Raw genomic sequence first — 144,179 nt, forward strand, 5'->3', positions numbered from 1 at the left:
TGGCTTTATTATGCTTTGGGGTTGTGTGGCAGCCAGTGGAACCGGAAATATTGTGCAGGTGGAAGGAAGAATGGATTCAACTAAATATCAACAGATCCTAGAAGCTAATGTTCTAAAGTCAGTCAGGACACTGAAGCTGAAAAGAGGTTGGATATTTCAGCAAGACAATGATCCAAAACATACCTCAACATCAACCATGAAATATTTACAAGAAAGAAGGAGAAAGGTTTTGGAATGGCCGTCACAGTCCCCAGACTTGAATATTATTGAAAATCTGTGGGGAGATCTCAAACATGCAGTGCATGCCAGGAGACCTAAGAATCTTTCTGAGCTGGAAGAGTTCTGCAAGGAAGAGTGGGAAAAAATTCCAAAGGCAAGAATAGAAAGACTCTTAGCTGGCTACAGGAAACGTTTGGAAGCAGTTATATCTGCCAAAGGAGGTGTTACCAAGTACTAAGTGACAGGGTGCCCAAACTTTTGCACGCGCCATTTTCACTTTTGTTTATTATTTTGAATCTATAATAAATGCAAATAAATAGTAATCCTGTATTAAAATTTGCAGAAAGGTGTCATGTTTAACTTTGTACCATGTAGAGGTCAGGTCAACTTCTGTTCACTGAAAGATTCATTGTAACATACATTTTTTCCAGGGGTGCCCAAACTTTTGCATACAACTGTAACTTACACAGAAATACATTGGTATAAATGACCTGTTAAGCACTAATCAGCTAGCCTCAGTTTCCTGTAATGGCTGTATAGAGTTGGTGAAGCTTTGTGTCTGCACCTTTGGGCTGCAGTAGAAAAGGTCGTAAATACAGGTCTACCACAGATGTTCATTCACAAGCTTATATGACATTACTACTAAGACACATGCACAAAAAGCAAGTGAAAAATGTGCCATTTCAAACAAGGACAAAAAGACAAATATAGAAAGCTTTTTTCTTTCTAAAAATAAATTATTCATTAGATTTATATAAAAATAAAATCATGAATATGCTATTTTACAAAATGTGTCCCATGCTGAATTTGTCCTACTATGAAATAGATATGAGGTGGTATCTTTGCTGTGATTTCAGCAGTTAAGAATTACAAGGAATGAAGCAATTCATCTTGTGAATAATCAAGGCATTGATCATCCACGAGTCAATCGAAATACACTTGAATAAGATAGCATTTCCTATTTCAATTTGGAGTTCATTTGAATGCATGGAGGTGAGTAAATCTTGCTGGCACTGATTTACTGCTGACCAGAAGGCACTTTTTATTTGGAGTGCTGGTTTACTTAAATCAGTGTACACCATTTTACAATGTCAGTCTGAAGAGCACTGTGAAACAAACAAAACAGGACATATGTTGTTATATAATAACATCCTCATTGTATCACATTGCTAACCACTCTGATATTAAAGAGTAAGTAATTTCAAATGCCATTTTAATTGCTTTTTTATTGTATTTTTTAAAAACATTTATATTACTTTTTTGGATAAAGCACAGCTGTTACAGATTCTGTCCCCTGTCGGTGAGATGAGATGAGGTTAAAAGGCCGGCTCTTTTGCATAGTGATTGAAATGCTTACTGCCGGTATGTGTGATTGTTGGGGCACACCCAGCCTCTGTCCTATCATATTTGTATCATTCTAAGTGGTTCTATTGCCCAAATATTGAGTTATTACCTTTTTTTCTCTAAAACTGCTTATAAACTTATTCAGATCATGTGACCAAGTGACCTTTCAACTTTTTAATTCTTCACATCTAAATAAATGTAGATGTGGTGCTTGCAAAGTTGAAAGGTCTGAATGGTCTGAATGGAATGAGGAAGGCTGTCTCAGACAAGTTTCAAAGCTAGACAAAGGCAGATTTAGAGAAACTGAATGAAATGTGGAGTTTTAAGTGACAACTAGAATACACCAAATATAAGTATTTTGAAGTATATTTTAGTTGGCTCTCCTCAATTCCATCACTTACAGTAACTTTTGTTCATAATGTGCACTGTACAATGCAATAAAATAGTAAGCCCATTTGAAAAGTTTTTTTTTTTTTAACTAGAAGCAAGAAACTCAGGAGTTTATTTTAAGGTCTCATAGTCACTCAAGTTGTTATATATTTATTTTTTTATTTTTGTAATATTTATTGAAAGGAAGCATCTTCTTTCAAATGTATCCTGAATTCAGATGTGAGTGATAATTTTACCTGTTTTCACTTTTTATATAACCTGTCTATGCAATCAATGCTTTATTGCTAATATTTCCAAGTAGGAGTTTTTTCTTTCCCCCCAATTGGTCACAATAGTATGAGATTAGATCACACAGATAGAGTTGTCAGTCTAGGGGTGCTGTATGTTGAGAATAGAGGGTACAGTGCAAGCTGCTAAAGAACCACAAGATGGCGTTAGTGTGGTGTTGTCATGCATGTGCTCTCTGGTGCCCAGATGGGGTTATGAAACCTTGTTTTAAGCACCCAATTCTATATTTTTAATAGTGTTATGGACAAAGAAACAGGTATAGTATGTAGTGTTGTTGAATTAATGTGACAAACCAAAAGTGTTTTTAAGTCAAACTGAGACAAAGCATGAATTGGATAGTTAGTAACTTGGAGAAAGCTGTTGCCACCACAGGGTTTCCGAAGATTTAAGTAATTATATACTGTCTCTTAAGAGCTTGAGGTTGGCCTGGAAAGGAGGTATATAGAAAAGAATTGTTTCAACTAAACTGATTTGCTGAGTTGAGTACAAGAGTAGTTTTGTAAAATATGTGTTGTAGTGGCATCCAATATAGATCTATAGTGCTTATGGTATGGAAATTAACAATAACAATCGATGTGTAAATTATCTGTTTATCATATATGCAAAACTCAAATATAAATTGGTTATGTTTAGCTACATATTTACTATTTGTAAGAAAAGTCATATTTTCATAATTGTTTTTGTTACCTACTGTTTTAAAAAAAAAGCAAGAGGGGGTGATGACAGCGTAGCAGTTATTAATGGGACTGCTTCTGGGAGTTTATTATTAGAGAGTATTTCATTTACACAAACACTACTTGAGGCCTGTAACCTGGACTTCTATTGTATGTTTTTTGTTGATAAAGTGAACATGGGTTGGATGTATCTTGTATTGTCTGCAACCAAATAAACTACCTCATGGTCTTTTTGATTAAAAGGTACATGGCAAAATCCTTGAATAGATAGCTGTCTCTTCGAGCAATATGATACCAGTCTTGGTACTCATTATTACAGAATACAAAAAAAGAATACATTCTTCATCCAGTTGTTCTGCATTTGTAGTAAATGGATAATACCATTTACTACAAATGGGTACCATTACACTTTGTAAGCGGCTTCTGGGGTAAACCCTGAGTTATCCAGCTAGCCCATGCAACAGTCACTCACAAACATACTCAAATTAGGCAGTTTATTTGCAAGACACAAAGGTACAAAACATCCTGAAATAATGTAAAAACATGGAATGTGATTGTATAGATACAGTTCTACTCTCTAGGTGCATGCCCATTATCTGCCAACCATAAACCTTTGGGGTCTCGGTCACTTAAAGGGGCAACAGTCAAATACAATAGGCATACAGTTAACTAAGTCCTAAAAGGGGTGATGGGAATATATACTTGGGTTTGTTACAGCTTGTAGGATGGATTGCTTATTGCAATTCTTGCATGTATTTGAAGATAGAACGATTTATCTAATCGTAGATAGTAATATATTAAGAAAGCAAGGCATGGGAATACTGCAATCAAATGTCCTACCCCCAGTCATTCTGCATTTATGTGTCTGTCGCAGTCCTTGTAGGAAGGTGGTGTAAATGAGAAGTAAAAGAAAGCAATTGGTTTGAAAATGCCGCAAGGAAATCAATTTGAATAAACCCAATTAGATCTGATTAAACCATGTCATTTGGTGTTCTACACATTCAAGTCTATTTAGCTTGAATTCTTTGTTCGGTATTGTAGTGAACTCTATATTTGCTTGCCAACAGCACTACACTGACATGCAATCAGTCTTCCTGTTTTTTCACAAGACAGCATCACCATTTGCCCTTCAGGGCAAGAATGTAATTGATAAGCTACAATAGGTGCTTTGGGACCAGTTGGCTCCAATTCTCTCCTTGTACTGATGTTCCATTATTTCTCATCATCATCAGCCCTTTCTTCTCACTTTGCTCTCTTTTCATTTAATTGCTTGTTTTTTTCATTTGTTTATATGTGAGGTAGGGTCACCTTTGATGGTTGTTCCTGCTTACTTTGTTTAGAGTGAGTTGTCAGACGTATCCCTCTTCCTGTTTAAAAAACAAAAACAAAAAAAAAACAATGGTTACTTCCCTCATAGGCACAGACTGTAATGTCATTCTTCAGTTAACCTTTAAATAACTAGATAACAAGTCTTCTAGTTGTCTTTCAAGTCTGCGCCACGGTGTTTCATTTTGAAGCAACACAATTCTGTATGCATGTCCAACCCAATTTTTAGTTCAAATAATGTACAAATAAATCTCTCCATCCTCATCAGTCTTCTTTGTGTATGCCCATTGTTGGCTGAAATGTTAGGGACAAATGTATTTTTCTTGTTCATTTCAATTATTTGAATACAGAAAGACACTACATTTTTAAGAAGGATTGCGCATGTGGTATACTTAACACCAACCTAATGGGGCACTGCAGCAAAAAAAAAAAGATATATATATATATAATAATTGGATTGTGATAGGTTTGATATTAGACTTGGCCCCAGTATGAATTTAAGTTGAATTTCCAAAAGAGTGCCTGCTAACTGTTTGAGGCAAGTGAACTCTACTTGATTTTCCAAAGAACATATAAATAATAATAATATAAAGACTAGGGTTAGCTGTCAAGTGGCTTGGGAAATATATTGTTCTAAATTTCCATAAGACTTCCATTAAATATCCCAAGAGTGGCATTGATATGTTGTATCAAAGAAATGTCACGCAAGCTCTTAAATTCTGCAAGGTGTCTGTGCATACTGGGAATGGATCTTGTTTGGAATTCTATAGAATTATCTTAGTCAGCGCTCCAGATAAGTTGCGTCAAGGGTGTTTTACACATCGAAAAAAATCTAAATTACGCATGATATTTAAATGGCATGCGTAACGAATATGCATAGCAATTTTGCTGAACAGCTTGTGTTTGCATTTTATCAAGCTTGTACTTAGTTGGTTCCCGATATCTCAATGGTCAATTATGAATATACTGCATGCAGTAGCTAGAGAATGCCAGGACAGATAATTGTAGCCTGCCTGGGAATTGCCAGAAACACCTGACCAATAAGTCTGGGTTTCCAATAAAAAAATTAAAAAATTAAAAAATTAAAAAACGTATGGTTGAATCCACTCACTTGCAATGTGTGTTTGTGACTGGTGAATAAGTGACTGGATTCTTCATTTTGGATTTCTCTGGGCCATCTTTGCCCCCCTCAACCTCTTCTACCAATTTACCTATCTGTCAACTAAATTTTTCTGCACCGTTGGAATAAAAAAATAATCTGTTTCTGTGCTTATTTGCTTCACAGCCATATGCTTGTGGTCAATAAAGCAAATAAGAATAATTGTTGTTTTTAAGATTTTTTTTGTACAGTAGTTCAAAGTAAAATTAATTACGATTTAAGGTTGTAATTAATGCACACCCCATACATTAGCATTGAAGTATATACAGTATTTATTGAAAGTACTCATGACTTCAATGTAAGGTAATGTCATACATTGGAGAGTAAATTACTCAATGATCCAAACCTTATCTGGAGCACTGATCTTAGTCCTAGGGTAAAAAAATCAGTCCTGACCTGACTCCTGCTATGTAGATTCATAGTTTTTTCTATTTTAATTTTGTTAGCATAAAGCCAATTACATGCCTGTTAAATCTTACTGCACAGCAATTGTCTGAAACAATATGAATAATGAAAATATATATTTTCTGTCTGTTTATTTTGGGTCTTTTCAGGGTTAACTTGTTGACATTTAAACCCTTGCCGTGAAGATGTTCCGATTAGCTGCTTGCAATGTCCTGCCAAGAATGGATACTGTAATTGAAGCAAATTAAAATCACATTGAACACATGTTAATTGAAATCTCAGTGATGGAAAACAGAACCCATTAAGTATTCATCTATCAAAAAACCTTGGCTACTTGCAATAGTACCACAATTCTGATGGTGATGGCACAGAGAGTAATGTTCAGTCAATCTTGAAACTTGGCATAAATGTTGAATACCATGTATACTTTTTGTTTAAAAAGCCTGTTGTGAACAAAAGATGGCTGTGGTGTTCTTGGGTTTTGGCATCCATCCATGGTGGTGTCAAGGCCTGGGTGACAGTTTGATTGGACTGTATCATTACCCTAGGCCCAGGTTCTAGTGCTCTGTGACGAATAGCTTTTTCTCTATGTCTGCTGTCCAGTCCGCACATGACTTTATAACCAGCCTGAAAATACTGGTGTATATTTTTCAAATGGTCATGTTTATGAAGTAAAAGATCTTCCAATATTCTGGGAAATAATCCTGCTTAACCATCACAAAAGGCCCATACTGTGCTTGTAATGTTGGTAAATTTGTGGTCTGGTGGTGTGAGCTCAGATTCTTACCTTAGTCAGCTGCAAGGTGATACAAAGTTCCTCAATTCTGATTCCACACTACTTGAGATTTTCTCTGCACAGAGTTTGGTCAAATGTTGACCTCCAGGGTAAGAGACAGATGGAAGGAAATAATTCAAATGTTTACTGACTGCTGAGTAGGGCTGGCATCAGAATAACCGGCCAAGAGGAGCCAATGGCTCCTCCAGACTTGCCTGTCAAAGAAAAGCTGTTGGCATATTACATCAAGGGAAGTATTTGACAAGAGAAAAGACCTACTGAAAAGGGTGGAGAAAGTTTAATACTCTGATGCTGTTATCCATCACCTTGGTAAGCCAAGTTAAAGTTAAATGGTGGAGGACGCAATGACAGTTTAATTTATTTCAAATTCTCTTGCCTCCATGCTGTGTTTCAATTAATCAAAGATTTGCCACAAGCTCTAACCCAGCTGTACCCATGACCAAATCAAGGCATGAAGTATGGCCTGATTAATTTTCTTCTAATTTGTATGATAATTAACACTTGCTTTTCATTTTGTTAATTGTTCTCCCATAAGGTGGTTGATTGGGCTTTACACAGGCATGCTGGGGTAAATACACCTTTCAGTGAATGATCTGGCCTTGCTTTCTGTCACTACCTTTTAGAAAATTATTTTTATATAACTATTTTATCAGGTAAATTAAGGTTGTATACTTGTGAAACACTATTACACACAACTACTTTCAACCTTTTTGGACACTAAATAAAAATCACACCAGTCTTTTGAAACTTCAGGCCTTGAAAAATTTTACATTTTATGAAAGTTAAGGTACTAGTACAAATTAAGAGAAATACTAAAGGGTTTTATTATTTTGGTGTGGACCGTGGCTGACAGCAGTTCTGTTTATTGTAAAAAAAATTCGGAAAACGAAGACCTGTGCGAGTCTGCTTTATTTTCACACAACGCTACAGTATCATAGCATGTCAATGCACCATTATCTGTTATATTAATTGTGTAGGACACGAAGTAGGACTAAGGTAAAAAAAGAAAAAAAGTGTGCTAAAACCATTTAGTTTCAATTTTAAATCATCTAATTTTTGCAGTGTACAGTAATGTGAACAAAGCATCACAATGTATGGTTTGTTACCGGTAGTCTATACGTTAAAGTCTAAAGAAAGTGTGATATAGCTGTAGATATTTATTTGAGTTCATGTACTTATTTATTTCAAATAAATGTAGCACTTATGTGTGTGTTTTTTTTTTAACTGGACACCTCATTTTTTTGGACAACCTGTCTATCTCCTGACATGTCTGGTTTAGCGAGGGACAGACTATGTCTTTTTTAAATGTAATTTCAATTTTTTTTTTTTAATATTAGAGATTGACCGGTAGATCTGTCCGGCCTGGGCCTTTCACATCTAAATATCAATTCGTATTACATAAACATGGAGGATATTTCTCAGAGATCTATCAATTTCTCAATGTACTCCTATTGCCACGTAACTACAGACACCATTTCTACAAGTTATTTGAATGACTTTTACCACGTGACATCAACAGCCGTGCTTATTGGTTGATTCTGAGCGACTTGTTGCCCAGAATAGAGGGGAGCTCTATTCTCTGATAACCTGTCGTTTCTCGCAGACAAGAGACAATTTATCATCGTAGATGGGCGATTTTGTCGGACCGACATATCGTCAGAGACAAAAATTGCCCTGTGTATGGTGGCCTTAATGTAAATCATTGGAATCAGCCATGATGTCTACCTGAACGTGAACCTGACCGAAGATCGTGGATACACAGTGTTTCACCTGCCCCTCCTAAAAGAATGCTGACATAAAGCACAAAGTGGGCAGAGCTCATTTGCATACAAACTCCAGATTTAGCTGGCCAGTTAAATATTTAGCTAAATGTTGTTAAGAGATTTAAGATTTAGTTAAATATTTAGCTAAATGTTAAATCTGTTTAGAGATTTAAGATTTAGTTAAATATTTACGTTCACAAAATCCAGATTTATTTGCAAACAGCTAAATCTTGATTCTCAAAATAAATATTTAATAAGAAAATATATATTTATTTTTAAAAAACAGATTTGGCATTTAAATGTTGAAAACGTGCTAAATAGTTTAAGATTTATACATTATATCTGAATGTACACATTTTAAAAAAAAACATTTATGTATTTTCACATTTATAAATCTCGGGAAAAAAATACAAGATTTAAGTTAAATCTGGGAAAAAATATCAACGCTTTTACACATGGCACCCCATAGTATCACTGTTTAAGCCCTCAACTGTGGCGTGTGATTCAGAAGGTTAGATTAAGGAAGTTATCAGTGGGTGGTAGTTATAAGCTTATATCAAGCTTGCAGTTTTCTTTTCAAGAATAAGGTTAAGTTGCAGATGTGCATATATATACAGTACTGTGCAAAAGTTTTAGGCAGGTGTGAAAAAATGCTGTAAAGTAAGAATGCTTTCAAAAATAGACATGTTAATAGATTATATTTATCAATTAACTAAATGCAAAGTGAGTGAACAGAAGAACAATCTAAATAAAATCCATATTTGGTGTGACCACCCTTTGCCTTCAAAACAGCATCAATTCTTCTAGGTACACTTGCACAAAGTCAGGGATTTTGTAGGCATATAGTCAGGTGTATGATTAAACAATTATACCAAACAGGTGCTAATGATCATCAGTTCAATATGTAGGTTGAAACACAATCATTAACTGAAACAGAAACAGCTGTGTTGGAGGAATAAAACTGGGTGAGGAACAGCCAAACTCAGCTAACAAGGTGAGGTTGCTGAAGACAGTTTACTGTCAAAAGTCACACACCATGGCAAGACTGAGCACAGCAACAAGACACAAGGTATTTATACTGTATCAGCAAGGTCTCTCCCAGGCAGAAATTTCAAGGCAGACAGGGGTTTCCAGATGTGCTGTCCAAGCTCTTTTGAAGAAGCACAAAGAAACGGGCAACGTTGAGGACCGTAGACGCAGTGGTCGGCCAAGGAAATTTACTGCAGCAGATGAAAGACACATCATGCTTACTTCCCTTCGCAATCGGAAGATGTCCAGCAGTGCCATCAGCTCAGAATTGGCAGAAAACAGTGGGACCCTGGTACACCCATCTACTGTCCATCCAATGCAGTGCTCCCTGTTGGTCTCTAGAAAGTCAGCACCAACAGGTTTTTAACAAGTGTTCTTGATCATCACTCACCGTGCACACCAGTGTGGTTGTGCCTTTACTGGATAAACCACTGCTAACCATGTAGAATGTAGCATTTTCCTTGGTGCCATTGGTGAATGTTATCCTCATCCTGTGGTATGATTTTTCCACATCAACATATTGTACTACTGACTTGAATAGCCAGTAATTATTTTTTTCACTAACAATATCTAACATGATATTTAATAGAACTGGCTGTTAAACAATTTGAGTTATATAGACAGGAGAGAAAGAGAGAGTGAGAGTCAGACAGATTTAGTTACTCTTCACTAATTAATGTAGTCTGAAGTCTGAACTTTGAAGCCTATTAACCACCATAGACAAGGGAGTAGACTTTTTTAAAAACCATTTCCTTTTTGATTGGATTATTTACACTTCTCAGTTACTGGTGGCCAGCTGACTGTATAAAATTATAACCGCTGCTTAAATTAAAAATGTTCTCTCATTTCAAAGGTTTCTCTAATTACACTTTTCCCCATGAATAGGACCTGGGGAGTTAAGTCTGGCATTGACCCAGGCTGGACCAAATTTGTTGCTACAAATATCTTGTACCTTTACTCTAGTTTTGAATGGTCTCTTTGTTTCAGTGAAGAGGTTTATATCACATTTGTAGCTAATGTTACAACATCCAAGTTTGCTTACTCAGTAAATTGGAGGGGATGGGAACAGAACAATTGTTATCAAGCATCCATTCAGCTGCTAATGTTTGAAGTTGTATTGTTTGCAGTACAGTTCATGAAAATCGTGATCAGCAGCATTTTTGCAGTCATTGAAATATTTTATTACAAAGAGGTCCAGTAGCCAAACAACTCTGATTTGGGGACAGTATAATGATCTAGACACAGTAAATATCCAACCCAAGCCAAAATTGTCTATATGCCAACTGACTGTGGCAGACATAGATCAAGGTCAAAGAATGATGCACTAAGACACAGTGAAGCCATTAGTGACATATTTCAAGCCTTTTTGTTGTCCATTTGCCCTAAAGGTTGGTAAAACATGAGCAGTAGATGTTTCCATTCATATTATTAGTGTAACAAAAACATTATGAGTGTGGGAACTACACTGCCTGGCCACTTATATTTGAACCAGTCTGTCCTAATTGCATGAGTCCTCCCCAAGTGGATATAACATACAGCTATGGCCTCTAAATGTAAACCCCAAGCACTCTCCATTGATAAACATGATAACCAGAAACAAGCACTCTCCATTGATAAACATGATAACCAGAAACAGGCACTTTGGTATGGGTTGGGTTACACATTTGGCTAGGAAATAGGATATTAAAAATATCACAATAAGAAAAGTAAGTAGTTTACTCTTTTTTGGCATACTGTAAACCATTGCTGTATCGTTATTATTATCAGAAGGCACTTGATGGTCGGAAACACAGCTAGCATGACTACAGTTCAGTTTTAAATATGAAATCTAAACCAACACAAACATTATAGTTTCAGTGAGAATCTGACAGCTTGTCACCTATAATTTAATTTGTAAAAATGATTTCCTCTGTTTTTGATTGTTCCCGGAAATATTTAGATCCATATGAAAATGACCAAAACCAAACAAAATTGCAAACAGGGTTAAAATGGACTAGCATTATGCTAACATCATCCATCCGGGGTGATGACAAGGATACATGACATGACAGACTTTTGCTTTACCAAAATGGGCTCTGTAACAAGCTGTTTATAAAAGCAGGAAAAGCCAGCAGCTGTGCACATTCCCTTGTGGTAGTTCCTTGTAGAAATTGTAATTGTGAACTGATGTCTTTGTATTTAAGTCAGCAATATAGGTTGCTTCCCTATACAATTAAATTCCATACATTTATAAAAAATTAAAGCCATTATAAAGAAAAAGTTGATCGCCATGGCCTACATATAGACTATAATAAATAATTTATAAGAAATGGACCATTTGCTGTTAAGGATTTGTCAAAATTCCACTACATCTTGACGTGTATTGATGTAATTCCAGTGCAATACTTTTAAGTTTAATAGTAGTTCCAGACGATCTTTGTTTTTATAATCTATAATAAGTTAATACATTGTGTAGGGTGTCTCTTATTATAACAAAAAACTTTTTCACATTTTGAGCAGCCAGAACCTCTCAAAATGGCAAAAGAGAACATCACTTATAACAAGAAGAAATGCCCTACACATAACACATTAATTTTTGGGGTCATATTAGAAATATTTTAATAAAAACAGACAAGTGGCTGTCCTTCAATAGCTAAGGCACCTACTGTGCAGTGACATATGATCACAATATGATAGTCTATAAAGAGGAACTTGTTCTGCAATATCGCAATGTATTCTTCTCGTTTACATTCACATGTTCTATAATTTTCTGTTTCAGTCATCACGTCCTGGTGACTTTTTAAATGTACAAGTTTAAGCACCCCTGTAGACTCAACATGTAAAATCTCCAAGTACAGCTTGTACAGTCGTGTGTAACCATAAACCTGTCCACCTCCAACACTCAGCCCCTAGTCTATGAAAGAAATACATCAGTAAGAAATTCCACATATTATTATTTGTTTATTTAGCAGACGCCTTTATCCAAGGCGACTTACAGAGACTAGGGTGTGTGAACTATGCATCAGCTGCAGAGTCACTTACAATTACGTCTCACCCAAAAGACGGAGCAGAAGGAGGTTAAGTGACTTGCTCAGGGTCACACAATGAGTCAGTGGCTGAGCTCGGATTTGATCCAAGGACCTCCTGGTTACAAGTCCTTTTCTTTAACCACTGGACCACACAGCCTCCTATAGAACATATAGAACATACATGGTTTTTCTTACATGCTTTTTGGTGTTGCAGGGGGTCAGGTTAATCGTTACCTTATATTGTACTAGCTGTGCTGAGGGTTGCCAAATTTCCATATTTTCAAATAGCATGCATGTTGCTTTAGATTATATGTAGAAATGTAAGTGTGACATATGAATGGACACTGATGTGCAACCCCTGTAGGCAATAACACTATGTAACACAATTTATGTTCCTAGGTAGTAAGTGTTATTTCCTAATTGCTTATGCCTCAAAAGCATAGAAAATGGCTATTATTCCCCACAAACTTTGCTTTTGTGACCAGGACAGTGACATTTTGAAATTTACCTATTTCCAATGAGAAAACGGGCGGATTTGTGTCTTTTCGTTCACAGAAAGTCAGAAAAAAACAACATATGAATCCAAATTAACATGTATTTATACTAAAGTAATACAAAAATGACTACAAAAGATTTAGAAGTGAGTAGTTTTTCAAGATTTACGATTATACTGTAAATCACTTTCACGAATCAGCCCCCAAATGTAGTCTCCCATCATGTTCTCGTTATACTGTCCTTCATTGACAGCTCATCCAGGAGCCTCACAGCCGTGCTGCTCCATAATGGTAACAAGTACCCGTCTCTTCCCCTGGCTCACTCGGTGCACCTCAAAGAGGATTACAACAGCATCAAGACCTTGCTGGACGCCTTGAAGTATGATGAGTACGGCCGGGACCCCCCGGAAGGTGCTGATGCCACCACTGCACATCAAAATGGGCCTTATGAAACAATTTGTCAGAGCTCTAGATAAGGAGTTGGCAGCCTTCAAGTACCTTCAAGACTTCTTCCCTAAGCTGTCTGAGGCAAAGGTCAAAGCCGGTGTCTTCGTCGGACCACAGATAAAGAAGATCCTGGAGTGCAATGAATTCCCCAAGAAGCTCACTAGTAAGGAGAAAGCGGCTTGGAACAGCTTTGTCGCAGTGGTTCGGGGCTTACTGGGCAATCACAAGGCCGAAAACTATGTGGAGCTGGTTAAGACTCTGGTGAAGAACTACGGCACAATGGGCTGTAGGATGTCCCTCAAAGTCCATATCCTTGATGCTCATCTTGATAAATTCAAGGAGAACATGGGAGCGTACTCGGAGGAGCAAGGCAAGCGCTTCCACCAGGATATACTGGACTTTGAACGCTGCTACCAAGGACAGTATAATGAGAACATGACGGGAGACTACATTTGGGGGCTGATTCGTGAAAGTGATTTACAGTATAATCGTAAATCTCGAAAAACTACTCACTTCTAAATCTTTTGTAGTCATTTTTGTATTACTTTAGTATAAATACATGTTAATTTGGATTCATATGTTGTTTTTTTCTGACTTTATGTGAATGAAAAGACACAAATTCGCCCGTTTTTTCATTGGAAATAGGTAAATTTCAAAATATCACTGTCCTGGTCACAAAAGCAAAGTTTGTGGGGAATAATAGCCATTTTCTATACTTTTGAGGCATAAGCAATTAGGAAATAACACTTACTACCCAGGAACCCCCCCCAAAAAAAAAAAAATTGTTACACAGTGTAATTACAGGAGAAAGTGAAGCAAAAGTGTACGGTATGGTTGTAACGTCATTGTATTTGTATGCTTTATATTACTTTATTGTCATATCTATGTAATGATACTAATTAGATAGGAAGGATTTCATATGCAAATAATACTACAATTTAATATATTCACAAGATTAATGATAAACCTCCAGCACAAATCCTAATGAGGCTAAAAAGCTTATTCTGTGTTCCACAGAAAACCTGATTTCTAATTAACCAGGTTCTTGTTCTAATTATTCAAAGATGTATGACTTAAGTGATCATTATTAAATAACCTAAAATAATTCATATTACCTGTGTATATGGTAATTTAATTCCTCCTCATTTATTACACAAAGGTTCTTTTTTTTTTTTTTTTTTTTTTTTAATAGTGGCTTTCAATCATTAAGATGTTTCTCTCCAGCATAGATACCTATCTATGGAATATATTGGCTGATGTCAAGACAAAGTACAAGGATGGGACACAAAATTAGAGATGTCATAAGATTGTCAGTCGAAACGGGGCCACCATGGACTTGCTGATTTGTTGTGATGAGTGCTCAAGGTGTTTAAATTGTTCTGAGGGGATATGTGACCTTTCCTATATTTAATTGTATACCAAGTCATTACCTTGGAGACTGCTGCAACATCCGTAGTTTGCAGTCTTCAATATGGAAGACCCTCTCAACCAAGCTAATTTATCCTTAACTAAAAATGCATTCTTTTTCAATTTTACATCCTTATATGCCTCTTATTTTTTATTGGCTTGTAGTCTAAGATTAAGAACATTTTCCAATTCCTCAATGCAAAACAGTAGCCTAAAATGCAATATATTAATAGTATATATTAAATTAAATATGTCATAAAAAAACCTGTCACACAAAAATTTGCAACAATATACAAGAGGCCACACATGAAAAATAAACCTGCACAAAACTGTATGGTAGGTACAGTGCTGTTTCTTCGCTGTCGGTTTTCATTGGACATATACTCACATCGCAATGTGTCATGCTTGTTGCAGAATAGGTTACCTTTTCACATGTTTGTGGTGCTGTTGAAGCTTGTGTCAGTTCCCATTGTTGAAGGTTTTGATGCACGCTAATCCATTTTTATTACATTTTGCATTGGGGAGGTTATTGCATTTTGTTTCTGACATTTTGGGATGATTTTTGGGTTAATAGTACAATGTGTGTGAGTTATTGCATGTTGCATTGGTACACTCCTTATTTGTTATAGTGTCTAGTCTATGACATCATGTGGAATGGCTGTGAGCTGCAAGACTGCAGTCCCAGAATCCCACGGTGGAAAATAAAGGTGCTCTTTAACCAGCCCTGTTGTTTTGTCACTTCGATGTTAAGATGGTTTACTAAAAAGCAGTTGCAAACAATAATTAGCTCTAATAATCAGGTTCTTCCTTAATTGAACCAATTAGTAGTTATCCAACCAGAAACAAGTCTCAATTAGCTCAGTTAGTCTGTTATTGATTACCTGCTAGAAGGGAACAGGCAACCTTGAAAGGGGCACCCGTTTACCTGAACCAGATTAAATATGGATCTGTTGGCTGGCAATATACCATTAGTGTCACGTTTACACAATTTAATTGTTGAAAAAGGTCTGAGTGCTGGAGGATCTCTGATTTACAAAAGTCACTGCACAGCCATACTGTTTACTTTCCAATGTGGTTTTAGTGGGGTGATGTTTTTAATACAAACATAAGATGAAAGCTCTAGAACCAGGTAGCACCAATTACCATAGTATATCTGAAGGAATTTGTTTTGTTTGTTTGGTTGGTTCTATCGTTTAATGGGATCAGTTGAATAAGTATGTAATAAACATTTATTTTACATATTAAGCAGATACTTTTAAGGTATAACCTTTTTTGTATTTCTTGTATATGGACCAGTACAGCTATACTATTGTATAAACACTTGTTTGGAATAATACTTCACAATTTGTAAACACTGTGCTGTAATAAAATACATACCGAGTAATAGTTTGTGTTGGTAATCTATTCCAAACATTGTATCTAGGGTTAATAAACTTCAGTATCACCCAGCTTTACTTTAAGTAGGTTAATTAGATGGCAGGATTTCTTACAGGGAAAGAGTTAACTGTCTCCCTGGTACAGTCTGAGTGCTCACATTCTTAATTCCTTTCTACTCCATGTAGCTGTCATAACCTTTTTTGTAAAACCTGCTCATCGTTAACCTGGAAAGGCAAACACATGGCCCATAATTTGTGTACCAGAAGGTGCTGTGTGCCTGTTTTAACGCTCTCATCTCGCTTTCTGCAGATAAAGCTCTAAATTCTTGCAATGGAAGGATCACTTTTTATTTCCATTGTGATTCAATACAACCTTGCTTTGACATCCTCCATGCTTCACAGCTGACATCCTTTTAATGACCTTGCCATCAATAATAATAACAAGGTCGAGATCTACAAAGGGTGTGTGATGGTATGGAAAAACAGCTAGCATAAACCGTTTTTGTGTAATCCACTGTTTAAATGGTCTATTTGGAGGGGAATGTTGTTAATTGTATATGTTCAGTATCTGAGAGGGTATTTGAGAGCATATTCCAGGGAAATAAGAACAGTGAACACACTTAGCTAAAGTATGTACTGTGTTTACCGCAAGTGATGAACAACCATGTGAGCGACCATCAAATTATCTGGAATCAAAAATATATAAACGATCTATATCCCGCCCTGAAATTAATACATCTACTATTTCCACAATTTTTAATGTGATGTATCCTGGTGAGGGGAGATTACACTGTATGTAGGCTTGCTCCTTGTCAACGTTATTTTTTCAGGGGCTCACAAAACCCATTATAAATCACTCAACTTTTACTGTAACATATTTATTTTTGAGTTTTTTAACCATAAAAATTGTTTGCAGGAGCTTTGCTTTCATTCTTTGCTTCTGATCAGCAGCAGACCAATTGTGGCAGAGGTGGAGATTTTCAAGATAAGGAAAATCAAAGTGAATGAAACAGGTGTCAGTCATACCTGACTCTTTCCTATTGTTGACTTTGGATATTAGTATCTCTGCCCCACTCAATCATGGAGTGTCGTCGATTCATTTTGTCAGAACGACTCAAACTTAAAGTGGTGAAAAGTGTTGCATAATGAACAGGTTTCATAATAGAAGATTATGAAGAGCCCCAGTCAAATACATAGTCTCAAAGGTGAGTGATTTTGTGAGACCCTGTCAAATAAACATGAAAAAGGAACAACACTGCTGATATATTCTTGAAAATCCACTACCATGTCTTCAACTGCTAATAACTCCGATTTTTATTTATTTTTTATTTCAAGAAAATGTTGGTCACTGTTTAAAATATGCATTCACGAGTTAAATTTAGATGTTCCAATATGAATTCAGCAGGAACACATAATCACATTGATGACATTGTAGTTATACTGCATTTTAAAGTGTATCCTGGTGTGACTGGGTGCCCCACCCCTGTGCGTATTTTATGTTGTATGTGTGGTGTTATTGTTTGTGCACGGGATAGAGTGTGGATTATGTAGCAGGGGGGGTTTAAAATGTATATTTGTATTTAGGCACAGATATTGCAAAATCACTTCACGTGCAGATGAAATGTGTATTAATATTTGGGCACGGGTGTGTCACAAAGTAGTTCACGTGCAGACTGTGCCGAGATTCAATTGAATGATTGATTAGCAATTGAGTCTCAGCACAGCTGCATAAAAGAGTCACGCACACAGGGTCGGGTGTTCGCAGTGGAGAATGGGAAAGAGAGAGAGAGAGAAGAAATGAATATTAAATATAACAATTGCTACTCATACAGTACTTGTTTGGGTTCATCCACTGTCTTGTTTGTCAGTTTGTTATGTCCATCGTGAATTTTGTTTTGAGTGATTGTTTTATCTAAATATTTACTTTGTTTATTTAATAAATCCCGCACATCAGCACTTCACTCTCCCCAGTCTGTGTCTGTCTACTTCCGGGTCTGACATCACCACCAGCCAGCCTGTTCACACTCGGTTATAGACAAACAATTAAAAAGCGTTATGCTCAATGGAAATTGAGCATAAAATATGCACAACTGCTCATGCATATAAATGGTTCAATGTATCAAGAAAAAACATCATCACAGACTTCAGACAAAATTCCAAATGAGATGTACATATATAATACTTCTTGTTCGCTTGCCAGGTCTACAAAAAAGCAAATGGAACGGTGTATGACAACGCATGACATTTAAGGTCTGAGTTTCTCAGTGCCTGGCCAAGAGGTTTACAGCTTTGCCTTCAAACAATCTGGATGTACATAAGCTTGCTTATAGTCAATTAGCTCCAGTACTGCACTTCCCTGATTACCCTTCAGATTTTTAATGTGAATGCTCCACAGCCCAGAAACATTCCTGTGTTCTGTAACTGGAAGCTGTTCTGGCTGTAAGGGTAAAATGGAGCCATCCGTCAATTTGAAAAGGTCATTGACTGTGTTAAAATGACAGCGCCTTGAAATTATCCCTTTGTCTCCAAATTTGAATTGCCATTCTTCATTCTTATTAAAGCAGGCCCAATATATAACCAGCATTGACCTCCTTTATATTCATAACAAAGTCTAATATTAACTGGTAGGAGGGGGTGTAAAATCTAAAACATAAAAAAGCATGAGAAAAACAGAAAATGAAATATTCATTGCCTGATATGTAACAGGCTTTAAATTTAATGAGATAAAATTGCATGAGAAACTGGGGTAGATAGCAATGTGTTACAGACAAGAGGTTACCTGTCTTTGGGGCAAAGGGTAAGAATGGGATGAACCACATTAGCCTCTTCAATTCTCTTTGTGCCCTTTTCAGAATTTTCCATTTTGAGCAGTTTAATAAAAATAAGAAGAAACACTTTGGAGTTCAACAGAGTGCAGAACCAAAGCTTACAGGCTAAAACACTCACTGTCTGAGCCCTAGAGAAAGCTAAGTAACGACACATGATTTTTATTGATTTATCCAGGGATATTTTTACACAACAGTTTTTAGAATGCATGCTTCTGTCATGAGAGGTCCTGCCACCATACTGAAGTGCTGGTATGAGGCTCCTTAAGGGAATTTGGTCAGGGCAAATAGAGAATTCCCCTGCTATCCTTCAAGAATTAGCTTGGGATCCTGTCATGGTCCACAAGGTAGACAAAACATTTAAACAGCGGCACCTCCAATAGTGTGGGTCTCTTACATGTGTGAAGATACAGCAATATGTACAATTGGAAAAGCACTTCCCAAAGCCCAGACCAAGTTTGGGGTGGATTTTTTTTTTTCATTAAGGTCAAATGTTGCTGTGAGTTTTGTTCAATTCAAGAGGCTCAACACCATGAGTCATGCATATGAAAGGGGTCAATCGCACTGGCTGTGGTCAGGCCCTGTGCCAACAAGTCAATAAAAGCTTCCCCACATAGCAACTCTACAAATGAAACACAATCCTGACCTAAACAACCTCCACCCTTCAGTCCTGGACCTGAGACTAACATTTGGGTCGATTTAGATGCGAACTAATGTCCACTACCCTAGGGGCTAGATTAAGATTACAAAACCCATTTCATCTGGTACCTGAGCCAGATTCAATCCCTGGCTTCCAGGGGTCTTAACCTTAATAGCATTGATTTTTATAGAATGGCTTTCTACCAACTGTCATTTAAATTGTACATGTGATATGGAGTTTGCGGTGTAACTGTGAAGGGATGATTACCTATGGTCCCTTAGAGACCCCCTTTGAGAACAGTAGGCTGCATCTCCTGGGGATATCTGGATGAGAAACGATATCAATAAATAAATGAATAAATAAACATCAGTGCAGCAAAGTTAGTGAATCTCAAGCTAAAAGAATGGCCGTCTGTGAGTTGCGCTCTTTCGAAGTTACTGTTTACATTGGTAATTTGATGTTGATTGAAAATCCCTTTCCCACTTATTTAACTGCTTGTATCATTTTTCCTATATATGTCAAGTTTTTAACTCTTAAAATGTCTGTAAATGTTTAATCCAATCAGCTGTGTCACAATGGTGACCTACTGGCAGTGCTTGAAATGGGGCGGTACTCACCGGTATGGAGTACCGCTACTTCTCAATTTCAAATATTTGAGTCCCACCACTTCTGAATTTAAAACATTTGAGTAGCACTTTGGTGCTTATCACTGACTATCTGCCCATTTTCTCTTCCAAACTGTCAGCTTCATTTATGTGACTTTCTAGTTGTTACTTTGTTGTCCCAGCAGCAGCTGCAAGGTTTACATCACAGCAGAGCACAGACTGCAACTTCCAGAGTGCATTACAAAACAACTGCAACTCCCAGAGTGTATTGCATGGTCCAGGTCAAGTCACGATTAGACGCAGTATTGATTAGATGAGATGATCTGGACAGGGAGAGAGGGAAAGAGAGACAGCTGGACAGGATGCCTGAGAGAGAGCTGGACGGAGACAGACATAGATATGGAAAAGGAGACAGAGAGAGAGATAGCCAGGGAGACAGAGATAGAGGTGGAAAGGGAGACTGAGAGAGAGCTGGTCAGGGAGACTTAGTCAGAGAGTTAGCTGGACAGGGAGCCTGAGAGTACTGTGAGTACCACCACTTTTTTTTCCATTTCAACCACCTCCTACTGGTCACTGTGCAATGTAGTAACAGAATGTTAAAGGCGGAGACATGTCTGCGATTTATGGCCTGCACCCATACAGGTTTGGTGTTTGCTGTCAAAAGTTAAGCAAGATTAGGAGTGGTCAGTACTTGTATGGTTGACTCAGTAGGGGGGGACTCTGTGTGGATAAGTAATTAAAAGGGCAAACAATGCTTGATAATATTGTCAAAAATGCAGCGTAAAGATCAAAGGAGGTTATGAAGAGGTTGTATAATGTACCAGTGAGACCACTTTCTGGTCACCAATCCAAACAATACATTATGGCCTTGGTGAGTATAGCAACCAGACTAATCCCAGAGCTTAAAGGAATATAGGTTGAGGTAACTGAATCTATTTAGCATAAAACAAAGAAGAATTAGAGGGGACTTGCTTGAAGACACTCTCTTAGCAAATACTTTAAGCACAGCACAGAAACAAGGACCAGAGGACACAGCTGGAAATTAAGTAGGGAGACATTGAACAGAGGGTAGGGGACAATTCTTTACACAGAGAGTAGTGAGGGTATGGAATGGGTTAGCTAGCTTTGTTGTTGATACTCAGTCATTAAGACCCAGACACGGAAACCATGTTCTTATGTTTTATGTTCTTCCCTTAATCTCCCCTCACCAGGATGCATGGAGTTCATTTTATATGAGATGTTATACCAAGGTCATGTCTACTCTGTGGATATTAAGATGTCAAGAGTAGTAGCTAAATCCAAACCAGCGTAGTCAAACTCCATTCCCCCTATCACAATTTAGCTGGATCCCTTAACTGTTTTTATTTAAATCTATGATACTGTACTGTGCCAGTTGCTTAGTTACTGGCTTACAATGCAGAGGAATACCATGGAGGAATAAACAATAGTCCTTTAATGAATAATACATGATGATACAATAATTAATTTAAAGAATTAAAACAAAGTGGCATAAGTTCTACAGAGCCTTAATTGGCTTGGTAGTGGGTGGGTATATTTTTTATTGCCCATAATCCCTGTATATAAAAATGAATACAATGTATGTTGATTTTTGTTAATTTACAAGGCAAAATAGGTTAGTCTTTTATTTAGTTTGTCTCTAGTTGATAGATTACTTGGCTTTAACTGCCCTTTGAATGCAATTACAAGCTTAACTGGGAATACGTAATATGTGTATAATATGTTCAGTGGCCTAACAGGTTTTCAATTCTGTAAAGAATATAGATTATTATCTGTAAACCAACAACACTGTAAGCAATTAAACTATTCCAATTCTTATCTGTCTGCCTATACAAATGTATTATTTCAATACATTGAGACTCACTATCTTAATAACAAAAGCTCTTTGGTCCATTAAGGTGTTACCTACCTTTTCTGTATCCTGTGTTGTCCCTATCACAGCAATATATTTTCAAATCCTGATTTGTTTTACTAATTGTAATCAAACGTAAGTAAATTAACTAGGGAATTACTTTTTTCAACTTTTACTCAAGAACGTTTGCCAGGAGAAAGATACTTTTTCTTCAAAACACTGCTGTGTATCCAGATCATGCTTCCTCCTGCAACAATGCTAGTATTCTGATTGAAATGAGGGCTGTATTGTGGGAACAGAAAATCAGAATTGTTAAAGGAAGGCGCATGATCTGTATACACTGCATTGCTTAAGAAATGATCTTTCTCCTGACGAAGCTTCCCGCCTGGATGTGAACCTGCGGTTTTGCATTTCACATGTGGGCCACTCGGGACCCCTATATAATTCATTTTCAAGAAATGCTAAATAACTGAGCATGGGACACTGTTAAAACACAGGCTCAGTTTCTGTTTTGAGCTTACCGGGTATCTGACCAGTAGGGTCTGCTTCAGCTGATTCTGGCTCCCTAACCCTCAGGAGTGCCAGAGCCAATTCCCAGCGGAGATCAAAACAGCCAAGATACGAACCTGCCATGCCCTTTCCCAGCTGAGCCACTCGAGGACCCTTGTGTAATTCCTTTCAGAGGAATGTTAAATAACTGGGCATGGGACACTGTTGAAACATGTGCTGATTTTACAGTCTTAATGCGCTGTTACCACTAAATAGCTGTAACTTCCCAAATTTGCACTGCTGTGTCCTGTCAAGCAATTTTCTACATGACAAAGCCCTGCTAGGATAATAAATCACATTCTGTTTTCAAAGTCATCAATTTAAGCACAAATTAAACCCAGGGGATTCAAAGTTGCTTAGTACTGGAAAACATGTTTAGGGAGTTATACAATAAATGAATAAATAAATAAATAAAGAGGATATATATATATATATATTGTGAAAGATGCATGTCCTCCTTAGGGCGCCGTATTTCTGGCAGAAACTGGACGGAGTTGTGTAATTACACCAGTGAGTAACTTTATTAAAATACAAAACAAGCTTTGTTTCCCACCACCCAATGAACATGCCCTGTACGGGCCTCTAACTGTCTCACTTTGTTTCCCTGTCTAGGCCTACCCTAGGAAGATACTTCGTCGTGATGGAACAGTCTTAGCATGGTTTCCTGTCTGCTGTCCCTTGGTGCAGCGGTGCTCCTCCTAATGGAGTACCTGGTACAGGTAAGTGAGATCGTGGGCAACGGCTCCCTCTGCTGGTGCACAGTATGCACACAGGTAAGTATACTGGAACTGGCTCCCTCTGCTGGAGCACGGCGTACACACAGGTAAGTATACTGGAACTGGCTCCCTCTTCTGGTGCACAGAAATAGTACAATAGCTGCGGCTTTCGTAGAACAGTCAGTAACAAAGGCAAGGTGATTGGTAGCGTGGAAACAATACGATAGCTCCTGCTGTTGTGGTGTAACTGTAACACAGGTAAGTAAACTTGAGTGCGTTGAAACAGTACGACAGCTCCTGTTATCAAGGTAAACTGCATTCCAGGTAAGTAACTGGGGTGCGTTGAAATAATATGATAGCCCCTGATATCATGGTGAACTGTATTCCAGGTAAGTAACTGGGGTATGTTGAAACATTACGATAGCTCCAGCTATCGTGGTGAACTGTATTCCAGCTAAGTAACTAGGGTGCATTGAAACAATACGATAGCTCCTGCTTTCGTGGAACAGTGGTAACAACAGTAATAAAACTGGTGTGTGTTTAAACAATAAACAAAGATCCAAAAACTTTGAACCGTGGTCTATGAATTTTGTTTGCCAAATTCCACACAGTACACTTTAAAAAAAAATCAAACGTGTCCCGTCTTTAAACTGTATCACAGGCGCCGGCCCCGCCAGGACCAGAGACGGGCTCTGTGTACTTTCTAATATGCAGAGTTTATACTCACTCTCTGCTACAACTAAACAGATAAACCGGCATGTTTTCACAGTAACAAACAGTACTACTGCAGTGCACCGAAAACCACAAATAAATTAAACTGGTTCTTAACATAGAAGACTTACTTATTATAACGAGCGAATTAGCAAGAAAACTTCCAACCACGAAAACTTTTCACACTGGGATTTTCAGAAGGTTGTAGATCTCTCTGGTGGTGTATACCCCACTGCTACCCACCCCGAGTGATCTGCTGGCTTCCTTATATATCGGCAGACTCCTCCTTTAATTCATTAACCCCGGGGCTTCTGGGGAACGTAGTCTTTGAAGCCAGACAGCAATTTCTTAAACAGCCTACGCCCTATTATCACAATATATATATATATATATATATATATATATATATATATATATATATATATATATATATATTACCATAACTTCTCTTTAAGCAATAAAATGATTAGAGGGCATTACTGTCAGGTAGTTGACTGCATTGGAAAGGTGAGAGGTCGAGCCACAGATGCTGCTGTAAGTGTAGACATGTCCAGCTATCAAGCTAGTGCCCAGGGTTCCACTGCTATTAGAAACCAGTAAACCATACCTTTTGCTATGTTGTATTTTTTATTTCTTTGGGAGCTAGACTTTCTATGTGAAAGTTCTGCAGTCAACGATCATGTGGTTAATCATGTGTTAGTATTTTTCTAATTTCTAGTGAATGTGCTCCATAACCTCCAACAGTAGCACATAATGTAACAAAAGAAGAAACAAGCCTTGACAGGCAACATTTCAGAAAACCATTGTATACATTTCTTAAAAATGGTAATTTCTTATTCCGGTAATAAATGAATCATATGTGCAGTGCCACTGTTAGTTCATTAAAAGTAGAGGGTATTATCTGCTCAGATATACCAAGGTATTTAAATAGCAAGGGGTGTGAGCTGGATACTACTCGCTGTTTGTTGGAGATATATTTTATCATCTGTTTAGAGAATACTATTTAAATTGTCCAGCTAGGGGACTGAATAGCAAATTTGTATAGTCAAGGTTAGGATTAATTTAAAGGTTTGGGTTAAAATTGTGATTTAAGGTTAGGTTTGGGTGTAGATTCTCCTGGAGCATTTGGCTTCAGACCAAGTAACAGTATGTGCATTTTCCTTAAAAAAAACATTTATAAATATATATAAACACTTATAAAAACACTTATACTTATAAATATATATATATATAAACACTTATAAAAACACTTATACTTATAAATATATATATATAAACACTTATAAAAACACTTATACTTATAAATATATATATAAACACTTATAAAAACACTTAAACTTATAAATATATATATAAACACTTATAAAAACACTTATACTTATAAATATATATAAACACTTATAAAAACACTTATACTTAAAAATATATATATATATAAACACTTATAAAAACACTTATACTTATAAATATATATAAACACTTATAAAAACATGTATAAATAAATATAATAAATAGTCAATAATAATAATACATGTTGCATATTTGCACTGGCATGACATATGTATTTACCTATGAATGCTTCTTTTTTCCCCAGCTAAAACTGAACTGAATTGTGTTTACTGTCATCTCTCTATATTAGCAAGCTCCAAGTTTTATTCCCATCTGCAGGTCTGGAATACATAGAAATGTTTCACATTCATAGACATTGGTCCTCTTGAGGGCTTCAATTAAAAAAAAAAAAAAAAAAAAAAGATTATTTGATAGATCTATAAAAATGCAAATTGCAATTCAACTTTCTTTTTTCTGTAATACTATGAATAATCAGTTTTCCAATACATTTATCATTTCAGTGATAAATAGAAACATAAGAAAATTAACTTTGCTGTGGCAATTGAATATTCTGATTTTGTTGTTCTTTATTTGTTCGAATTTACTTTTTGTTCTAGATTTTAAGAAACACAATGCTATGTTACAAAACCTTGTTTGTTGAATAGCTTAGCTGAGGTCTGTTTGAGCCCATCTATTTCTATTTGGTGTATTTGCTTTGTTAATCTGTTGTCCCTCTGGTTATTACTGTCATGAGGATGATATTAAATTTGAAAAAAGCATTTCAACCGGTGCTTAGTGCAGCCACTCTTATTTGTAATTCTGTGGTAGGGACAAAAGAAATTGTTAGAATGGATGGTGTAGGATTTTCTTCAAACAAATGATGTAGAACTGCTTGTAATGCTATGGAACTAGTTTACAATGGGAACAGTTCAGCACAGTTGTAAGCAGCAGTTGTTTTGATATTTCTTATTCACGTGCCCTAGGTTAATAGAATGAAACTACAAGATGAATACCACAAGTTCTCAGCATCCTTTACCAACTGACTCAAAACTAACTCCGACTGAAACTAGAGGTGCACAAAGGACCTGTTATTTGTTGTCATACTTGTGCGATTACTTAAACAAATTCGGATGACGTAACTGAAAGTGCCGGGGCTAAATGCATTAGAAAAATGCGTTTCCTCAACTAATTTTACTCATTACTACATGATCGTCATTTTACATTTATTTAAAGATTTTTATTGTGTTTAATTTGGGGATTTCAGATGTTTATTGTGATAATGAGGATGCGTTTTCATACAATTGAAGAGCCATGAGAGACTAATGGCAAGATGAAATTATTATTTATTTACTAGCTATTTTCAGGTTTCAGCAACTGACTGTGAAATGGGAGGTTGAAGTTGATGTGTCATAAAATTCCAAAAAACTGCAATATTTATTAATTATTGCTGGGAGCCTGGGATAAAACATTTACAGAGACAAATTCAAGATTGTTTAGCTGGTTATTGCAAAACGCAATCATAATTTTATACATGGAGCCAAATAATATCCACATAATTAGCACAAATGCCCCGACTCCCACACACATTTCAAAAGCAAACTCAGCACGCCCCTGATTGAAACCTTTGTCTAGTTTTATAATGAAGGGTCATTCACATAGCTCAGTTATTTAAAGAAGGTTTATTAAAAGTTTGTCTTGGTGGATTAAATAAAGGATAGTTAGGAAAACAGGTTTTTATATATGATATAATACTAAGTTTAAGCTTTGTGGACAGGGCCCTATTTTCTATTGTTATTTCTGCATATGTATATTTTATTTGATTATAGCTGACGGAAGTCTTGCCCTTTGTATACCTTCCCTCAACAGATAGTGGAACTCTCATGAGGAAGCTCCATAGCACAACAAAGCTGTAACCATACATAGTTTAAAAATACAGGACCACAGCAACTTTATTTCCACACCAAACTGGTTAAAAACTACCATTTACAAAAATGGGACCTTTCACTTTTTCAACTTGTGCTGTATTTCCTGGCTATTTTCCAGGTTAGGCTGTGGAACGGTACAACGACAACATGACCTTACTGCAGCCCCAACTTTTTACAGAATGGCAAGAATATCCACATTGACACACAAGCAAGTGCTGGAAAGGATTTGGGTCTTAGAGATGTGTGGATCTAATCTGGCCTCAGGGAACAGGATTACACATAATAAAAGGTGACTGAAATCACAATGGATTCCTTCACCAATGTTCCTAAGTGACCTTAAGCACAATATGCCCTTATCAGAAATGTACTAAACTTGATGGCTCCTATTGGAATTGCTAAACCTGACCTTAAAGAGACATTTAAAAATAGAGGAAAATTACATATTTCCATGCATTTTCCTCCTGTGTTATCTCTCTAGTGTTGCTAATGTATTGACCCAAAGTATTCCGTATTCGTGAGGTTATATCACAGCCTTGACTGTCCTTTGGCAGTGTAAAGTTGTCAGCTTTTTTCACACCAGGCTGAAGAGCAGTGAGCAGGTCGAAATCCAGTAATGGGGTAAAACAAATGTATTTATGTCATCCACAAAAGTGCAAAGCCTCCAAGGACTGTTCTCACAGAAGGGTTTGAAAGAAACACTTTACCCAGAAAAGCATTCACTTGTCACAGAGAGCCCTGGTGAGGACCAGTTTTACAGCTCACTGGGCCTAAAGGTATTGTCCCCAAGGTTTAAAACAATATTTCCTCTCCTTTATTAGATTCAGTTCCACATTTGCTGCTCACTTTATCATTGTGCAATGAACTTTTCAATACCAACACATTTTCTTCACTCTCTGAAGGCAGAGCTCTAAGTAATACAGCATCCCTCTCCTCCATATTGGTCCACACCATTGTCAATTAGAACTCATCTTATCCTGCTTTTCAAAGTTAAGAAAACATTAGAAATTAAAACACAATTTAAGCACAATATGCCCTTATCAGAAATGTACTAAACTTGATGGCTCCTATTGGAATTGCTAAACCTGACCTTAAAGAGACATTTAAAAATAGAGGAAAATTACATATTTCCATGCATTTTCCTCCTGTGTTATCTCTCTAGTGTTGCTAATGTATTGACCCAAAGTATTCCGTATTCGTGAGGTTATATCACAGCCTTGACTGTCCTTTGGCAGTGTAAAGTTGTCAGCTTTTTTCACACCAGGCTGAAGAGCAGTGAGCAGGTCAAAATCCAGTAATAGGGTAAAACAAATGTATTTATGTCATCCACAAAAGTGCAAAGCCTCCAAGGACTGTTCTCACAGAAGGGTTTGAAAGAAACACTTTACCCAGAAAAGCATTCACTTGTCACAGAGAGCCCTGGTGAGGACCAGTTTTACAGCTCACTGGGCCTAAAGGTATTGTCCCCAAGGTTTAAAACAATATTTCCTCTCCTTTATTAGATTCAGTTCCACATTTGCTGCTCACTTTATCATTGTGCAATGAACTTTTCAATACCAACACATTTTCTTCACTCTCTGAAGGCAGAGCTCTAAGTAATACAGCATCCCTCTCCTCCATATTGGTCCACACCATTGTCAATTAGAACTCATCTTATCCTGCTTTTCAAAGTTAAGAAAAACATTAGAAATTAAAACACAATTTAAACAGTGACAATGCATATGTTACTGTAGCTAATTAAAAATAGAATGGATTTATCAAACCGTAATGACCACATCTTTAAGCACAGGTAGGTTGATTGCTGTAGCTATTGATGTTTTAGTTTGGATTGTGTCTTTTGTACTGCACTAGAAGTATATTCTATGGAGAGTATTTTTTTGATGTTTATGTTAATAATTTGCCTACAAGGGATGGATGCAAACACAATAAAAATATTGTTTTGGTATTTAGCATACTGGAATATTTTTTTAATGATCAGAACAGTTGTAGATCTAAATACCAACAATCTTTCACTTATACAGTTCTCATAAAGATATATTCTGCATTCTTAAGACTGCAGTATATTGCAAGCCTTTAGCATTGCTTAGAATAAGTATAGCACATGAGTGCAAATCGGAATGTAAGCCATGAAGAGAACCTTCCTGGATGCATACATGTTGATGGTGCATTTGGGGACGTTCCTTGCCACATCTGTTTAATACAAACATATTGCTTCTGTACAAAACATTTGTTGAAAATATGTTATTAAAATACTAATCTACAGCGTATATGTTTTCTTTAATTAACAAATGATGATGATAAAAAAAACATACCTGCCCTTAGAATAACATCAATTTTTAAATAGACATTTTGTAGTCCAACAACTAAACAACTTCATCAGGCTTTTGTCATTGCCGTGCTCAAATTAGAAAATATGGAATTACATTTTACGAGGGACTACCAAATTATGCAACACTAAGAGCTTGTGCAGGTTAGTGAGATATGTTATATAATTTAAACAAGTAAAAAACTGGAAACCAGTTAGTGTTAAAAAAAAAAAAAGAAGTTGACATGCTGAAGGCAGTTTTGATTAAACTCCCCTAAAGATGAGCTATAACAGCATTTTATATTTAATTAAAGTTGGGAGGAGATGGAATCCAGACATTTTTATTGTTCCTCTGACAAGCCAGCAAATGACTTACTAGATGTGTAATTATATTACCTGAAGATGATATGCAGCAGGCTTCCAGCTGTTTGCAAAGTAAATCAACAGTTGTAAATTATACAGTGCATGCTTGTGGTTTAAATATTTTATGGCAGCTGTTTTGGAATGAAGGGCACTGTGAGTAAACCGTCTGTAGAGGGTAAAGGTGGGTCAGAGTGAGGCTGAGGCATATCAGCATCAAGGCAAGTAATGTGGCTCTGAATTGGTGATCACAGGCACTATTTGTTAAATATTTAGTTATATTTAATAGTGTTCCACATGGTGCAGCTGTACTGGAAATGAGGAGTAGGTAGGTATGCTGTATATGTAATGGTGCCTTGTTTAAAAGCAACATATTTTGGGGGGAATGGAGGGAGGCTGGGAGATCCATATTATAAAGTAACAAATGCAAAGACAGGTGGAATAATAAAAAGAAACAAAGGGCAAAATCCTAAGGGCCTGTAGAAGGGTAGAGTTGTGGCCAAAGCAGTGGGAATAGCAAACTCAGGCGCCAGGAGATTGCAGTTAAGCATTTTTCTGACCAATTTTATTGCAAACAAAATATAAAATAAAAAAACAAAACAAAGAAAATGCCCAAGTATAGGTGACCTATATCAAGGTGACCTCGTACCAGGAGCACACCTTTTGCTCTGACCTGTATACACATGACTTGGTATTAGCTGAGAAGCTGTCTCCCAGTTTCTACTTCTATTATATGTGGTCAAGTCAAATTGGCATTTAATTATTCAATTTGACTTGACTGCATTCTCCCTTGTTTTTTTTTTTTTCCCCCCATCTAATATTATGTCAGACTAACCAGACCAGACACACTGTCATATGGTTGGCTTGTCTGCCTGTTGGAAGGGGACCTGACATAGTACAACAAGGCATTGGGGAATGATTTAGAAACAGGAATACATTGATGACTATGTTAAATTATGTAGTCATTTAAAATCTCTTTCCAACAAATAAGAAAATATCACGAGACATATTTCTGTTCGGCCCATTCTTAATCTGTAATATTAAATATGGCAGACGGCTTTCTTTTATATAACCACTGGGGAAAATATTTGTTCTCAACGCCGGGGCTAATCAACCTCCTGTGCTGTAAACACTGTGCTGCTATGTTAATTACAATGCACTGTTTATTTTATGATCTCAATTAAATTTATATACATTTTTAGCCTTTTTCAAATTACAGCTTGTAGGGCTCAAATGCAAAGCCTGCATGTCATCTGCTGGATTTTGCCTGACCAAGTCCATTGTCTTTCATGAGTACTAAATAAAAAAAATAATAACTACTGCAATACTGGCTACAGAGTACAGTGTAAACTTCTTAAAATACATAGTACAATATTTTTAGTTTTGTATTTGTTTACTGTTTCAATGAAACATGCTATATTTATCAGTTAATTTTTTAAAAGGGGTTTCCTTCCCTGTGCTCTCTTTATTATTATTCTTTATTTCTTAGCAGACGCTCTTATCCAGGGCGACTTACAGTCGTAAACAAAAATACATTTCAAGAACATAATCGCTGGTGTGTCTAATATTAAACTACTGTACCAGTGCCACAATGGGATTACTACAGCCACAGTTATGGTTCACACAAACTTAACTGTCAACAACCCGATTCTTTTTTCAGGATCTACAGCATTCAGGTCATGTTGCTAGGTAGAAACACAAAACCACTGTTCTAATTAAAAGTTTGAATGAGTTATCTCAATGCCCTTTGTCGTTTTGAATGTCAAACCTAAGTTTTCAGACTCTTGACTGACCTACTCTCAACCCAGATGCGTGTAAGTAGAGAAAAACAATTGCTACCATTAACACAATAGCTGTCCATCTCTATGACTTTCCTTATTTCCACCCTCCCAAACCACTGATTTGTCACACAACAGGTTTGAAATCGCGTGTTGTTGAATTTGCCAAAAAGCATGGCAATCGCAATGATGAAAAAAACAGTACGTGACTGGAGATGAAACAAAGACACATGTACATATGGTGAAAGAAAATAGGTTAATACAGATGTGATGTAGGATGTATAACTTGATTTTACTTACTGGTGCACTGTTAATTATTACTTTTTAAATAAATTCAAGTACCATTTGTCAGTGGTTTACACTGTTACTACTGGAATTTACAGTAGTAGTGTTATATCTATATGTTGATGTACTTTGACATTGCACTTAAATTTACTTGAACCAATTATTTTGAAATTGTATAAAACAGAATAGAGTTTCTATTAGTAGTTTAACTAGAAACAAAAAACACTGTCAAATTATTAATGGAATAAAATGTTTCGAAACTAAACCTGTGTATTTTTCTTTATTTATTGGTGCTGAGCATGTAGGGGAAAAAATCAATTGTAAAAAAAAAAGTGTTTTAAACACAAAAAGGTGTTTTCATAAAATTGAAGCCTCAAAAAGGGGGTGAGCGACTTTTATTCCAATGCAACCTATACAATCATTTTTACAGTACTTCATGACATTGCTTTAATTTGCTAGTAAAGAGATTTGCTTCAACAAGGCCTGGAGTTGGTATGTCTATTGCAAACTCCAGGGTGTTCTACCTCATTGTGTTGTAATCCTTCTCATATATAACCATCAACAACTAATCTAGCATTCCCCAAACAAAAATCGAGCTATTTGGTCACATTTGGCGAAAGTGTGGTGAGGCGTACAAAGAAAAGAACACCATACATACTGTCAACATGGAGGTGGTAATATCCTTCTATGAGAAGTCCTCGGAATGTAAATTAACTGGAACAATTTTGCATTGAAGAATGGTCAAAAATCACTAAAGAATCATGCCAAAAGCTCATTGACAAAAAGAGGTTATTATTGATAAAGGTGCCTCAACTAGCTATTAATTTCATTTTGTTTGTCAGGGTATGAATACATTTGAATCAGCATTTTCAGAGTTTTGCAAAAAAATTGCTGAAATAAATAATTGTAGACATCTATTTCTTGTAACTTTTTTCCCTCATCCACAAAAGCAAAACTTTTGCTACAAAAGGTCTTTCCAAGATTTTTTTTTTTTTCCAGAAATTTCTAGAAATTATAAATTTACATTGGGGTATGTAATCCTTTGACTACAACTGCATATATATATATATATATATATATATATATATATATAGTTGATAAGCAGATGCCCTTATCCAGGGCGACTTACAATTGTTACAAGATATCACATTATTTTTACATTCAATTACATTATTGTTTTACACATTATTTTTACATACAATTACCCATTTATACAGTTGGGTTTTTACTCGAGCAATCTAGGTAAAGTACCTTGCTGAAGGGTACAGCAGCAATGTCCCCACCTGGGATTGAACCCATGACCCTCTGGTTAAGAGTACAGAGCCCTAACCACTACTCTATACAGTTTTGGTTTTGTACTTTTCTGGTAGCCATTGAGAACAGAAGTCTGTTTTTGCCTCGAGATTGTAACCTAGGGCCACAAATCTTTTGTGTCTGTCACACTGTCCTTACCCACAATTCATTTCAAAAGAGCAGGTAGGAAGAAAGGAATCAATTTTTCTTAACTCATAAGCGCTGTTAGAAAAGCAATTTCATGCTTCAGGGGGTGGACCAGGAATTCTGCAGCCTCATATTGATTAATTGGGCTTTTTTAAGAACAAAAGGAACAGGTAAGAAAATTAATTATCTATACAATATGCAAATATGTCACCACCACAAGGCAATTGTTAATAGAGTCTGCAGCATTCTGTCATTGATAGCTCGTGCTTTTCCAAGCCAGGAGTACCCACTGTGAACAAGTTCCACAGCTGTTTTAATAGAAGAATGTGATACTCTACATCTAGATTACATATAGAATCACTTATCAAATTGTGATTAAACATTTCTATACTAATTCTTATTTTATACCATTCTGTATGGATATATGTCATGGTCATCAACTGCTTCATCATACTGATGGCTCTATTTAAAATTTTACAGCTGTGGCAGGGGATGTATATTGCTGACATATTTGTAAGCAGTGCCAGGCATGTGAGTAAGCCTGGTAAATAATGACCTAAGTAGAAAATAAGACATAGTCATATAGAACACGCATGATAAAAAATAAAGAATACTCAACATGCCAAATAAAATACTACATTTTAGAAAAAAAGCTGATTCTTTTGGTTTTAGTCAGCCAGTTGATTTAAAACTACAGTATGAACTGGATTTTGCACAATGTCCATGGGATCTTACACGACTCTTAACATTTCTTACCACAGAGCTCATTAAGATTGATTAGGGGTAGGAGGATCATACACAGGGACTGTGTGTTATGCTACTGGTTATGGGAACCCCCCCCCCCCCCCCCCCCCCCCCCCCCAACGTATTAAATCAAAGCCCTAAATGAACTGGAACACCTTTATTTGCCATGGATTGGGCCCCTGGGAGCTGCAGCTTTACATCTCACGATTAACAGCAAAGCATTTTTGGCTTGCCTTGGTGAAAAAATGGTAATTGATAAACCACAGCTAGACAGTGCATCATCAATAACAAATGTTGTGTGTTTTGCAGGTTTGCTAGTTATGTCTGACCATTTTAAATTTGTTTCCCCAAGATTATATAAGTGTAGTAATAAACTTTCTGTATGCAATGTATGATGTTTGTTGTCTGTGAATTTGGCAGGAGTGAAGGACTGCCATGGAATATTAAACAGTTTTGTTAAAAAAATAAATTAATTAAAAGCTACATTTAAGGAAATGTTACTGCATGGCATTTGACCTTTTGTATGTTTACTCACATATCAGAACTTATGGCTTGTTTCATCCCAGTGAATGCACTAGCCAGATGTTACTGAAGACTGATTGGTGTTAAACAAGGTATGAGACATCTACATGGAGTGTTTTATAATATAATAAGCACCCTGCCCCATCTAAAACACCATATGTACAATTTGCATGACGGAGGTGTCTTGGGTTACATGCCTTGTATCTTGTATATCCAGTACCTCTTGTCTACCACCCCCATCAACAACACCACAGTATACAACATAGAATATAATTAAACCATTAGATTGAAACTTGCAACCCAATTGACTGATAGTGTCACATGAAGTAGATTGTGCTATTGCCCACAAACTGGCAAAGAGCTATTGCCTTCTGACATCCCTAAGTAGTCAATAGTCAAAACACTATTGCCCACTTGACCATCACAGGTTTAATATAACAGATATTGACTGCAGTTTTCACCTTATAGTGGAAAACTGCTTGATTTGGGTTGAAAAAGAGACCTCAAGTAAGCAATAATTGCCCACTGTGTCATTTTGTCAATCCTTGGGCAGTAGTTTGCCACTATAAGCCTCAACTCCAGGTAATCTGTATACTATGACCTCAGTATATTGTACACCTCATTCACTGTTTCATGCACATCCTCTATGCAAAGCAGAGAAGCGTTCCCAACATTAGTAACACGGCTACACATTATCTTATTACAATGACAGTAATTATAAGCTCATGTACGCAGTTGCATATATGAATTAATGAGCTTTGTCATGCTGATGAGCTTCATATAGTTTTAACCACATTTTCTGTCTTCTTATTATACAGAGCTGTTGGGGAGCTATTCATTTGTCACGGATGACATTTGTTTCTTAATTAAAGAGGGAAAAACCATAGAGGGATAAGTGACAAAAGTCTGCAGTAGTATAATGAATGTTGTTTTGATGCATTGTGAATCATCAGGTAGTTTGAAATTATAGGATGGGACGTTTTCATTATGATATTAAGTGGATTATGCTCAATTACAGTTTGACTATAGGGTTTTTTACTGTAATCTGTTCTATTAAATATATATATTGGTAAGTAGAAAAGCATAAAGACATCTAATCATAAAGGTCTTATAACAGTGAGTTTTTTGTTCAGTAGTCAGTTTAGAAATTCAGCTAGGTTACAGAATTGGGTTGAATTGGAATGGGGGGGGGGGGTTGTGCAATGAGAAGAAAATAGCTTATATGATTAGAAGCTTCACTCATTATTCATAAAGGACACTTTTATGAAATCTGTTGCAGAATGATGCATAGCTCGTTTCACCCTTATTAGCAGTAATCATTGACTGCCTCACCTAAGATAATATTGGGTAGTCCAAGATTAGAGCAATAAATGCACACATTTTAACCTGCTTATGAACCATCTCACAAGGCCAAAAATTATATATATATATATATATATATATATATATATATATATATATATATATATAATGTAGACCTGCCTTATGAATGACTAAGGGAACTGAATCTAATTTGCCTAGAACAAATAAGTATTTACTACAGTAAATACTACAGAATTTGCTCTAAGTTTTCTTTTTTAAACACATGTTAACAGAGATTGAATGTCTAGAACAGTTCTGTTTTTGTATATACTGTTTTATAACATATTCAAAGAAAATTTTAAGAAACTTTGAGACATTTCAGCATCACTATGAAGGGACCTCAAGTCTATATCAGAAAACTGACATGTGAAAGACACATAGGGCCCTATTTAGCAAATATGTGCGCAGCCGCTTTCGCTCAGGGAAAAATGACAGCGTCAGCGAACCGCCGCGCTGGCACATTAAAAAGTGATTTAGAAGTCGGGTCTCATGCGTGGGCTAATGCACATCAAACAGCAAATCATGCACCCAGCCAATCAAAGCACAGTGTGGGGGGCTGGTTAATGAAGTGGTGCTGTGGAAGTAAAGAAAAAAGTTATTGTGTTTAATGTTACACTTGTTGGAAAAGTGTTTGTAACTGGTAAACGGCTTAGCCATCCAGTCTCCTAGTGAGTGATTGTGAACAGTTTAGTTAGCACTCCAAACTGGAGTTAGGTTTTGTTTTCTTTGATTTATTTTGTGAACAAATAAATATACAGGCCCTGCCCTGTTTAAAAAACTACCTGTGCTGTTGGAGTGCTGTTTAATTAAACAAAAAGACAGTGTGAAAGGTCCTGCATGTGGCAAGCTCACCCTGGTTTGACATTCAGCCCATGTCAAGTGCTAACGCTGACTTGCCTTTTGGGCACTAAAACATGGTTGCTGAATCACATAGGTGGGCAAAGTCTGTTTGCCCACACATGCGCCTGATTCTGGTGCGCTGTAGCGGTAGCTAAAAGATTAGCTGCATTACTATGTGTTTAAAATGAAAGGGACTGTGCCTTTAAGGATCCTCCAGGCTCCACCCCCTAGAGTGCAGAGGTCATCTGACCAGCACAAAAGGAATGTGTGTGTGAGTGCACTCTCTCTTCCTGATTCAGCAGACAAGCAGTGCAGAGCAGTGCAGGAGAGCTAGTCACAGAGACCAGGTGAAACAAACCAACTCAGCTAAAGTTTATCAAACACCCCAAAAGGAAGCTAGGAAGGTTCCAGTGACAGTGTTAGCAGGCAGGGAAGTCCAGGAGCCACAGCTTAAGGAGTCGGGTAACTAAATAAACCAGGAGTTGAGAAAGACAGTTTGCTTTATTTAAGAATCCCCCCAAAATATTGAATTAATACCAACTTTAGCTGGACTGAAATGCCTTTTATAAATTGATTGTTGAAGACTTATTGATTGTGCAAATTAAAAGCAGAGAAGGCAGGATAAATTGATTAAGCAAAGATGGGGTTTCAGTACGGTCACAATTTTATTGCTGTTTATGTTGCATTTATTGTTCTGGTGGGACATTGTGGGTAGTTCCCCAGATACTATGTTCTTACATTTCCACATTTTATGAATACCAGATTTGCAAAAACTGTTCTCGTGCAGTGACCTTGTGGTATTTGCAATTTACATACATATTTGCTCTTAAGGATTTATTATATCATTAAACAGGCCCTCAAGATTAATTTACTGTAATTGGATGGTGGCAACGGGGGGCATCTTATGTAGTGTCAGTATATATATTATTTTTTATGTAAATGGCATAAATATGGTTTATGCAATTACAGTTTGAAGGGTTTGATTAAAGTATACTATGAGGCATTACAATTACACTTTGCATAAACATTTTAGTGGAAAGTGGTATAACTACATCCAAATCACTATGAGGAATGAAGGTGGTAGTTAGAGATGCCAGATAATGTTTGTATTAGGATTTATTTTTAATGCAGATTGACAAGGTGAACTATTTCAATGGCAGATGCTGAGATTCCTTCATTTTGTTTTCATGTTGAAGCTTACTTCTTTAGAACCTCTCAACTAGACATTGACTGCCTACCCCAAAATGGTTTCTCATCGTAACGGGCATGTAACAGGGGAGATCTGGACTGACTGTCTGGCACATCCGTATTACTGCAGGTAGAGGGCAGCAGTCTCGTGGGATCCGCCTGTCGGTCATGGCGATGACATGAAGAGGTGGGGAAGAGGGTGTGTGTGCTTTCCCTCTCTCTGAGTGGCTGAGGGGCGGGCCCTGGGAGACTGCTCGGCCCATAAGATCTGGTTTGGTTGGGCGCTCGGGTGGCCGTGTTTGGGGAATACCCAGTGACACTGACGAAAGACGTCAGTTTTAAAATAAAACGAGGCAAAACTGGCTGAGAAAAACAGCCGGCCTTAAAATAATTTAACGAGAAAAGAAATAGCAGAAATCACCACGTACCCGAGGGGACGTGCTTTGTTGTACGGGGAACTCCGGCCATCCCAGTATATAGAGGGTAATTGAGCGTAGGACGGAGGCCCGTTCTGACCGGCTTAGCGGCAGTGGGGGCACTGCGTAAGCAGCACTTTTTGTTTGTAGTTTTATTACTGTGTTTTATTTTCCCTTTTTCTTTCGCCTTTGGTTTTCATTATTATTTACGAGCACTTGTTGTGCCTGTACCTGTATTGGTAAACGTCGTGGTTCTGGTTACTGTTGTCAGTATCCAGTCCACGGACAACAGCACCATCTACTGCATCAAATAAATCAGTGCGCCTGAGCGGCGTTACAAATAAAGTACTGTCTCCTTGTGTCAGTGAATTGTCCACCACCCTTCCACAGGGCATTACAAAAATACTAGATTAGATCATCATTTTTTAAACCTCTACTGCTGGATTTGGACTTGGTAAATCAATGAAACATACCTTTAATATTCTATCATTCATTGTTGTCTGTCATTTTCCAGCTTATAAGGAAAAGGAAACTCTGAGAATGTTTTAAACCTGAACAAAGTATTTTATACTAGGTTTATATTCCACAAAAATCATCTTGATCTAGAGGAGCCAAACTAGACTTCCAAAAGGTCATAATCCCTTTTTCCCTCCCTGATTCCACAGACAGCACTTGTGAGAATAACTTGCTATACCCCTCACTCTTCCACAATGTACACTATGTCAGAGTTGTTTTGAATTTGCACTCGCAGAAGACATCTATGAGATGGATGCCTCTGCAGTTTGGTTTAGTAGGTTTAAACGTGATCGACATAAATTCACAACAACTCAATCAATACATTAAACAAACATAGGATGACTTCTCCACACAGCCTGCTGCAGCTCTTTATTTAGAAATACTAAAAGAAACATTGCAGTGTCTTCAGAAAAAAAGACTTATAGCGAAAATGTTTGTCATTCACTATTTCTAAATTCAGCATATGTGACCCAACTCATTACTGAAAACTGACTACTAACATGACAATACAGGTATGTGAATGACTTTACTAGATAATATTTGTTAATTCAGGTTTAAAAAATGATCATGACAGGAACTTGCATTTTGTGAATGATGAGTCATCAATCTAGTGTTAAAATGCTCTGGTTTTAACTATGACATTCCTTCAGATGTAATCATTATATCTACATGTGGACTGCCTATCAGTAACGTAGGCTGAATAATGTTAATACCAAGTTTCTTCACACTTGGATAAGCGTTTTTTTTTTCAGATATATGGAAAAATCCACATTCAATGACAGCGTACTAATTGAATAGTAAATATTACGTTGTCATTTGGTAACTACAACATAATTAAAGCAATTAATACAGTACTGCAGTTTTAGCATAACAGTTACTCATCCAATAAAGACACCAGTGTGTGAGTGCAAGATGAGTCACAGTATACGGAGCTTGCTGGGTGTAATGAATTTGCTGATCTTGGCTGGGAACCCACAGGGAGCGAAGCACTGGTCTTTGCAATCCCCCGGGTTGGGGTGGAAAATTGTCTGGGCTTGGTTCACCTCATTACTTAAGGGACCCCTGAATCACAGAGATTTCCCAAGCTGGAACCTTACCTCAAGCATTCCATAGTTTGTTGCTTTGATTCAGCAGATGAAAAGAGGTGATTTGCTTGACAGTGGGAATAGAGGTTGTACGTTGATCTTCAGTCCCCCTGATCAGTATGTGGGGATGACGATGATGATGATGATAAAAATATTATTACAATTCTATAACACACTCAGTTTGGTAATGTTCTAAAGTGCTTGTAAACTACTGGTTTAATCTGAACATTAAAACAACCACATTACAAATGGTGCTATTATATTGGAAGAGGAATCCATGTATAAAAATGCCTATGGCTAGCATTCATAAAAACGATCTCAGGGGAAAATTTAGACAGATGGCAACCTATGAGCAAATGCAACCATGGACGAAGATTCACATTGTGTCCCCTATGGAATTTTATCGAGAAGGGTGAGTGGACTTGTGACCTTTCCCTGATTGGGGTAATGTGCTTCTTGATTGCTATTCTCCACAGTGTTTGCTCAGCAGACCAATTACATTAGTGGCAGTCTACCCGGCTACAGTATGATTGTTAAACAATGCATGTCTCAATTTCTAAGGAAAACATAATTCATCACAGATATGACAAATAGAATCCTTCGCCTGGAAATTGTTTCCTTTCATACATTACGGTTTAGGATGAAATCAACCTCTACTTTTGTTTCTAATTGGAATTCTGTTTTAGTATCCAGATAGTTTTGAAGTTATAAAGTGAAAAGTGTTGTAATATGGTGAGTCATTTCCCCACTGCTGTATACCTACCAGACTTCCCATTCCTGAGATAATTGTTTTTTTTGTATAACCAAGAATGATGGATCTTACTTGGACTGGCTACTGTATCTAACCTATAGTTCCTGTGGCCAAGTTAATTTGGACAGAAGGTTTCTTTACAATATAATTTAGTTTTTGTGTATCACAGATTTTTACCATTATGTTATCAATTAAAATGTGTTTAGAAATAACTTTTAGTTACTGAATGAGTTGGTCAAAACAGTAAATCCAGTATTAACAGGTTGGCATGGGTGTAATTTTTCAGTTATTTTAGCTAGTGTATTCTTGTTTAGATTCACTTTGTATTATCTTCTGTTTCAGTCCTACCCTCCTAATGCCCCAGAGTATAAACATTAACCTATCCCCCAGCAACCCTCTGCTTCTAGTGGATGTAAAACACTGCATAGAACAAATGTATTTCTTCCATTCACCAGGTCCAACTGAAGTAAATGAAACACGACTGAGTTTCCCCACCCCCATATGTAGTCCCCTGTCTAAGCATTAAAATGTTCAGTATGTTCCTCTCAAAACGCAATCACCTGTAGAAATCTGATAAACAGAGAAATGCAGAGTTTGTAACACAAGGGTTCAGAACAGGGGAAAATAAGGGGCTTGACAATGTGGACTAGATGGCAAAATATTATAAAAAGTATAAAGTATTAACATCAACTGTTCCACTAACAGGAGAGAGAGCCATGGGCGGTGTGATAGGTGCGAGATATGTATCTGTCAACCTTTGTCACGTTATCACAGGTATTAACATAAATTAAAAAATCAAGAAAGAGATGTTCAATGTTAGGCAGAAAATACAAAGTAGATGTACCATCTTTGTTGCCTAAAAATAACATGGATCAAAGCTTATGGTCGTAGCAAATTCTCTTCCTTAACGTTAAATAAAATGGTTCATGTTTATGTAAATTGGCCACAAGTTAAATAAATAATAATTTGCTCTAAAACACATCAATCTGAATATGCATGTATGTAATTAAGTTAGTCATGAAGCCATTTGTTTTTTTTTGGTTTCTCAATTACAATCTTAGCAATCAGCCAGGAAATATGATACAGAAGTGCAAACTGTTTAAATATCATTGAAAGCAATTTATGCATACAGTATTTCTATTGTAAGAAGTTGTTAATAATTCACACTGAGTCTCATTGAAATGTGATCTGTTTAATGGCTATCTATATTTAAATGTAGTTTGTGAATGTAACAAAGAAAAGGATAATCTTAGCAGCCAAATCAGAATCGGCTTTCTTGGGTGACATTTACCTCAGAGTTGCTTTATTTCTTGGCATTTTTTTCTTGGTTTATGGGAACAGAAAGACAGATATGTTCGGGGAAATCAGGACGAACATTAAAATGTTGGATTCTGGTAACTAAACCGCATTTCAAGGCTTGTTAACAGACCACTTACTTGATGTATTTGTTTTCTTCTATTGAATTATGCATTGCTCTAGTGTAAGGAGAAACATCTAATAATAATATCACAGTGAATGCTAAGGTCTGAACCCCCTTACCTTTTTTGGTGTTTCCTTTGCTGTTGTGTAATGCTATTATACATTACACAGCAACAGGGAGGCGGTAGTATCACGCTTCACATTTTTTCCATAGATCTGGAAAACCGCTTATACAATTGTGATGAAACTTTGGTATGGAGATGTCTCTCTGACTATATGTCACACTTCGTTATTTACATGTATCTTGATAACACAATACATTATTCCACGTACTGTAAATTAGTCATTTTAATAAACTTTACCATGCTACTAATACCTTGTTCTCTTACCTAATGACATCTAAGTGTTAAAAAGCACTTTTCATTATTCATTGTCAACTTTTGTCAACTATTTACTGCCATACTGTACATACTATTTATATACGTCATGGTCGTCATACTGGAGCTCTAATTTAGAATGCCTACCTGTGGCAAAGATGACATGTCTGGTGACGTCAGGGCAGGAAGTAGACAGGACACAGACAACAGTGCTGGGGTACGAAATGCGCTGATGTGCCGGTTTATTATTAAACAGAAAAAAAGGTTGAACAAAACAAAACACTCAGAATAAAGGGCACAATGGCCAAACGCACAGACAAACAAACAAACAGGGGACGAACACTAAATACACAACAAGTATCGTGCTGGCCCTCCAGCATGATAGCAATTGTTATATTTTCTCTCTCTCCCGTTCTTTCTCCCTGAACACCCAACCCGAGTGAGTGAAACATTCACCCTTTTATGCAGCTGTACTGAGATTGGATTGCTAATCAATCATTCAATTGGAATCTCGGTACATCTGCATGTGAACTACTTTGTGCACTTCCCGTGCTTCCATACAAATACCCTTTTTAATCTGCACATGAAGTGATTGAACCATCCTCGTGTCTAAATACAAATATACATTTTATAACACTCGTGCTACATAACCCCACATTATATCCTGTGCACTAATACATATACACCAACATTAATACACCACACGCAACATATAAACATAAAATACACACAGGGGCAGGGCACACTGTCTCATATCTCTCTTGACAGATGAAAGACAGAGATGTACAAATTAAAAGTGACTGGAGGGAACTGAGTACAACCTAGCACTGAGATGCTGCACTGCTGAAGGCACACCGAACCGACCTTGGAGACAGGAGTAGACTGCAAATAGACTGCAAGGAGTTCAGAATTCTCTATTAGATGACTGTTCTCAATCGACTGGCCCATGTAGTAAGTAATTAAAGGGTAGAATATACAGTAGTAGAGTTAATGTTGAGTTCAAGGTTCTTGTTTTTAACTCCAAGGGTTTAAAATGTAGCGTGAACGTCTGTCCCAGTTTTTCTGACGGGAAACAAAACTTCAATATTATAAAATGAATGGTGTTGGTGTGTTCTTTCCTCCTAGTTATATACTGTTAAGTGTCTGTTAATACCAAGTTTCTGAGTAATTAGTATTATTCATACTTGCTTACATAGCCACAATCTCAATAAAAAGGCTTCAGAAAAACTTTGAAGGGGTTATAGGTCATGACATAATTACAAAAATCCTACCTGTACCCAGCGCTCCAGATAAGCTGCGTACTGGGTGTTTTACGCATTGAAAAAATATGAATTGCGCATGATTTAAATTAAATGCGTAAAGATGCACATAGCAATTTTGCTGCACAGCTTGAATTTGCATGTTATTAAGCTTCTGGTACTTTGTTGGTTCCTGGTGTTTAAATTGCATGTACAAGATAATAAGGTTTATGACATTATTTAACTCAGGTGACCAGTCTCCCTTGAATCGGCAGACATTTGCACATCTAAAGGGTCTTTAATTGTGCTCCCTCAGGTAGAGACCTGGTACTTGAATCATAGCCAATCAGTCCCCAAGCTTTCTTATACTGTACTGCCAGTTGTACCAGATGTTGTGGAATGTAAAAGATTCCCAAATGATTATACTTAATCCAAATTTCAGTCTTAGGGGTGAAAGAGGTCTGGGTCATCAGACCCCTGCATATTTCATTCCAATTCTTCAGTTATCCTGACCAAGAGGTTCACTTGGCCTCCATCATAATAACTCTCATTACTCCTGTGCCCTTTTAGAACAAAGATAGATTACTCCACTCCAATTAGGCCATCTTTAGTACACTTACTTTAGTACACTGTGTGTCCTTAAACCACAAAATAGAACCAGGTTTCAGACCCATGCTTTGTAGCTGAGAAAAACCTGCACACAGGGGCAGTGGATAAAATTCATCTACACTTGGCCCTTGTAGGCACAATTGCCTGGAATTAATAAATATTTTTGATATAAGTACATATCTGAACTAATCTTTTGGATTCATTCTTGAGCACACAGTATGCAGGGGCATCATGTGAACTATTGACTGGACCAACCTCCGAGCACCCAACACAAAGGAGGGGGGTAGTGAGCCTTGGACCTGTGGACTTTATCTGAATCCTGCAATAAACAAACGTCGAAGAAAGGACTCAGGACTCCTGCTAATAGGAAAAAGAGACGTCTACGAGTCAGTTTATCGACGTGTCGAAAAGAACCATTCCCGGCTCAGATACAAGCTTCTGTTTCCAGTCGTAACCACAGCATAACAAGACTGTGTCTGTCTGCGAGGCGAAGCATCAAGGAAAGAAGAAAACACACAGGACGTGTGTGAAACCCCCACTTGGGTTTTGAAGATAAAGTAGCCCACCTTGGGATAGAAGATTTGTTGAAACGAAGCGAACATTTAAATACAACGGAAGATTTGTTCTGCACAATTTTGGGGTCTTCTTCAAGGAACCATTGAGTATAATTTCCTTACCTTTCCCTTTTGGAACTAGAGTAATTCATTGTAATTACAACACATGGAAGTTGATAAAATAGTTATCTTAAATTGTGCTTTTGACGTGCGTATGAAAAGCCTCAGAGTTTGAACCTTGTTAAAAGTAACTAAGCTGCTTAACTCATATTGTCATATGAAGTGCTTATTTGAAAGTATTATGGAACAAACATGTATTTTTAATATATGGTAGAAAAGTATGATCCTTATATTTTTCATATATAGAAATTGGCCCCTTTTTATATATTTAAAATATATGGGATATATTTAAAATATATTTTTGTTTAGGGGCTCCCGAGTGGCGCATCCAGTAAAAGTACTCGCTAGAGTGCAGGATGCGCTCTATAGCCTGGACATCGCCGGTTCGAGTCCAGGCTATTCCACAGCCGACCGTGGACGGGAGCTCCAGGGGGCGGCGCTCAATTGGCCGAGCGTCGTCTGGGGGGAGGGAGGGTTAGGTCGGCCAGGGTGTCCTCGGCTCACCGCGCACCAGCGACCCCTGTAAAATATCAGTATCATACTTTTCTACCATATATTAAAAATATGTGTTTTTTCCATGTGTAATTGTTGGTAAACAACTGTAGTCCAGGCTTAGCTGTGATATGTTATTACTGTGATTTGTTTTGCATCTTAATAATAAATGTTTGTGTTTAACTAGAGTTATTTTGCTTGTGAGCGGTAGACGCAGGGCCACTCTGTGTAGTTGAGCTGAGGGAACTGTCAGTGATGTCATCACCTGCTAGCAGATCCGTGCAGCCTGTACTGAGATTGAGACAGAGGAGTTAATGTACTGTGTTAGAATGAAATGTTGAACCTATACTGGATGTTAGGAAAGCAATAGGATTCCACTTGTACTGTAGTTTAAATGCATTATTGAGAAACGACATATATAGAAGCATATACATTCAAGGAATAAGTGTTTACTTGTGCTGCATTGATATGTATGTGAATTGTTACCTCATGATGATTTTCTAAGTTTTTCCTTTTTGTACACTGTGACAGGAATGGCTGAGTGGTCTGACGTCACGGCAGAAGAAGGGACAACAAAAACAAAAGGTACGGTGCAGTGGCGCGGGCGCCGTTTTATTTAAAGCAAAAAAATAAAAATAAAATATTTAAACAGAAAACACTCGCTCACAGAGCAAAATAAAAGGGTAAACGAAAACAAATCACGAACACAAAATAATAACAAAACCCAGGTCAGGCTGGGCAATCGCCTTCACTGACGCTAGTTAGTTTCGGTTTTTAAATAAATTCCTCTCGCTCTCCGTCTCTCTACTCGCTCTCTCCTCTTTAACACCCACCTCGAGCTAGAGAGCCGCAGGCTTTTTATAACAGGTGACCATCTCCCGATTAGCAATAAATTAAATCACCTAATTAATTCGGGAGATGGCCACCTTCTGCACGAGTTTTAATTATTATCTTGTGGATGGGGCTACCCATCCACGCTAAACAAAACAAATTGGCTACGTCGTCAAAATACAAACAATAAAACATACGGCGCTCGCCGACAAATACAGTAAATCATAATACACAAAAACAATAATCTGCACAGGGGAGGATGAACCCTCGTTCTAAAAATAAACAAACAAACAATATACAGGGCTGCTCGCCCTGTTACATACCCTTATTATTATTATCTAATAAACTGCTACGATATTTTAACCTACCCTGTTGTGGTTGAGGGTGTTTTGTGTGTTCATTGTAATTCCTCGATCTTATACACGTCATTAAATAAAATTATTATGATGAGGTCTTAATTAACGTGAATGAATATGCAGATTATTTAACAGATAACTAATAGATTGTCTGTGTTTAGTCAGTAATCTAATATGGTCTTACAACTATTGTAATTTTTCAAATTAATTAAGTGTTTAAATTAATTATTAAACAAACTAACGTAATTAGCCCCACACCCTCAAGACACCGTTCCACCGGGTTTCTGGTTCAGAATGCCACACCCATATTTAGGGAGGCAAAAGGTCAGCAGTTTTCTTTTAATTAAAGTTGCACAAACTAAAACCTGATGCTCATAAATGTAAGAAAGTGTGGTCCCTGGCTTTGGTGTGTCAAGTGTGTCAAGTGACTGTAATAAAGAAAAAAGCGTAAGTGCACGTTGGAAAATATTAGTAGTCGTAGTAGTATTAGTATCATTAATAATAATGTAAAATCATAAAGGTAATTGCTCTTGAGAAAGGTGTGTTGTTGATGATGTAAGACTGGGCTAGGTAGCCTTACTGAAACAAGAGGCACTTTAACTCTGCCTCTCCGCATCAATGAAGACAATGACAGTCAGAAAAGGAAATTAAACTAGTAGCAGGTATAATTCTTTCCTTTTAGAATAGTATTCATGCCCTAATTTGTATAGTAGATCTACGTTGTGTTGGTTTATTATTGTGTAGCCCTCTTAATCTTTAGTTTTGATTTTAAAGTAAAATAAAAACAATCTGACAGATATGTTAGTTCTGTTTTGAAATTGTGTCAGGACTCCTCACATTCACATTCACAGGAATCCTCACATTCAACCTAACATTCCAACAACAACAACCTCTAGGGCTGTAGGGTTGGCCTTTATCCTGTCAAATAGACTTTGGTAAATAAGCTGCTGGTTACCTAGCAACAAATCGCCCTCTTCCCCAATCAATCTGGAAGATTGTATTTGTTTGTATGTAAAATGCAGGCATCTAAAGCTTAGAGTTTATAGTAGGGATAAGTTTGGTCCCAGTCTAGTAGAGGTCCTGGAAAGGGTTGTGAACCTCCTGTACAGTATTACCTCAGTTATTTTAAATTACTAAATGTTCTCACAGCCATCTTTCTTTCACTTTGTGAATAAAGCATAGATATGCAATCAAACTTTGTCAGAAAACAAAACGTTTTATTTTACAATAAAACATAAATATCTAAATAAATAAATGTATAACACATATTCAGTACCTTCACACAGATGGAAAATCGACCTTTATGAAATACAATTTAAATGTGACATTTTTATTACAGCTTAGCATATTAGCATATTTTCAATGCTGTTACCCTTACATGATAATTGGTTTCCTACAATAACAGTTGCAATAACAGCAATAACAACCAAGATGTAGTCCCTCTCACTCCTTTGAGCCATGTGAAATACGGGTTGTTGGAGCAGCAGTATTTGCATTCCTTCGTACTTTAAGCTAACAGCTTGTGCATTTTTGTTCTCTGGAACCTTCTGTTGGTTGCATGTTTATTTTCATGGATGGTCTGTCCCTGTATAGTTTGAGCTCATATGCAATGTGCTTTTAAGCAAAATGACATAAAAAGTCTGTTCTAAAGAAAAAGGCCAACTCTGAGTGGAATAAAATAATGTTAAACAAACTACTACTAATGTATTACAATAATTGTACTGCTGCTCCTGCAACTAAACTAATTATATAGTGTTTCAATGTATTATTCTTCGAAGGAAATGTGTGTGTTTTCACTTACTTGCTAATAACATAGTATCTATTTATTTCAACATGGGGAGGAAAGGGGGGTAAAATACTACATTGCTTTATATTACAAAGGATACATATAAGATATTAGTTGTGGGTCCTCAAGTGGCTCACCTGGTAAAAGCAGGGTTGTATGTTGTGCAGGATGAGTCATGCAGTCAGGGGAGTGCAGGTTTGAGTCTGCTGTGTTCTGTTTGCTCTTGTGCTCCTGCAGGTTAATGAGGTAAAACCGTCTGGGATTGTTTTTCCTCATCACATTACAGCAGACACTACTGGCCCGGCACCTGGTGAGCTCAAGCGGACACCTGCAGGGCTGACTTGTGTCCTCCAAAGGCCGGTAACTCACTGATATCCTCTCTCGAGTCCTTGAGTGTAAAGAGGCAATTGGTTTGATTGTGGGTTCACTGGCCTTCAATTCTCCTGAGCTGGGTGGGGAATTGCTGTGATGAGGGAACATAATTGGACATTCTGTATTAGGGAGAAAATCAGGGGTAAAAAATAAAAAATAGGCAGTTTAAATTTAAAAATAAAATAGTAAAAGCTTGCATTGCTTGTGTTGTGCAAGCAAAAATATGGGGTTTTATTTTATGAGAAAACGAACACTGAAAATGTGCATATTAGCAAGATTTTATTTTTAAAATTCATCCAAAAGATGAGACCAACTTTCTCCTGATAGGTTCCTTTGCTTTGAAGTTATGGAAACATTTGGCCCGGTTTAAATGCCCAGGAATACGAACGCCGTTCTCTGGGGATCTGTGATTGCCAGTTTTGCTTATTGAACTTGTCACGGATATTGTATTGTACAGCAATAGAGGCTACATGCTAGGTTAAACTTGATAGCTCACTTCTGTCCCATTTCCTAGAGGGTAGAGATCACTTTCCTTCCCTCCAGAAGCCAATGTTATCCAGTTATTCTTAGTATTATTGCAGGGGGGTTATTAATGATTAGAAACGAGTGACTGTAGATGTCAGTCTACAGTACGTCAAGTAATATTGTCTGACTCGTATAGAACAATGGCCTTTATGACTATAAACCAAGAAGGGTAAACTCATATGCCAACATTCACACCTTTGCCAAGTGGTAGCAAATAGCCTTTCATGCCAGCTAACAATCAAAATAACAGAAGACATGCTGCCTGTAGCTGTGTATCTGTAAGCCGTAAATTCTCCCTTGCTTGGAGTGTTGAAATAGAAAGTGTCCACATTTAAAATATCTCGTGCCTACTGCCCAATCCGGCATTTTAAGTTTGCTGACTTTTGTGTGTTTTTGTATTGCGGTTAACTAAGCACTTGATATGCTCATGTGGGCTTGTGTTATAGATTTCTCATGGTGCCTGTACCAACATAGTCTACATTGATGCAGGTTTATGCCAGTCTTGTATATTATATTTTTCTGAAGTAGCGTGTGCTGCCTGATCCAATGTTTTGATGAGCAATCATAAATTCTGTGTAAAACTAAAAGAGCGAGGTCAAGCAATCAATGTTTGCATCTAATAACATCATCAGTGTTATAGTGGCTCCTCTACATTTCTGCTGGCGGTCTAGTTCAAAGAGATGTATTGAATGTATTGAAAAAGGTATTCCAGTCCAGCCAACTTTCAGCCTCTTGACTGTCAGAGGTATATGATATCCCCAATGAAGATGGTGACAGCAACAAAAACATATCCCTCAGAAGCAGTGGTTCATAGGAACTGTAACAGGCAGTGACAGCTATGAAAAAGAGTAACGCAAGCAGTGTGAGAGGCACTGAAGGGCAGTGATGGCAACATTGATAGATTTTGAAATGGTTTCAAAATACTTTTATCTGGTTTCCAGGTTACTGTGGTCGTAGAAACAAGTGCTGGTATATAAGAGCTCTCCTACAGATCTCTCTTGAATCTACAGTAGCAATCAGAAATCTCATTCAGCAAATTAAAACTATATATCCCGGTTCAACTGTGTTGCAATCAAGCCAAAAGTTGTAGGGGGAAATAAAAATGAAACGTAGGCTGAAAAACCTGATCTGAAGTCTTTCCTGGGCGATTTCTACTTGTATAATGAAGGTATAGTGGCAGGTGGTACATGTTAACAAAAGACAGCAGTGTTCCGTTGTTTATTATTATTATTATTCATTTGTGTGCTGTGCAGGGAATAAATGAAATTTGTATCTATAGATTTGCACTCTGAAATGTATTCTGTATGGTTATTAAAAATGTAAAATGTCAAAATGTGACTTCTTAAACTTTGGATTGGTCATTCTATGCAGCAGAATCCGGTATATGTTATATAAGTTAAAGATGAATTGATAAACTGATAACTCATTGTTTTAATAATGAATTACATTTCGACTAATGCCTTCAAATAGCATTAAATCAGTATCCTTTCAAACTTACAGAACAACATCAGAAGATGGAGTCCGAATCGGTGGTTAAAAAAGGATTGAAGTGGATTTTTTTTTTTTTTTATGTCAGCTTTGGATATATTAGGTGATAAGTGAAAGGTTTGGTGGTCTTAATTTCGCAGATAGTGGTCCACAGTGCAAAACCACATTTTAGTTTAATGTGTAAGCGTTCAGACTGCCTGCACACGTACCTGACCCAAGCCAGCATCACTGTTCTTCATAAAAAAAACAATAAAAAATAAAAAATGAAAAAATAAAGAACATAATTTTTGAAGTACCCTTTACTGGAAAGGCATGTGCATTGTGTGTATAAAAAGCATTTTTTTTATATCTCATCTGCTGGGCTTTACTTTAAACACCACAGTGCAATAAAAAGTAAATGGAAATAGTTATAAAGCACAAGCAGCATGCAGTTTGCAGTGATAAATCCTACAGGCAGCACACTGAGAAAACTTGCAGTAATTTACCCACGTAATTTAAGTGTTTTAAAGCTTACTGGAAAATGAAATTAAAAAGAAAGTGGGTGGCAGAAAATCAAAAAGACGTGCCAGGTTTGCTTTGAAGCACTTAATATAATAAGGAAAACAACTTTGCCAGCATAAAACGTGCAACTTGGCATTTCATGGCATTCATTTACATTTGGTCCTGGCAGTAAATGAAGACCATCAGCAGGAATGATTCATTTCTGTTGCATGGGCAACAATAGTACACACTGGAATGTTCTGGAGGTTGTGCCCCAGAGATTTACGAAAGCATTCCTGTTTATTGATTACTCAATATCTTGGCACTATGCGCTGCATACTGTACCTTTCCTAATTAGATTTTGGAAAAACAGTGTTTTATTTCTTGGCTGTAGTGTTGTTTTTTTTGGTTTTGTTTTTTTTCTTCTTTCTGCCTGGATATAAAAGCTGTTAATGTGGTTGATCCAACAAAAGAATTCCATAAATCTTACTTGTTTTGCACTTCCATTAGCTATATATTGTAGTATGACTAGATAGGTATGAAAGTTTACTTTTGTTGTGTTTTGTGCACATTTCAACATTTTTTTGATGTAATGTTTAGTTTCTTACTTGCTGTTTGAACATTAAAAGTATTGTCTGTGGCTCTGCCTGTAAATAGTGTTGGTATTTGTGTGTTTGGTGGTGGTTGGTAGGGATGGGGTTAATTCCTGTCCCTGCGAAAATATGTGAGAATGTGGCTGCTCCCAAATGGAATAATTGGTGATAATTGGGAGCAACCAGATCATATAAAAGGAGAGCCCATTAGGGGGAGACTATCAGGGAGCTGGAACAAAGAAAAGGTACTGTATTTATAATTCAAGAGTATATGTGTTTGATACTGGTAAATGGCTTAGCCTACCTGTGCTTGTGGAGTGTCTGTTATTTTACACAAAAATACAAGTGAAGATGGTCCTGCTTGTGGCAAGCTTAACCTGGTTTGTCAACATATGGTGTCAGAAGCAGGATAAACAACGCCTCCAAGGCCAGAGATGTTTAACTCTCTTTTTTTTTTAAGACATGCTGGCGAATCTGGAGCAGAGAGAGTGGTGCCTGATTTGTGGGGAGTTTGGGCATGTCGTCGCGTGCTGCCCGCTTCAGGAGGAGGAGGAGGAGGATCCCCAGCTGGAGGGGCAGAGTGTCCACTTTTCGCTGCCATCCCAAGAGCCCGAAAAGGTGGAGCTGCCATCCCCAGCGCCTGAAAGCGAGGAGCTGTGGTCCCAAGAGCTAGAGAGGGAGCCGCTACCATCCCCAGTGCCTGAGAGGGAGGAGCTGCCATCCCCAGTGCCCAAGTGGGAGGAGCCCGAGTGTCCAGCGCCACAGCCCAAGAGGGGGGAACCGGAGCATTCACAGTCCAAGAGGGGGGAACCGGAGCATTCACAGCCCAAGAGGGGGGAGCCGGAGCATTCACAGCCCAAGAAGGGGGGCCCGGAGCATTCATAGTCCAAGAAGGGGGGGCCAGAGCGTCCACAGCACAAGAGGAGGGAGTCTGCGTGTCCAGAGTCAAAGGGAAGCCCAAGTCTCCAGTGACCGAGGAAAAGCTGCCCCAGTCTCCAGTGACCAAGGGAGAGCCGCACCAGTCTCCAGAAACAGAAGGATACTACCTGCTGCTCCGCCTCCAACGTAGGAGGAAGATTACCTTCTGCTCTCGCCTCCAGCATCAGAGGGCAATCAGCCGACCTCAGCAGCCACTATAGAATGTGAAACTTGATACTGTGAATGTATAATAGATAAAGGATAAGTCTGTACAGACATTACCAGATTGTAAACTTTGCTGTTATTAATAATTTAATACAGTAATTTTAATAGAATTAGGTATCATTTTAATTTATCAGTATTGGAACATTTTGGAATTGTACTGTATTACCCAAATGTCACTGTTATTATTCGTTAGTAAGAACATAAGAACATAAGAAAGTTTACAAACGAGAGGAGGCCATTCAGCCCATCTTGCTCGTTTGGTTGTTAGTAGCTTATTGATCCCAGAATCTCATCAAGCAGCTTCTTGAAGGATCCCAGGGTGTCAGCTTCAACAACATTACTGGGGAGTTGGTTCCAGACCCTCACAATTCTCTGTGTAAAAAAGTGCCTCCTATTTTCTGTTCTGAATGACCCTTTATCTAATCTCCATTTATGACCCCTGGTCCTTTTTTCTTTTTTCAAGTCAAAGGAGTCCCCCGGGTTGACATTGTCTATACCTTTTAGGATTTTGAATGTTTGAATCAGATCGCCGCGTAGTCTTCTTTGTTCAAGACTGAATAGATTCAATTCTTTTAGCCTGTCTGCATACGACATGCCTTTTAAACCTGGGATAATTCTGGTTGCTCTTCTTTGCACTCTTTCTAGAGCAGCAATATCCTTTTTGTAACGAGGTGACCAGAACTGAACACAATATTCTAGGTGAGGTCTTACTAATGCATTGTAGAGTTTTAACATTACTTCCCTTGATTTAAATTCAACACTTCTCACAATATATCCAAGCATCTTGTTAGCCTTTTTTATAGCTTCCCCACATTGTCTAGATGAAGACATTTCTGAGTCAACATAAACTCCTAGGTCTTTTTCATAGTTCCCTTCTTCCATTTCACTCTCCCATATGATATTTATAATGCACATTTTTACTGCCCGCATGCAATACTTTACACTTTTCTCTATTAAATTTCATTTGCCATGTGTCTGCCCAATTTTGAATGCTGTCTAGATCATTTTGAATGACCTTTGCTGCTTCAACAGTGTCTGCCACTCCTCCTATTTTTGTGTCATCTGCAAATTTAACGAGTTTGCTTACTATATCAGAGTCTAAATCATTAATGTAGATTAGGAATAGCAGAGGACCTAATACTGATCCCTGTGGTACACCACTGGTTACATCACTCCATTTTGAGGTTTCTCCTCTAATCAGTACTTTCTGTTCTCTACCTGTTAACCACTCCCTATTCCATGTGCATGCATTTCCTTGAATCCCTACTGCGTTCAGTTTGAGAATTATTCTTTTATGCGGGACTTTGTCAAAAGCTTTCTGGAAATCTAAATAAACCATGTCGTATGCTTTGCAGTTATCCATTTTCAATGTTGCATCCTCAAAAAAGTCAAGCAGGTAGAAAGTTCCAGAATATTGGGCCAGATATTCAAAAGATGCAAGTTTCCCAAGGGCAGTTGCTGGGACACTTGCTTATTCTAGAGGAGGAATTATAAGTAATTATGCAAGGCACCTTTAGTGTGAAATTCAAAAAAGATGTTTGCTGCAAATGTTTGACTTGACTTAACTAATTTGCAAATGAGCTAAAATACTATTTAAAGGGCGACTGAGTGTGTGAATGTTAGTAATTCGTCAAGATGGCATTTCAAAATTCAACAGAGGATGCTGATATCCCAGGTAAGTCTAGCATTGCAGTTTCAGATGCTGGTACAATAAAAACAAATGTTGGTGGCACTGATGGTTTATCTGTGTCCAGAGCCCCCTAATAATGTCATGGCATTTAATACATTTGGGCTACCTTGTTTTGACTTGAAGTCTTTCTCTTTTGGTTTGACCATGGTATTCAAAAGTATTTATTTTCAACTAAGTCGATTCTGTCCAATTTTTCAAAATAGAAATCTCAGACATAATCAGCTTGGCTGCATGGCTGCTGTTGTGTGTTTGAGCGGACATTCCACCAGTATTTGGAAGGGTTTTTTTTTTTTTTTATCAAAGCAACAAGCCGCTTTCATTCAAATACAACAGTCTGGAAATCCTTCTCTGTCTGTCATATCATTCACTCTGAATGAAAGCCTGTTTTTCTCCACAGACCACGGAAAGAGCCCTTTGTTTCACCGCCCAATTTCACACTCTTTTGTCTTTAAAATGTTCTGATCTTTTTACATCAAAGTGATTCATTTTTAATACAGTGTCTAATTTCAAATCCTGTTTTTTTTTTTTTTATCAAAGACTTAATTCTGTTTGATTAAGCTGTCATGAGCCTGAACACTAGGAGTGTGGGTTTCTTTACATCAATTCCTTAAGCTTAAATGGAGACACGCTACATGATGTGAATGGGGGTATGTGAACTTTGTAATGCTCTAAATATGTGCTACCAGTAATGGATACGTGTTGATACACCATTGCATTGATTTCAGTCGTGTTCATTAACAGAGCCATACCATAATGTATTTCTTACACACTTCCACTAGGGCCAGAGTTTTGCAGGGGTACAGGTTAATGGTTACACTTTTATGTGCTAGATTTCAGTGGTTGAAAAATTATAATGTGTCAAACGTTAAAAGAGTAGACATATCTGGTGATTTAGTGGTCATGACCAGAGGTTAATGTACCAATTAGAGGTGCAGTGGTGAGAAATGGTTCCTCTGCATACCCCTAGTTCCACATTTTAGATATATTCATAAATATATGACTACAATCCAGGTTGAAACAGCGTGTAATCCATTCTATCCTGAAGGGGAGGATGCATTATATTTATGGTGGCAGTGGAAAGCAAAAAGGCCAAGCCTTCTTAATATCACTTGTTATTGTCATCTTAAAGAATACATTAGTTAAGATGACTGATATTTCAGAAATGGACTAAGCAGCTAATTCCGCTGTACAACAGAGATAAGCTTGTTTGCACAAGCAATTACAGAGATTTTGACCTGTGACTATGGAGGTATCAGTGGTTAAGAATGTTTTTTTTTCTAGTTATATGCTTTAGTTTATCTAAAATTATCACAAAAAAATCTTCAGCAATTAAGAGTCTAAAAAACCAATCAAGCCAACCCCATGGTTCAAGTGCATTTGGAACTGTAAAGCACTGCTCTTAATAGGTTTTCTTTGATGTGTAACTCAGGCTGCCGTCTGTAAAATTGAAAAGTCAGCCATTGAATTTTAGTGTAATTACTCTGCCTGTACAATTATTAATTTAGTAATTTATTATTAGAAAGAGAGAGAAAATTATAAACTTCATTCAAAGACTAAATTGCATTTATTTATTTATTTTTATTTTTTAAATAACCCCTTCAAAATGATAACCTCATTAAAAAAAAAAAAAAGAAAAACAGTATGGGTGCCAGTGTGTGCATTGAGTTTGTGCACAAGCCTTTTTTCCTCTAGTTTATGTGCAATTCATGTCTATCTGTTTAACTCTCTTCTGTGTTCACCTGTACACCAGTGCTACAGAAATGTAATTTACTTTCACATGCTTTTACCATGGTTACTGCAGTTACAATGTAAAGGCAATTGCTACTACTGTTGCAACGCTACGATAATTCAAAATATACAGTTGTGATTGGAATCTTTTTTTATTTTTTAAAACGGACTAGAATTTTCCAAATGTTTGTCAGTATTCACTATTGTCCTTAATCATTTGTCCCTGACAAACCAACTGCAGTAGCTTTTCAGTCTACTGATAACAATGTTGCCATGTTTCCAACTGAATTTCTGAGACTGTAAATGGAAACAATCTTGTAGCATTAATAGTGAAGGACTGAAATGGACAAAGGAAACTGATTAGAAATAGACAACTTTCCGAATGGCCCAAACCCAGCTTTTTTGCATTACTGAAATAAATAAAACCCTTTGTAAGAGAGATTAGCAGCAAACACAAATCTAAGGAAATGGTTCAAATTAGAAATACTGTAGGGATTTAAAAAAAAAAAAAAAACATTTCCTTTGATGCTGCTGCTCTTTGTATCTAAATATACACTGTAAATGCCGGCCATTTTCTGAATTTTTTCTATTCCATTCAAAACCTGCAGGCAACACCTCGTGTTATATATATTCTAAAATGCAATAAATGCTAAGACTTCTTTTTGCTAAATGGAACTACATAGCTTTTTATATAATATGTTTATGATTATTTTTAAACAGTGAACAATATACAGGTAAAATATAATTCAGACATACAAGTTCTGACTCCTATTTTCATCAGTGTCTGAACCTTGAATATTTATAAAAAGTGTTTCTGTCACTGTCACTGGCCATGTTCAGAGTACTGCTTGTCCAGCTGTTCACTGGAATCTGCTCCTAATGTTTCATATCAGTGACCAGTTAACAACGAGGGTTGTTTTATCCTCAGCTATTCAAAGTTTCAAATTCCATCTACTTTCATAAGCTTTAGTGCTCCCGGTCCCCTACACCTATTAGTCCCTATGCTGCCTTTTCTGGACAGAGACGGTCCCTTTTTATTAAAAACATGCTGTGCCAACTCCCACCTCTTCAACTTAATTTCTGTCATTAACCAACCAGCTGCTTCCCCTGTTGACTGACATGCTTTCAGCCATGCTTTGACGCAGCAGACACTGCTGGGGTGAAATGACCTAGAAATTGCAACACATTTCCTGAGAATAAGGCATGGAAACTGAAAGATGTCTTTAACCTAGTGTAGTACCAGATATCATTCTTGTTATAACTGCACCTTACATAGCAAGTAAGTTTTATGGACTTGTTTTGTTCGTTAAAATCATTTTACGTTTGAGTTAGAAGTCAATTCTTTTGAAATTTCAAAGCAAGAAATGTTTTGGATCTGTTATTATAAATTAGCACAAGATTACATTAGACCCACCAGACAGCTGTCAGATTATATAGTCTGCACTAGACATCCCACCTTCACAACACAAACATGGTTGTTATGGCAATGATCTTGGATGTCATCTATTTACTTTATGCCCTCCTATTGGGGGGCTCCTTATTAGACTGTGCCCATTCCCTGCTAGTAGAAAGGTTACAGCTTGACCTTTCATACCGGGTGAGACGTAGGTCAACAGCAGGGCACTCTGTTGATACTTGATTGGTTGTTTGCCAAGGAGCGTTCTTGAGCAGCTAGTGATTTGATAGAGCAGTAGGGAAGATCATTTGCCTTTACCTTTTCTATTTATTATCCTTGCATTATTGAATCCTAGATTATGGAGCTGTCATTGTTGGCAAGGCAACACTAATGCTATTTACTTAAGGAGGTTGGATTTATTTGTTTTGCTGTGATGGTGAAGCCCATAGTAATGTTGGACCCCAATCCTAATGCAAGGATAACGGACGTTTCAAAATATGTAACTGGTTAGCCATAAGTATTCTTCTTAGGCATTTGTTTTTAGGCACTCTGCTCACATTAAAGCAGCGGTTTTGAAGATCTTTGCATTAAGCCCTCCTTTTCTTTCCCATTTTGTGTTATAATACAGCTGCATTAGAGTTCCTCTGCTCTACCCCAGTATAACCAAACAACCCATTTAAGCTGTGCTCAGGCACATGTTCAGATGTGCTTTTTTTGAGCACCATGCTTGTTAGACATTGGCAACAAGTAGCCATTTCCACCTGCACTAAGACACACCCTCTATTTAATCAGGAACCTGTGCTCCAAAGAGGAAGATACATCGATGAATTAGTATATTTGGATCCTCCCTAACTCCAGCCCCAGCTATGACACTGCTTGCTTAAAGACACTTGCTTAACAAACCATTATCTCTGAGACCAGAAGAACAAAACTGATACCTCTATGGGTCTACTCCCAACTACACGAAGGGAATTAGAGAAAAAATCAGAGAGGAATGGTTACATTTGGGCCTCTACAATGCAGCTGTATTGGGGCTTATGGAAAGATCCCTAGACTGAACCATTCAGGATTTTGCAGTTGCCCATAATACCTGTGCCAGTGGACCAAAAATCTCCAGTGACTTCAACATGTAAATTCATCTCTATATTATTGCTCTGTAAAAACTAAAAGAAGGGTCATTCTCCAGAACTATTATTATGCCATAAATTGTGCAGTAATTCTGCAACAGGATAGAGGATATTGATCTTCGAGGATGGAGAATATTGTATTTTCCTTTAATAGTTAATTTCCACATTAATATTGATTTCCAACCTCTTAAACTGGGCCACTTCTGTAATTAGTCCATAGCAACAGTGTTTGTGCAACAAAAGGGTCTGTGGTCTATAGTGTAAGGTGTATGCACAATTTTTCACAGGGAATCTGTACATTAAGTGTGGGATGATTGATTCAGCATTGTTGAGTGTGGATGGGTGTGGGCTGGTTTACAGGAATGTTGAAACCTAAGATACATTTTGTACGGTATGTCTTCTGGTCTTCATCATTTCTTGTTACCTTTGAGTATTAATAAAAAATAAAAGTAAAATAAAAACTCCTACATTCATTATGCTGAAATATAATTCTACCGAGAAGACGTGGTTCTCATATTGATACAAATACTCAAAGATGCCACTTTCCTAGGTGTACGAGTGTGTATATATATATACTCAAAGATGCCACTTTCCTAGGTGTACGAGTGTGTATATATATATATGTATATATAGACACACTCGTACACCTAGGAAAGTGGCATCTTTGAGTATTTGTATCAATATGAGAACCACGTCTTCTCGGTAGAATTATATTTCAGCATAATGAATGTAGGAGTTTTTATTTTACTTTTATTTTAGTTTTTAAAATGTTTTTAAGCCCCTTTAAAGTCTAATAAAATGGAACAGCTCCTCAAAGCTGCTTTGAAAAAGACGTGTAACACAGAATGAAGGAAAATGTATTGCAACCGTCTCGCCTCGCTGGCTTCATCTATATTTGGAAGCTGTTGCCATTCACAGTTAAAATGCCTGACTATAGTGTTAGGTAGATGTACTGTATAATGGAGGCCCATTTTTGCTAGGATATATTAAAGATGGGGATAGTTCTGGATTTTAAAGTAATGCACTACATTAGAGATTAATGCACAGTTACTAGTATAATTTAAAAAAAGTAGAAGAAAACTTCTGCAAAAAGTCTGTTATTATGTGATATGCAAAGTTGTAAAATATCTCCAAAATGTATGGACTAACAGGCCCATCATTAGCATTTTATGAAGCAAAGGTTCTAACAGTTTTGAAATCAATATTATTATCATAGTTTGCATAAAACCTGCAATATAAAGAATATTAAAAGCCTAGAACTTATCAAATATGTTAGCTGGGTAGCACAAGTTCTTGATTAAAACACAAAAAGTTACAATTTGTATTGAGAGCAATTAAAAGGGCAAACAAAATACATTTTCTGGGTGCCCAGCCTCCGTCCTGTTACATTTACTTTCAATTTGCTCTATAATCACATTCAATGTTTTCAGAAATACATTAGTCAACATTATACATTATCATGTGTCAGCACATGTTTACACAAAAGAACTGAGTTTACTTACCGCTCAAGGATGTTCAGTTACAGTACTTTGAGGAAACAAGGACATGGATATCCAGTTACTTAATTCCTCTGTTTTTCTTCTTTGAATTTGATAGATTAGTATTTCTTCTTTAATGCATACTAGTGGGCACATGTTTAGAGGAATATATCCCACAGCACTGTATTGTGTTATTGGTTTTGTAATTAAGTGTGGAGAGGCTTTGCATGCTGGTTGGAAAGGTTAGGATACACTGGTTGGCATGGGGACTCAACAGTTTGATGTTGTCCCTTTGAATTTAAGGCCCATGACTAATTTGTGTTTTGCAACAGCAGTGAAAATCCATTCTTAATGGAAATGCTCCATATTATACACAAGTCTTTTAATAAAAACACATTCTCTCAGGTATTAAAAAATGGAAATGTCAGGGGGTTACGCTGTACCGGTGCTGCATTTTAAAGGCCAGCATTTCCAATGTGGAAGTTGTTGTATGGTGTTAACTAAGTCAAATCAGCCCCAGGCTAAAGAAAAACATTGGGAGACATTGTAACCTTGTGATTTTCAAGTGTCCCATCCAGCTCCCATTATACAGTTTTGTACTTGCATGAGCATGACTCCACTGGAAAGGTAAAGCATCTCAACTGTCTTAAGATTTTTTTTTTAATTCATTAAAGAGTAAATAGTTTCAAATGTACAGTATCTAATTTTTTTTAAATAAACCTGTGTTTAGTAGCTTCTCTTATCTACTTTAGACATTTGTAAAGTAGACAAAGTAGATATTACAGTTTTACATACCTACACATGCACATATATCTATCTATCTATCAATCTATCTATCTAAGATAGTTACAAAACATACACAAACAAATACCCAGACCAAAATAAAAGACAATTCATGATTTATAAAATGTTCGGCTGTGTCTCATAGAGTAGAGTACTTAAACCATGAAGTGTGAGCTAAAGTTGTTGATCTACAGAAGATAGATTCATGCTGACATGGTTTCATGGTTGCCGACTAGTTAAATGTGATGCACAATCAACAATTTGAAAAGCTGTGGTTAATGGCACTTGTGCTGTGCTTGGTGTGCTGTGTGAATGGTTCATGATTAATGCATGATTGAATCTACTGCTAGACTGTTGTCATTGAAGATATGTATAGCCATATGTATTCTTATCTTCAGAGAAAGATATTTGCTTATTTGAAAGCAAATATAAGATTTACAAATATAGTCTGAGCCACTTTATCGGGACACCTCGGGAGATGTAAAAAATATCCTGAGTAAACGGCTGTCTCATTTAAACGAGTGGCATTTGAGTGGACCTTAGTCACACTTATATTCATAATTTACAACATGTGCAAGAGAGAAGTATTTTTACTTTTTTAAATTTCTGAATGAAAAAAAACAGAATTAAATTACATCACATTATGAATCAATGTTAAATATATATATATTTTTATTCCTAAACAAAATGAAAAATAATGAAATCACATCTTATCGCAACGCGAGACACCTGCGATGTTGACATGCTTTCTTTGCCACAGTAGCCTGAGAAACCACAGGAGACGTCAGCTCCTTCAAGAGTTCAACATGGTTTATGCAATTTACGCAAGTCACAGAGTAATCACGTACTCACTTAATCACTGCACTGCGCTACGCAAGCCTGTCTTGCTCTGAAAAGTGATCTCTGTTCCTCATTCGAAGATACTGTATCCCAATTAAATAAACTAACGTCCCAATTAAATGGCATAAATAGCATTGGGAAGAACCGTCTGCCAGAGTTCTGTCCCCTTTTAGCAGAAATACTAATTACCAGTATCCTGATTAGGCAGTGCAGACTGTATATACCAGTTTTGTTTATTATTTAAACAACGAAATCCATTGTAATTAGGCATATGTAAAAATAATGCCCAAACCATGCACCTTGTTTTTAAAACTTGTTTTTAAGTGGTCTTTCTAATTTATTAGAGTGCACATGAAGTCAAAACCACAACTATACCGAATTAGGGTTATTTATAATGTGCCCTAAGCAATGAATAATGTTTAATTGTAATGTTGGCAACTGCCAGCATTGAAATTGGATGGCTTACTTCTTTTATCCTACTGTGCACCCCCTACTGGTCACTGTTTGTGACGTGTTGAATGTCCTCTTATAAGGATATATTGGCATATGAAGACAACCCTGCCACAGAGCACACAGCAGGGAAAGCACAGCATAAGAGAGAAAAGAACCTCAACGGGCACAAGCCTGGAGTTAAATGGCCAAGAGCTTGTGAGAAAACTGCATGGGACACAGTAAACACAGATCTCTGCGTTGCATTGGAAAGATTAAGTGGAACAGTTGAAAAGAAGCTGGATAAATTTGGGGACATCATCTACGCATATGGAAGTGAGAGGTTTGGAGTTGAAAAAAGGAAGGAAAAAGTACAAACTATTCCTGGAAAGTCTAGACGGCAGCAGGAGATTGAACGCTTAGTTAGAGAAAGGAGACAGCTGAGGAACCAATGGAGAAGAGCAGAACAAAGTCAGAAGGAGGGACTCAATCTCTTACAAAAGGTCATAAAAGATAAGCTTGCAACATTGCGCAGAGCTGAGCGCCTACGGAAACGCTACAAAAAGAAGGAGCGTGCGAGAGCTAACTTTTATAAAGACCCATTCAAATTTGTAAAGAAGTTATTCACCAGTGAGAAGAATGGCACACTAAAAGCATCTAAGGTTGAGCTGGAGAGATATTTGGAGGAAACACATACAGATTCAAAAAGGCAGGAATCTATGTCAATTCCGTCAGACATCCCACCTATCAATCCACCAGAATACCAAATGGAGGACTGTGCACCTAAGTGGAAAGAAATAGAGCAAGCTGTGAAAAAAGCAAGGGCTTCATCATCTCCAGGGCCTAATGGAGTTCCGTACAGAGTGTACAAGAGTGCTTCAGGAGTTCTACGAATTCTGTGGAAATTGATGAAAGTGGCATGGGAAAAACAGGTTGTACCAAGAGCATGGCGCCGAGCAGGTGGAGTCTTTATACCTAAAGAAAAAGATTCTACAAGCATCAGTCAGTTTCGTCCCATTTCCCTATTAAACGTAGAAGGCAAGATTTTCTTCAGCATTATTGCTCAGAGATTGTCAGCTTACCTATTAAAGAACTGCTTCATTGACACTTCAATACAAAAAGCGGGCATTCCAGGTTTCCCAGGTTGCTTAGAACACATCAATGTGATCTGGCAACAAATTCAATCAGCTAAAAAGGAGAGGAAGGAGCTCCATGTGACATTCCTGGATTTGGCTAATGCATATGGTTCAGTGCCACATGAACTACTTTGGGCAGCATTTGATTTTTTCAGTGTACCGATGACAATAACAAATTTAGTGAAAGCCTATTTTGGAGATTTGCAATTCAGTTTTTCAACTTCAGAATTCAGCACTACATGGCAATGCCTAGAGGTTGGAATAATGGCAGGATGCACCATTTCTCCACTGGCTTTTACCATGGCAATGGAAGTAATCATTAGGGCATCAAAATGGGTAGTAGGAGGAGAGCGCTTGGCTTCTGGATTGCGACTACCACCAATTCGAGCATATATGGATGACATGACAACCATGACTACAACAGTAGCCTGCACTAATCGATTATTGGGCAAATTAACCAATAACATTGAATGGGCACGAATGCAATTCAAGCCCACTAAATCAAGGAGCATCTCTATAATTAAAGGCAAAGTAGTAGATAAAACATTCTTCATTAATGGTGAGGCAATACCAACAGTGTCTGAGAAGCCAGTGAAGAGTCTTGGGAGATGGTACGACGGGGATCTAAAGGACACAGTTCGTGTGGGAGAAGTTAGACAACAAGCAGTGGAAGGGTTGAAGAGCATAGACAGCTGCGCTCTACCAGGTAAACTAAAACTCTGGTGCTTTCAGTTTGGTCTACTGCCGAGGTTGCTGTGGCCACTGACTGTGTACGAGGTTTCTTTGACAACAGTAGAGAAGCTGGAAGCTTTAATCAGTTCATACATCAGGAAATGGTTGGGAGTTCCACGCTGCCTCAGCAGAGTGGGACTTTATGGTAAAGGAATACTGCAGCTACCAGTCTCTGCTCTAACCGAGGAGTTTAAGTGCGCCAAGGTCAGACTGGAAATGACATTAGTAGAGTCACGCGATAAATGCGTGAGGGAGGCAGCACCTGTGTTGAAAACTGGAAGAAAGTGGGCGGCAAAGGAAGCTGTGGAAGATGCAAAGGCTGCCCTTCGAATTGGTGATATCATGGGGCAAGTTCAGCATGGAAGAGGGGGTCTTGGTTTCAGTTCAACTCCTCCTACATGGCACAAAGCGGCCCCAGCTCAAAGGAGGAAGCTGGTAGTCAACGAGGTGCAAAAGCAGGAGGAGAGGATGAGGTGTATAAAGGCCATTTCCCAGGCCAAACAGGGAGAATGGATGAGATGGGAGAGTGTGGAACAACGCAAGATTGGCTGGAAAGACCTATGGTCAATGGAACAGAGCAGGATCAGTTTCCTCATCAGGTCAACATATGATGTTCTCCCATCACCACAGAACCTAAACCTCTGGGTAGGAGAGGATCCCTCATGTCCTTTGTGTTCATCACCTGCAACATTAAGGCACATTTTGACAGGATGTAAGGTGGCTCTTAGCCAAGGACGGTTTACTTGGCGCCATGACCAGGTGCTGCGATGTTTGGCCTTAGCATTGGAAGACAAGCGTAACAAGACCAATAAGTTGCCACCTGTTCCATCAAAACATTACACACAAAAGACAACATTCCTCCGCCCAGGAGAGCAACCACCAAGAAAAGGTGTTAAAACCAATCCTCGCCCAGGACAACTGGAAGCTGCTAGAGACTGGAATATGTTGGCAGATGTTGGTCAACGGCTTATTTTTCCACCTGAGATTGCCACCACTAACCTTCGACCAGATATTGTCTTGTGGTCTGGATCAGCACGCCTTGTTCACCTGGTAGAGTTAACAGTGCCATGGGAGGATGCTGTAGATGAGGCGTATGAGAGGAAGAAACTGCGGTATGCTCAACTAGCCACTGAAGCGGAACAGCGAGGATGGAGAGTTCGGGTTTACCCAGTGGAAGTGGGTTGTCGAGGATTTGTGGCACACTCTACAACCCGGTTTCTCAGAGACGTCGGATTCAGTGGCCAAGAGTTGCGTCGCACAGTGAAGAACTTATCTGAAGCAGCAGAGAGGAGCAGCAACTGGCTGTGGTTGAGACGGAAAGATTCTGGCTGGGGACAGGTAAGTAAGCTGGGCTGAGTTGAGTGGGGGACGGAGGGGGGTGATGCTGGGACGCCAGAATCACCGTCGAGCCCTCTTGAGGTGTCGTGGGCTAGTCGACGAAACACTGAGGATGGAAGGTGCCCACTTGAAAACCCCAGAGATGTACCCTACTTAGCTCAATCCAGACGGTTGTCATGCTGATGCGCTGGGGAGGCCGCACTTTGGTTGATCCCCGGAGCCAGCATTGCAGCCGTTGTGTGTGCTGATGCGCCAGGGAGGCAAAATAAGCTGATCCCTGGAGCCAGCATTACACTTCAGCCATTAACACCAGACAGAAGGATATCTACATCATCATATGGAAGGAAACGTAAATGGATGGAGACACATATGGATCACATTAGTTTACTGTAAAGCTACGTCTTAGTTGGTGCTTATCTTGGCGAGAGCCGAGTTCAAATCAGCATGAAGTTTTAACATCTACTCTCGTGTAATGGAAATCATGTGGCAATGCAAGCTTGCCACACCAGCATGGCTCCACCCTGTCCTGGAGGGAGCAGTTCAGTTCTTCATTCTCATCAAATCCTTGATGTCCATTGCTTTTTATGCACTTTAAAGGTGCGAGTGACATCTGTGGTAAATTGTGTGAAGTTTTAGACAAGTTTTAAAATTGTCTAAAGACACTTGGATATTTTGCACAATAAAAAATAGGTTGTTTATAAATGCAATAGTCATTTTTTGTTTTGGAGAATTTTAAAAAGGTTGCTTGGTCAGTTTTGCTAGTTTGTTTTCTTAAAATATAATAATATTACATTACGTATGTTCCCTAGCTTTAATAGCACCTGGTAAAGTAAAATTGTGTCCAGTAGGTTGGTTTGATACAGTTGACCCTGCAGTTGTGTATCAATGAACTTCGACCTTGCTGGTCGTGCAATATATGAAATGACTGAACAAAAAAAACACAATTCTTATTCTTGTTGCATTTGCATACTGCTGACTTTTAGTGATATTTCCCATGACAGGTAAGCAAACATGACAGTATTAGTTTATTGAAAATGTAAATATTACCAGATTAAGGTACTACACAATACAATTCAGTCCACTACTCGCTTTGAATACAGTTCTCTGGTTCTGCAATCAATGTTCAGACAAGATTTCTCAACAGGCAAGGTAGAAAACACCTATAAAAATTCAAACCTAATTCACACTTACCCTGAAGCCATTAATGGAGTGTAACAGGGTGATGTTACATGTGTGGGTCGTCACTGAATAATACTGAGACAGACACAGAGCATTGGGTGTTGACATGACTCACAGGTGCACAGATTTAATTAACAACATAAGTGCTGACACCAGGGTACCAGCAATGGTAGGCCTAGTGTCACATTTAATAAAGAAAACAAAACAAAACAAAGCTAAAAAAAATTAAGTTAGCCCAAGGCGAGGGCTAGTCCCACTAAAAGGAACGCTTCACTTCAGGAACCTAATACTCTATGCAAACCCTCTCTACACTATTTGGGATCAACATCCCCTAAACTGACCTACTTGTGGGCTCCCGGACTCCCGGCATTCTCACTCTTGCCTCTTCAAACAGTATTTTCAAACAGCTTTGGCTGGGCAATGCCTTCACGACCACCATCTTGGAGTGGAAGAGTTTTGTTTAGTAGTTCTCTCCATGGAGTGGACGTTCTCCTCCTCGATGTCAACACAGCACCCATCTGTGTAGCATGGCGGTGCAGTCACCACGAGCTGTGGCGCAGACACATTTTGAACTCGACGCAGCCTCTCCGAGCACGCTCCCCAGCCAATCAGGACATCCTGATCAATTCAGCACGGGGTGAGCCTACCTACTCAATTAGTTCCTGAGCAACACGTCTCCTGTTGTGTGTCCCAGCTGCTTCCATAAAGGCACACATACACTCAACCAGAACCAGCAACAAGGTCTCCCTGTCACATGAAGGTAATAACCATAAAGGTGCATCACAACCTTAATTAGAATGTATACACACATATACACCAGAGAAACGATCAAACTGTACAGTTTTATGGGAAGCAGATCTGAGGTAACTTTATGATCCACTAGCTCTCAATGTGATGGCTTTCCACGGTGACAACACTTAGTTAATAATGCAAGTTAAGAAGTCGAAAGAAAAGTAGATGAGATCCCAGTGATTTCCCGGTTGCTCTATTAAATCCCTACCTATTTAATCATTCCTTTGACAGAGTGCCCTGGCCGTGTTTCTAATTTCCCCTGCAAGGAGGCAACTTTATAAAAGATGTTTCAGGCAGTGGAAAAAAGGTAGCAGATTTACAAGCCCACTGGTGCTTCTATAATATCTGAAGTGGGCACCCTGTAGGAAGATTTATATTGAAGCAGCATAACAGAGCTCTAGTCAAAGCGTTTATTCCAGTCTTTAATTAAATCCTGGTTGTAGACATGATAAAATGCCATCTTAATGTTAAACAATAAGAAAGAATTTATTAAAATCAGCTATGTTCTGCAATGTGGGGTAACAAGTAGAATGCCTGTTTATTTCTGGTTTGTATCCGATCCATACCGATACTATTAAAGGGTTATTTTTGGGGGTACATTTGCTACGCAATAATTAATCACATTTACTCACAAGGTGTAATATAGGTATCCATATGTTAGAATGGTATTTGTGTTATATATGGATTTTCAAGGTCATAATATGTATTTCTTTTTTTTTTTTTTGGAAAGTATGAGTCATTCATATTCTTGATCCAGCACATCTTGTTTCCCAACCTAGACGTGGTCATCGAGATGGAAAGAGGAGGCAGTTATTTGGATACAATACAGAGGGAAGTGATATTCAGCACAAGACCTTTGCCCAGTTACTCCAAGCCCCTGGGAATACTGTAATGGAATGTTTTCAGCAGCGTTCTCCACTTGATTAATGACCCTGAAGATGTGAATAAAAATCTCAAAACAAACTATTGTAATGAAAAAGATATTCATTTTCAGTGAATCCCGATACTGCCACAAATATGTGGGTCTATTTTAGGGGTAGAATGAGTACTATATGAAAGAGTCAAACAGATAAAATAGCTGTATTGTAATCATATATTTGATAATGTATGCTGCTCCAAAATGGAAAAACCAAACAGCGGAAATGACCTAGACATAGGACCCAAACCCCGAAGCATTTTTCTTTTACAAAAAATAAGCAATACCATGCACCTTGAGTTTATATATATTATTGGTATATATATATATATATATATATATATATATATATATATATATATATATATATGATTGGTTAAAACCTCATCATAGGAGGAAAAATAGATTGAACTATTGCCCTAACATCCTTACACCACCGGTCAATAGTCTCGGTGTGTCATGTGATTGGTTCACATCCCTGTCAGTACTGCCCCTTTTCAAAGAAATGCCTTTCTCCCCTGCACTCTTCACAAAAGAAAATGGCTGAACACTGATTTAATGAGTTAAAAGAAAATTAATTACAAAACATACTACAAAGGAAAGAAGCTCCAAACACTAAAATGGTGATTAAAATGTCACTGTCACTGTTTTCTGACTTTCTGAAATTCAAACAAATTCAACTCGACGAAAACAAATATAACAGGCGGGATATAAACTGGATTATGAAGCAGTCGGCAAACCAGACAGAGAAAAACTTTGCTAACTATACGGTATGAACTTCAAAAACATGTTCTGTTTTTTATTTCTGTCATTTATTTCTTTAGTGCTGTATCAGCTATATTTAAACAAAATACATAAATTTGTATTTACTATCCAACCTTGCCTCACTTATTTTCTTGATATATTAAATATGTACTGCAGACTCGGTCATAGTGGAAAATTAAATGCCCCACGGGAAGACCAGGGTGCCTACGGCTTCGGGCCTTATAGCCCCGTCAGTAACAATAGTCTTCCCTCGGGTCAATCTTTTTCTACTATTGCCCTTCCCTCTAGTCCATATATATATATATATATATATATATATATATATATATATATATATATATATATATATATATATATATATATTATTTCTTGATTTTAGTATTGGTCTTAATTAAATGGTTTTAAATTATATATGGCCTAGATGAAATTATTTTGTTTATAAATGTAAATTAAATATCATGAATGTATGTTCTTATCTATGTATATGTTTTGTCAATTATGTACACACGATGACCTAAAGGACACTGCTGGGGTGAAATGATCAAGGGAGTAGTAATTTCTTCTTTGAAGGCAGAGCAAGCAAACTGATCATTTCCTGTAATCTTATGTAGTAACCAATGCCTGTTTTAAAATTAAAATACATGTTTGCTGTACAATGTTTTTCTTTAAAAAGAGACTTTGTGACAGAGAGAGAATGAATTCTAGCCAACAATCTCCCTCCCGACCTGTGAGGGCGCTGTGTAACAGGAACAGTGTGCCCCGGACTGGATGGTTTGGCAGTTCATTCCAGGGTTAGTCGGAAGCCGGTCATCCAAGAAGGGGGCAGAACCACAATACCAGAACTCATCACCTTAGCGGTAAGCGATGTGTCAGTCATGGATTGGAGGATATGTGATTGCACTCGCTACCGAAGGGGGCGGGACTGAAGGTATGTGACAAAGTAATCTGTTCCTTGTACTATGGTTACGAAATGACCTGCAAGGACCAACAAGTGTACTAACCGTGAGTGTTTGTGTTTTGTTTTGTAAAGTCAAGTAATTGTTTTGTTTATCATTACTAGACAGCTAAACTATCCGGGAGATGTTTGCTTGTAGCCAGTTCCAAACCCAGACTTCATTTCACCACAGTGCACATTCATTGTATATCACCACTGGACTTGTGAAAGTGTTGTGTGTGTGTGTAAACTGTATTTCGTATTTTATTATTTCGGGACTGAACCCCTTGTTTAAACAGAGCAGTACACATAGGGGTAGATGTACTAAAGTGTTGCGTCTGTTGCAATCGTTGCAAACCACATGCAAACCAGAAGGAAGTGTAGCGTGAAATGTATTAAACAAACATAACGCTGTTAGCATGATTTGCAGCTGAACTTTGCAGCTGCAGTTCTTATTTGCACTTTAGCCTTAAATGAATATGTATTTCTGGGTGTTCCTGCAGAAATTTGCAAAAACAGAGTACTAAAGCTGCAGGCAATTGCGACACTTACAATTGCATCAATTTTTTACGAACTTCTGAAAGCATGTTTTAAACAGTTGCAATTGTTGCTGGCATTTCCCAGTCTGATTTTTCTCGTGTGTTGCCAGTTGTCCTGAATGAATTTGAGACGAACACCCAAGTACCTAAATTTCACTAAAGTCAGGGTGTACTTACAAGCCTTGAAAACAAATTTCTATGACATTTCTGGTTTTCCCAGCCTGTTGGGAGCAATAGACTGCACACATGTGCCATCTGTATAGGACCATGATCTATTGTGTGTTAATTGTCTAGGCTATTAAGTAGACCAAGTTAAAAATAATAATAATTAAAATAAATTAAAAAAAAACCCCTAAAATCATTGTTTAAAAATAATCTTTTATTCGCATTATACACCAAATGCGTACTATGCAGCAGCATGATTTATTTTGTGTTATTTTGACAGCTTCACCCAAAGTATCCTTAAAGACAAAGTAATCTTGCCCAATGACTCCATGATTTGAAGTCATTAAAAAATAAAATAGGTAATAAAATAGTCAATGTGCAATACTGTATTTACTGAAGATGGCTCTAGGACTGCCAGTCATAAAGGTCCCTGTATTTTACGCTTAAAAGAGCAATATCTGCTTATCATGGGAAGTATTGTTTTCAAATGGATTCCTTTATTCAACACCTTGACAGATTGTTTCTTTATAATTGGTTAGAAATAGTTGTTCTAGATTTTTTTCATGGAAGCATTTCAAAGTGGTCAGTTGACTTTATAATTTTGCTGTACATGTGCAAGAGAGAATACACAGCTCAAAAATACATGGGATGTGAAAGTCTAGCTGACTCCTTGTTGTACTTATTTTACAACCCTGGAGAATACATTAAATCAATGTCTCGAAACAAGGGCAATGCGACTTTTACTACTGTATATATCATGTTAAGTCTTTTTGTGTTTTATTCCCATCTGTACTTTTTTTTTTTTTACTGCAGAATCTCAAGATGGAGTTTGTCTGTAGGCATACATTTATTTTTAACTAGGGAGTTTAAAATCTACCTAGTTTATGTTCTGAACCCCTCAATAGATATAATGTCGATCATGTTTGAATGGACTGGATTGGATTGTACTTCATACAGTCAACTCTCATTAATATGAATTTCAAGGGGACAGCAAAAAATATATCTTATCAGTAATTCTTACTATCAGGAGTCTAAGCCAAATGCATACTGTCAGTTCTTATTGAAGTTACAGTAACACTGTAACACAAAATTAAACTACAGTACAATGAAATGTATTATACATTTAAAAGTACTGTGCATTTTATTGGAAATACGGTCATAAGTGAACTTTTAAAAGGTATTCATTGCAAATTAACTGCACTTGAAATCTGCATGTCCCATTCTGATCATGGGCATTTTTAAACCACAAAAGCAAGGCGCCCTGAACATCAGGGTATTGAGCACATCGGAAACTCTGACGACTTGCATCCAGTTTGCTGTTCATAGGCCTGTATTATTGTATCCCAGTTTTTCAGAATGATTGAGAAAGTGTTTGTGGGAATGTTGAAATCCGTAGCAATATCTTTCTTTTTAAACCCCTCTTTTGTCTGCAAGGATGTGAGCACTATGGCAATTTGAAAACTGTGTCTATGGCAACTCAAAATACATCACAGCATCAGTAGTTCCAAAACAGCACTAAAATACAGTACAGGGGCACTAATCTGGATGCAAGCTAATACATTTACAAATATCCTTTACACTGTTTGAACTAGGGCAATGTGTTTCATTCAAAATCTTGCCAGAGGGCTCCAATATATATATATATATATATATATATATATATATATATATATATATATATATACATATATATAGTGACATACTGGGGGGAGGAAGAGGAAAAAAATGTAGTCCAGGAGGGGTTACAAAAGACTACATCCCCCAGAATGCCATAGGAGGGAGCCAGGGTGAGTGTCAATCTGTAATAATTATCACCTGCAATTAGCAGGAGTTAGGTGTTTGTTTTGTTTTTGTTTTATTTTATTATTGTAAATAATAAAATTGGCACACAAGTGCTTTAAATCTTGTGTCTGGGTCTATTTTAAAGGGTCTATGAACCTTAAAATTGGTTAAATCTTTCACAATATACTGTACATTTTCAAGCCCAATGTTCTTAGATGCATGCTTTGATGCTTTATTGTGGAGCACCATGAGATTTTTAAGGCTAAAGTTGCAAGTTACACTTGATACTGATGGGTCTCATTCAGACCTGGAAGAACCTGCTTGCAGAGAGAGAGGAGGGCAATTGTTTAAACTACATGCTTATCGAGAATGGGTTTAATATGGGGTTCGTAGAAGTAGGAATGCGGCTTTATCTTGCCACCTGGCCCATATACTGAAAGCCAAAGGGCTACAGCAGTAGGGAGAGCATTCCCACTTTAATTATCCATGCAAGTAAACACGTTTAATCAGAAGAAGCAGCTAGTAATTCAATGGAAATTAAGTCAAATGCGTGACTTTGTTTTTTTAATATAATTTATGTAAAATTATGTACATCTTCCTAGTACATTTAGTAAAATATTGTAGTATGGTTCAACAATAAACTGTCATGTTCAGTTGTACAGTATATCCAATAATGAAGATATCTGATTGGTGAGGATTCTGCAAAAGTAGAAATGTATTTCATAGCCTGATAAATGATTGAGTGATGTTCTGCTGTGCTGCTAGGATCAGAAGAATTACAGTTAAATAATGCATATACATTTATGTAACAATATTTCTGTTTAGGTTGGTTTCAGTTTCCACCCTGTATATTTTCACATTCAAGTCAGATGAAGCATAGTGGCCACACTATGCTTCATTGTATTAAGGGTTAGGAGGTAAGTGACACAATGTAAAGTTTCATTTATTATTGCAAACATGTTTTTTGAATGAATTGTCCTAATTCCTAAATTAGATTTTGCAAGGATTATATAAAGTCCATATTCATGAAAGTCATTGAACAACTGACAAGATATATTGCTGTGAATATCAAATCGTATCTTACATTGAATAACTTTTTCATATTCAATGCTGCTGTAGCAGGGCGGAAGAAAAGCCCTGCTGTTTAATCATATTGTTTGTTTATTTTTAGAACGGGGGCTCCCCCTCCGCTCCTGTGTTATTTTGTATTTGTTTATTGTTTTATATTTATTGATTATATATGACAGCGAAGCGCCGGTTTTGTTGTATTTATTTAAAAATGTATTTACGGCGTAGCCGTGTTTTGTTTTAAAATCCTTGTGGGAATGCGTGACTGTCAGCTGGCGATTATTGAATTAGCTGGCAGTCACGCATAGTCAGGTCACCTGTATAAATACCTGCAGCTCTCTGCACTCGGGGTGCAGCCTGACCTGGGATCGTATTATTTATTTTGTGTCAGAGATTTGTTTTTGTTTAACCTTTTATTTTGCTCTGTGAGCAAGTGTTTTTGTGTTTAAAATATTTATTTTATTTTTGGATTATTTAATTAAAACGGCGCAAGCCTTTTTGAACTGCAGTACCTGGTGTCAGTTGTCCTTCCTGCTTCTGCCGTGACGTCACCGCTCGTCCACCCTGTCACAGCTGCTCATTATGGAATCTACCTTGCCTTTTTCTATGTCCAACAACAGAAGCACCAGGTGAATTGCGATAGTCAAATGATGCCAGATTACTAAGAATTCAGATGTTTTAATTTAGGCTTAAACATACTTTCTTTTCCATACATTGTTCTTGTTAAATACACACTAATGTTTATAAAGTGATGTGATTATTTCACTCATGACATATTCAAGCATCCTAATTCACGACAGTAACGACAGTACTCTGATCCTTCATGGTGTAACCTCACTTATTATTAAATAACACACTGGTCAAAGAAGCTTCGTGAACAGGACTCTGAGGGTTTATCAGAGACTTTCAAAAACACATGCTTCCAAATGCAATTCCATAGGCCCACAGCTGAGCTCAACGTGACAGGCTACCTCCTACACTCTGCTCACCAAAGACCGTTTACAGTCAAAGGACACACATGGGGAGCATGCACAGCTCAAATGGCAAATGCATGAATTAAACAGTAACAGATTCAGATTTTTTAAAAGCCTTGGCACTGGGGCATCTCACAAAGAGAATTGCAAATCCATCAAAATGACATTGACCTAAATACAGGCAAAACTCACTTTTAAAACCATTTTTTTTATATTTGTGAGAACAAGTGTGATAAAGCAAAAAGGTGGTTCGTGAGTTCAGTCATGCAACAAGAACCGTGAGCAGAGAAGCAACTGTTCTTTGGGAATGAAAGTTCAGCTGTAGAAATGATAAAATAGCTATTGAATGCTGTTTTTCAAAAGCCTCAGTTATTAAATGTGTACATTTGTGATGTTGACAAGATTGTCAAACAGTGTTTGATAGTTCGATTAAAGGTGCTGTTGAACAACACTCACTCAATAATAGTTTAATGTCATGTGGCTGCAACATTTGACCTTTTAGTCTGCACATAGAGCTTCATTTACAAAAGGGCACTAAATTTTGAGTTAACACGCACGTAAAGTAGTAAGCCTAACATGCGCGACAAATCTAAATTTACTGCTCTATTTACTAATAAAGAATACATTAATTTACGTGTACAGTATTTATCTAATTTACATACCATACCGTGCGCACTGCATGTATTGTGAGCGATAATTTAATATGCACCCGTGACCACCGTGATATGAAAAGCCCCAGTACTCCAGGTGTATCTTTTGGTCAGTAGCTTATTGTGAAGGTGGAGGTGGCTTACACTGTCCGAAAATGAGCGATCAAAAGACACAGCACTCAGCAGGGGACAGGCAGAGGCAACTTAAGTGAAACTGCACTGCTTAACTTTTAATTTTAACATGTATTTTTTTTTCTAAAAATTTGGAATCGCCAATTTTTTTGCTTCTCATTTTCTCCCCAATTTGGAAAACCCAATAATTTTTTATTTCAACCCAGCTCACTGCGGCCACCCCCCGTGCTGATGAACACGGACACACGCGTCCTCCGAAATGTGTGCCGACTGCCGTCTGCTTCTTTTTTCTCTGCAGGCCCACCATGCAGCCACCTCAGAGGACCACGCAGCTCTGGGCAACTTACAGGCAGGTCCGCAGGCTCCAGGCAAATCTACAGGCGGCGTTGGCGCGCGGTAAGCCAAGGACACCCTGGCCGACCTAAGCCCTCCCTACCCGGGTAGCCAATTGTGAGCTGCCCTTTGGGAACTCCCGTCCACGGTCGGCAGAGGAATAGCCTGGACTCGAACCGGCAAACTCCATGCTATAGGGCACATCCTGCACTCCATGCGAGTGCCTTTACCAGATTCACCACTCGGGAGCCTCCCTAGTGAAGTACTGCAAAGGTCAAGTCCATTACCTCCTATGAATGCTGCTCAAGGGCAGATTCTTCCTGGGTTTTTTTTGTAGTCAGAGTGTTCTACTTTACCCCAGCGTGCAGTCATGCCCACTCTCCCCCCTCCTTAAGTTAGAAATCAAATTGAAGGCATAAATCAATTTGCCAATTGGCCTCTTTCATGAAAGGGTCAGAGGTTTGGAAGAAATAAGAAGTGATTTAAGATATAAAAGCTAGCCCTCAATTAGCAATTAGTCTCAGAAATGTGCACAATCAAAGGCACTTTATAGACTAAAGCACAGCACTCCACAAAAATCGGTTCATCAAGAATTTACATCCCCTGTCTTGACTGTAAAACTGAATATAACTAAACTAAAACATTAGTGGGTACATACAAAGTACAAAGTAAGTTTGATGTACTTTTTATATACCTCCATTTTCCACCAGTCTCAACTCCCGTGGTCAAGGATTTCAAGTTGTAGTTTTTTTCACAATACCTGTTTTTATATTTCCATTAGCTACATATATCTCAGATGTGTAGTTTTAAAAGAACTAATGCATGGTAGCGCAAACATGCATTGTGATTTAAAAACCTGATATCAGGTACTACACTAGGTAAAAGACAGTTCTCAGTTTGAGTGCCTTACCTTTCAGGAAATCTGTTACACTTGCACTTCTTAGGTAAATGACCCAGGAAATGCAACACTATCTGAAAGCATTGCAAACAGAGATTTCTTTAACCTGGTGTAGTACCAGATATGTTTTAAAATCTAAATAGATGTTTGCTATAACAGTTTCTTTCAAAACTGCACATTTGAGACCTGCATTGCGAATGGAAGTGTACACTAGGTACGATTTATGACATTATTTTGTAGTTACATTCACTTTAAGAATGTCCTTAGCATGTTTTATTTGTAAAAGTGGTTCTCCAGATATAAAAATCTCAGTGTCACATACTACATCTTTTTTGCCAGGTATATGCATCCCGATGCACAGCTTCCTTTATTTATCAAAATCAGTTGGGTTAAGTTTTTGTGGTAGAAATTAGTGTTCATAATGTTGGAAAAAGTCATAATTATTCAAATTACCTTCTTATTTACTCACTTATTAAAGTAAACTTTATCCCTGTGAATGTTCCTTTCTATGTTCTTGTTTTATTTGCAGTTTCAGTGATGTTGATGTTGTGCATAGGCATGCAAGTTGCAAAAGGAATAAGCTTAAAAATCTTGAAAGGAAAATTGTTTAGCAGTCAACATTTTGGCATGGCTACCTGAAATTTTGGCAATTGACGTTTCAACCATATAACCTTATTCAAGAATAGCTGTGAAGTAAGGGTGAGTTTGTCAGTCTGTAATATGGAAAAACTATTGGACTGCAGGGTTAGGGAAAGCTCAGAAGAAGTTGATACATGTGTAGTGTATAATTTGCTAATTTTATACTCACTTGTCATTAATCTGCCGATTTATCTTTCATGAACACTTGCTGTTCCTGGTCTTTGAAGAAGTGGGCTTTTCTTTGTCTGTGAGGGAGCGGTCAGCTCTTTGGAGCATGTAAATCATTTCAAGGTTGATTCTCTAATTGCAGCATCAGTCAACAAGGCAGCCCAGCAGGCAACAAACAAAAAGATACCACTGGGACAGACTTTTTCATTGCAGATGAGGCATAGCTCTCCATGTCTCTCAAACATGGAAATAAGATTCTAAGTACAGTGACTACTGGCTGCCCGCATGCCCCCCACATCTATTCAATTCCTAACTGCATTCAGGTCTGTGCAACCACCATATATTCCCACAAGAACTGATTTCTCCAAATACATTCATCTGAGCCAGATCCTGACCCAATTAGTTTGGAATAAATATTGGTTCTGTCTATCCAGCCATCCTTCATGCTCTGTATCCTACAAACTAAGTCAGTCATAGAGGGCATCGCCACATAGGTAAACTAGATGTGATTCAATGATCGTGGGAGTCCTTTAACTTAAAGGTCAAGGTCGCTGAATAATAGGCCAATATTTTTCCAAAAGATTGATGTTATCTAATATTAATTTGTGTGATCTGGATGGTGAAAGTGGGGGCATGGCAAAACAGTAACTGGAGGCCTGATTTGGCCATGTCCTAATTTGTTTTGCATGGTTACTCTTTAGAGGATATACAGTACTTAATCACAGTATTAGATGATCTCCCCCGCACCCCCTCCTGCTCCAACCCCTACACCCACTACATCCCCTACTAACTCGCCCTCCTTCTCCACCTTCTTGCCCCTCTCAGACTCTGACCTCTCCTCCCTGCTCCAGGGTCACAAACCCACCACGTGTGCCCAGGACCCCCTCCCCACTCACCTCTTTCAAACTGCTGCTCCTGCTCTACTCCCCTTCATCTCCTCACTCCTCAACACCTCTCTACTTTCTGGCATCTTTCCCTCTGCCTTCAAAAAAGCCTCTATCACTCCCCACCTCCCTCCAGAGCTACCGTCCTGTCTCCCTCCTACCCTTCCTCTCCAAAACCCTCGAGCGGACTGTACACCGCCAGCTCTCTGCTTTCCTGTCCAACCACTCTCTGCTTGACCCTCTCCAATCTGGCTTCTGCTCTGCTCACTCCACTGAAACCGCCCTCCTGTCTGTCACCAACTCACTTAAGTGTGCCCGAGCTGCCTCTCTCTCCTAATTCTCCTCGACCTCTCTGCTGCCTTTGACACTGTTGATCACTCTATTCTACTATCATCTCTTGCTGACCTGGGGATCTCTGGCACTGCTCTGGCCTGGTTCTCCTCCTACCTCTCCAACCGCACTTACCAGGTAACCTGGCGTGGAGCAACCTCCACACCTCACCCTCTCTTAACTGGAGTCCCCCAAGGGTCAGTCTTGGGTCCTCTCCTGTTCTCTCTCTACACCCGCTCCCTGGGCCCCCTCATCGCATCCTATGGTTTCTCATACCATTTCTATGCTGATGATGCTCAGATTTTCCTCTCCTTCCCCACCTCTGACTCCACCATCTCCTCCCGTATCTCTACCTGTCTGTCTGCTATTTCCTCCTGGATGCACTCGCATCACCTCAAACTCAACCTCTCTAAATCTGACCTCCTTTTCTTTCCCTCCTCCTCCCCCTCCTCTGATCTCTCTATCTCTGTTCCTCTGGAATCTACCACACTCTCTCCCTCTTCCTCTGCTAAGAACCTCGGAGTCACCCTGGACCCCTGCCTCTCTTATTCCCAGCACATCTCCACTCTGGCACGCACTTGCCGATTCTTCCTGAGCAACATCCGAAAAATCCGACCCTTCCTCACCAACTACGCTACCCAGCTCCTGGTTCAGGCCCTGGTACTCTCCCGCCTAGACTACTGCAACTCCCTCCTGGCTGGCCTCCCTGCATCCGCCACCCGTCCGCTCCAGCTCATCCAGAACTCTGCTGCCCACCTGGTGTTCTCTCTGCCTCGCTTCGCCCACGCTACTCCACTACTCCGCTCACTCCACTGGCTCCCGATCACCGCTCGCATCCAGTTCAAGACTCTTGTACTCGCCTACAGATGCCTTGACCAGACTGCACCCAGCTACCTCCAGACCCTCATCTCTCCCTACACCCCCACTCGACCTCTCCGCTCCGCCTGCACTAGAAGACTAGCTCTACCTCCGCAACGCTCCCCTGCCTCCAGAGCCTGCTCCTTCTCCACCCTTGCTCCGCAGTGGTGGAATGACCTTCCTACAGATGTCAGGACTGCCCAGTCCCTGACCACATTCCGGCACCTCCTTAAGACTCACCTCTTCAAACAGCACCTGTAGAACTCCTCTGTTTGTATCCTGGGACACTATCACCCTTCATTGAAATGTGCTTTATTTTGCTCTTATCTGCCCCCTATTTTACTGCATTTAACCCTGTACTTCAGAATACTGTAATCTGCCAAGTGTTTAACCTGTAGTATTTTGTATTTAATCATATCCTGATGTAACTATCACTATTATCTGCTGTATTATTGAATTGTATTTTGTCACACTTGTACTTCGCTTGAACAAAAGTTATTGTATTTCTTGCTCTTATTGTATTACTTGTATTGTAACACTTGAAATGTATTTGCTTACGATTGTAAGTCGCCCTGGATAAGGGCGTCTGCTAAGAAATAAATAATAATAATAATAGATGTCAGTTTTGAATGTACATCAGAAAGCCAATCTTTTAGCCATGGTTTTTTGTCAACTTATTGAATAATCTGAATTGATGACTATCAGTATATATCTTTTCAGATACCTTGTATTGCATTGATATAACAATGCAAGTAGGAGCATTAAGTTGCCAGTTATGTTATTTTGTCTCATATGAACTTGATTTAAACTTAAGTTTGTCGATCTTGCGCTTTCTGATTTATACTCTGACCCTAATTGCTTCATTAGTTCAAAATTAACAGCCACAATGAATACTGAATTGATATGTGCGCCAGACCCTTGTGGGTTGGGTTCAGATGCAGTTCAGACAATCTTCACCTGTATAGCCTCTGCTGGACAAAACTGCACACAGAGCACTGAGATCAGCACTGCATTCCAGATAATTGGTGACTTTCACAAATGAAAAAGCAAGAAATAACTTCTGAAGCATGGAACGACTTACTTAATCAGCCCTGTTGTCAATCAGTCTCTCCTGCCACAGGGTAGAAAATAAATGCAGGTTTATTAAGAGAGTTGGACATTTTTAAACAGGGGAAAAAACATTCGCTGCAGAGCAATGCTATTTGAATGACAGGTGGAAGCACTAAATAATGGGCAAAAAGATTCTATGGCTATCACTGTGGGTCATAAAGAGCCCTGTTGCAGTTGGCATTTATTCCTTTATATAAGCACAATGTGTCTCACACAACAAAAAAAACAGCTGAATACACTGGGACACAATCTAGAAATTGTAGGGTTGGTGATTTTTTTTTTATTTTTAAAAAAACAAATCAAACAAATTGGATTTATTTGATTTAAATCTGATTTTTTTTATTTAAATGTTTTTATTTTATTTTATTTTTGAATTATGGAATTTATTCCACACTATTTATTGTGAGAGGTGTGTAATTTTCCACCGCTAATTGCAGTGAGGGATATTTAAATTGGTTGATTGCGGAATCGCCAGCTTTATCTAATTAGTCTTAGAACATAGATCATTATTTTGATGCTGAGTGCGGTCGTACTGAACACGCACATTACGTGACTTTTAGCGGGCCTTAGTTTAGACAGTAAGAGTTTAAGATGTTTGTGTAAATAAAAGGTTTTTAAAACATACTTTTCATGTCTTTTCCTTGAAAAACTATATAAAATAGGTAGTAAATGAAAAAATGATAAATCAATATATATATATTTTTTTTTAAATACCTGTTGATTTAAATCAACTTGATTTAAATCAGCCAACCCTGAGAAATTGGTTTGGTCTTTTTGACAAATAACATAGCAAAGTGACAAGCTGAGTATTAGAATCACTCTCTAATTGCCCACTATATTATTATTAATTAGTCATTTAGCATATGATTTTATCCAAAGCGACTTACAGAGTGAACTACGGTTCACAACTGCTGCTGCAATGTCACTTACAATAAGACCTCGGTTTTACATCTCTTCCGAAGGATGAGCACTGTCCATGTCTGTAACTATTAAAGATGTAATGTTCCCCAGCAAAGCTTGAATACTACCCTTTTTAATTCTATATCTAAGTACTTATAGTTGAAACACAGCTTTCCATAAATAACTAATGTATAACTAAACCAATGGCAGGTGAGAACTGACACTGACATTCTCTGCAGAACAGTACAGAGAATGTAGGTAAAGGTAACAAAAACAATTCTTCCTTGATCTCTTTGAGGCGTTACAAAGGGATCTGCAGTCAGTGTTACAAAAACATGTCATGCTAGTGGTTGTCACTGGAGCATTAACGTAGTACCATATCGCTTTCACTCTCTCCCTCCATCTGACAGATTCAACTCTGATAACAAAGTGTCAGTACTGCAATGTGTTTCTATAAAAAAAGACGAAGTGAAGAGTTCTGTTAAAAAAGATGATGTGTTCCTGCAGTCTTCCAAAAAAGGGGGAATTACAATAACAATTCAATAGTTCTGTACAAAGAGGCTGTGGTAACACAAAATGTATTAGCCAGTGCTAGCATATCAGGTGCAATATTTGTTCTAAATCCATTGAATTTCCATTGCTGGTAATGCTGAGATCTGAAAATGGTTTGATTGGATTTGTACTATACTGTACTGGTATTATGGAGTTATCCTGGACCAATAGAGGTGATATTTCCAACATGGATGAAGAAGCTAAGAAGTTCATTAAATATGCTGTACTTGAACCTATACACATAGGAAATGGGAGCTAGATGGAAAAGATAATTTGTCACACTCTGCATTCCCTTTCTGGTTTAGGTCATTGTGACATGAGTTCGATGGTCTCAGTTTATCATCCAGTCAACATTATTCCAAATAACAAAACCGCCATGTAAATTTGTTTATATTGGCCTTTGCTTCCAGGTTGATAAATCAATGACTGACTCGATGACCTTTAGCCCAAGAGGCCTCCTTAATACTGAAACAGGTGCATTTTTCCAGATTGTTTTGGTGCAGGGGAGGGAACACGTTCCTCAGTGATTGGGTTAGTGGATGCCCTTGAGCATACAATATTGGAGCTCCTTTAAAAATAACTACATGGCTGAGTGCCTGCACTGATCGCAGGGATTCAAGCAACTCCTGCAACCATTCCCAGTAGGCCTTGTTGTTGATCGAGACAGTCATTTTATCATAAAGCACTGTAGGTGAGGTCAATGCTAAGCTATGTTTTTGCAAGCAACACACTGGTTGATTTCAGACTAGATTCTCTGGTGCAGCACCAACATTTAGCCTACTGGGCTAAAACCTTGCAGGTACGATTGAAAAATAGCATGGGGATATCATTAGTTTCTTACCCTGAATAAACCTTTGTAGAACCATTACCACACCGCAGTATTACCACCAATGCCAACGCAATGGTTTTGATTGTGTAGCCTTTGTACCAGCTACAGTACATTCTTCCATAGTTTACACTTCTGAAAGCAGACTGATTTTGTTTAACTGTAGGAACATAAGCTTGAAGCCCACCTTGTCCCTGTAAACTATAACAAAGTTTTGTCTAATGCTTTAATGTTATATTAACAATGTTATAAGGCTGATGAATGTATACGCACAAACATCCTTTGGTATGCTTGTTCATAATTCTACAAATCAACTGAAAACTGTTCTTCTTATTATTATCACATTGAGTTGTGTATCATCCTACTGTACCTATATTTGACTGATTTAATCCTGATAGGGAAAATCTTTTTGAGAGAAATCTCCAGGGCCATGGTTCTTCCATTAGGATATGCATCAGTCTGTCTAATTGGCAAATGAATAGCATCATTATTATGGTGGTATTCAAAGCCGTCTGGAAATGTGTGACCTTTTGAAAAATGATACCAGTGATAGAGGGTTTTCATTAATGTTTTTCAATTACAGATGATGTTTCTCTGTACTTGTTGATTATGCTTTGGATACCACACCTTGAATGATGTGAGCTATTTCACTCACTTCACTTTTTCCTTCTTTATGCAAGTGCAGGCTTTGAGTAAATTTCTGGTGCTCATACTGCATCAGAGTAGAAAAATCCAACATGTCTAAGACTTTTGCACAGCAGTGCATATATACAGTATATATATATATTAGTTGATGTTTTAAATTGAAACTGCTTCTCTATTTAAAAGGTGACCTGACTTATAAATCATATTTGTCCTAGACATTCGCTCTTACAAGGGAGTAAGCCATCATGCCATGAAAAGGAAATCAAACACTTCTCTAGATATGCAGTATGTAAAACAGGGCACTTCCATAGATCCCGATATTCTGATACTCTTAAATCTAACGAGGCTGCTTTTCAAGTTTCGGCATACTAGATATCTCTAGATGTAAAAAGGTAAGTTTGGCACACAGACAAACAGACAGACAAACAGATTGTTATATTGTACACTCAAAAACTTCAGAACTGGACAAGGGGTTCTCTGAATAAATTAAAAGATTTAAGTGTGACAGTCAGGCAACTTCCATTTAACCTTGGATTATGATACACTTATAATGTGTGCAAAAGAACTTCCTAAGTAGGTTTCATCATAATTGGACAAGACAGCTCTCTTGATAAATTGTGACATATGTGACAAACAAATGTCATGTAATATTCTGGTGGGTCGCTAATGTTTACCTTTTCACTTGTAATTTCTTTTAGAGAAAAAAAAGTGTTTTTAATTTGTTAAATTAAAATTACTACCTCTGATCAAAATCAGATTTATTTTATAATTAAAAGTCAATAATATCTACCAAGTGTTAATCTGCACTTACAGACTTTCCTTCCTTCTCCCTACCTTTGCCTTACTTACTTTCCAAAGGAAATCTCTGTTCCATTTTTTAATTATACTTTGCAGATGTTCCCTTAATCCTTTAATCAGCACTGTAATGTTACCGGACTATGAAGACTCCATGTACTACTGTCATGGCATATTGAACAGCATCATTGTCATCAGGGTAAAAGTGTAGCATTGAGTAGTATCCATGGGCATTGACTTTATTTTGTATTTGTTTATTTAGCAGAAGCCTTAATCCAAGGCGATTTACAGAGACTAGGGTGTATGAACTATGCATCAGCTGCAGAGTCACTTACAATTACGTCTTGCCCGAAAGACGGAGCACAAGGAGGTTAAGTGATTTGCTCAGGATCACACAATGAGTCACTGGCTGAGGTGGGATTTGAACCAGGGACCTTTTGGTTACAAGCCCTTTCCTTTAACTACTGGACCACACAGCCTTCTTTACCCCTTAGAAGGAATAATTGGTCACAAAGCATGCCTAAATCATTTCTCACTCACCACCACTTCATCGTGCTGCAGCACACCCTACTGGCCAGGTGCCTGGTGAGCTCACGCTGGTGAAGTCCTGGGTGTAAAGAGGCAATTGTCTTGGTTGTGGGATTGGAGGAAGCCCACTGACCTTGAGTTCTCTTGAGCTGTTGTGGGTAATTGCTGCGATATGGGAAAGTAATTTTGACATTCTAAGTTAGGAACAAAATAGGTGAAAAGGTCTGCAAGGCAGAATTACTGTACATTGGCCACAAAGATGGGAGAGCTCTTTATAAATCCTGTTTGATTGCCTTATCACACAACGTATCCAAGACAATATGAGTAATCCACATCTATTGATTAGATTAATTGGATTGTCTGAGAACCAAGTCCTCTGATCAAAGGTGACAGGACGCCAGTCTTTGTTGTCATTCATGGTTTGAACAGCAGAGATGTTCAGAGAATTGCCTTTTTTGTAAGGTCTTGTTTTTGTATAGCATATGGCATTGTAATTATGTAGCTGGCATACCCGGCTGTGGAGCAAATGAGCAATGCATGAAGACTGAAGCTGTGGCCTTCCAGTTTATGTACAGAGAAAGCAGTTCACTTTCATTCTGTAACTGCAGGTTAATTGAAAAACAAACAAACAAACAAAACACTACATTAGTCACAATAAAAACACTCCGACTCTTTGGACCTCTCTCCCAGCTTTGGTGCATGACTACTCCCAACGTCGCTCGCTTTAAATCAACTCTCAAGACCCACCTGTTCTTTCTTGTTTTCCATGCTCTTTAAGCCTGATATCTGCTATTAGCTGCTGTGTTGCTGCTACTATTTCATGTATTATGCTACTGTCATGTATTATGCACTTTCCACTGTATTTAATGTATATGGATTTTCTTTTTACTGCATCTTTTAAAGCGCTTTGTGATGGTGGTCCACTATGAAAGGCGCTATATAAAATAAAGATTGATTGATTGATTGATTGATTGATTGATTAAAGTAAGAATGTTTCTTTAATGTGTGGATAGAAAATGCATATTCTAGCTCACTTACACAAAGCTCTTTTGAGCAAAGCTCCATAGGTACCATAGGAACATTATATCGTCAACCACTGACAAATTGCCTTTAATCAGCATCTCCGTGGTCACCCACTCTTTCTAAGTGCCCAAAGGACCAAACAGTAACTCAGAGCTCTCAAGTGGAGGAATGAGCCTACAAGTTGAAACCCCAGATGCAATCTATTAATCTTGTCCATAGGAAATGCCATTTGGCCTACTGTGCCAAAATGGGGTTGCACTGTTAAGGTTACACCTATTTCCTTCACAGAGTTTTGTGGACTGATCACCTCATCTCTGTTCTCTGTGGTATCCTAACTAATCTTCTAGCCTCTATTTAAAGAAAGCCAGAGCTCAACAAAGAACACAGACTTATAACACTGGGCACTTAAAATGTATCCTGGTTTAATTCTGTTATATTATTTTCTTTCTTACCTTTTCAGTTATTCTGAATGGTTCAGAGTTGATTCAATATTGAGTTATTTTCTCGCAATAAATGTATCTGGCTTTGAGCTTGCTTTAAAAATCCCTGGTCTGTGTCATTGTCATTGTCAATGGCTTGCTTATGCCAGGTCTTGAGAAACTGTATGAGAGCATTTTTGTTGATGATCTGGTTCACAGGACGGCACATTGAGTGGAGTAGAGTTTTAAAATGGCAGAGGTTCAGACAAGTTTCACAATGTAAACAGTTTTAGTTTTTAAGTGATTTGATTTATATTCATACCATATGTATTTTGTAATACACATTTCTCATGGAAATATTTGTTTACAAAAACTTAGCAACAATAACTGGCCTCATTTTCAGTGTCAAACTGCTCAGATTTCCTACGTCACACTCAGGTTGACTTTACAAACACTCTGAAACTAAGGATTTTAGATTCGGTTTAATTTCCTAAACATTTACTTACATTCAGAACTTCCCAGTATGACTGTGGGGAAGGGTAGCATCGTGGTCAAGGCTAGCAGATACAGGAAGCAGGAGATTGCAGTTTCAAAAGCACTTCTTCCACACTTTTATTTAACAAAAAAAAAAAAAACACATTAAACAAACAGAATGCAGGAAACTGTTATAAAAGGTGGCATTGCCTAGTTGCTCATGCCTGCACTGTAATTCCATAAACCCACCATCATCAGAACATGCGTCATCTTGAAAACATGTAGAGTGTCTTGTCTCCCCAGGACAGTGTTCCCTGTGAGTCGAGCAGATTTCAGCATAAAGTCTGCAGCTTGTTTTTATTATACGTGCTCGTCTTTTTTAATGGCTGCTGCTTTTAATGTTGATCCTCTGCAGGCCTTGGCTAACTCAAAAATAAAAAAATAAATACAATTAAACATTCTCATGAGATTCAAGAAGTTGCAGATACAGAAATGTATTTGTCAACATTAAATAACCTCTTGAAAAGCAAAGACGTGACCAAGCAGACATTTCTTAGCAACAGTGGAGGTTGCTTACACCGTGTAACAAATTTTTTATTTTTTTTTGGTTCCTGGGTAGTAAGTGTTATTTCCTAATTGCTTAAGCCTCAAAAGTATAGAAAATCGCTATTATTCCCCACAAACTTTGCTTTTGTGACCAGGACAGTGATATTTTGAAATTGACCTATTTCCAATGAGAAAACGGGCGAATTTGTGTCTTTCCGTTCACATAAAGTCAGAAAAAAAACAACATATGAATCCAAATTAACATGTATTTATACTAAAGTAATACAAAAATGACTACAAAAGATTTAGAAGTGAGTAGTTTCTCGAGATTTACGATTATACATAAATCACTTTCACGAATCAGCCCCCAAATGTAGTCTCCCATCATGTTCTCGTTATACTGTCCTTGGTAGCGGTGTTCAAAGTCCAGTATATCCTGGTGGAAGCGCTCGCCTTGCTCCTCCGAGTACGCTCCCATGTTCTCCTTGAATTTATCAAGATGAGCATCAAGGATATGGACTTTGAGGGACATCCTACAGCCCATTGTGCCGTAGTTCTTCACCAGAGTCTCAACCAGCTCCACATAGTTTTCGGCCTTGTGATTGCCCAGGAAGCCCCGAAAGCTGTTCCAAGCTGCTTTCTCCTTACTAGTGAGCTTCTTGGGGAATTCATTGCACTCCAGGATCTTCTTTATCTGTGGTCCGACGAAGACACCGGCTTTGACCTTTGCCTCAGACAGCTTAGGGAAGAAGTCTTGAAGGTACTTGAAGGCTGCCGACTCCTTATCTAGAGCTCTGACAAATTGTTTCATAAGGCCCAATTTGATGTGCAGTGGTGGCATCAGCACCTTCCGGGGGTCCCAGCCGTACTCATCATACTTCAAGGCGTCCAGCAAGGTCTTGATGCTGTTGTAATCCTCTCTGAGGTGCACTGAGTGAGAGAGGGGAAGAGACGGGTACTTGTTACCATTATGGAGAAGCACGGCTTTGAGGCTCCTGGATGAGCTGTCAATGAAGGACAGTATAACGAGAACATGATGGGAGACTACATTTGGGGGCTGATTCGTGAAAGTGATTTACAGTATAATCGTAAATCTCGAAAAACTACTCACTTCTAAATCTTTTGTAGTCATTTTTGTATTACTTTAGTATAAATACATGTTAATTTGGATTCATATGTTGTTTTTTTCTGACTTTCTGTGAACGAAAAGACACAAATCCGCCCGTTTTCTCATTGGAAATAGGTCAATTTCAAAATATCACTGTCCTGGTCACAAAAGCAAAGTTTGTGGGGAATAATAGCCATTTTCTATATTTTTGAGGCATAAGCAATTAGGAAATAACACTTACTACCCAGGAACAAAAATTGTGTTACATAGTCTCATCAGTCTGTGTACAATGATCAGTCAAGTCACCTCATGATCATCCAATGTGAAGTAGGCTAAAAGTTAAGAGTTTAATCTCGAACTACAAAAAGGAGAGGTATTGATTATTTTAACAGGAAAATATTGGAGGTTGATGTAGTAATGTAGAAATGACTTGTATTACGTCCTGCTGCAGATCAAGACAAGATACATTTTTACAGATTTGGCTTCATAGTACTAATGGAGATGTGACATGCCCTTCCCCCAGCTTTCAGGAGCCCTATACCAAATTTTTAAAAGGTCAACCAAAATAGCTAAGGCCTGCCACTCAATGCACCTATTTACATTTTGATCACGCAGACCACCCCCCCACGCCCAAGCCCATGGTATGGGTGATATTCACTTGTACACATACATCGTCAAGGCCGCCACATACATTAAGCAGCAAGCCTATGAATTTTCATATGTTTCTCGGGACCTCAGGGGAACCCTAATGAAAAAACCATGTCATTTATACATTTCAGGTTGGCTGTGTAGTTATAGTCCTGAACATCTCTCAAAAACTGCAAATTGTGTAGAATTGTGTGGTGGTTTTGTGAATGCCAGACCTAGTTGGGACAAACGTTTATTCTTAAATCAGAAGGGACACCAGACTGCACTCTTACGAGAGTTCTTTCAGCCCAAATTGAACTCACCTGATTGGGCAACAGGTAGTGTAGACCTGCAGCATGGACATGCAGTCAGCCCCCAGCAGAGGTCACTGTCAAATCAAGCTACAGGAAACAAACACATAATGGCATCAGCAGCATTATAGCCATAGCCAATAGAAAACATATGGTGCTGACTTCCTGAAATATTCTTTCAATTACAGTTCTGCCTGGGGTTCATAACAAGGCTTTCTTTCATCTCCTGTTTTCTAACAACATTAGATAAGAAGTATTGCTGGTGTTTGAAAGAAATATTGTCAACAACTGTGTCATTAGGCCAAAAAGAAGGCATCATATTTTAGAGTTAATGGTCTTTTTAATGACATTTTCTCCATGTCATTAAACAAACAAAAAAAACCACATTCCTTTGCATAGAGTCTTGGTTGCTGCCATAGACCGTAGTAAACGACCCAGCGAGAATTCTGCATTGACCTGAACCCTAACAGTGACCACTGCTCTGTGTTTCAAATAGCAAATGGCTTCCCCTTGCTTGTCAGCTAATCTCGGCTGTTCTAATACAGTACCTCTATTACTCTTAATTAGATTCTGTAAATGCCTCAAGCATTCACTCCTCTTTTCTAGTGTGATTCTTTAAATAACTGCAATATCCTTTGCTTCCAACACTTTCAGAAAAAAAACTATTGGTGTTTTTAAAGTGATAGCTGTTGGCATCTGAGGAACAGAGTGGTGTCAAAAAACCTCTATCCACAGAAAAAGTATTGTATATACTTTAAATAAAATGTGTACTATACTGTAGATGTCACATCAGTACTTTATCTTAGTTGATTACTTCTTCATTCCTGTTAGTTATCTTAAAGTGTGACAGAGACAAAAGCTGCATGGTCCACAAAGGTGGAAACATATGAGATTTAATGTTGTTCATATGAAATTTCTTAAACCTAAAACTGAACCATACTGGTGGAGTCTTAAAATGAACTCTAAGCTGAATTTTATATATTGCTCACCCTCTATACATATTACCCTTTGAAATGTTGTCATGTTGTCATATATATAGGTTGATTTTACTTGTGACCTGAGCCTGGTTCAATCCCAAGCCTCTAGATCAAATGCATTGGAGGCCAGTTAATTACACTAAAAATCTCCTGATAACTTTATTATCTCAAGTTTACAAATAATATTTTAAAATGTATTACTTTTAAACTTTCAGGGCTGGTTTCACAGACCCTGCAGAGCACTAATCTTGGACAGCCTGATGTTACATTGGGTAGTGTCATCCACGATTAGTGCTAAAACCAGCCCGTATAATATGTATATACTGTGACCTTTCTTTGTTGAATTAAATAAATCCTTATGTACTATAGTCTTACTTCATTAATTACAACCACATCCAAGGAAAACGAATCAATGCCTAGTCTTCATGTGCTGAGAGGATTACAATGGTAATCTATAAGTAGTACCAATAGATTCCATGTCTGGCTGGTGGGTGTCAACAATATAATGTCAGCCTTTTCACAAAGTCTTTAAACTAAGATAAAAGAAGAATAGCTACAAACAGTTCTTGAAGGTCATAATAACTATGTATTCTCAGTAAGTTATTAGAAACTTTGACGAGAGTAAGTGAAGCTGTGCAGAAGTAATGGTCGACTTGAACGCTTAGCTTAGTTAACTAGTCCTCCGTGTTACCTAGCTACCTCCAAAAAAAGCTTACGCTAAGTATGCCAGTAACATACACCACCCACCACAGCTGTACATTTAAAATGATGTCACACATTTTTCAAATATCTGGAGAATTGCTTATCCAATTGTCATGAAACTTGGCATCAGCAACCATTTAACGTAAGTTATTGAGAATATCAGATTCTGGAGATATACAGTAATAGGCTGTCAGTCTGTCTGTACATCCGCATCCACTTTATCCCCTTACAGTATATTACATTCAGGGTATATCCAACCTCCTGATGTGCTGATTATCACAGCATTTGCCTTTAGAAAGGTATTTAAATAAAGGTTTAGTCAGGAAGCTTTGATCTTCCTATCCTCATTTATTTTTAGTTGTATCTCATAAAAAGGGGGAAAAACAATAGTGATGGTATACAGTTGACACTATCTAATTCACTAGAAGCATTCATTTTTTTGGACCCTTACGTCATCTTAAGCAACATATTTTTGCTGACTTGAACTCACTGGTGAATGCTAAGAACCAAGCTTTGCTGAAAGCATTCCAGATAGATTTTTAAGACAAACTGTAATTTACACAACATTGCTATTACACATGGAACACAGCTGGAATTTAATGAGGGCTGGTATAATGATTCTAACGAGCGAGAAGACAGTGACGCATGCCTGGGGACTGAAGTGAGTCACGCTTTATAATGGACTTGTGTAGTTCAGCAAGATTGAGTACAAAGTATTTTTTAATGCCCACCACAACACTATCCATTGTCTGGGAAAATATTAGCATTAAAATCAGCCATGCAAAAAAAAAGCAATTACATGAACATTTTCCCCCTTAGAAATCGTTGTAACAAATAGAGATCCCATTGGAAATTACAAGAATTTACATGCGTAACATCAAAACTTCCTCAGAGTCCAGTTTTGCATGCTGTATTTTTTAAAGTCATAAGCAATTCACCAGGTGTTTTCTTGGGTATTTTACCCTGGTGACATCGGAATCCTTCATGATTCATTCTTCAAGGGAAGTAATGTTAAAACTTTACAATGCATTAGTAAGACCTCATCTAGAATATTGTGTTCAGTTCTGGTCACCTTGCTGCAAAAAGGATATTGCTGCTCTAGAAAGAGTGCAAAGAAGAGCAACCAGAATTATTTCTGGTTTAAATTGCATGTCATTTGCAGACAGGCTAAAAGAATTGAATCTATTCAGTCTAGAACAAAGAAGATCTGTTTCAAGCATTCAGAATACTAAAAGATATTGACCCAGGGGACTTTTTTCACCTGAAAAATGAAATAAGGACCAGATTAGATAAAGGGGATTTCAGAACAGAAAATAGGAGGCACTTTTTTACACACAGAATTGTGGGAGTCTGGAATCAACTCCCCAGTAATGTTGTTGAAGCTGACACCTTGGGATCCTTCAAGAAGCTGCTTGATGAGATTCTGGGAACAATAAGCTACTAACAAAATGAGCAAGATGTGCCAAATGGATGATGGGGCAAAGGGCATATAATAACTATTTTCCAGTGAAATACATTAGTGTAATGTAAATATATAAATGTTTTAAGTTCATGCAAAGCAAACTTCAATCTATGATGCATTCCATGTGTATAATTCCTATTTAACCATGAGCCTACAGTACAATTAATTCATCATGAACAGGCCATTATTTTAATTGTGTCCACACAATTCAAGCAGTTTTAGGATTGAACTCAGGGGAATGTTAAGCAACCTACATGTACAATTGTTTCTACACTTCATAAGTAGAACCTAGTTGCTTGCCAGTCATAGCTTTGGGTCAATTTTTAAAGTTGGTCGAAGATCAAGTCTAAATTACTTTAAAAGTGTTTTCTTTGTAGGCTTCCTTTAAAAAAGAAAAGGAAAAAAAAGACTTGAAATAATATGTTAACAACATACAGTACGTTGTTAACATATACATACGTCTATGTTATAAATAATACGTTATGGGAAATGAACAACTATAAACTACACGCACTCTCTTATACACAAGGAATGCCTATTTACAAAAAGCTACTGTGCAAAAATACAAGTAAAAAAAAATAGCAGAAGCACTCATGCATTGACTAATACAATTGAGCTGAAATTGTCAATCAATCAGGAGCAAAGGGGCAGCATTTTAAACCAATGAGAATCAGCCTATATGAGACTCATGTTTGCGGTTTGGATAATGTGTGTTGACTATCCATAACTTGAGAAAAAAGCTACAAATTGTTTGGTACAATTTCTATTGGTTTTAAAAATGTTATAGATAATTCAAAGTGTGTCATCCATTACATGATTGTATGCTGTATATTACATTATCACCTGTACAATATTATACAGAGGGAGTGTTTAATTTATTTATTCTTAACTGTCTCTCTCATGAGCCTTTGCTAAGGGCTTGGTCTATTTCAAGGCCTAGTAAATAACACAGGCAGCACTCCAGATAAGGTTTGGAATCTGGGAGTAACTTACCCTCTAATTTTAACACTGAGAAAGTAAAATGTATTTTCAGGGGGTAAAATGTAACATTACCTTGATGTCATGAGTAATCTCAATAAATACTCTACAATCTTTAATGGTAATGGGGTAGGCATTAAAAAAGAGTTGTAACTTGTAGCTGGATTGGGGTGTTTACGCTTCAACCTGTGTAGCATCAAATTTTTCTTATTCTTGCTATGATTGGCTGCAAAGACAACAAGGCTAGTCAGAGATTGGATAATGTTGTTGGGTTGGTTTTTCTTGTGTACAGTTTCCTAGTAACTGAAGACATTGTATTCTGGGAGATGATGTTTTAGGGGAGGTGGGAGGGGAGGCAGACAAGCTGTGCAGCAAAATTACTATGCATATTTTTACGCATTAAATTTAAATTTAGTGCATAGTTCCGATTTTTTAATGCATAAAAAAAATTATTCAATCTATCATTAGTGTTTGAAGTTTATTAAATTAGTTTCCATAAATTAATTTAACATCACTCGACAGAATGTACTTCTCCCCAAAAATGCCCATGTTACCATTAATAAAACAGTTTCAGATGTTGACAAACCCAGTTGGAAATTACAGGTTGCAGCTAAAATGCAATTGAATGTGATCAGCTGGAAACTTTGTGAGGGAGGTCTCCAATGTTTCTTGAGACCTTCATTAAAACAGAATTAATGATCATTTACAGAAATAAAACCAATAAGACCACCAAACTCATTTCACCTTTGAATCCTGCTCTCTTTCAGTGAAAGGCATGGGAGATCAATGTACTCCACTGCACCACTTAGCCCCATTTTGAATGTGCCTGATCTGGAAAACCAGATTTCTCATCCATCAATGAACTGTATCTGAACTGATTTGAAATCCAAAGCAAATGCACAGATTCCTTTTCAGGGATCTCTGTTTGGAATTCAGTCACAACACCATGGTTAACACCTGCTTTGTGTTTAAAAAATACAGTGGAATGTTCAATGAGAAGATGGAATGAAACAGAGCCTCCTAACATCTCGCTTAGGCAAAGGTTGAGCTTTGGTTTAGAGAGGGAAGAGGGCATTTACCAAGACGTGAACACTTCTTTATCCCTCCTTCCAAGGTCGTCTCCCATCCAAATACTGACCAGGCATAACCTTGCTTAATTTGAGATCTGACATGCTTGCAATCCAAGGGAATGTGGCTCCAGATGAACTCAGTCAACAGAAATTAGGCATGGTTGTTTGTTTAGTTTAGCCGTAACATGCTTTATTGAAAAAGCAATAATCATTCCTATGTATGTGTAAACAAGGTGTTCTGAATAAAGAATGAAGAGTCCTGGTACATGCTCTGAATGATGGCCTCTAAAGGTTATAAGTTTGCTGAAGTGCAAATGTAAGGAGTTATTTGTCAAAGGGGTTGTTTTTTATAATGTTCTTTTTGTTTGTTTTCCTGTTTTTGTGTAGAAAAGACCACATAAATAGAATATGTGAGCACTATACTAAAGCCTATAAGTAAAGCACTGTGCACAAAATATGTGGACCAGCACAGGTAATTAAACGTAAAATTACCCAAGTAGTTCTATACCAACCCCCTCACCATTATCGTCAAAACACTTCATATATAAATTCTGCTTGATGTAGAATTAAACCCATGAAATGAATGTTCCAATTTATATATGCAATATAAGCATGGTACATTAGAACCAAAGTGTGATTGAACTGAGAACCAGAGAGTGGAACACATAAGACCTTCATCGGAGACAAAAAGTGATCTACATACTGTATAACTGTATAAGTTTGTACTCTTTTCACAGCTTTATAGTTGCCTCATTCTTTAATTTTATTTAGCATGTGAACTTGTTTCTCACAAACTACTTAGTTTCTTTGTGAAATCAGTGTGTAGGGGACACCACCTTTATTTTGAGTGGGGGGGGGGGGCAGCAATATAGACTACACCACCCTCTGAAGGTTTGAAAAGTGAAGAGGGTCCCTATAAACACTATGTGAATCTAAAGACCAAGTTTGAGTTCCCCAATTCACAGTTCCCTTCAATCAAATGAAGTGACAATAAGGCAGGAGTATATGAAAAACAAAGACTTTTATTTTCGCAAGGTTCAAACACATGGGGCTTCCAAGGGCACCCATAGACAAAAACATTACTTTCTGTTATTATTTGTTTATTTAGCAGATGCCTTTATCCAAGGCGACTTACAGAGACTAAGGTGTGTGAACTATGCATCAGCTGCAGAGTCACTTACAATTACGTCTCACCACAAAGACGGAGCACAAGGAGGTTAAGTGACTTGCTCAGGGTCACACAATGAGTCAGTGGCTGAGGTGGGATTTGAACCGGGGACCTCCTGGTTACAAGCCCGTTTCTTTAACCACTGGACCACAACGCCTCCCTTTCTGTTGCTTCTGTACAATAACATGGAACTCCCAGAAGTGTTCAGCCTAAACAAGAGAGACAAGGTGTTATTGCAGTCTGGTGCAAAGTGCATAAAGAGTAGGGTAGGAAAAGCACAGTAAGATCCAAGAACAGCCCCTCTCTCCAGCCCACAGCACAGGCAGAACTAGCGAAAATAAAGAAAAATGTAAGTAAATCAACCAGACGTGACAACGTAATAATTTAACTTAAGCGACTAATAGCAAAAGTAAGATTATTATTTGTTTATTTAGCAGACTCCTTTATCCAAGGCAACTTACAGAGACTCGGGTGTGTGAACTATGAATCAGCTGCAGAGTCACTTATATCACTCACCTGAAAGACAGCTCAGGTGGTTAAGTGACTTGCTCAAGGTCACACAGTGAGTAAGCTGGGATTTGAACCAGGGATCTCTTGGTTACAAGCCTTTTTCTTTAACCACCGGACCACCGGACCAAACAATATAATAACCAAAGAAGCACCCCAGTGAAATAAATAAATAAATAAATAAATCACCCCACAATAGTTCCCCGTTCTAGGACGTGAAAGGTGGGGAGGAAAACCCAGAAAGGGGCTGCCCCCTTCCCCTGCTCTTCCAGACTGCCATAGGCCAATTTACTGATATGAAGTTTCCAACAAGAATGCCTTCACCTCTTGCGTTAGATGACATAGAGCACAAACAACACGTAACAATAGTAACTTTGGTTATATATGTCCGTAAATAATCATGCACAGAGTAAACAAGTATAAGAAAAAATATGTATTATGTCTCAAGACAGGATCGGCACACAAAAATTACTTTTATATATATATATACACATACACACATACACACACACACACACAGAGCTGTAGCCAGCTATGAAAAATCACAGAGGCACTTGCCCATGCATCCCCCCTCCCCCATGTTGTCGCTGTAGTCTACAGTGACAGTAAAATATTTTGAAGAGCACAGAGGCTATAGATGTCAGCAGGACTTTTAATGTAGACCTATGCATATAACAAGGATTGAAATACATTTTACTTTGTGGCAAAGCAAAGTGTAAAAAAGCCTAAATAAAAATGACCGGTATTAGTATGATTTTAACCGAGGCCCGTGTCTTGGGTGCCTCGTAGCTAGTTACGGCCTTGTATATATATGTTTGACTTTTTTTTAATGGAAAGACATTGTAGAAATGGACAGATAGACTTACTTTAGCAATTAACTATACATCAGAGATCTTCTAAATATAAACTAACACTGGCCAGATATATAATTATACAATTTAGAAAAGGCAAATTAGTCAATAGAGCCAAGTTCCCCTTCTTGTTTGTTAATTGCTTACTTACTTTTTAGGTTAAACACAAAAATAAATGTAACCATTAAAAAAAACATTCAATGAATTCCATTGTTATTTAATTGATTCCTAACAGGATTTAAAAAAAATGTCTAGTGTTTTGTGAGGACACAGCTGTATTTAATTATAGGATCAAACTATTATTTTCTATACCCCAGAACACCCTTCTAATTCATTTTAAGTGGTAAACAAACAAATTAAGTAAATATGTTAACTATCCTCTTATTCAATTCCAGCAGCTTCTACCATGCAGTCCCATTACTGAAGATCAACAGATAATGTAAGTCTAGTGCTGTCAGTACTAAATTGAATGAATATTTCAATGAGGTAAGTAACCTGTTCTCCCTTGCAAGGTTTATTTCTATTTGCTAACTTCAGAGATAGCACTAGGGAGGAGAGTCCCCTTGGATTCTCATTCCGTGCATTTTTAATTATCTTGTAATTACATTTCAATAGATAATTAAAGTAAAGTCATCAATCAACATGAAGCACATTAATAAATATCTTCAGAGAATCCAATACTCGCTGAGCTTTCTCAAACCAATAAATAAGCTGTAATCATGCTGGGCTGGAATGCTAATAAAATAATTCATATGTTTATAGATCAGCACACAGGTACATGTGCACAGAAAATGCAGCATGAATTAACAATCGTAATTTGGAGAACAATATGCAGGACCTTCATTTTTACAGCAGACATTTTTAACCAACTAAAAAGTAACAATCAATTTGGATTAATATTGTGACATTTTTTATGGGCATTTACATCACTAATGTGCTTTACAAGATGAGAAAAAAAGTCTTAATAAAAAATAAAGTCATTATATACATTGAATACATTTCAAAAAAGCAAATCAAAACAAAAATTAATTTTAAAATGGTTTGGAAAACCAAAAGCAAATTCATAAGTCATACTAATTCTTGACTTTTAATCTGCCCTTTGGATTCACTTAGATAGTTTAATTGCAGTTAGAAGCCTAGAGTAGAATTAAGGTGAATGTATAGCCAATCAAACTGGATGAAAATGGGAAAAACGGTATCTGATAATAGAAAGTAGCTTTGGTTTCTGTACCAAACCCCTGGGATCATCTAGATCTTTCTCACCAAGAGTCTCAGGCCACCCAAGCATTAGTGTGAGGACACTAGAGGATCTGGAGAGGGGGAACTGGTGCTACCTCTCAATACCCTATCAGGAAACGACAATAGAGAGGTTTCAAACCACGTTTTTGAAATCTGGAGTTAAAGCTAAAGTGTTTACATTCTATATTTTTTTGTAAATTACCATCATCATTAATCACTAGATGCTGTTAATTGAAATAACCTGTAGTCTGTCTTGTCTATGTTCAGCTGCAGAAAATGGACACATCCAAAAAAATTGTCAGGAGAATAGTGTTGTCACATTTAAGCTGTGCTATTGGGCTGGGCTCATACACCAGAGTCATCAGCATAAACATTCATCCCAAACTTTTATCAATATTTGATTGAATAGCAGTGCATTACCCAGAATAAATCTTAGGAGAACTATTATCAAACCACTACATTACCTGCAATAGATGAGACAAGTATTGCCAACTGGTCCTTAAATAGTTAAACACTGTTAGTAATACAGTGTGGTTCCATGGTACTGCAATAGATTTTTCTGTGTGTATTGGTTCACACCATTAATATGTCAAATGTTGCCTCTGTGGTAGAATTATAGAAGTGGCTCATACCATTGTAGCTGCCCTTGTTACACCCATTCATAGAAATACATTGCCGTTGTTTTGACACAGCATTGACAATGAAGGTCATTAGGTTAGGGTTCAAACCAGCTCTGTACTCATAGTATTATTATAATCCACATTTATTTTATATTTTTAAAGGGTACATAATAGCAGTGGTCTTTTGATAAGTGACTATATGACAATGTATGATAATAATTGTATGTATGATACAAGAAATATAATAACCATAAAACATATAAAGAAATACATTTATAGTCTATGTACTGTTTTATTCACCATAGTACTAGTCAGACCTTGAATAGTGGCCCCATATATGCTTGTCATAAATGACTAAACCACATACCCTCACTACTTGGCAGAGGGAATTGGAAATGCACAAAGCAAATAAATTTAGATAAGCTGTACCGCTTTCCCCGCAACTCGCAATATGCGTCTGCTAATTTGTTCTCAGAGGAGCAGGATGAGCTGTGCTTAAATAAATTGATTGGACTATCTGAATCGCCCAGCGGATACCAGAATAAACGCCTAGGTGCAGGCAGGCGTTTATTTGATATGAAGGTCTGAATGCCCACAGAACTGTGGAGTACTAGTAGTTAACCTTTAGCATGCCAGTTGATAATTGTAAAAAGGGTGTTGCAGGTATGTTTTAACAATCTAAATACCCCACCCTAACCATATACTCATGCTTCTAACACAGACAACTGCATTTCAATGATGTTAGTGAGACGGGACACATAAAACACCAGGAGGCTTACTACAAGGTGGTATTAAGATTCGCTTGGATCATTCAAATAGACCACTGCATGTTATAGTTTTAATTGTGGCTGTGAATAAATGACCCTCTGACTGTTCATGGTGATTAATACAATGGACTAGATTGTCAAAACTGTTTACTCCAAAAAATAAAGATCCAATAAAGCTACCAAACTAGAAATAAGCAATTGAGACTGTGGCTTTAAGGTTGTCTTAAGCTGTTTCATATTCATTTTGTAATTAATTGGTGTTTTTTTTTTCATTTTCTTTATTAAGTCACTATTGATAATCGATAGTAAATAGCTTTAAGCATCAAATACATTATGTGATAAATTAATTCTAGGGTTGGGTTGAATATGAATAGGTGAGAGAAAGGCAGTGCCTCCTCAAAATTTCAGTGGAAAAATTAAATAAATTGTGTGGAGTAGTGGTTAGGGCTCTGGACTCTTGACCAGAGGGTCGTGGGTTCAATCCGAGGTGAGGGACCTCCTGCTGCACCCTTGAGCAAGGTACTTTACCTAGATTGCTCCAGTAAAACCCGAACTGTTTAAATGGGTAATTGTATGTTAAAAAAAATAAATAAATTATGTATAATGTGATATCTTGTAACAATTGAAATAAAAATTCAATAAAACAAAAATATTGTCTAAAAATGCAAGAACAAATCACATCTTAACCAAAACTCTAGATTCAACATTCCTATGTTAATAGCAGTTCAGGCAAGTCTCAATTCAGTTATAAACTCCTATCTTCTATTAACCACAGTCCTAGCAGTAGCAGATCACGTGATCTTAGCACAGGTTTTAATTGGAGGACCCCAGAGTTTTTTTCATCAGAGGAGGCAAGCCTGTGTTACAAATCCTATCTGCTATAACCACACACAGTACAAGGTGGTATTAAGATTCAATACTAGCAGTGGCAGATGACATAGTCTGATCCCTGGTTTTAATTGGAGGACCAACTCAAACCCTCCCGCCCCCTGCTGAATCACTGCTTTACTGAGTATATGTGGTGGAAGGAGATTTTGACCAGAAGAAGAAATCCATTATAACGGTAGGAAGCACAAATAATGCAGTCTCCTAATTATGGACCCCGACAACCGCATTATAACGGGGTAGCACTGTGTATATATAATGTATATGTGGAGACCTGTGTGGTTGGAACAAAAAAAAAAGTAGTGTGAACCTAAAAAAAACATATACTGTGTGTTTTGCAACCAGTATACGGTATATATATATATATATATATATATATATATATATATATATATATATATATATATATATATAATGCCTGTATTTAATGTACTATGCCCTGAATCTCACTGTATTCAATGTATTATGTACTGTTCCTCACTATCTTGTAAAGCGCTTTGTGATGGTGGTCCACTATGAAAAGCGCTATATAAAATAAAGATTGATATATATATATATATATATATATATATATATATATATATATATATATATATATATATATAGGCCTTTTAAACGAAGATACATTTCTTTCTTGTTTTCTCTTCCATTGTCATTTAATGAAAGGTACACAGTCCTTGTCTTGTTGCCTTGTTACCTCAGGGCGGGATGTGTTTTTCGCCATGCCTGACTACCTTTTGCATTGGTCCGCATCCACAGCTGTGTTTACCAGAGGGTAAATCAGGTAGGAACTCATTTACTAGATTTTAAAATGTCAGTCACTGCTTTTAACTGGGACGCCTTAGAGTCTACTTTCAATAAAGCATAATGAGAACTGGATTGATGGACTGGTAATTTCTTTAATTAAACTTAAAACAATTTTTTATTTTGTTTGTTTTCTCATACACCAGTCCCCATGTTGTTAAGATCCAAAGCAACGGTATGTGTCTGATTAGGATGTTGCAAACATAATGCAAGGAAAGCGAATACCATATAATCTTATACAATTGTGTTTATTTTCAAACGGTGCAGATAATTCCAGTTCCACCGCTGTTATATAAGTCTTTTGATATTTACTGGATCCCCATCAGATTCTTACTGGTAGTGTTATGCAAGGATAAAACCACAACCTAGAACTCTAACCAGAGAGCAGGGTTTTTAAATACTATGTTATGAGCTTTTTTTCACAATATAGTTACATTTTTTCCCCATTAACCATACAACTTGGCTTGAGTCTCTACTAAATAAGGCTTTGGGTTTACCACAAGTCAGTCTGAGCACTACTAGTGGGTTTCATAATCATTTTAATTACATTTTTCCTACAATTTGCAGTTGGAAATGGTCCATTAAGTTGACACAATAACAGTGTCAAATGAGGGAAAATAATTAATGCTTTCTTTTCATTGATCACATTGGCGAATTGGTCCCTATTGTTTAACACATACAGACCACTAGTCCAAAATGGAATGCTGCAAAGGTTTAAATTGCTGTCCAATTTGGGCATCTCAATTTATGACACTGCTTAACCATATGAGTACCATGTAGATTATTTGCTTGGAATGCACTACAATTGAATTTCCTTATAATCAGTACAGTTCATGTTGTGCTAGAGTATAATCAATGTCACACAAAAATCAATGCTATCTGTAGATCTAGATCTATAGCTCCATGTCAAGGAGTGGTAAGCTGCACTTCTGTGACGATGCCAGGACAGATAACTTAAAAATCCTGTTATCTTGGACTGCAGTTATTCTTTAACATGTACAAAAGGAGTATAATAAATATATGAAATATATTTATTATACATTAAGAATACAAGTAGCTTTTATTGTTAACTTGCTTCGAAAAAAACATGGCAGATGACTGTTATTATGCATTGGTTTACAATTATGCTACTGTTGATGGAGTTAGTTGCTTTAACAGCAGTTAGCAATACACGTATACAAATCCCTTGCTCAGCCCCAGGGGGAAAAAAGATTAATTGAAACATATCATTAATATAGACACAACTCAGTTAGATACAAAAATATGAATTAATAAAAGTACAGTATACTACAATAATGGTCTAAATAAATAAATAAATAAACACACTGTTTGGTAGTTCTATGAGAAACAGCATTAATGTAGAGTTGGGTATGTGACGTGTATTGAAAATACCATAATAAACAACATATCCTTTTAGAGGAACTTATTGATGTTGAACTGACTTGGGTTATTCACTGAAACACTGTGAAACCTGAGGTGCAGCAGGTTTAAGATTTTAAAAAAATGTTTCTCTCGAGCTGTGAGCATCAAAAAAGAAAAATACTGAAGCCTGCAAGATGAATGTCTATCTCATGTTATAACCCGCCTTGTCAGCACAATTCTCCAATAAGGAGCTGAGGGGCATATCCTTAACTTGTAAGCAAATGAGGGCACTAACCAAAACATTTGTCAAGTTGACTTTAAACTTTTGGATGAATTAACCAAATATCCTTTAATTATTTAAAGTCAAACGGTCAGACAGACAGACACCTAAAGAAGCATGTTTCATTACAGTTGGACAGTCGGCCTTCCACTGTTTACATTGTGCTGGGGATATGCATCTTCTCAGGTAATAATAAACAGCTGTGAAAGATAATTTCAGTTCTCCAACGTGCACCTTGGTTTAGCTCCAAAGAAGTTTAAATATGTTTAATTAATTCCAAATGCTTATGTTTCTGAATCATAAGGAGTATGCTGCACCTGTACAGTATTTCTATTACGTTTCTAATATGTGAGGAAAGATGTTGTTTTTCTGTACATTGCAATCCATAATAGCGCTGCATGATTGGAAATGTTCACACAGGTCCCTAGGGTGTCTGTGGGTTGTGAAGTGCTTTTACAGTAAGTATTGATAATGTATTATTCTGGGGGTCACTTCTTCTTTACAGCCAGCAACAAGGCAATAATGATTGACTCTCACAAATGATAGTGGACATTTCAAGAAACACCAGGCATGACATCATAGTACTCACCCATGTTTAAATTGCAGCTACTGACTAACTCATATCCCTGGAAGGAAAGGATACACAAACACATGTAGTGTCACATGATAGTAGGTGAGGAATCTTGTTGTCCGATGAACGTTTTTCCTGGCAAACCTTACAAAATGGCATTCTGACTAGCTAAACCACCCTGTTTTGCTTTCCTGATGCACGGTTACGCTGAATGGCGGAACAGAAAAGGTTTCTGGTCCTGTCGTTGCACTTCCTATCACAATTCCTCCAGTCTGTTGTGGCTGTCACATCTGCTTCCCTGGACATTAATTGTACCTTGTTCCATTTGAGGCGGGATGTCTGTCTCTCTAGAGCTTTCCCCCCTCCCAGCCCAGAGACAACCAGGAGTGACATCTTATTACTGTGGACATCTCTGCCCCTTTTGATCTGTGAATGATGAGGTTAACCAGCCTTGCTTTTTTTTTTCATCAAATGCTAATTAATTGGAGATTTTCCCCTGAAGGGAGAAGAGAGTGATAGACAAGACAGGGGTTTGAATGAGAGAATAGGAGGTGTTTTGTTGACCTCCTTTGACAGCTATTCCCATCCATTTAAATTTGAATGAACAGTATTTAACATTGTGTAACTGATCAAAAAAGATTAAATAGCAGACTTGCCTTTCCAGAGCAGTTAACATTCAAAATGGGGATGAATGAGGCGGGAGGAGGTGAGGAGAAATCTGTGTTGAATTTACCCACACATTCACCATTGGCCACAGACTACAGCAACTGGGCTGAGCTGCATGATAAGCTGGTAAACCTGTATTGTTGTTATACAATGACAAGGATCGTCCTCCTATTCATTTCAATGGCTAAGTGATGTCATAACCATGGTGATATCTCAGGATTAACCAATTAATGATTTATATTACATCATGTTCAATCTCTTGGCTTTTTTTGGCAGGTGGGTTCATAATTATGTTGTTTTTATGTGGATGTTAATGCCTTTATCATATGGTGAATAGTGTTTACAGGTGAAAATTATTTTAATTATCCAAATATTTGAGGCTTTCAACTGATTTGAGAAGTTATTGAGCTGAATTTTAAATTAATATACAAACGTTGCACGTGTTTATTTATTTATTTATTTTTAAATTTTAGATACTAATTCAAAATTAAACAATAAATCACTGCCTCACAGCAGGGCCAAAGAAAAAATCCATTCCAACTAACTTTACAACTGAAGACGCAGCTGCCACTGCACTGTCCTCTTTTACGCATATATGAACCCGTCTGTAAGTTAATTTGAAATGCTCAGACTAACTTAACTACTGATGCAAGGTGTGTGGCAAACATGTATATCAGGTGTTTGCCTTCTAGTCCAGCGCAAGAATTGCACTTTGGAATCAGAACAGCCCCTGGCCAATAAAACCAAAAGTAAAAACAATACAAACCCTTGAGTTTTTAGTAGATATACTCAGACAAACAAATAAAAACTCTACCGCTTCTCTACCCCGCACTGTGATTAAGCTCACTCACAGGTAAATAAGGATGTGCTAAGTACTTTAGTGTTTCTTGTAATATTGTGGTTAATTTCTTTGGATTTTTACTTGTTTAGATTACGGTTGTGTTTTTATTTTATTTTCACTTTAGTTTCACGTGTAGAGCTTTATTCACATTTTATTTTCACATTGTTTTTATTCCCTTATTTATTTATTTATTTTTTATTTTATGTTCACGTGGAGAATCCCATGTCAATTGCAAGCACCGCTTATCTACTGGTCATCGTAATACTGGTATGGTTGGAAATTGCCTATACACAGCTGCCACAACATTTAATTGTTGTTACATTTTTGACTGAGGTGCTGCTTCAGCATAACCCCCCCCCCCCCCCCCCCCGATGGCTGCACAACTGGGAACGTAACAGAGAGGAGAGGGCTTGGAAGGGCAGCAGGCAGCAGGCAGCAGCAGGAGGAGGAGGATCTGCCGTGATAGCAGGCCGCTTAAGAGCGAATGAGACTGAGATTTTGAAACAGAAGTGCATCCGTTTGTAAAAATTTGTGTAAGGCCACAGGTACCCTTTATTTGTTTGTTGCGATTTGAGTTTTATATTTTAAATAAATGTTTAGCTTATTTTATCTACTTGATTTCTGATATATGGGTCTAAAGATAAGAACTGTTCCCATTATTACATCTAAATGTAAAATGCAGACACCTCAGCACAGCGTTGATACAGGTTCCCTTCACCTCTCTTACTCATTGTTCTAGACCAGGCACGCTATATTGAAACTTTTTGATTTCTTACAGCTATTGTATGCTTTGCTTATTTGTATGGATTAAAGCTATCTCCATATATTAATAGGAGCAGAACAGTTCAATATTCTACATGTGAAGTGAGGAAGCGGCACTCTTCCTGCCCAAGAGAATTGGGGGGCGGCGCTCCCCCCGACCCCCAGCACTAAACCCCTGAATGTACTAAGAATTACACTGACAGAGCCGCCACTTTTAGATTTATTTTTTTATAATTTATAATTTTAATTGTTTATCATTTTCAATTTTACTTATCACATTTTGATAACATTTCGTTTTATTACAGTTATACGTTAATAAAACAACTCAAAATAGATGTATGTCAATAATAGTATAGTATACATCATGCTTTAACTACATACATATTTTTATTAAAAATTATCGGGTTTTTTTTTTGTTTGTTTTTTTACATTTTGACACACAGACCTCGCACAGAAAAATTATTTAGTTACCATAATTTCTCATTAGCGGCAGTAACAGTAATGTACAGTCCCCCACTCTTTTTAATTAACTGCCTATTTACAGTAAATACTGACCATGCCCTCTATAAAAATACAATAAGGGGGCTGTCATAATAATTGCACATACAGCAATCTACCCATTAAAAAAAAACGATATGATTTGTATTTCAATCTCACTGCACTGAAGCAGGGCTCCAGTATACAAGCTTGGGGGTTTCTCAGTATTTAAAAACTAAGCAAAGCAGATTCATTCATTCAAAATCATTCAAAACCAAAACAGCATTTGCTCCAGTGCAAAGTTTGCACGACTTGAAATAAAACAAAGAATTATCATAATAATACAAAATATAAGCAAACAAGCCATATTTCCCCCAAAAGGAATAAACAGCTGCTTAACGACGGTATCTTTCGACTCCCGTTCCAGCCGACAGTTGCAAAATCTGCACATCATTCCTTTGTCAGTGTCAGCTGCATACACCCCCTCATCCTCAAATTCTTCGCAGCGTTGTGTAATTGTTACGCGCGGTTTAGGTATTTTAGAAAAATGTCTCTTCTCTTCCGTCACAATTTAAATTCCCAAACGACTCGCTCCAAATTATGCATCTGCGCAAGTGCTAGTCAGAGCTTCCGTTTCTCTTCAGATCGTGTCTATGGTAACAATTGAGCCTTGAGAACTACGAATGCAAGTATTTATTTGAAGTATTTTTTGTATAAACCTCCCAATTTAAAAATGTAATTTTCATTTTATATGTTGCATTTCGTTTTATTTAGGTTTATATGATGCATTTCATTTTATTTCGTGCTATTTTGTATTTGTGAAAAACATGGGCTCTATTCATACATTTATTTTCTGTACTTCATTAATTCAATAATTCCGTTGACCCCCCTCAGAAAGTTAGCATTCATATTGAGTGCTTTGACTGTGGTGTGTCATCAAAGTTGTCATTAGTGCATGTTGGACATTCCTATATTCTACAAATTATTTATCTTGCTGTTTATCATGATTATCAGGATTCAGGAATCATGTAGACTAAGCTGTACTGTTTCTTACTGTATAGTGTAACTTCTATGACAGTTTACTGTGAATAAATGGATAAATCATTGGTATAGACAGCCTTGATTTTCCATATAAAATGGTCATCCTCAATGGCAAGCCAAATTATCATTTAGATATTGAAATGCATTTCAAGATATCTTAAATTGAATTGCAGATATCTCTAACTAACTCGATTTCAAGATATCTCAAACTCATTTTCAAATTGTCCTGTTTGAGATATCTCGAATTGAATTTGAGACGTCTCAGATTGACTTCCTGTCTAGTTTGAGATATCCTGAAAAGGGCTGGAAGTTCATTCAAAACAGCATTTTCACAGGAAGTCAATTTGAGATATCTCAGACAGGACAGGATGTCAATTTGAGATATCTCGAACTGAATTTGAGATATCTCAAATTGAATTTGAGATATCTCGAAATGAGTTTAAGATATCTTGAAATCGAGTTAGTTTGAGATACCTGCAATTCAATTTAAGATATCTTGAAATGCATTTCGAGATATCTCGAAATGATAATTTGGCTTGCCATAATCCTCTGGAGTTTTCATCAACAGTAAATAGCATGAGGGGCAATGACGATTTTTTTTTTCTTTTGCGTTTTCTGTAGCATTGTATTTTAAACTTAGCTAGGAAACCTGGCTTTAACATTGCTTATATTGTTTGCGTAGATGTGTCTATTAAAACACAACTTCAGATCCAAGTTCATCATTCAGCCATGCTGAATGATGAGCACGGAGACAGTGTGACCAGGCAAGAAAGAAATGAGAAGATGAACTGAACTGTTTTGAACTGTAGGGTTTATTTTTTTCTGTTTTTGTTGTAACTGAAGAAGACATCTGCTGGTTGACAGATCCTTTGTGTGAGGACTGGATTGAAATTAAATCACAAACAATTATTTTAGCCACATACGTAATATGAGATTGGTGTACAGAAATAGCAGCAATTTATCATTGAACTATAAAAACCCAGTGAAAGTGGTCCACTGAAATGTTTATGAGTAAAAACAAGTTGGTAAGATCCTGGCTGTGTGAATACAGGGCTGCAATGATGAGTCTCAGGTACTTTGATGTCGTTCTGTGAGCCGGTAAAGACTTTCAAGTACCTTGAAAGGGACTGATCAGCTCAGCAGGAGACTCATGCATATGAGATAAAGGGATGCTGTCTTTTTTATTAAGCCAGACTCATATTTCCAGGGTGGTATCACAGTTTTAGAGGCAGATTAAGAACAAGCTGACGAGATGATCAGAAATTGGACTTGGAGGATATATGGATACTTTTGAGATATAAAACATCAAATGGCTCCAGCTTTGCAGGCACATAAAACCAAAAATGTTTTTAATGAATAAATGTATCCGCTTCACTGCCCAAATTAAGTAATTGATGTGCATGCTTGTTGAGTGATATACAAAAAAACATGCATAAAGGTTAACTTTTTATCATTCATGTTTTGTATCATTAAGGTATATGTTTTACTCTCTGAATCTGCATAATATTAAATGTTTAATAAAGCCACCTGCATATGTTACCTTAAGGACTGTCTCTGAGCAAGCCAGAGCAAGGTGGAATTTACATTTAGGGGCCAATATAAAAATGACCACTAGGGTGCACTAGGAGTTTGCATGGTTTCCTGAAACAATTATTATTATTATTATTATTATTATTATTATTATTATTATTATTTATTTATTTATTTATTAGCAGACACCCTTATCCAGATATCAAATTATTTTTACATACAATTACATTATTTTTTTACACATTATTTTACTTATTAGTTTGTTAGTTTGTTTGATCTTTTCCATTGCACATCTTTAACACTGTTTCGGTGGAAAAACATTAATGAGAGGATATACAGTATTCCTTTAAACAATTACCTTTTCACCACCATGACATTTATTATTTTTTTTTTATACTAGGGTTGTGCAGATTCTCATATTTTCTATGAGTAGGTATACAATGAAACCAAACAATCCTATTCATTATAGCAAATTCTCCTTTCACCCAGAGCTTTGAGATTTGTACTTCTGTACTGCCGTACCAAGGCTGTAAACTGACAATAAAATATGCTGCAAAACTAGCAAAGACAACACCAGGGTTACTATGCATTTCAATGACACATTTATACATGAGAGTACCTGAAGCAGAAAGCACTTATCACATTGGGCCATTGCACATTTTCATGTGGGTATAAACCGCATACACCAGATGAACAGATTGGTATCTTATGGGTATTTTTCAACCTCATTAGCCTTGATTTCATTTAATCTATCTTTATGAAAGTGACTGTTTTTGCACTGCTGTGATGCTGCAACTTAAAATGACAAGCTTCAATTGGGACAACTGACTGGCCTGTAAAGATGGCTTTTGAGGGATCTGTGGGACTGTTGAGAAAAGACACCACTCACAAGTTAAGTGAGTGAAAATATTTGTAAGATATTGCTGCCAGTCACTTAGTAAGACCCTAATGCTTTTCACCAAGAAGAAAATGACGCAATAGCCACTTCTCCCCCACAGACCAGGGAACACATCTAATTCAATGAAACCGTTTATAATATGTCCTCTTTGTCCATCAAAACACCCAGTGAGGGGCCCAGGAAGATGACATCACAATATATTAAAGCTGTGACAATAAGCCCTCATCTTATATAAATAGTGCTTGAATCTCTTGGGAAATGAGAAGCAATTGAGCTTTTTTTATTTGTATTTGTATTTCTGATAATCTCTATAAATATTACTGCACACAATACATACAGCACCAGTATATCCTCTTAAACCCTTACACTTACTGTCATGTATTTGGGTCTCCAATTGTGAAAATATAACGAATGCTTATATCAATTATAAATGTAAAGGCCTTAAATCGTGAAACACTAACGATTTAAAACACTAACGATTTAACACTAACAAATTATCTCACCATTCTTTATATTACAAGTAGATTCATTTGTGGAAAACATTATCTTTGTAAATGTAATAACCTTTAAAAAAAATTATCAGTATTGACAAGAAGAATATATACCAATTAAATAAATGGACACATGACTTCCAGGTGCTAAAAATAGTTTTAACTGAAATATTCCAACATGTTAAATATGCCTTCAACCGATCTCAAGATCATTGCAGGGTCACAGAAAGCACATCTACCCCTAAATGAAGTACCCTTTTTAAATATTCAGTACATGTTCACAGAGCTGTAAAATTAACATGTCGGGAGTTCCTTTGGCTATTCTGAACAGAACGATTCCTCTGCCTGTTAATCAGCTGAAGGACAGATGTTATATTAATACAATGAAAGACATTTTGGGGTCCCTCTATTGAGAATCAAACCTGGCACATTGTGCGATGCTGTATTATTGTGCAATAAGTAATGCATATTAAAGCCCCTGTTCCTTGTAGCATTTTTTTTACTTTAAATGTAATCACATCACTGTTTATGAAATATCCTGGCAATAGGGGCTGTTCGGACAGCAGTTTTTGGATAATCAAGGTTGATATATGACACTCCTCTACTCTAAAAGGCTGGAAGCTGCTAGGGACTGGAAAATGCTGGCAGATGTTGGTCAACGGCTTATTTTTACACCTGAGATTGCCACCACTAACCTTCGACCAGATATTGTCTTGTGGTCTGGATCAGCATGCCTTGTTCACCTGGTAGAGTTAGCAGTGCCATGGGAGGATGCTGTAGATGAGGCATATGAGAGGAAGAAACTGCGGTGTGCTCAACTAGCCACTGAAGCGGAACAGCGAGGATGGAGTCTGGGTTTACCCTGTGGAGGTGGGTTGTCGAGGATTTGTGGCACTCTCTACAACCCGGTTTTCTCAGAGACGTCGGATTCAGTGGCCAAGAGTTGCGTTGCACAGTGACAAACTTATCTGAAGCAGCAGAGAGGAGCAGCAACTGGCTGTGGTTGAGACGGAAAGATTCTTGCTGGGGATCTCAAGCACAATAGAAAGAAAGAAACGCTGATGTACGGGTAAGTAAGCTGGGCTGAGTTGAGTGGGGGACGGAGTGGGGTGATGATGGGACGCCAGAATCACCGTCGAGCCCTCTTGAGGTGTCGTGGGCTAGTCGACGAAACACCGAGGATGGAAGGTGCCCACTTGAAGACACCAGAGATGTACCCTACTTAGCTCAATCCAGACAGTTGTCATGCTGATGCGCTGGGGAGGACGCACTGTGGTTGATCCCCGGAGCCAGCATCGCAGCCGTTGTGTGTGCTGATGCGCTAGGGAGGCAATAAGCTGATCCCTGGAGCCAGCATTACACTTCAGCCATTAACACCAGACAGAAGGATATCTACATCATCATATGGAAGGAAGCGCAAATGGATGGAGACACAGATGGATCACATTAGTTTACTATAAAGCTACGTCTTAGTTGGTGTTTATCTTGGCGAGAGCCGAGTTCAAATCAGCATGAAGTTTTAACATCTACTCTCGTGTAATGGAAATCTTAGTACTTTTCTGAAGAAAAGTTCTGTAAATTGCTTTTAAATATTATAACACAAAATGCAAGTGGCAAAGTACTGCTATTGCCATTGTGGACATAATTATATTATAAACAACAGTTTTTTTAGGTGGTGCAGTGACCAGAATTTAATATAGACATTTTAGGCAGTTATTTTAAGCTATGTGCAGATTATTATTATTATTATTATTATTATTATTATTATTATTATTATTATTATTATTATTATTATTATTATTATATATTTTTTTCCAACACTACCAAACTTTTTTTAAGATAATGAGCACTGGCTAATTTGAACTGTTACCAATCACAGTGTCAATAAAGGGTTAATCTTGTCACATACTGCAGACAGCCAATTAGTGTAGCACTCAAGAATATATGGTAAAAAGGTGCAAATAATGTTTGTAAATTAAAAGCACAGAAACAAATGTGTTATTTAATCATGGAGTATTGGGTTGTTGGTACTGTGTGTTTATTGCATTTGAACTTGTAGTTAAGCCTAATTGTTAGCATGGTAATTGTAAAATGGAATTACAGTAGTGATGCAGACAGATTATGACATATTTACAGTTAAGTTTAATGTTTTGTCTGTGCTGTACTCATGACAACTGCTTTTTAGTAAAACAGAAACTAGAATTGTATCTTAAAATTATATTTCTTCTGTGTTCAGTAAATGTTGCAATTAGACAACTCAGATTACCAGGAGTATAGTATAGTATTTCAATTAAGATATGTGGATCTCCTGTATTTATGTCTATGGGATGATGCATTAGCATATATTTTCTTCTTTTAGTTTTAAGGTTGTGTTTAGAGATATTGCTTTGGAAAATAAGAGTGTTTTATTCATTATAAAGGCAAATGTATGCATTTCTTTGTCAAACGGTTCAACTAGATGTCTTTCTCAGTGTCTTCAATGTGGGTTTATTTTATAGGGTGCATTCATCAAGAACAATGTGGTGCACATGATACAGTAGGTTGGGAAATGCTAGTGCACTGGCATTTTGATATACGACACTCCTCTAATCAAACAACGGCTGAACCATGCAGTTGAAATGGTATCTAAATGACAATTCGAATTTACACAGCACTTTGCTCTCTGCAGTAAACTTCACTTGAAAGACATATTATTGACCAATTTGTCAATATGCTTGTCAAAACATGGGCCAGGGTCAAGGGCTGAACCATATATTTGATGCTAGTTGCTTTTTCTTTGTGTGAGACCCATCAGCAGTGGAACACAAGCTGATTAAGAATGTTCAATTAACTTTTTTTTTTTTTTTTTTTTACAGCTGATGAACTCTGTTATAAATGATTGGAAAAAATACCCCCCACACCAAAAACATAACCTGCAATGAAAGAAAAGTGGACATGTATCAAACTACACAGAGGCAGATTTAGAAAACTGCTCTTTATCCATTAATTCTGATAGTGTTTTTATCCCATTAACTACATGTAGCTACACTGTATTTACACATGTGGTATATTGTTTATTACATGCACGTGATCAGGAGAAGAACATTATTATTTCACTATTTCAACATAATACTAACAGATATAGGAAGCACTTATAATTCATTACAGCACAATACCAGTTACAGGCAATGTGCAACTGCAGCAAGAAATGTCTGGGAAGTCAGACACTTTATTTAGCATGAACTAAGCCCAGCATGAGCTTATACTTCTGAATTCTATCCCATCACCAGAGCCTCTAGTTGTCAGTGAGGTCTCCACTGAACCATCCCATCAGTCACAGACAACTCCCATGGGGAGGTGTTGAGATATGAAGACACACTCCCTACTAGGTATAGAACGCTCTTGGGAAACATTCCCGCTAGATGAAAATGGAAGACACTGCAATGTTCTATTGCTCAGTACCACAGAGTGCTTTTGTGAGTCTGCATGTGCTCGGGCCAACAAAAGAGATTTTTTTTACATCCTACAAATTGATTTTTTTTATTAGTGTTATATATTTATTTTGTGTCTGGGTTGAAGGAGAATATACAGAAGTGCTTGGTAAAGTGACAATACTGGGTGTTTTTATACAGTAGCACAGGTTAAGGGTCTCAACCCACAGAACATAACCCACCTTACTCCAACAAACAATACTGTACCTAATCATTGTTAGAGGATGTTCATTTTAATTTGAATCTCAGTGACAATGCAGTGGTCCTATAATGGCGATGCAATGGAAGCATAAGTGTAGCTGGAACAAGTCGATGGTATTTGTGGAATGGTACCACAGTGATAAAATGTTCACATTTGAACAGCATGCCAGATTATTACCGATTGCAGAAAAGCAGTAGCCCTATGTTATGAACTGCTGCTCAACCTTAAAAAAGAAAAACTTCCTTTTTAAATGTACCACATATAAAATAGCCTATTTGTCTACCATACAGTAATATATTGTCACTTAATAATAATAATAGTCTTGTTGGTTTTAGACTGGTAATGCACTTGTTGCTGCGCATTACTGCCAGAAACCAATGGTTTAGGAGAAAAACAAAACTTGATTTGTATCTGATTAGGCCCAGGCATGTATTTATTTATTGAATCGTTTTGCATTAAGTAGTTGAAAGAGACACCATGCTAAAATGAAAACACAAATTGTCTAATCTAGTCTGCTAATGGTTCTGGTAAGATTTCGTCTGGGTAATGCACTGGTAATAAAATAGGATCCCAATAGATTTGTTTTTAAATGGGGAAGTTGTATCATTTTTAAAGTGATTGTAGCTGACAAAATAATCCCATAACTCTGACAGGTTGTGCTATATGTTGTAGTAAATTTGTATTTTAAAACATGATAGTACTACACTTGGTTAATAAATCTCTGTTTTATAATTCATGCTTTCAGTTAGTGTTGCGCTTGCTTGGTCATTACCCCCCTTTAATGGCTTTTTTCCTTTCATTAACCAACCAGCTGATTCCCTTGTTGTCTGACATGCTTTGACCCAGAAAACACAGCAGAGTTGAAATGACTGAAATTGAGAGCTTCCCTTTAACCTAAAGTAGTACCAGATAACATGTTTTAAAATGAAAAACTGCACGTTCAAGGCATATTTAGCTAATGGAAGTGCAAAGCAGGAAAGATTTATGATTTTTTTGTTAGCTACAATTTTTTAAGTTGCTTTCTTTCTGTGCATTAGTTGAATATGAGACATGGGAACACTGAAAGCTTGAATAAACCATGATAAATCTAAATTTAGTGACCCATTTACTAACAGAGAACGCATTAATTTACATGCACAATATTTGGCTAATTTACATACCATAACGTGCATGCTACATGTATTGTGAGCGATAATTTAATATGCATGATAATGTCAGAGACTTACCCATGACCACCGTGATATAAAAAGCCCCAGCAGTCCTGGCGTATCTTTTGGTCAGTAGCTTATTGTGAAGGTTGAGGTGGCTTACACTGACCGAAAATGAGCGATCAACAGACACAGCACTCTGCAGGGGACAGGCAGAGGCAACATAAAGTGAAACTGCACTGCTTACCTTTTAATTTTAACATGTACAGTATTCCTTGTCTGATGTAAAAAAAATAAATAAAAAGCCTTTTTCCTTTCTCCTTTAATGCTTATGACCAGCACATTAGTTTCTAAAATTGCATTGTACTGTATCGTTTTGGAATTCTTTAAAACAACCCGCCTCTTTAATATAACACGCATATTCAGCATGTGCATTCTGCATTGTATGAGTGACATTTCCATTAAGCCAATCACAGCTCACAGAGGTAGTAAAATAGCAAATCAAATAGCACACATAATCCATTTCCTCATGCACATAATTTTGATTAGGATAGCGAAATGAAGGCTTGTTTAAACTATTTATTTTACTTTGTATAAAATTTAAAATCAGTAGCGAAAAAGTAATTGGAGATGTCACAGAAGTGAGAGGTACAGGCGAAACACAGAAGATTCCAAAATCGTTAGCCAGATGATTCTTTTTTCACCGAATAATTTTGACGACAAGGCAACATGTCTGATTTGCAGTGCAATGGTTGCAGTTATGAAAGATTATACCACCATACGTCACTACATACGTCACAAAGCAACGTATTTTGAGTTTACTGGAAATTAAAGAAGCTATGGAGTCTCAACGAAAGGAAAGGACTTTTTTAACTTCAAGCAGACATGGAAAGTGCAGAATTCCCTTGGAAGAAACTCGGATTACAGCAGAGGGTGCACCATATATGACTGAGCAAAAGTGTGGGTTTGCAGAATTAGAATACATAATGAGCATTGTTATCAAGTGTGCCAGAAAAGAAGTCAAGTGTCCGGACTGAAGTCATAAAAAGGTACATTTCAAAGTGGTACTGTTTACTATTTCACATGTTCACAGCTTGTCGTATTTTTTTTTCTGTGCTGTTTTAAAAACTTTATATTCTGGAATATAAGTTAAATATTGAGACTTAGCTTTATATACTCTTTTTTCTATTTGAGATTTCCATTGAAAGTAAAATACTCTTCTATTTCCTCCATTATATTACATTTGTGATATTGAGTTTTTTTGACAGTGTTCTAGGAAAGCTGCTTCTAGTTAATGTTTTTTGTGTAAAGTAGTATATTTGAGTATATTGGCCTACATGCAATTTATATAGACATTTTCATGCACATTATGATGTGTGTGTGTGTGTGTATATATATATATATATATATATATATATATATATATATATATATATATATACACACACACACACACACACACTTTTTAAACTTTTAAATTGCATTCCCTGCCTCAAGATGGCTTCACATGTACCTGCATTGACCTCTCAGAACTATGTAGTTCTGAGAGGTCAATGCAGGTGTAAGTGAAGCCATCTGAGGCAGGGAATGCAATTTAAAAGTTTAAAAAAGTGGTCAAAATGTTAAAAAAAAAAAGATTAAAACAATACACACACCTTACGTAAACAGTTGTAGCAACACAATAGGAACATGTAACACAATAAAAAAAGGTGCTTATGTACCCTTTAATGTGCACAATACAATTATCGCCTTTAGTAAATACAGTGTGAATGAAGCTCATCTCATTATTCAGAGTGGGGTGTCTCATTTGAATACATTATCATTCATTACCATACACATCACATATTCATTCTGATTACCATAGTATAGCACTGTGGCAAAGTGGTTAACAGTGTGCAGGTGCAGGAATGCAGCAGTGATCAATGAACAGACAGACAACGATAATCCAGGTGCAATGATGTTTTATTTGTAAATCCAATGGTCTGATTACACAAATACAGGAAACAATAACAATGATAACAGGCAATACAGCGGCGCGTATTGCTCTGTTTTAATCCCCAGGTTGGTCCCGAAATAATAATAGTCCCGTTCCTAAACACCTACACGTAACACGAAACACAAACACAAGTCCACAGTGAGTGTGATAGTGCTGGTATAAATACAGTTATTCGTGAAACAATAGTGAAGCATTGTCTGGGTAAGTGCTGGCCTTTGTCGACAGCTCCGGATCGTGTTAGCCAACTAATAATAACAAACAAGTATTCTTTAGACACAACAAACAAAACTAACAAAACACTCACGATAGCAATACAGGTTTTCCTTCTGGTTCAGCATTTAACCATACAAAGGAACAGATCATTTCGCTATGTCCCCTTTTGTACCGTCAATCATGACCCCTTGGTTAACTAGTGCAACCGCTCCTCCAATCCGTGGCTGCCACGTCGTTTCCTTTCCGGGTCGAAGATTTAGTGTATCATAGCTCCACCCCCTTTCAAGATGACCAATTTCCTTCTAACCCTGGGAATGAATTGTCTGGCCATCCAGTCCAGGGCACTCTGTTCCCTTTACACAGCGCCCTCACGGGTCGGGAGAGAGATTTATCACCAAGAATCATTCTGTCTCTGCCACAGGCACAATAAAATGAGTGTGCACCATAATATGCCCACTATTTCACAAGATAATGAATACAATTGCAATAGTAAATATGGAAATCATTAACGTGCACACTAATTGCAAGTATCATGCACCATAAAGTTTAGCACCCTTTCATAAATGAGGCCCATTGTGTACATATTGAATACTGGCTGTTTCCTGTTTGATGATGAATGTGTTCATTTACAAATCACTGAATAAATCATCACAGTTACCCTCTGACAATACTAGTTAAACGATTGAACAGCCCCATCTTACTGTAAGCATTATAAGGTTTCAGAAAATTGAAAAATTGGTACATTGGTAGGTAAAGGCTATTTATTTATTATTTTCACTTTAGCAAGGTGTTCCTATTTACTGGTATAGTAATACTTGGGAAACCATTTTTGTATATAGCATAATGGTTTATGGTATACTAGTCGATGCTACCATTTCCCTTCAATCAGAACTACTGCATGTGTAATTTGGAAAGAAGCAGTGTTGTTTTTGGTTTGTCCATGCATATCCTTAGCTACTGTGACATACAGTAGTAGAGGCAGCAATACGTTTGTAAGTTACTGAATGGAACTTGTCATACTGGCATTTATATGTAGAGAACTGCTTATTCAATTGCGGTTTCTAGCAAGTAATTGGGGGAAGTATGGCGGTATCAACCTTGCATTTATACTTGTGCATACCCTGTATGAAGGTAATGGTGATCTGCTTTTTCATGTGAATGAGAACCTGGTGTTTACAACTGTGGCAGAGTTACTAGAGATACTAGTTCAATGGAAGTTCTGTGCCAATGCATTTACATATGATGGCTAGCCAGGTAAAATATGTGAAGCAAATGGCTGACATATCCTTCTAAAAATGTACCATAGTAAAAACATAACAAAGTGTAACAAAATATAGTGAAAGAATATTAAAGCATGGCTAAGCATCAATTGTAAAGCCTAGAGAGGTATGGTAAAGCATATTAAAAGGCATGGCAAACCATGGTTTAAAAAATTAAAAGGTAAATGCATAGTATAACAATGTGAAAGCTGCAAAATGATTGCACACTTTTACTGTAGTAAACCTTTATAAAGGATAAACTTCACTATGAATGGTAAGTTGGTTTTTTGGGGGGTGAGGGTTTGGTGTTATATGTTTTGATTAAAAACAGACACCACTTCCATCAATTAAACAAAGGCCAGCTATCTCAGTTTATATTTCATCCAACTGCTAATGTAAACAGGAAAACTGATGTGATAACAGCTTGAGCTGTGTTAGGGGATATTGATGATGTGGGCTACTGTTTACTAGTAGCTAATTATAGAATACAAAACTTACTTCACCTATGACCTGGGTGTCTGGATTGCAGCCCAGACTTACAGATGTGAAAGAGCAGTATGCATTAGTAAATGTGTCTCTTAGTCCTCTGTTAACACGTGTTCTCACTGTCAGAAAGTAGCCAAGGCATTACAAATTATACTTTAATGCATCAGTCTTCATAGTCAGATCAGTTTTACTCCCAGGTTTCGTACTATTCTTAAGCACAATATTAATTTCCCCGTCTCTTAAAAATGAAATGCTGCAAGCTCCCCATTTTGATTAACAGATCTACAATGCAAATATGTGGTAGGAGCTTTGGAATGCTGTGTTTAATTAACCCTGTAAATACAAATTAGCATATAAATTGGGATCTCCTTGGGAACAAATGACTTTTTAATACCATATGTGGATACCTATTTTATTGTACATTTATTTATGGATTTTAAGAATTCAGAAGAGATTTTTGTTATTTTCTTTGTTATGCTTATAGGAAATATTGTAGGATCTACCTAAACTTCTATTCAATTATGAATTGTTCATTTGTATGGCAAGCCAAATTATCATTTAGAGATATCTCTAATTGCAGTTTAAGATATCTTGAAATATTTAGAGATATCTGTAAAACATTTCAAGATATCTCAAATTGAATTCCAGGTATCTTTAATTGTGCAGTTTTTAAGATATCTCAAATTCATTTAAAGATATCTGTAAATCAATCTGAGATATCTAAAAATGAAATAAAGATATCTCAAATTGATTTACAGATATCTTTAAATAGTATGGAAACCATATGGATTGTGCTAGCATGGCACGCCAAACTGTCATTTAGAGATATCTCTAAATCATTTGAAGATATCTTGAAATGAACAGGAAGCCATTTCAAGATATCTCAAAATGACTTCCTATGAAAATGTTTTCAATGGACTTCCTGTCCATTTAAAGATATCTTCAAATGAACAGGAAGTTATTTGAAGATATCTTCAAATGATTTAGAGATATCTTTAAATGAACAGGAAGTTATTTGAAGATATCTTCAAACGATTTAAAGATATCTTTAAATGAACAGGAAGTTATCTCTAAACGAACAGGAAGTTATTTGAAGATATCTTCAAATGATTTACAGATATCTTTAAATGATTTAGAGATATCTTTAAATGAATAGGACATTATTTAGAGATATCTTTAAATGATTTAAAGATATCTTCATATATTTAGAGATATCTGGAAATGATTTAGAGATATCTTTAAATGAATAGGACATTATTTAGAGATATCTCTAAATGATTTAAAGATATCTGAAAAGTATTTAAAGATATCTCAAAAACATTTAGAGATATCTTAAAATGATTTAAAGATATCTAAAAAAGCATTTTAGATATCTCATTTAAAGCTCCATTTAAAGATATCTGTAAATCATTTTGAGATATCGCTAAATGTATTTTAGATATCTTAAAATAATTTAGAGATATCTCTAAATATTTGAAGATATCTTCAAATATTTAGAGATATCTTCAAATATTTAGAGATATCTGGAAATGATTTAGAGATATCTTCAAATATTTAGAGATATCTATAAATGAATTAGAGATATCTCTAAATGATAATTTGGCTTGCCATACATTTGGTGGGTAATGCACACACTATTTTTCAGTTTACCATTTCTTTTCCCCCACATCACACTGCAGCTCTTCCATGCTTTATTGAAGCAAAATGGCGTCTAAACCATATTGTCATCACGCAATAACGACATTCTGTTGTCACAGCCCTAATTCCCTTTTCATAGCAAAAGAATAGGCTGCTTTGCAAACCTGACCCAACCAGTATCAACACTAATGGTCTAAACAAACCTAAACTAAGAACGATTCAAACACAATTGTTGGTGGAGTCAGCAATACCAGACCAAATACATAAGATTTGTTTTTCTTTGTTTACTTTGTCAGCATGAAGTGTTGTGGGTAATTTTCTGTGTGTTTGTTTACCACATACTCGAAGTTCTGGCTCGTGTCATCCCTCAGGTTTTGCAACAACCTTGGGTTGTATTTGCTAGGCGTTCTGTGATAAAATAAGATAAAATCCTGTGTTTTATTAATTACTGAGTCAGTGGATGCTAGTAAAGCTAATCATTAATGCCTTATTTGCATGGTAATCAATTGAGACTGTATGATTGCTTGATACTGAATGCACATGTCAGATAACTGGTACAGGCTTAAGGCATTAACCACAAAGTTCTTTTTTAAATTAAAAAATGTTTACTTTTCTGTAGTTTAGACCAGTTTCAATTTATTTTCGCAGCATTACCAGCAATGGCACTGATATGGTACCTTGGCGTTGTAATGCATAACCAGTGTGTATTGGTTCATACCACAGTGATATTTTTTATAGGCTTGCCACTATTGTAGAGGTGAGACGACAGTCCCTCTTCTACACTCTGTACATCATCTTCTCTCCTTGCCTTCTTTGCAACTGCACCTCCCTTTAAGGGGTTGATTGGTCTCATCTCCCAGCCTTGGTTTACCATGGACAGCTCTCATAGGCTGTAATGAAGTATTCACTTCTGGACTTGTTTATACACAGTAGTTCCTTGTCATCGTCACAAAATTGGATCTGTGCATTTGTATTAATACCAGAAACCTTTCACTGAGCTGTTACACATCTTTCAAACTTAAAGACCATCATCATTCTACCTAGCTATTTCTACCATACTATCTGACGAAGATGGAAGCTGAAACGGTGTAGCTAATAAATAGTGATTTACCAGTTTGTCAATTACTTTTCATCTTCATTGAATATTCTAGTGAATGAGGAGTATTCCGTTGGATCCAGGTTCTGCTGGGATATAGATCTTTTTGCTATGTTTGAAACAGCTGTCTTTTGAAATGTGTTTTCTACTCTGTTGGAAATGGTTGTCACGCCAATAGGAATGTGGGAGATCCACAGAGAGCCATGCTAATGAACAGTCTGCTGCTTATGCATCGAGTCAAAGGTCACCATAGCTAAAGTACTTTCATTAAACCGGTGGTTTTGAAACACCTACTGGGAATATTTCAGAGCAAGCCAATATTTTGTGTCCAGGTGTCCCAATCAAGTGCCAGCTGTTTAAGTCAGAGACCCTGGTAAGGCACATATTGACATACTTCTCTGTCTTAGTGGATTAAATACCAAATTTAATGATTTACATTTATTTAAAAAAAAAATGAAATGGTCTGTTTTAATTACGGGAACATTAAACAGATCATACTTCAAATTTCACAACCACAAAAAATATGAATAATGTAGTAATACAAATATATTATTTTAGCTACAGCTAGGTATCCTGAGAACTCCCTTAACATGTTTACATTCTTCTTTGAAACTTCAAAACACCTGCTGGTGTCTGTTTTGTGGAATAAGAGGTGCAACATTATTATTTGCTTTGGTCCTAAAGTTGTTCTGCTGAGGAAATCAGTGGCTATATCATTTTACGTTTGTTAAAATCAGCAGCAACCTCGCTGCCACTTGTACTATTGATCTACAATGTAGAAGAATTTCTATTGCAGATGCTTGTCTGCTGACAAAATAATTGCATACTAGTATGTAAAACACCTGATTACAATCTAATTGCCTGTCTCTCGGTTGTATCTGATGAGGGAGCTGTATCTTTTGCCCTTGTAACAGGGCGAGGTGCCCTGTACATTGTTTTGTTTGTTTACTTTTAGATCGGGGTCTCCCCCTCCGCCCTGTGCAGTGTATTGTGTATTTGTTTTGTTTATTGTATTGTATTTATATGACGGCGTAGCCGTTTGTTTATTTTGTTATTATTTAGTAGCACGGATGGGAAGCCCCATCCACAACACAATTAGTAAACTCGTGCAGAAGGTGGCCATCTCCCGAATTAATTAGGTGATTTAATTTGTTGCTAATCGGGAGATGGTCACCTGTTATAAAAAGCCTGCAGCTCTCCAGCTCGGGGTGGGTGTTTGAGTAGCGGAAAGAGCGAGAGAGGAGAGAAACGTAAAGAGTAAAAACACAAAGGATCGGTGACGGCTATTTGCCCAGCCTGACCTTTGTTTATGATTTTGTTATGTTCAAATCTTTTATTTTCGCTCGGTGAGCAAGTGTGTTTTTTTGTATAAATATTTTATTTATGTTTGTTGTGCTGAATAAAAACGACACAGCCTTTACCAGCAGTACTTCCCTGGTATCAGTTTTCCTTCCTGCTTCTGCCTGACGTCAGACCACTCAGTCACCTTGTCACAGCCCTGTTGATACAAACACATCTACATAGGTGCTGGTGTCACAGCAGGGACAATGGAACTTTGTGTCCTACTTTGATAAGCCCAAGTGCTGTCCTAATAGACAAAGAAGATGCATTACAAGCATCTAACTCAAACACATCTGTAATTTATTTAAGTGCAGAATGTCAGCCATAAGAAAAGTATTGTGTAAATGTCACAAACCATGTAAAGCAGCCTGATTGATTGGGTATTTTTTTTCCCTATTGGTTACTCTTCAATAAAGAGCTATCCATGGTAATGGCATGATCATATCACAGTTTAAAAAAGAAGCTGGTATAATGATTCCAATGTCTGGAGAAGTGTTTTGTCGTGGAAATTCTAGACAAAGGCTGCTATGTGTAAAGTATTGTCCTTCTGTGCAGCTTGGTATCGTTAACACGTATCTTTCATTTTCTGATTTCAAAGTGCATTTTTTTCTGTTATCTATAGATAGGGTTGTTCCACGGCCACAAGTATAGGTGATGCTGTGGTCAGATGTTCATTCAAATATTAACGAGAAGCATGGTATGGCTACGTAATATAACAGTCATCCTAAATATCTTAGCATGTATTCATTTTGTTTAGATTCACTTTGTATATCATTTTCTGTTTCAGCCATCGCGTCCTGGTGACTTTTTAAAACTCCCTGACTTTTGAGAAACACTGCTGGGCCTCAAAAGGGATCTCAAACATGTCTTATCTTTAAGTACAGCTGGTACACCAGAGTGTAACCATTAACGTGCCCTACTACAGCAAAAGACTCTGCCCCTAGTGGATGTACATCAGTAAGAATGTGGTGTTTCTTATATCCACATGATGCAGGGTGCTACAGGGGTTACATCAGCTGTACTTAGAGTTCTAGTGACGCCAAAGGGGTGCTTTAAACTTCTGAATTAAAAAAATAAAAAGTTATCAGGATGTGGTGAGTGAAGCAGAACATGACATACAAAGTGATTCTAAACAAGAGGAAGAATACATTCATTTGATAACCCATACCAAGTTGCTCTTTAACTAAAAATATTAGCATGTCTGACCACAGTGCCGCCTTTACGCCTGTATCGTTCTGTCTATAGGTAGCAATTAAAGATAGACAGACACACATACAAGAAAGGCTGAGAAATAGATTCTGTAGTAAGCTCCAGGCAAATGATTGCAACTCCAGATCAATAAACTGAACGATGGACCGATGGATATAAAGACTGGCAGGTAGAAAGCAAGTGGAAGATAGAAACAGATGGCAATAAATAGAAACAGATAGTAGGATAGCACTATATACAGACCAATAGATGTACAGAGGAAATGAAATAGACAAGACACGGGAAACACAAAGCAAGTCAGACAAATAGGCACTTCTTCATGCTTTTGTGCCAGAACTGCCAATCAATACCGTCAACTAGTTCAATATTCCAAAAACGGTGGGTCAAATTACATAAGTGATGACAATAGTTCAGAACATTTTCTTTTATTCTTTTTCTATTTGCCCTTCTGTTATGAATAAAAATGCTAGTGAGAGTAAGGTATGTAAAATGTTACATAAATAATTTCTGACACATCTTAATGAACTCTTTCAGAGATAATCAACTTTACAACCCTACTATAACCAATTAAATATTTACGGTAGTGTCTTTTAGTGATTTTATCCCTATTTTAATATATGTAAAATAAACTAAGATAAAAACCAAAAAGGCAGAACACTACTTATAAGTAATAACAAAATTATACATGGGAATGTATAAGTAATCAAAAAAATTATACATGAGCATACCCAAGACCAGAACCGGTTCACTGTAGTGTTGGAATTGGTTTTCAGTCTACCATTTTGAGTTTTACAGCTATACAGTATGTGTATTTAGCATTGCAGTTACAGTATACGACTCCCCCGGATGAAACCAGCATCACAATTAGATTCAATTTATGTGCAATGTTTCTGTTCAAACATGGCTCTCAGTTCTGCTACTAAAATTCCCTACATCCCCACCATGGCGCCACCTTCTGGAATTGCACAGATAGAAGGAACCATAAACTTTACTATCTGGAGCGTTTCATTAATAAAAGAAATCAAAGAGCATCGCCTGGTAAACTCTGGAATAATTCAACTTTGCCAGGTCTTTCGGCTCGTGTTTACTTATGCTGCTGTTGTTTAAATAGTTCCTCGGTAAGAAAGTTCTGCTAATTGATTATTATAATTAATTTAATTTAAAAAATCAGAGAAAATGACAAGTTAGATTAGGCAGCTGGTTCAAATCCTGTCGATATTGAGAAGGGACCCATCAGGAGCTCAATATTGGCCTCATCACACCTGCAGGCTCAAGAGTGAAAAGCAGCTGGGATCTATTTGCATCACCGCACCACAGCGTCCTCTATGTGTTAGGTTCCAGTTTTAAACTGCCCTGAAAATGCAGCAAAATGCAAGTAAAAGCTTCAAGTAAAATCTGTACACAGCTGCATTAATCATGTGATCAGCATCTGATGAGACAGACAGTAACTCTGTCACTTTCAGTGAGCTTCAATGCCTCTTCTGATTAGGAAACGTGTCAGTCAAGCTTCAGTCTTGGATCTTAAAAGAATACATCCTGGTGAACTGAAGTGTTAATACTTTCTGCTACTGCAGTGAAAGCATTGAAATAGCACTGCTTGATTCTGATAACTGTCAACCACACTGTTATACAAACAACACCAGAAATCCCTGTTATGTGGCTATTACCTAAAGAACATGAGTTCTGGGAAGCTGAGAGCTTTTATTTTCCCTCACTAGAAGTGAGTGTATACCTGACCACCTGCCTCTTAGTTAGTTATCCAATGTTGGTGCCTGTCAATGCTGTTGTCTGCTGACATAAATAAGAATGAACCTTTATCCAAATGGTTTGATCCGCAGATCATTTGCAAAGTAAATGGTTTATGGAATGTCGATAGTTACATTTAAGATTCAGTCATCCATGCAAAAAAGCAGTGACCAAAGGCAAAAACTTTAAGACATAAGTTTTGAATAATGCCTTCATCAGTATTGTCACAACCAAAACTTCTTCTAATTGGTTATTGGTTTCTGGTTGTATATAAAGTTCCCTTTTGTCAAGGCTATGCAAGATTTAATATGCAAAAACACATTTATCTCAGGAACATATCCTCAGATTTATTTTGAAAACAGTGTATTTAGAGAGGAAAATATAGCCTGCCAGTTTCCCAGATTTTCTGTCTTTTTGGTCAACCATGACAAGTCCGCAAACAAGGGAATTAGTCAATTTTCCGATTAAATAAACCAGACTCTCTTACCCGTGACAGTGGCAAAAGCTTCAGAGTATTTCATTTTCCCATCTTGCCCATGCTGTTCGACAGCCATCATGTTTTCATAGAGTCAGTCTATAGAGTCCTCTTGATAGACAAGCCAGTGATTTCCAATGAGGTTCCATTGTCTGGTTCAGCAAATGGGAATTTTACAAAGAATCATCAGTGCATGTGAGCTACATTTTTATTTATAAACTATAAAGTGGATTTAAAGCACAGGGCAGTCTAGGCATTATGATCACAGGTGGCAGATGCTATGCAGATGTCATTCATCATTGGTGTGAAATCTCTTTATATGCATAATTAAAGCATTTTGTGTCTCCACAGAGAGTCCCTGTTATTGTGATCTGGGAGAGCTCAGCACTTTTCAATACTAGTGTACATATTTGCTGCACTCTATAAAAGCAGACAGCTCTAAGTGCTTTTCACATGATACTGTTAAGTGTCTTGAATATATAATTGCCAGTATAGAAATATCCATCTTAATTGGGTTATATAGGTGGTGATAATATTTCAAAAGATAAACAAGGGAAATGTAGTAGCTTATACATCACAATACATCCTTCAGGGGGTTTGAAGAAAGGTGACAACATAATTTGGTGTGGAATATGGAACAGCTAAAGTGTTATCATCCAAAAACAGTAAATAATTCACTTCAGGAGACTTACTTAATGCAACTCTTTGTTTAGCGGGTTCTGTCAGATTTCAGAATGTTAGCAGAAGCTGTTCATTAGTAAAGCAACAGTGAAAATCTGTCTTGGTGTGAGAACCAAGATGCCTAATAATCAAGACTATGTGTTATCAGCATATCTGTCATGCTTACAAATAAAAGTGAATGTGGAAGAAACCTTTGAAAAGGTTTCAAGAGCCTATTAAGGTATCTGGCTTGAGAAACATTTTGGTATTTATTGTTTTCCACACAGATATATATCACAGCCAGGGTTTGGGGTCTTATGTTGGTCCACTGAACTTGTGATGTTGAACCATGGTTGGTTGACAATGTTGGATCAGAGTTATTGGGCATAATTAAATGGGCCATGGTTGCAGCCATTTGTTGGTACAACAGAAATAGTGCCGTTGAGCCAACACTGACCAAACAGTTATTGACAATTAACAAACTCATTAACAAAATTAATTAGATCACCTATTTGTGACATCTCTAATACCCAAGTTTAGCTATTCCCTCACTATGATTCGCCTATTTAAGTTCATATGTGGCTAATGATGCAATGAGAGTCTTCATTTGAATCAAGGTTGTTTAGTGTCAGTGGGCCAAAGAAACACCAATTACTATATAAATCCCCCCAAAACACACACAATTTATTTCATTCATTAAAATGAATTGTGTTCAATAAGCTAGGGAAAAAAAATAAGCATATGTTCTGATTAAAAAAAAAGACTTACTGTTTCTACTGAACTGATTTGTGTTTTTACAGAACTTGCTTAAAACTGTTGTAAAAATTAAAACCAATATTAGAATGCATGGTCTTTCGGTTTTATAAAGGGGAATTTTTCTTATTAAATGCTGAGTTTGCGCATTTTAAATGTTAAGTTTGAGCATCTGATGTTGAGAAACCTGCACAAAGTGGTACGAATCTAAGTGAACAGACTTTGGCCCACTCTGTTTGCCAGATTCTGTCTAAAATCCATCAAGTCAGTCACTTGTTGCTGCATATATTCCATCTAGGCTATCCAGCATATTTCCAATAACAAAAAAGCATTGCAAGCTGGACAATGTCTCCTGAGCTCGCTGTGCTTTGGCTACTTGGTTGAACGCGTATAGTAATTTCAGCACACTATTGTTATTTGGCATTCTTCTTTTGATACGTTTCAGTGCCATCACATAAGGTGTAGGTATATGTCATTCAAGCTGATTGGGAAAGCTGCAAAGGAATAAAAAATATATACCATATTTATTTCTATCCAAAATCACAGACATTTTTTTTCAAATTTACATTTAAAAGTTTTAATCCTAAAATGTGACTTTTTTACTGATGGCCTAAATGTATGGACAGTGGCAACCTTAAGTCAAATGCAGTTTAACGTGGCTTACTTTTTTCTCAATTGCCAATACAGCAAAGGCAGTCCCTGCTTTACTGTTGATCGAAGGTGGCTTTTGACATGCTTCGTTAAAGAAAATGCTCTTCCTCCAGGGTCAGGGATAAGGTTATCGGCGGTTTGGGGCTTTCAGCACCGCTTTGTAAAAATATTTCTAATGCCCCCCTTTCCCGCTTGCATTCTTCTTCTTCCCATTGCTTGTGTTTATGCTTTGCTGCCCCCGAAAGAGACATCGTTTACTGTATTATTATTATTATTATTATTATTATTATTATTTATTTCTTAGCAGACGCCCTTATCCAGGTCGACTTACAATCGTATTCCAGCCAAATCAAACTGACTGACCTGGAATTTACTGATTTTGTGTGAACACAAGTGAGATACACTGCCTGAAATGTCAGTGAGTGAAGTTCTTCCAGTTTGCGTGCAATTCCATGTCTGTTTAAAAAAAAAAAAATAACTGACTGCCTGCAATCCGGCCCTGCAATCTACAGGTTTTGATAGTTATTTTTTTGTAATACAGCTATGTAGACAAGTAGTTGACTGTGTTGCATGTATGTTTTGTACAATACAGAATGGCATTTCCTGGCAAAACATTAAAATATCTGTTTGTTTTTTGTTTGCTAAGACGTTGTTTTTTGTTTGCTGAAGCCACTGTGATTGAGATCCGGGAATGACAAGTTCATTAGTTCCCTGTGAACTGTCTCAAAAGATTTGAATTACATACTAATGTAATTGCAAACAATTATTTGTGCTAAAAATTTAGTTCAGAAGCTGTTCTTTAGTTGTGTTAGTTGTGTAACACAGGGTAGGTCATTAAGCACATGTTATTAAGTGCCAGTCCCATTTTAATTTTGTACTCCTGGAAATAGACAGTCAGTGTTCAGGAGATGGTGTGGGTGTGTACAACTATGATAACACTGACATAGACTGTGTTACATGTATATGGATCCCAACTAGAAGAGCAGATTCTGAACCCTGGCCATTATTAACATTATTAAACACACTTAAAATAATGTTTTTCATCTTTTAAGGACGCTGAAAGATTGCTCACATGGACCAATAGTGGGACACTGTTTGCACACCCCTTAGGAGTAACCTTTTAACATTTATTTCCCTGTGGGAGTGGGTAATTATGATATACTTCATCCAAGAATAATAGCAATTTAGAGCATATATGCCCTTTTCCCCAGGGCTTTGCAAATCAGTGTGTTTGGCACTTATTCTTCCTTTAGAAGACACTGATTGTCCCTTTTGGAATTAGTACCTAGTCCCAACATCAGAGCTGTTTTAATTGCTTGCAATCATGCTTTACTTAATAACACTTCCTAGCTTTATAATTGCACCATGCTATCTTGGTTTCACCCCCATTCCCCCCCCCCCCCCCACCCCCCCCCCCCTCCTCTTCTGCCACATCCTCTCCCAGTGTCTTACCCTGTTGTATCCATAAATAAAAACATTATACCTGGGCAATGGCAATTACTATGTACAAACAAGTAAAAACAGGATATCCCAATGATACCACATCATTTTGAAGTACCATAATGTGAAGTTCCAGCAGTATCCTTTATAAACCAGTACACATACAGTAGAGTATTATATCAATACCAGTGTGCTACCTTATCTGGACAACTGTATAATATTAGTTCTACTGTAAATTGTGTATATGTATGCTTATCTTCTTAATGCTGTGGTCTGCTAAAAACGTATCATACCATTAACTGATAGAACACGCTTTTTAAAAAAATGGATGGAACTGCTGAGTTGGATACCTGTCCCTTCCAATGAGTTCCTAACCTCTTCTGAGAAACAAGCTTGAGTTACATTAGGTTCATTATGTTAGATAACCTTTGTGTTTTCTCCTGTTCATAAATATTGTTCACTTCTGGATGTAACTAACCCAACAACATGTTTTATCTTTCAGACACAACTTGCTGAGAACCTTTCCATTAGTGGATGAGATGGCTCCTCCTACTGAGAGTTCTTCCACTGATTAAGGCATTATAATTTATTAGCAGGGGGGAATCATTATTATTTTAGTCTCTTTTCATGGTTTAATGTGGTTCATTTGGCACCTGGAAACCAACTGTAACTACAGGCAAAGTAAATAAACCATCTTGTTTTTAACTTGTATAATGGCTGCATCAATTCTTATATATATATATATATATATATATATATATATATATATATATATATATATATATTGTTGCTGCTTTGTATGAAGGACTGCATTGTAACTGGTGGTGGGATAGTGTGTACTGTGGCTGTGCAGACATCTAGCAGCAAGGTTTTTGTATCACTGTGGACCATATAGTGAATATTTTCTGTAATAAACTTCTCACAATGTAGTAATAAAAGCTATTTCTTCTTCCTTGTAGAAACACTTATTTTTTATTGGTCAACATAATAAAACATCACATCATATCCTATGTAAGTTCTCAGGGGCATAATGTGTTAGAGACTTGCAGCACAGCTGGCAGAACAATGCAAATGGGTATTACAGGCAAGAACACATTTTAATTATGATTGCAACTCGATATGCTGTTAAACAACTATAATATATCGTTGACATCACAAAACACATACGTTAAATTCAAATTGACAAATGGAAACTGACCAGGGCAGAAATCCAGCAAATCAAGCAAACGGAAGTAGAATAAAACAACGTCTACCTTTTCCCGTTGAGAAGCCTATACATTCAGCAGTTGAGTACGTGATATTTTGCATGCCAGTAAAATCCATTTACGGTCATCAAATTGTTTTATGGATCTATTGAATGTATGCAAATGAGAAAAAAGGAGCTATTGTACTGCCCTCATCACGATAATGGAACTACCATGACAGTAAACCCAATTTATGAAAAAAGCATGAGACTGTAATAGCCTTTACCACCACGGAAAGACAGACGGTACGTTTTATACATAACCCCAACAATGTACTATAGTTGGCTACAATAACATTTGTTTCAGTGGCACTGTTGTATCTTCTTTTGTTGTATGTGTTGCTTGCCTTAAAATGTTCTTTTGCTGTTTTTTTATATTTTCTATGCAGGGTCTTTTTTCATTACGCTAAAAGGGTGTTTTTAAAAATCCCTCGTTTGTAGTTTCTTTGAACGCAAGAACAATTAGCCTTTGCCTAATCAATTAAATAGGCTGACAAGCAGGTACTGTATGAATAAACATTTCCTGAAAATCTGTTTCAATTTAACACAATTTGCTGTTAATTGCTGCTTCATTAAAGCTTGATGACTAGAAACTGCAAGAAAGTTTAATCCAAACCACAAACGGAACTAAAGTTCTGTTCCTTGCCTTATTTGTCAAAATGTTGGATAAAATGTGGATTCAATAGATGATGACAATAATAATAAAAAGGATGGAATAAATAATGATGTTATTCCATCAAGGAGTTACGAAACATATACAGGCAATACATCCTGAGATAGAACATGAATGTACAATTTTGGTTTATTTTATTTGTTACGAATAAATACATAAAAAAGATATATATATAGTAAAACTGTATAAAGGCTTGAGTTTACATTGTATATCAATTGGCAGTGAAAAATTAGAGACATGTCAAACCATTCTTTTTCTTAAAGTTTTTTAATGGGTTACATAGCTTTATGATAATCATTTGCAATTCTGTGTATTTATTTTCAGAGAGTAGAAACAAAACTACTGAACAACATTAAAACTGAAAATCTATAGTAAAATGATGTTCTCTAGTAATAATAATAATAATAATAATAATAATAATAATAATAATAATACTAATAATAATAATAATAATAATAATAGATTTTTATACAGAACCATTTTAATTGAGCCCTGCCGTTGGCCGGGCACATGATAATTCTTTAATTCCAGTTTGCTATGTCATTGTCCAGAATGCGAACTGGCATTGCAAGAAAGAATTGTGGAGCCAAGCCCGATGAAGCAGGGAAAGACCTGGGAAAGTCTTGTCAGTCTGTATGATTGCTTATGAATCACTCATTATATTTTCTTAAATCCCCTGTATACTGTTCACTTCTATTTGATGAGCCCTTGAATCATCATTATCAATAGGTTTAACTGCAACTGTAAATGTTGCAATCTAGAAACAATAGTAAAAAAAAGAGATCTGAGTACAATGTGTTTTAACAGAACTGACTTGCTAGAGTCAAAAATATAAAATATGAAGCGTGCGCATGTCATCAGTGGTGCAAGGACATATTCCATGTGTGTGTTACTTTGCCAATAGTAATATTTTTTTAAGAGAAAAAGTTGTATTGAGCACCCCTTGTTTTTCACTCACACTACATTTTGCATATGACAAGATTTAAAATACATTCTAAATTTAGTGTTAATTAGACTTGCTTTTTCAAATGCTAATTATCCTCTTCACATTCCTTTTTCGTTGCCTGCTCTTGAAACTCAGAGCAGGTGGTTAATGAATACTGCAGTTTACATAAAAGATCATTTACAAGTGTTCTGGAAGGAGGTAAGTTAACAAATGCTAAAACTGGGTGAACGAGGAGAATGGAAAGCATCCAGAATCATGTCCTTCCTCCAAGTATGTACACCAGTGTGTAACCCTCGACTTGTCCCCCTCCAATACTCAAGTGAAATTGTCTTCATTCCTCCAGTGGCTCCTTTACTGTCATCAACCAACCAACTCTCACATGCTTTCAGCCAGTAACATGCTTTGACCCAGAAGCTCAGGTAAAATTAATGACCCTGGAAATATATGTGCATACAGATAGCCCAAGAATAAAGCACAGAAACTGGGAGTTCCCTTAACCTAAAATAATACCAGACATAGGGCCATGCTTTCAAAGCCTTTACTCCAGTCTTTAATTCATTCCTATTTTCCTGAAGACAAAAAATTAGCAATACGCCATAAAACTCGAGAGTGCTTAAGAGTCTTTCAGTAACTTTACTTAGATATTTTATACTTGTATAAGTCTAGGTGTTTTCTTCCTTTCACAAAACAGGATTTAATTAAAGACTGGAATAAACTCTTTAAAAATACGGCCCATCATGTTTTAAAATGAAATGTGTGCTATATGGTGTTTCTTTCAAAACTGCTCAATTGAGACCTATTTAGCTAATGGAAGTGCAAAACAAGTAAGATTTATGAAATTATTTTGTTAACTACAACATGGAGGGAGCAAATGAAGATCGAGCCCCAGTCTTCAAGTTCATTGACCAACATGCTCTCTGCTATGCCAGAAGAGTACGGGTTAATTTGCACATTTTCAGTATTGCTCTGTCAGTTACTGGAGAAAGCTAATTACACAATGTAATCACATCCTCTATAAGCTCATAATCATTTTCTTTTTTAACATTTTTTTAATTTTAATTTTGTTAATTTTTTGTTTAAGACTCTGTTAATTCTTCTATTTCTACAAACTATTTTTACAATTAAAACCACATTTTTTCATCTGTTCTTTTAATTTCTGTTGTACCAAATTCTCTATTAGACTGTTTTTAATATAATGATTTAATTGTTCTTTTGTGTGTTTGTGTGTCAAGCGCATTGGGACCCTTGAGATGAAAGGCACTATAGAAATGTGCATTTGTGTTGTTGTTGCCTCAAAGCCATCCATTGGACAACCCTGCCTTAATTAATATGCAATTCGTGTTAATATGATCAGATACAACTCTTCAGAGTAACAATTATGTTTTGTTTGTTTTTTAATTTGGAATTTTTTCTCGTTTTCTCCCCAATTTGGAAAGCCCAATTATTTTTTTATTTCAACCCTGCTCACCGCTGCCACCCCCGCGCTGACTCGGGAGAGACGAAGACGGACACACGTGTCCTCCAAAACGTGTGCTGTCAGCTGTCCACTTCTTTTCACTCTGCAGGCCCACCATGCAGCCACCTCAGAGCTACAGCGTCAGAGGACCACGCAGCTCTGGGCAGCTTACAGGCAGGCCCGCAGGCGCCCAGCTTGTCTACAGGTGTCTTTGTATATATTTGTATTTCCAAAAATAAAATAAAAAATAGTCCAATGACATTCCTTGCTGAAAATAAAATAAAAATCCTACAGCTGCAATAGAGTACATAAGATGCTTGATACATAATCTTGTAACCAGGGCTCAAATCCAAGTAGCCAATCTGTGTGTTCTAATGGTAGCTAATAGCCTACTGAACTGCGTCTCAATGAAGCTTAAACAGTGCATCTCTGGCATTATAAGCAATATAAGAAAGATACAGAAAATAGTGCTCATTCTTGTGTAAAATACATCAACTTTTTTTTCCAGATTTCATTTTGAAATGTATCTTTCAGTCATTCAAACCCCAGGACAGAATGACTGACTGGATAGTACTGTGCCATTATCCCGCTTTGCTAAGAAGATGCTGAGCTTGATGAAAGTAATTTCCAGAATTTAAACATACATTCTGTTCTATACATTGTACTTGTTATACAAACAAAATATACAGCGTGCTTACATGCAGTGTAGTGTTTATTTCACTTTGGAGAATGGCTGTAAACATTTGTGGAATAACTACACTCCATGACTGTATCTTCTATTTGTCTGCTTCTCCCAGAATCTCTCACTGTTTTTAACTGGTCTTATGCCTTTACATTAGAGGGTCCTCAGTCATTTTAGGAGTCTAACCAGCAGCTATTGCTAAATCAATAAATACTACTTTCGACCTCCCTATTTCCACCACATTATAACGTAATAGGAAGGCTTCCAGACAAAAATGCTGTTAATATGTATGTCTATTTTTCTTCTCTGATCCAAAAAAAATATTTGCCTTTGGAAAATATTATTTAGCATGAAACTGCTTTTCCATAATTACCATTTCCTTGCTTGTTATTTATGATGTGTGCCTATTCCCACATGCTTTATACCAGAGGCCCAAAGTTAACAAACATGCTAATTAGGTGAGAGATGGAGAGGCTGGAGTATTTCACATATGCCTGTGTATGGAATATTGCTTGGGTACATTACCTGAAAGTTGCATGGCATCCAATTAATAGAAGGCATCTACAAGTTCATAACTACACCAGATGCCACTTATTAACAACCTCTCTGATCCCAGCAAAATGTTGTCAATAACCGAAAGTTGCCAATAAGCGAAAAGCCCCCGTTTTCAAATGTATTTATTAAAAAATACCTGTTGTACTTACAATCAATTCTAAAGAACACAATTTTTAAAAAAAACAGTCCAACATTGTCTGCTTTTTACAATGTACTGCCTCCCACTGTAAATCCATCTCATTTTTGCACGCCGCTTCATAACCAGTTTCAAACCAAGTGTTGCTAATAACCGGCATCTACTATATTTGGGAGTGATGATCTGAAATGCAATTTTGTTAAGGATAATTACCCAATATAAACAGATAATAATATTTTAATAAGAGGTATACCACTGTTAGAAAGTAGTTAAGTGTAGGTCAACATTTTCGTTTTTGAATTAGTGTCCCGCAGTTTTCTTGCATACCAACCCAACAACCCCCCTTCATAAGAAGAATGGCTTCTGTTCTTTCCAAAATAGCAGATTTTGAGTCCCATTAATCAGATAAGCTCAAATGCATAATATGCAACCACAACAGTATGCAGATAGTAAGACATTCATGAACAGCACAACACCATTCACAATTCTGTTGTAGCCATAATTATAGTTCCTTAAAAAAAGATGGGAGCGCCCCTGTAATCCAGGTGTACACAAATCAATGTGACTTAATTTTACACACAGCGTAAATTTATATTTCCACCTCCAAGGAGACACCTAAAAACAAGTTCCACAAACATGGCTTGTTGAGTTCCTTTTAATACCTTCCGACACACAAGTTCTTAGAATATATTTTTGAGGAAGAGCTAGACAAATTAACCTTTTACATAAAAGTATAATGAGAAAAACAGTAAGAAACTCAAGTAGTCAAGTAGACAAACATTTCCATAAAACGAAATCACACCTATTGTGCGTTCCAAGGGCAACTGGATTTCTTGGGTATCTTTTCAAGCAATTGTAGGTCTTATGACTTACATAATTGCATGACTCTCCCATGATTCCAAGCAATCAGGAATCAGAACTAAAGATGCAAACTAAAATAAATTCCTCATAAAAAGACTATTGGTTTTTAAAATCAAATACATGCTTCCTGTGAAGTGTTGTTGCATCTTTAGGTAAGATTTTTAGTAAGATCTTTAATATGTTTTAAATAGTTACTTTTTTGGGGAAGATGGAAAACATTCTTTTAACTTTCTATTCATAAAATGTATCCTGCACATTGACTGAAATCCATCTTCCTAGCAGAATATATTGAAATGCTTCTCACATTCTGATAAGCACAAATAATTTAATATTGTAATGATGTGGAAACCAGTTATTGAAAACCTGTCATCCGGGAAAAGAGCAATGTTGTTTTATATAACTTAGTAACAAAATCACTCAAAATAATACATGTACTGATGTTAAGGACACTGGGGGAATATATCTTAAACTCAAATTATATGAAAAGATCAACAATGTGGAAAGATTAACATTTTATTTCAGACTACACTGTTTGCTTGTCAAACGTTATCATTATGCCAAGTGGATTATTTTAATTTCTTCCATGATTATTTCCACAATTTGCAGTAAATGAAAGGCATAGCTCTGAATCTTCACTTCATGTCATTTTGGAAAGTAATAATATAAAACAGCTGGTCTGATATCTGCCTGAATAATAAAAAAGAAAAATGATATTTACTCACTTCCATGTTTATTGCAATGCAAATTACATATTTGCCCCATGGTTAATATAATGTATTACACCAACATTGTTGTTTGTTTGCTGTAAGTCTCTCGGGTTTTATATAGAGAATATGCATGGGTTAGTGTGTGATATGAGGATGTAATGCCCACCGTGTGTATGACATTCTCATTTATCACACTGCCCCATGTATTATTCTCTGGTGAGCACATTTTCTTGCCTGCTTTCTAAAGTTCTGTGTTGCTTGTTCTGGGGGGCTTACTCTTAGTCTATGTTAGCGAGTTATCAGCTCGCACTGGGTTTGCGCTCTGCTGCTGGTGTTAATGACCACTTGTTTCCCTTAATAACTGACCGGTTATTACGGGAAATATCAACTGGATGTTCCCAAATGAAAAGATTGTTCACCAGTTATTATAATATTTTATTAGTTTTTTTCTTTTGTTTTCTTAGTGCATAAAACAGGGAGGCTATATTGAGCTTAAGACCATACAAAGGCAAGCTCAAACTACAGCCACCAAATATATACACTCTTCCAAATATTGTTTTAAGAATATAAACCTTAGATTTGGTTCCAATCAGCTGTGGGCTCCAATTACAATTCAATACCATATTTGTAGGTTTTCAGTTAAGGGCTGAGGGGGAAGTTTATTTAGATTTTTCAGGCATGTGGATACTCCAGCCACAATATAAGCATAACTCTCATTCTAAAAGTGATTCATTACAGTGACACACAATTCCAGTGGATGTTTGTGAGAAAACACTGAATCTATGATACAAAGAGACAAACAAAACCTGCAACAACCCAACATTTGTATATTTAACAACAGGAAACACGCACGAAATGCTGGGAAAGTTTGTACTGCAGTTTAGGCCAGGAAATACCAAAAAAAAAAAGTCAAATCAAGTGAATGTATATTTTAAACTATAGGCTACAATTGTAAACCCTTGTAAGGGTAACTTACAATCTTGTGAAGTGTTGGATGAAGGCATGAAGGGAGCTGTTTAAGAGCACATGGCTATTACATTGGGATAACACACCTTTAATACATATGTCTAAATGTTAGATGAAGTTGAGGCATGAAATGGCATGATAAACCTTATAAATAGAATGTTTCAACAGGGGTGCAGCTTTGGATCTGACAACCAAGAGTAGGTTCCTCAGCAGCCTGTGGTTTTGCATTTTACTGGGAAGCAGAAGATAAGGCAGTCATTCATCTTAATGAAAGAGGGCTATGCCAGCTTGTACTTTCATATGTGTCACTTTGTCGATGCAGTGAAATGATTATAAAAAGGGAAATAAATACCAAGCCTATCGTTACAAGTTGTAGAGCCAAGTTTTGAATAAGACTGGAATATTTACAAATGAATAGACTTTACATAAAATAAAACTTAAAAACGCACCTTGCTTTCAGATAAATGATTTAGTGGGGTTATTAGCAAGGGGGATTACAGGGGGCCACCCTTACCCATACAACATGTCAGACATTGCTTATACAATACAAAACATGAAGACCAATGCATAAAATATCATTAGTGATTCATATTAGGCACACATTAACTGTAAATTCAAGAGTCGGAGGGAGGTGTGCCAAAGCGTCAGTTCAGCCCACTGGCTTCATCTCCCTTGAGTTCAATTAATCAATTTACACTGGATACACTTATCTAGCGACTTGTACAGGCTCCCAGGTGCCATGTGACTCCTAATAACAAATTAAAAAGAAGTATACAACTTGTAGTACCAGATTTTCAATTTTTTAAAAATGTATATAAAATCTTTTTTTTCTTGTACATTATTTACCTTATTTGGAAGTGTTTCTGAGCTGTAGGAAAGAGGTGGACAGTGATAACCACCTACTGCTGCAAACACAATAAAGGCATATTTATTTAGCTCACACATTTGAAAACTTGGGGTCCGTAAAAGAAATCTACATTTGGAGAATGTGAACACAAAATATCTACATTCCACCCTTTTCACAGTGTAAACATGGTTGCACAGAAAAAGAGGAATCTTCCTTCCCATTTAGAGAACAAGCACACAATTGGGTTTTGTCAAACAAGTTGCAAGCATGTCTCTGCTGGTTTTCCCCAATGCTGCCCCCTGCCTCACTAATCTAACATTGCAGCTTGCTCATACCACACATTTAGCGTCCTACACCATTGATTTTCTGTTTCACAGAGCAGACCTGGGATAAATATAGTTATAAATATGGTTTGTGAAAAGTACATATTATTTGAAAATAATTAAATACATATCGCAGAAAGTAACTATTATTTGAAAATGATTAAATACAGATTGTAGAAAGTAACAATTATTTGAAAATATTTAAATATGGTTTGTGGAAAACAATTATTGTTTATAAATATTTAAATATGAGTAAATAGTTGAAATACGTTGAAATACTTTAAACTCTCCATAAATATGTAACTGTAACAAACAGCAGCCTAATTATTATCCTGCATTCTAAGCAGGTTAAGCCTTGTCCTTGTTAACCACACAATTATCTTTTGGAAGCTGCTCTATTTCAATTAGATTTAATTTGATAAATTGAAATATTTGAATATTTTATTTCAGTGGGTAAATATTTGAAAACAATGAAATATCTTTAGCCACTGGTTTAATGGCCTGTTTTGAAGTTATTGAATTGAACATGTTTAGCATTTTCCTCGATAGAAATCCTTCTCATATATATATATATATATATATATATATATATATATATATATATATATATATATACACATATATATATATATATATATATATATATATATATATATATATTCAAATAACTTGCATATATTTAAATATTTTCAAATAGTATTTGATTTCTGCAATTTTTAAAAATATTTTCATATAATAATTGACTTTGTGCAATTAACATTTGAATATTTAAAAAATTGATTTATCAGAGCACATACATCACACACTCGATATGTCGCTGGTGTCGGGTCCAATATAAATCTGTTATATAGCGAGGGCCGCGATATAGCGAGAGACCCATAGAAAAACAAATAGGCGAATAACAAATACTGTCCAACCACTCCCTCGATTTATCGTGGGCGTCAGGGTCCGGTATAAATCATCTACGCAACACGCCTTTTCTCATTTTTCGTATAAAAAGCAGCACACCGTTTTAATTAATACTGCGAAGGGTAACTGCTTCTCATCAACTTAAGTCTCCAATTAATTTCATTAATCTTTTTCTCCTTTTTCAAATTCACCCATTCACAACATAGGAGGCTTGTAAAAAGCCACTTGTTGCTAGGGAGCTGACGTCACTGCCCTGTGACTTTTAAGAACATAACAACTCGAACATAAGAAATTTTACAAACGAGAGGAGGCCATTCAGCCCATCTTGCTCGTTTGGTTGATAGTAGCTTACTGATCCCAGAATCTCATCAAGCAGCTTCTTGAAGGATCCCAGGGTGTCAGCTTCAACAACATTACTGGGGAGTTGGTTCCAGACCCTCACAATTCTCTGTGTAAAAAAGTGCCTCCTATTTTCTGTTCTGTTGCTTGTGCATTGCTTAAAAAACCGCTTCAGCAAGTAGGTACTTAATTTGCTTTGTGTTATTGTGCAATGCGTGTGTATATGATAAAGTATGATATTAATGCTTTGCTTTTAATTGTTCTGTATATTTGTGTTTGTGGTGTGCAGTACAAAATAAAACGAACTGCAATTCTAAGTGAAATTGTCTGTGTATAGTGCAGCTAAGGCATGCGCAGATACTCTGTAAAAAAGGGGGAGCCAACTCCAGGACCGCGATATATCCGAATCCGCAGTATAGCGAGGGGCGATATAACGAGGGGTGAGCAGGGTTAGACTCCTACAGAAAATAGTGAGTGGACTCTATAGGTTTAAATAATGATATTATGTGGCGATTGGAACTAAGTTTTAAACTACCGATAAGCAGTATAATAATTCGAATTAATAGTGGAACATATGCTGTCACTGTTAGGTAGATTTTCTCTGGGAGTTTCCCAGCCCGGAATAAAGAAAAAGAAACTCACTCTCTCACCACATGAAACCATTTGGGAAAATAATCGGACTATTCACATCTCCTGGTCCCCCAAAATTTTTTTAAACATTTAAAATAAGTTGTATTTTGCATACACTAAATGTCTGGTATAATGTTTACATTTTTTTTTAGGATTAGACAATAGTTTTAAACTGGATTTTAACTGATACAAAATCGAGGGGGGTTCTGCCTTAAAAAATAAAATTCGATGTTTTAATCATTCAATTTAAATAACACTGGCTTAAAATGTAAAAAGAGCAAAATGTGTACAGAGGTTAAAAACACACAACAGCACTCATTACAATACCTAATGCCTTTCTAAACATAATAAAAGATCACAAATTAAATAAATCCACATCACTGGTGTTGGGGTGACGTGAAGGGCAGCCAGCTTTCTCGCATTTTGTTTCTCGACAGCGAGATTCAACACTGATTCAGCTCCTCAATCACCATCTGCTGCCGCGCTGAAGAGCTCTGTCTATAGTCTATCTAATGGGACCATACTGCACTTCTGCACTACCTGAATCTTAAAGGTGCACAAGACATCTACTATTAAGTTATATTATATCTATTAGTCTAACATTAAACCTACATGTAATATGTTGATGGTGTATGCGCTGTTCAAGTGAGACTCTAAATGCTTTTATTTTATAGAAACCGAAAGTTACTGTAGCCTACTTTATTTGAGTGCTGTTTCTTTTTAATTTCCGAAAATAAACACTTTTAGCAAATAATAATATTAATAATAATAATACAAAACACCCTAGAAGTACACAAAAAATAAATTAATATCAAAGAACCAAAAAAAAAAAAAAAAAACCTGGAGCCTACCAAAATATACTGCGAATTATACCTATACAACACACAATAAAGCACAAAGCCATCGTATTAAGTTGTATGCATACAATTTAAAAAAAAAGAAAAAAAAAGAAAAAAATTAAAATCGGACAAAATAGCAAGTCACAAATAAAAAAAAAACAACAACACGACAATTTGTATAGTAAAACAAATGTGCAGTGTCTTTGTAAACACTGATATGCTATAGGGCCTAAAACAAATTTCGCTTTGTATTACGCCCTTTCACAATTATTTTCAGCATATCGAGAGACCTTGCTAGGAACGCAGGGAGGCAGTGCCTGTTTGGAGCAAATGCTAATTTTCACCGAATCTGTTTAGATAGTGTTTGTCATTTTTGGAAGGGAAAAAAAACAAGATCAATTGTTTTACTAATTTCACTATGTAACACAATTTTTGTTCCTGGGTAGTAAGTGTTATTTCCTAATTGCTTATGCCTCAAAAGTATAGAAAATGGCTATTATTCCCCACAAACTTTGCTTTTGTGACCAGGAAAGTGATATTTTGAAATTTACCTATTTCCAATGAGAAAACGGGCGAAATTTGTGTCTTTTTGTTCACATAAAGTCAGAAAAAAACAACATATGAATCCAAATTAACATGTATTTATACTAAAGTAATACAAAAATGACTACAAAAGATTTAGAAGTGAGTAGTTTTTCGAGATTTACGATTATACTGTAAATCACTTTCACGAATCAGCCCCCAAATGTAGTCTCCCATCATGTTCTCGTTATACTGTCCTTGGTAGCGGCGTTCAAAGTCCAGTATATCCTGGTGGAAGCGCTCGCCTTGCTCCTCCGAGTACGCTCCCATGTTCTCCTTGAATTTATCAAGATGAGCATCAAGGATATGGACTTTGAGGGACATCCTACAGCCCATTGTGCCGTAGTTCTTCACCAAAGTCTCAACCAGCTCCACATAGTTTTCGGCCTTGTGATTGCCCAGGAAGCCCCGAACCACTGTGACAAAGCTGTTCCAAGCCACTTTCTCCTTACTAGTGAGCTTCTTGGGGAATTCATTGCACTCCAGGATCTTCTTTATCTGTGGTCCGACGAAGACACCGGCTTTGACCTTTGCCTCAGACAGCTTAGGGAAGAAGTCTTGAAGGTACTTGAAGGCTGCCGACTCCTTATCTAGAGCTCTGACAAATTGTTTCATAAGGCCCAATTTGATGTGCAGCACCTTCCGGGGGTCCACCAGTGGCTCCCACTTGACGTTGTTCCTCCCCACAGAGAACTCGGTCCGCTGTGGTCAGTCCCGCCTGTGGTAGTGTGCCTTGGTGTCCCTGCTGTCCCAAAGGCAAAGATAGCAGGGAAACTTGGTAAAACTGCCTTGGAGACCCATCAGGAATGCCACCATTTTGAAGTCTCAAAATGTGTCTGCCGGATGCTTGCAGCCTCTTGATGCCATCTCAGAAAAATGCAGATATATATCCACTTAGGCAGCTGGAACTAAACTGAACTGGTGGGCTTAAGGCCCCTG

This window comes from Acipenser ruthenus, chromosome 17, assembly GCF_902713425.1.
Source record: "Acipenser ruthenus chromosome 17, fAciRut3.2 maternal haplotype, whole genome shotgun sequence".
NCBI classification, from domain to species: Eukaryota; Metazoa; Chordata; class Actinopteri; order Acipenseriformes; family Acipenseridae; genus Acipenser; species Acipenser ruthenus.